Source organism: Corvus kubaryi, unplaced genomic scaffold, assembly GCF_017639235.1.
Source record: "Corvus kubaryi isolate FWS band 111438036 unplaced genomic scaffold, C.kubaryi_AGA036_p1.0 133, whole genome shotgun sequence".
Lineage (NCBI taxonomy): Eukaryota > Metazoa > Chordata > Aves > Passeriformes > Corvidae > Corvus > Corvus kubaryi.
In genome coordinates this window covers 35,077,157-35,205,271 of record NW_024580667.1, presented here as the reverse complement: position 1 = coordinate 35,205,271, position 128,115 = coordinate 35,077,157, and the positions used below count along the sequence as shown (strand labels likewise).

General features: G+C 36.9%; 1 protein-coding gene across 22 annotated transcripts; it reads right to left on the bottom strand.

The window, feature by feature from the left end:
• Window positions 1–8,568: 8,568 nt before the first annotated feature.
• On the bottom strand, window positions 8,569–125,450 carry DOCK9 (dedicator of cytokinesis 9). 22 transcript variants are annotated; one of them, XM_042043243.1, is made up of 58 exons: window positions 105,668–106,277; window positions 85,695–85,811; window positions 78,105–78,194; window positions 76,330–76,412; window positions 75,183–75,252; window positions 71,099–71,194; window positions 70,342–70,476; window positions 66,657–66,831; window positions 65,299–65,366; window positions 61,325–61,399; window positions 61,092–61,232; window positions 60,515–60,715; window positions 60,262–60,384; window positions 57,820–57,902; window positions 57,254–57,376; window positions 55,447–55,526; window positions 55,175–55,362; window positions 54,987–55,052; window positions 54,359–54,451; window positions 53,974–54,097; window positions 53,463–53,584; window positions 52,017–52,103; window positions 51,324–51,413; window positions 49,931–50,046; window positions 49,728–49,797; window positions 49,463–49,588; window positions 49,262–49,333; window positions 46,798–46,944; window positions 46,016–46,099; window positions 45,298–45,409; window positions 42,292–42,470; window positions 41,420–41,536; window positions 40,618–40,738; window positions 39,877–40,010; window positions 39,361–39,399; window positions 39,060–39,233; window positions 36,674–36,788; window positions 35,011–35,077; window positions 33,217–33,264; window positions 31,335–31,471; window positions 28,418–28,533; window positions 26,590–26,727; window positions 26,095–26,277; window positions 25,341–25,454; window positions 24,985–25,200; window positions 23,233–23,290; window positions 21,336–21,442; window positions 17,857–17,979; window positions 17,395–17,508; window positions 17,134–17,139; window positions 16,701–16,736; window positions 15,789–15,935; window positions 14,753–14,963; window positions 13,852–14,042; window positions 12,548–12,648; window positions 12,205–12,343; window positions 10,304–10,311; window positions 8,569–9,802 (listed from the first exon to the last, which is right to left on the bottom strand). In XM_042043243.1, coding segments are annotated over exons 1-58 (6,459 nt in total). In that variant the 5' UTR covers window positions 105,830–106,277; the 3' UTR covers window positions 8,569–9,801. The 22 variants fall into 22 exon arrangements, with proteins under 22 accessions (XP_041899177.1, XP_041899139.1, XP_041899102.1 ...); XM_042043205.1 differs by lacking the exons at window positions 10,304–10,311; window positions 105,668–106,277 and adding an exon at window positions 125,145–125,450; XM_042043168.1 differs by lacking the exon at window positions 10,304–10,311 and having other exon boundaries at window positions 105,668–106,276.
• Window positions 125,451–128,115: the final 2,665 nt, after the last annotated feature.

Here is a 128,115-nt window from a genome sequence, read left to right as displayed (position 1 = left end):
TTAGTCGTAACTGAAAGGAATAAAAATTAATTAAAATATACAAGATAAATGGATTAAGCAAATGGTGTTGAAACAGGCTGAATTGAAATGCTTCCTATCAAATATTTAGCTGTTTGACAAATAACTCCAATGTAATATCATGCGTATGTGACTTGCAATTTGGTAGAAGGGGGGGAAAAAAGCCAAAATGAAAGACTTGCAAGCTGCAGGAGGACCACACCTCAATAAACAGCTTTTACAAATAAAGAAGACATCAAAGTATACTGCAAATTTTGTCACATGCTTATTAATTTAAATGAGCTCAGTTTGCAGCACAGCCCCAGTCAGATATCTGGAAGTTGAGCCAGAAGAAGAACAGCTACAAGAACTTGCAGCCATTCCCAGGACACCATTAAATGGCTATATGAAGTTTGAACAGTTTCAAAATGACAAATCAGGACACAAGACACATCATGGGTGAAATTCAGTTGAGGAATTCCAGCTTCTAAGAACTTCAACCCAGGACTTTGTTGCTTTTGACAGGATCAAACAAAATCCAACTTTCATGCTTCATGGACCAAATGACATACCTGTCTTGTAGAGGCTGATAAATACCACCCAAAACTGAGATAAAGTTTCTCATTGCTACCTGAAAGGTGGAGGCAGAGAAAAGGAGCAAGACTGAAGTTGTAGATCATTCTGTTCTCTCAAAGAAGCATCCCAGGAATTTTTTCGTTTATAAATTTCAAATCACTTCAAACACTAGAAATATTAGGATGTAGTTGCCTGGAAACTGCTTCATGAGTGCTTGTGGTATGAATTTCTGCTGTGATTGATGCCTGGCTGAAACCTGGCTGCTGAACACAACTCTTGTGATCAGTACTAATGTGCTGTCCTGAGTTAAAACCCAGTCAACAAGAAGATCACATTCTAAAATCATCATGTTACAGACTGCATTCCTCTGCTTTTCCAGAACACTGCTATAAAAAAGCCATGAAACAGAACAGGTTAACAGTAACTAACATTAGCTCATAACAGCTAATGATACCAGGATTTCAAGTTTTGGTTTTAGCATTTAGACCTAAGAGAGACCATTAGCTCTGAACCACAGGTTAACTATGTCAGAAATAAAATTGTAATTAAGCAACACTGCACCAAGACCTTTGGAATTCAGCACCATTGATAGTGCTTAATGGAGTTGTTGATAGGGATTAAGAATCTGATTCGAACTTCTAATCTGATTTTGCCTTGCTGCAGTATCCCATCTCGGTTATGGCTTCCTTAACCAAACTAAAAAAGCCTTGCAGCACTCTCTAGTCACTTAGAAAAATCTGGTTTTGTGTTGTAAACTCCTCAAGTTTCAACTTGGTAAATTGAAACGCTGTCCGCCAGATCTCCTACCATACATTCCTTGAATTAGGATTTTTGTGGCTTTTATATAAATTCTTCAGTACAACATTTTAAAACCTCAGCCCCAGTGTCCACCCAGTACCAGAGTCATTTAACTATTTTCACAGGTTCTGTAGGACGAGATAAAACCACTACAACACATTCTGTTTAGATCCACTTGCTGCAGTAATTCTCTTTGCCACAGAATTACATTAGGAGTTTGTTTACGGGAAGCTCCATGTTCAGAAGATTCCTTAAAACCATTTCACTGGTGCCGTTTTCCAAGACATAACGTGTGTATTTAATTTCTTTTCCTGCTCCTAGAAGCATGACTTTGTAGGTGATAACACTAGCCATAGACACTAGCATACTCTTGTTTAAAGGTATGGTGCAATTAAAACAGGAGAGACTGACCTTTGTTTTCATGCAATTTAAATAGGCAGGGTTTTTCCACATTTGTTTCTGGAATACCAGTGAAAATGTTGAATAGTACCACTGTGACACCAATGTGTTTGGAAGTCTCGTAGAAAGAGTCCATCAATGGTCTCTAAAAGCATTTGCCAGGCTGCACTTCAACATTTGGACACAGTTCTGTTATAAAGGCCCTCCCAGGTCACACTGCTCCAGGGAGCTGAAACAGAGACATTAAGAATGGTTTGAATGAAATCGGAGTGAGAATTATTTATGTGAAAGCATGAGCAGCAGCACAGTTGGAAGGAACAGCAGGAATTGATAACTGAGGACATGACTAACAGCAATTAAACCAGTAAATGCTGAGGAATGTGCTGTTTACATCAAGACCAGGAGGTCTGAGCTCTGATAAGGCCATGGCAGGATGACTTGTCAGCAGAAGACCTGAGGTCTGATAGCAGGAGGATGGCAGCAGGGCTCCAGCACAGTGTGTGCCCGCTGCTTGCCATGCCAGCACAGAAAAAGGCCATAAAGTTACAGAAATGAGGAAACACACACAGGTAGCAACCCTCCCTACAACTTATGGGTGATGAGGCAAGCAAGGTTATGATGGAGCATCGTACTGTACTAGCTGAAGGATACAAATACCTGCGTGGCTCTGGTATTTGTATCAGGTATTGAACCCTGGCAGGCAGCTCAGCCCCACACAGGCACGTGTTCATCTCCCTCCCCATGGAGTAGGGGAGAGAACTAAAAGGGTAAAAGTGCAATAACTTGTGGGGTTGAGATAAACATAATTCAGCAAATAAAACAAAAACCCAAATCACCACCATGCCCCCTTCAAACAAGCAAGCAAAAAAACAAAAAGAAAAAAAAAAGCTAAAAGAAGTCAAGCAAAGATAAAAAACATCAACTCAAGAAAAGTGTTGCCAACAGCCTAATTGCTCATCAGTGACAGATGCCCAGCCAGTCCCCAAGCAACTGCTGCTCTGGCCAACCTCCCTCCCCTCCAGGTTAATTCCTGAGCTCAATGCCATATGATGTGGGATGTCCCTATGGTCAATTGGGATCAGCTGTCCTGGCTGTATCCCCTCCCCCCAACTCCTTGTGCACCCCCAGCCTGCTCCCTGGTGGAGCGAGAGGCAGAAAAGGCCTCGACTCTGTGCAAGCACTGCTCAGCAACAGCTAAAACACCCCTGAGTTATCAACACTGTGTCCGGCACAAACCAAAACCAGCCCCATACCAGCTACAGCTAAGAAAATTATCTCCATGCCAGCCCAAACCAGCACAATGAACAAGTTTTCCACTGCCAAGGAAGAACCCCAAAGACATGGCACTTACTCAAGGGTCACCACTCCTTTTCTCCCATGGGGACCTCCAGCCTGCCTGGAGTGGCTGCTTTGACATTGGCTTCTTGGTGCTTGTGAGCACGGGGGTGCGAAAATACAGCTGGCTGAAATCTATGAGATTTGACATGAGTGACTAAAATTGGTTGTGCTTAATATAAATACCAACTTCCCTTTCCTTCTCGCCTTGAGTTGAATTTTGTCACAATAATTTCATCCTGCATCTTTTTCTGTAAGCATATTTTACTATTGGCTGAGTCACTTTCAAACCCTGCAGGTGTGCAAGGCAAGTCAATCCTCCAGTTCTGAGCACACATTTTAACTACACAGCTCTTCACCAACACATTGCTGCCTTGTGCTTTACCAGCTGGTGCATTCCTTCATTTCTGTTTCAGTTCCTACATTCTGAAATTATCAGTATCTCCAAAACAGATAACAAACCATTTTAGCATAGGGTATCACCGCCCCTATTCTATCTTTCTCAAGTAAATAAGTAAAAAAAAAAAAAAAATCACAGTCATAAAATTTGTCTAGGCACATTCAAATCTTTTTTTCCAAGGCTTTATTGTGTATTTTTATAGTCTCCTAGCACACTGTGATGAGCAAATATTCAGCTGTTTCAAATTATGGATGCAGAATAAGGATCCAACACTGCTGACAATGAGAGAAAAAAGCTTAAAGCAATCTGAAAAAAACCCTTCAACAGGATGTTGTTGATGAAGAGAGATCTTCTTTTCTGTCACAGGCCTTTAAAAAGTCTAAATAGTTTCTAAATTCTTCCATCTCATTACACCAATTATAAAAGGCATTGGTCCCCTTAGTGCCTTGTTATTGATTACTGTGGGTAACGTGGCTACTAAAGCTTCACTAAATGAAACACAGCTGCGGGCTTGTCCCTGCTCAAGCAACGTTCACAGAGTTCTGAGAGTTATGGAATGACCAATGAATTGAACAGTTTTGCTGAACTAAGGTCCTTTTCTTACAGTCACCTGTATGTCCTCGGGAACTCCTTATCTCTCCTTTTTACAGTCCATGCCACTGAAAAAACCCAGATAACCTACCAGCTCTATCAGAAGTTTCACTTCTATCTTGGTGCTAATAATGTTGACTGGAGCAAAATAATGCAGTCACTTTTTTTTCAGATTGCTTCCAGGCTTCAGAATTCTTTCTTTTTTCCCCCAAACATTAAACGCTAACTCAAGTTTACTTATTCAGTGGCTACCAGCATTTTCTTGTATTTTGTCTGGTAACTGCTCTAGACCCGTACAAATCTGCTTTTCCTCATACACTTGGAAAAAATCTGACGTGTTACTTCAATTAATTTGAAAATTACATTTCTGTAAAGCTGCTTAAACCTTATACCAATTCTTGAAATATTAAATTGAAACAAAACTAATTTAAAAGAATATTTATCTTGGGAGATGAGCGTGTTCTGAAGACCTCAGCTGTAGTTCTGCCATATATGTTCACAATTTTCATGTTCCCCATCTTAATTTGTCACATCAAACTTCCACATTTTTGGGAGTCAGATATCACAGTGACAAACATAAACAGATTATACACCACTAGCTACAAAAACCACTATCCCAAAAAGCTACACTTGGTGTTCAGGTATCTGGTGTCAATGAATTTTACAGGGCAGAGAGAGACATAAAAAAAAAAGACATGTTCTAAGGATTCACAGTGAAAGATTATTTACCTAAATCCCTTCAGCCTCCTCTTTTTGCCTTTCCAGGTAATCTTTAATAGCACAATCCAAACCACAAAACAGAACCATGCAGCTAGAAAAACTCTCAGTGCTTTTTTCATCATTTATAACATGTAGCAGTTAAACAAGGTGTAGCATTCCCAAGGCATTTTACTAATATCAATCACACCCTGTTTTTGCAGAAAAAAAATAAGTTGCAAGTTTTGCATAGAGAGAAGAAATGATAAAATTCCTCCTTAAGCAGAAAATGCCAGAAACACCCCCCCTAATATCTACTACAGTTAACATGAAAGGGATATACTGCCTAGCCTCTAGATATAATTTAAATTAATTTTTTGTGTCTAGACCAAAAGATACTTAGAGTATAAATGGCTTTTAAATAACTTATTATATATTCACTAAAACACTTAAGAAAGGAAAAAACCACCATCAAAATATTTTAAAGATGTTAAAATGGTCACTTCCACAAATATCATAAAAACAATTGAAGTTTGTCATTATCTGCCAAAGCTTTCAGTTTTTTCTTCCCCCAAGAAACCCCAGGACTTCTAGTCTGAGCACAATTAACTACATAATTTTTCAGTCCATGAAAAACCACTGAACAGCAGTCTTCACAAACTTTAACAGCTAACTTTCATGACAGACAGCGACTCAGATGTCTCCTTCGTACTGAAGTCTTCTCATAAGGAAATCAAAGATAAAAGAAACTGGGTATAAGAAAAAACCTTGCCTGACTTACTAGACCAGATGTTTTCATTAAGATCCAGGTCTGTCTAAACACACTGCTTTATTTGAGATGATTCCATTTACTTAAATACTATTTAGAAAATATTTGTAACATTTTCATTAGGTGTAATTTACTGCTTACCATGTCCATCCTCAGACTCAACTGCAAAGACCCCCCATGACCTATTACAAGTCGCTGTTGTGTATGTAACTGTGGCAACAGTGAAACAGAGCACGCTCAGCACCTTGAAAAAAGATTTTTGAAGCGTATTGAATCGGAGAGGTCGAGTTTCACTCGTCCCTACACCTCCTCATCTTTACTGTCCTTAAGCCCAACGTGCCCCCTCATTCCTGTGGCTTGGCTTCCTGTTCCCTGCAGTGCATGACAGGCTGTGTCAGCACAGACTAATGCAGCCGAGTGGAGGGGTCTCTGCTTTAGCCAGTGTCTGTTTATATGTCCTCAGATCCACAGAGCCTCTCTTCCCTTCGAGGTTCCCAAACAGTGCTTGGTAGCCAAATGTCAGCCCTGGCAGAGTGCTAAGTTATGTTTCTGCCATAGCCAGGGGATCCTTTTTTTTCAAATGTTTGATCACTTCAAGATCCTGCACTTGTTCAGTGGTGAAGTCCTGGACTGTCAGAGGTGACAATCCTTGTCACCTGCCCATATTCTCCCACTTGCTACCCATGACCATACTGCCTTGGGACATACCCCTACATAACATTCTTGAATTAACCTTAGAAAAAGCTGGAAAAATATACTTGAAACATGCCAGCAGGAATATTTTAGTTACCAGAGGGTATTCAAGATACTGAAGAGTTATTGTAAAAAGGGAGAAAACACCTACCCCACAGGAAAAGAAGAGGAAGGTGCCATTCTTTTTTCATCCACCAATTGGTTTTTGGAAGAGAAAAGGGAAAATGTGTAATTGCTCATTGTCTTCATGAGATGGTTCCCAAAGTGCAGGGAAGGCAACAGTGCAGGGCCCAAATACCAGATTAGGCTCAAGGCCAATGCTTTTGTCATAGTTCTCCCAGGCAAAACACAACCAAATGATACACTGCAAATTTGGCCTTTAACAAGCTCTCAAATTTGATGTACAGCAAAAAAAATAGGGAGCATGGCAGTGATTAGATAAACCAATGCTGTGAACAAGTAAATCAACACTATGACCAACAACTGTCAAACAGATAATAATTATCAGTTCCTTCTGCAACATGCTGTGGTCAAAGCTGTTATCTCAAACCCTTGAAGCCTGACACTGGGTGCCAAAACAGGACTGTTGTGATTTAACTTCACCCAGCTGCTCACTCACTCCTCTGCAGCAGGATAGGGGACAGAATCAGAAGGGTAAAAGTGAGAACATTTGTGGGTCCAGATACAGTTTAATATGTAAAAAAACAAACAAAAAAAAACAACCAAGAAAAATAAATTATGCAAAACACCCTCAATTGCTTGCCAGCAGCTGACCAGTGCCCAGCCAGTCCCTGAGCAAGTGCTGCTCAGGCAAACTTTCTCTGCAGTTTTTATTGCTGCGCATGACACCATATGATGCCGGACATCCCTGTGGTCAGTTGGGGTCAGCTGTCCTGGCAGTGTCTCCTCCCAGCTCCTTGTGCATCCCCATCCTGCTCCCTGGTTGGGTTAAGAGAGGTAGAAAAGGTCTGGACTCTGCAAGCTCAGCAACAGCTAAAACATCCCCAAGTTATCAACACCGTTTGCAGCACAAATCAAAAACACAGCCCCATACCAGCTACTGTGAAGAAAATAAACTCTAATCCAAAACCCGCAGAGATCCCAAGTCTTTATAAATAAATTAACCCATATTGGATACTTAATTTATGTGTTACAGAAGTAACAACAGAGAAGGGAAGCTGGGACAGAAGGAATTATTCAGGAGGGAAATGCCCACATTTACTATCTTAGCATATATAAAGCCAAAACAGCAGAGGGTGTGTTCCCTCATATAAATGTATCACATGAGATTACGCCTACAGACACTTTGTTTATAGAGTTGAATATGTGTTAATCATTAATGATTTAACCCTGTGTAAACCTAGAGCAATGTTTTGTCAACTACAGTTTGCTGTTTTTCATAGGCCAAGTTTCAGCAAAACAGTTACACATGTATTTGATGTGCCTGTATATACACACACAGAGACACAGATAAATATTCAATTCTGAATACATACTACATTTATAGGTCAGATACGCCTTCATCCAATTGAGGTCTCTGTGCCAAAGGGAAACTGTCAGTTCCGTTCCCAGAAAAAATGAGGCAACTGAAAGAAGCCATCGTTGATGTACACAATGTCTACTAATACATGGATACAGAAGTCTTCCCAAATGGCAAAACAGCTTTAGGATATATTCTCCCAGTAATGAAATACATTTTGAGGTAGGTGTTCCTACACCCATTTTCACAGATGAGCAAAAGTGTGAAGCATTTAGAGCCGAGGAGAAGAAAAGGGTCTGCCTCTTACAGCATTACCAGTTCACTGTCTCGAAGTGTATGATTTTTTTCCTCTTCAGGTAAAAGTATTTTAAACGACCAGAAATTTTGTTTCAGAAACATAATTAGAAAAAGCAGAGTATATCCAGCATTTCCCTGCCAGGATGAGCTGCTTTAGAAAAAGCCTTTGATGAGTAATGGCAACATATGTGTTTCATGCTATGCTACAGAAAATGACAGTAAACCGCATGTCACAAGGAAAAGATCATTTCTACTGCCATGTGATGAAAAGTTTTGAAGACCTCCTAATATTAACTGTTCTAGTGAATAACAACCTGTAGTTACAGTAACATGGTACTTGAGCCAAATGTGAGTGACTCGAAAGTGATGTCTTAACTAATGGTTTAATTCCCTTTATTGACAGGGAATATGAAATAAGCCCTACAAGTGTCTGCATCTCATCTCATATGCAGGACGCCAAAAGCCTTTTTTTATCAAGTTCTCATTTTTCCCAAATGTCAGGGATAAATCTAAACAAAAAAACGCAGCACACAGTGAGAAAAGTAACTACCTTTTTCCTTTTAATATAGATGTAGTACAGAATGTTTAATTACAGCAGGACAGTGCTTCCAGTTAAATAAAATTAAAAACCTTTATTTCCCCCAAATATAAAATTACTAAATTAATGTCTTAAAAGAATAAGAATATGGAAAAAGCTTTAAATTATACCACCATTTACCACAGTAACCATGATTACCAATTACATACTCCATTGCTTTGGCAAAAAAGGTTTTTCTTTTAATAACTGCATATAAACCTAACATAGCAAAGACTGTATACATCTTTATATTGCACTTACTTATATACAGGGATAAATGAACTGTAAAGTCTGCATATACTTGGAATGAGCAAATTTTCAAAATAAACTGAAAGCAGAATGATAAGAGCTGGTATGAATATTAAAAAAATGCTTAGAAATGTAATACATTTATGTACAGACTGTATGGACTGTATTAACAAACAATATGTACATAACAATTTACTACTACTGATATTTTAGTGTAACTCAGTGTTCATTAATACAGACCTTTGGTTGTATTTAGTTGTTTAGTAAGATCTAAGCTCGCATACCTCCAAAATGCAACAAGGTATAAAATAAAGCACAACAATTTGCCAAATGGTACAAAAACTACTATTGTCAGTTCCATTAAACCCCAAAAACTAGTGTCTCTGTCTAGCCCCAAAATAGTTCTTGTACTTGGAATCTCTATGTGCCATACACAAAAAGAACACCTGAATGTTACATATCTGCAAAATTACATCCCACGACACTTTTTTTGTAATGTGCAATTCATTTTAATAATACTTTCTAATGAAAAACAGAAGCTAACTTCAACTTTATAATTTTCCAACACGCACTTCTGCAATGACATTGTGAACACCTTTAAATTTTACCAGCAAGGTTAAAAAATATATATGTGTGCCTCCCTTACTCTAAAAGACTATTATTACCAGTAACTGCTACTTGCTAAGTGTGCTCAGACATTCGCGTGAACTACGCAGTTTGCACGTGCCCAACATTTAGCTTCAAGGTCATCCTGAGTTTTCACACAATGAAGCAAATCCACAAACTTTAAAAGAAACAAACATACTTCCCTTTACAAAACAATCATGCAACTGAAGAAGAACTGGGCATCCCATGAACTGTTGTGCTTGTCGGCGTTCCACTTATGGCGTTGAAAATGTGTAGCGAGTTGGGCATGACACTGGCCTTTTCTTCCACAGGAGTAATCTTAAAGGGAAAGACATGTATTTACCAAAATGTTACAAAATGACACAGGCACGTCTAAAACAAATAACCAATTTCATGGTGTGTTGCTTGTCAACTCAACCTCCCAGTACTTTTTCAACTGCACAAAACTTTTGATGACAGTTACTCTTTTCAGCCACCATCTCCTAGATTTAGAAGTTACTTCCCCAATATCAGTCTCCTAACTTAGATATTACACTGTCCTCTGTAGAGGACAGCTGGACAGTTTCTCTCATTCCTCCTGTTAACTTTCAAAAGGAGTTTCATAGTGACAACAAGCTCACTTTTTGCCTTTTTTGGTTTTCCTTGTTTGACTTTGACGTATGATTTGAGCATTTCTTACAAAAAGCTATCGAAGCACCAAAAAGACTTTGTTCTTACCAGCTATAAGCAAATATATGCTAAAATTAAAAATACCACAAAAAAAGGAATTATATAAAGATAAGACAAACTAAGAGAACCGAAGTAGAGAAAACTAATTACCATCCCATCTGATCATATTGGCAAGCAGCAGAGGAGAAAAAAAGAAAAATCTGTTAAGGTTCTTTTATGCATTTTTAAAACTACAAATTTTTTGCAGTTGTTAAGACTTTGCAGTGTTACATTACAGCTAATAGTTTATTCAGTGATGCAAAGCTCTTTTTTCCCAAAACAGCAATAGGCAGACACATAAAGGTGTGAAGACCTTCATGTTTCTAAGCCTTTAGGGAAGTTATCAGTCTAATTGAAAAAAAAAACCCCAAAGCAAAAAAAAGCAATACCACCACCAACATTGCATGTTTTAATTATGTACAACTAATTACATTTCTATAAAAAGAACACAGTGGTAGGCTAATAGTACATATTACTGCAGTCAGTGCTGTACTTTCATATTCCGTTCACAGTATCTTATGGATATCATTTTTTTGTCTAAATGTAAACCAAGAGAAGAAGGTGCAATGTAATTTACTCCTGATGTTGCAGGACATGCTTTTTCTTATCACCAATCTTTGGAAACTCACATACTTCAGCATTTTTTAAACATCTAAATCTTGCACTAAGCTCAAAGTATTTTTTCTTGTGCACAAATTTTCATTATATTCCTTTACTTTTTCCTGTGCCAGGGGAATGCTAATCTTGCATATATCATTAAATTCTTTGACCCAAACACTTGCCTTTCCTTTCTAAAGGGGTATTCTCTATAGCTGTCTAATTCTCTCATGTACCTTGTTCATCTCAATCAGCTTTCCAGTCAGTTATCCTCCATTCTAAACCCTCCTCTGTTTATCAATAAATCACATTGAAATATAATCAAACTGTCCCACTTTTGTTAGCTAAGCAAACTCTTTTTCTGTTCCACAAATCTTTCAAAACTGTTTTCTTCTACTACTGTTTTTTATTAAAATACCACATCCAACCACATAATTCTGGAAAAATTGTATCACTTCCTGTAAACTTTGGTTCACAACGTTCTCTATTGATGGTGCTAAAAGAGAGTTAGTTTTGTCATAAGCTCCTCTCTGTGACAGGATATCAAAATAGAAGAAGGAAAATAAAGCCAATGTGCTTCATCATAGTTATATCATATCACAGAGCTACTCAGAACACAGTACCTGAAAAACCACATCAGGAAATAACGGAAAGCAACAAAGCGTGTGAAGTGAACTTTCAACAAGTGGCATTTTTGAATAGAAAAAAGTTGCCATAAAAGTTTTGGATACCATCCAAGCAAGGGTAGAATAAAGGCAAATCTCTCTTAAGAATTATGAGCCATTCTCTGGTTCTGGAAAAAAGTTATACAAGTAACAGTGGATGAAAGGAGCCTGAAGTGATGAATACAATGAATAAAAATGTCAAGAAGGCAGGGATCGAGCACCAAACTTCAGCTCTTCCTGTCCTCCTGGAAATAATATCTTTGCCTTTGAAGTCAGAAGACAATTCTACTACGGAACCCAGATGCAAGGGTTCAGTGGTACCCCTCACTCCACAAAAATTCTGGTTTTCCTTCCCCCATATTTCTACCTCGTCAGTATTGGACTTCCCTCAAGAAAATAGACTGGAATACCTCTTGAAAGATGCTTAATTCTTTGTTGCAAAAGCAATTATTTATACCTCCAAAATCAAACAAGAAAGGGCTAAGCTTGCAGATCATATTTATTTATTTCATTACATTTGTTTTGTCTTTATTGTTGTCTTCCTTGCCTAAGAAAAACCAGGCTGGTGCCATGAAAATACACAAACAAAAAAAATTGAAGGACCACAGTTTCGTGACAGACTTATAATCTGATAGAAAGAAAAAAAAGAAACAATCCTTTGTGTAAAGCATTACATACATTTTCCCTATTGTTTTCACATTACAGTTACATTCTGAATGATGGTATGTATAACTTAATTTCAGCACATACTTGTTCATGCATTATTTCAGAAAGCTCTTTTGCCATTTCTCTGTAGTTGGCCTTCATTTCTTCTTGATATTCCAACTGATCTTCCTTTATCAGTCGTTCATTTATACCCAGGGCATGCCCACAGGCTTCAACAAATTGCCTGATTTAGAGAAAATAAGGAAGTTCTCAAACAGAAACCCAAAAGATTGATTTAAAATGTTAGCTTAAAGTATGTTTTTAATGAATCAGAACACTTTAAATGTTATAACTTTCAAAAATAATTTTTATGAGTCTTGGAAAAAAGGTCCATTTTTATCTTCCCTCTCCCCCATCCCCAAGAAATCCCAAACCCTCCACACCATACCTAAAAACCTCCTTTAGTAGCTTTACTTTATTGTCTGGATATCTTTTGGTGTTAGTGTCATCTAAGAAAGCTCTTGCATATGCTAATGGACCAGCATTAACCTAAAAAGAATAAGATAAAAAAACCAGTCAGATATCTGACATAATATCTTAGCAATAACAGGTGCTACAGGTGTCTATTGGATTTGATTTTTTTAATAAGAATACATTGATTTAAAAAAAGCTGGACTTACAAAACAAGAAAACTGCTAGAGTTGGAACATAAGAGCAGGAGTTATGAGTTATGAGCAGGAGTTCCAGTGCTATGAACCCGTCCTGGCACAAAGAAACCACTTCGGTGACGTTGCAAGGTAACTGCAGATACTTCCAATCTGTCATCTTGGTTTATTAAATTAGGGTGGCAAAATGAGCTAAACCTACTACTGTTTGGTCTGCTTATTTATTGAAAACAGTTTTCCAAGCTGAGAATTCTGCAACAATCTGCAGAAGTTTAATTGTGCTCTTATGGCAGCTACAGGAGAAGTGAATTCAGTGACTTCTGACTCATCCTTACTCTTCCTCCATATTATCAATATGAGCCTCTCCCTTCTCACCCCAAATACTAGCTTGACAACTTGCTGATTCTGGAACCTTGGTTTGGTTTTCTTCCCTTTTCTGCTGAATGTGACAACTAGTCATTTCAGATGACTGTGTTAACAGCTCTTTTGTTTCGAATTAGTTTAAAATAATAGAGCAGCACTTTTGTCACTGCATTTTGAAGATCCTTACCACATTGACTTGTACTTGCTACACCTGCTTCAGGTACCCTGTTTTGGTGAATCTGATGGCTTCTCTATACATTCCAGTTCTTGACTGCCTTAGGCAAAAAGACATGTTGGACACAGGGATTTTCTACTATCACCTTCCTCCTGTGTATTATCAGTCACTCTTTGTCTCCATAGGGTTCTTACAAAAATGTGCTGGACCTACTGTGGGCAGACCCACAGCTAAGCAAAATATGCTACTTTACCCTCATGTTCATTCATTATCTTATAGCAGTTTCAGCTTTACACCAAAATCTGGTGGGGCTCAGAACACAACAGATTCCAGAGATTAATCTTAATTCTTTCATGTAACTGTCTCTGATCAGTTGTTTATATGAAATACTTTTATTGCTTTTCCTATTCAGGAAGTAACTGCACAGTGAGTATATTTCTAACTTAGGACACTCTTGAACATACAGAATAGAAGCTAATTATAAAATGCTACTTATATAATTTTTCAAAGACGGAAGCAAATTAAACAACTGTATGGCAAAGGTCTTACCTGAACACTGACACTTCCCTGTAGCTTTAGCTGCAATTTGATCATATCTACTTCAGCTGAAGAGCAAAGCTGCCTAAGCTCTGCAACTTTTTTACTCATTTCATCAATGGCTACTTCAATTGGGTTTAAATCAGTGTGGTGCTGGTACATCACTGGAATGCGCTTTTTCACATATGGGAAACAATGTATAGCTGTGGAAAGAAACAAGTTTAATATAGTTAGGAAAAGATTTTCTAATAAGCTGTGCTTTGAGAGAATCTTATGCTAAAATCTCATTTTGATGTAATTAATTGCCCAATTTAATAACTTACATAATTAGAAATACTGCCAAATAGACAGGGAAACAGAACACTGAAATGTAAATATGCACAGCTTTACATGCATTACAGCAAAGAAAGATTGTTGTAATTACTACTACTAATACCCATCAGGAAATAAACCACTGGAACTTAATTCATTTGAGAACTGTAAAAAGAATTGCTTTTCATTCACACATCCCAAGGAAGAGAAGAATCAAAAAGAGCAAAGCTGCATTTTCTATTTCCTCACAAGTACCGGCTATGGACAACTAAAATTATAAACTCACTTATTTGTTTTTACAACGATATTAATACAGAAACTCACATTTAACAGAGAAAAACCACAAAAGTCCTTTTCTAAGAAAAAGGAAAGCCAGACTCCAGATTCAGAATTCTGGAAGCTTAAGGAAAAAGATAATAATTTTGAGGATTCCCCACAGAAGAAACAAATCTGAAAAACCTAGTTATGGCCAAAAATACGAAAAGGATTTTAGCTGATAGCTATGAAGGACTTAATTAGGTGAAATAGAAAAACCCATACAGACCATAATTAGACCACTTGAACTAATGCTTGCAGTCAAAGCATTCCATTCCATCAGTACCTGTCAAAATAGTCCGTCGCTTACACTGTTCTTCTACTCCTCCTTGTCTCTTACCACCTTGAGTGAAAGGCATCTCAAACATAAAGCGACGAATGTTATGAGTCCTTTCAAAATCTGTTTTTCTCTCCTGCAATTCTTTTTCTTCAAAGTATGGAATTACATGTGTAACTTGAATATATGCATATTTTGAATCTAAATCCTTAGGATTTACCTTAAAAACAGGACAAAAAAAAATAAATCAAATAGCTACATTGTGAATAAAGTGGATCTAACAGTAGTCACACAACTTCCAGAAATTAAATTTGGTCTCTTAACCTCCGAATTATTGAAAACATGGGAAATGTTCATGCTTTCACAGGGGTTACCTGTATTCAGTTTTTAGCAATTAGGAAGAAAGACAACTAGATGCATTACAGCATGTTGTGGATTTTTTTTGTTAGTCTTGGTTTGTTTGGGTTTTGGCGTTTTTTTTAAACTGCCTGTGATGACGAAACCCAACCCTTGCATCAAGTTCTCCTCTCCGTTTAAAGTTCCAATATTGAAATGCCCACCATTGCTGCACTTTAAGGCCAAAAAGCACAGAAATTTTTGAATCAAGGATTCAAAAGGATCCTTATCAAGGAACAAAAAGAGCCATGAAATTATACTAAGAGGAAATCACCATAATGTCTAAGGGTGAAGAAAAAATTACCATAAAGTCTAAGGCTGACATGTGGAAAAGGGAAGAACTTCCAAAGAATGACAGTGCATGAATAGCAGGAAATACAGCTAAAGTTAACACGGAGTATGATCATAATCCAAATTTGTTCTAAGATACAATCATTGTTTTGAGAGGTAACACTATAGAAATTAAGCATTTTGGCTGTTCTAAAAGGCATATTTAGTAGGAGATAATATTCCTCTCATGCCTTTCAAACAGTAGAGTTTTTAGACACAGATGCTTGTGTGCCAAATGAGTAACAGACAGTGATTCCATGGTCAAGTGAACTAGGCAGAGCAATATATTAGAATTTTTTAGAGAAAATAAAGATCATACTTTGCCAGAATCCTGAATCATTTTGACATTTTCAGCTCCAAATTTGTCAGAGTAGAGTTTTTGGAGTCTTTGGGAAATTTCTGAAAGAGGTGTGAGTTTAGGCTCTTTGTAGATGTATTCTTTTCCATCTTCATCCTCAAAGAAACCCTGTAAAAAATTGGAGAACAAACGATACTAAGATGGACATAATGTGTGTGGTTCAAAGGAAATATAAACATTTAACATTAGTATTCAAGCAAACATAAATAGACAGAAATTAAAATCTAAGTAAAAAGGTTTCCTAAGAGAATAAAAAACAACAGAAAAATGTAATTCTCTACTACAACGTGAATGAAAGATAATGGAAACATAGAGTTTAAATTTTAAAAGTTTGTAGCAATTCTATGGTGTGCCAAGCCTTTGAGATAAATTTCCTTCACTTTTATTTAAAAGTGAACTTGCAGCACTGTTTCACTTGCCAAAACTGATGGTCTTGCCCAACAGAACTACCCGATTCACAAGTGACTATTTTGGCAAAAGTTTACATAAAACTAATCTGAAAATTTTCCTTAGGTAGTAATAAAAAATTCATTCCGTAAAACAAAATTTTATTATGCAAAGATCTTAATTTTATGATGCACTTTTGGTATGTACTTCTTTATTTTATTACACATAGCATTTTAAAACCACAACTAAATGCTCAATACATGGAAAGTGAAACAGTTCTTTGGTTTAAAACAACAAGCCATGTTGAGTTCATGTTTGAAACCAGAAAATAAATATTTTTGTCATAAACGAAACAGACAAAATAGAAAAGCACAACATATCATGTATAAACACAGGCTAGATTGACAAAAATTCCCACACCAAACTAAGGTGAAATGCAGCAGTTTGTACTGCATTGCTTGCTTTGTAAGCGGTTACTGTAATTACCTCAACATCTGTTTCACTGTCTGTAAACTGGTATTGCTATAAAGTCATAAAAGACAACAGAATACATGTAAAGTTATACTGCTCAGAGTATTTTACAATTCTCCATGCTCAGCTGAACAATTAAGCAACTGGGCTATGCATGTAGAGAGTGTATTACTTGATACTGCGTGATACCATAGGGATACAGAGGCATTCTAGACATGTACCAGAGGATGTGAAGCTGCCAATACACAGCCAGAACTTTGGTCTGAAGCATGCAATACTGATGCATAGAAAAGAGTGATCCGTTCTCTAAATGGAGCTTGATGTTACTTTTTGACTTGCAATGGCTATTAATGCATACCCATCTAAGAAGCAGCCTTGCAAACCACACTGTAGCACTACAGACATTAAGTCAATACATTGCTAAGAACTGACATTACAGAAAACTTACCGCTGCCTTAAGGTAGTAAACAAAAAAAAGAAAAAGGGAAAAAGGCAAAAAATTTACTGAGGAAAATAATACAAATTTTACTGGAATTGATAAATGTTTTAAAATAAATTACTGGTGGTGTTTCTTTATTTCATACAGAACACATTCCTTGTGCTTTTTATGTCACGGTATCAATACAGATGATGAAAGAGTAAACCTTGTAAAATAAACTCAGGTTTTTCTTACTGCATAAAGCAGAGAGTGAAAGAAAGTAACACTCACTTGTCCAAAGAATGCTACCCTGAAATAAGTTCCCAGCAGCCTCTTGCCTGTATGCATAACTTCTGTAACTTTACTGTATGCTCGATGAAGGGTGTCATACAAGTGAGCAAGCCTCTAAAAGTAAAAGAAAACAATAATGAGGGAGAAGAGCAAAGCAGAACTTTCCTATCTAAAAATAACAAATAATGCTCTTGTAGCCAGTAACAACTGAAAACATTCTTTTATTGAATGGTAGTATTAGGTTTAGCACTTGTATCAGGATGACAATATGTAAGACTAATTTCTAATAATTTATATTTAAAGAAAAAAATGTATTTAAAATTAAAACAAAAATTTCAACACATCCAAATTTGAGTTACTATTTTAATACTCTTATTATGTGATGTCCTATGTGTCATGCAGTTAGACTTGAAAATTCAGGATATTTTTCTTGCTCAAATCTACTTTTGATGAATTAAGTACCTCAAAGTCCCTCCGTTTTTCATAAATGGGAATTATAAGTTTATATATGTCAGCAATGAGTTCATAGCGTTCTGCCTTCCAGAGTCCATCAGCACACTGCTCCAGCAATTCCATCAGCACATCCTAGATTTGGATACACATTTGAAAATGTAGAAAAATTAGTACCCATAAAAAGCACAGCAAATAATTCTACCACAGTTCTTACCAGTGAAAAGGGAAATCTTGCCTCAAAACAGAATTATCTACATGTAGTAATTTAAGTTATTGCGGCAAAAATTGCTAAAAGGAAGTAAAATAACACAGAATGGTCTGAGTGCTCACACATACCCTTTGTATTTACCACAAACAGCACGTTTCTTTTAGATATTCTTGGGAGTTCCTGAGACCTGCTTCTACCATTCTTGCATTGCAGTAGTGAAGGCAGAAGCTGGAAAAAACTCCCTTCATGCTTCGAAGCTACTCTATTCCACCTCCTTCTTCCCTCTAGTAGCAGACTAAGTCAGCATAAAGACATCACTAAGAAAATCAACTTTTAACACTGAGAGCAAAGAGACTAAAAAATGATACCCTTATCCATGTGCTCCAACAGACCTTAAAACATTTTCTCCTTTCCCCCGGTCATTATGGGGCTGTACAGACTCCCCAGTATCTCCATCCTCAGCAGCCAAGTGCTGACAACTGACAGAGCAGTGTCACTGCTGGACCACAAGGGCTGTCCACAAACACTTTTATGACACAAGTCTCAATTCAGACACCAGAGGGCATCCAGATGTAGCAAAGAAGTAAAATTTTGTTTACAAAAGGAAAAGAACATAAAGAGCAGAAGCTTCAAGTAGGAGAGCTATGGAGCAAAAGAGCACAACATTTCTGAGCCCCCTGTCTCAATGCTTATCCATTCTCATGGGAGAAGTTCTTCTCTCTATGTGCAGTGAGTTTCCCTTGACACCTGTGAGAATGGCCTCTTGCTCTTTAATGGTGTTCTTCTTGGAAAAGTCTGATTCTTCTACTAACCAGTTTAGGAGCTGGACTTTTTCCAGTTTGCTGATACCTGTCTTGAATTTTGGGGGTCAGTACTGGACACAAGGTTAGAGATGGGGCTCCACAAACAAATGAGAAGTTAGAAGGGGAAAACCCCACTTCCCTCTGCTTCTTGATTCAATCCTCTCTCTAACACAATGCAGCCTGCACTGGCCTTTATTTCCACAAAGCCACACTGATGATTCCCAATCAAGTTCTTGTCCACTAAAACTTCTAGGTCTTTCTATAGAGCTGCTGCTCAGCCTGTACTGAGATTTTTTTTTCCTCTTTTTTCCTTTTTTTGCAGGTGCAGGCTTTGCACTTTCTTTGCACAGCCTTGAGAGGACACTGTGCTCCTGTGAGGCTCTGTCATTTACCCATCTGCAAATTAGGATAATGCCTTTCACAGAATGTCACAGGCAAGCAACTGTTTTGATGAAATGCACACAGTAGCCTTCTTAAAAATGAAAATCCCAAACTAAATTTTGTTTTTTCATCTGGCTAACTTAGGTATCCCTGACCTCAGAGAGAATTCTTTTAAAATGAGACCTAAATTGAGAATTCCCAAATTTCAATTTTTTAAAAATGAGAAACTGTATAAAATCTTAAGAAAAATTTCACTTAATTCAGAACAATTTTTATAAACTGGAGAATATGAAAGATGTTGCATCCCTTTTAGAAACATGAAGGGATTGTCTCTGATCCTCCAATACTTGTAAATGCTCCTTTGGAGATTTAACTCTAAAAACAACGAGCAAACAGGGAAATCTCAAGTTTTAAGGGAAGAAATTCCACATGGCTTGTTACCATGTACAGGAAGAACTCCCATCAGAGCATCATTTTGCTAAGCAGTAGTAAAATACAGCTTGAAAGATGTTTCTTCTTCTTGATTTCTGTACCCAATTGATCTGTCATATCATTTTTTTCTTAGACAATACAGTTCTGCTTACATATGAACATACTGAGGAAACACTCCCTATATAAATAGGTTCCTATTCCTTAAGGAACTACGTGGTTTGAAGTACTTCTATGAAATAGTAATAATCATAAAATTATGATGGGTAAATACCCATGATGTTTAGTCTGCTAAAGCCAAACAGGTCTTCCCTCTTGTTACTCTTGTTGTTATTACAATGATTATTTCTCCCCATTATTACTTTTCCTGTGTTTCAGACAACTTTGAGAAGTTATCTGAAAAATAGTAACTTCTTTCAGTATTTCATCAGTTAGAGTACTACATGGTTAAGTTTAGAAAGGGTTGCAAGCAGGGAAAAAATGAAATTTGGCTTGGTTTGATCCTTCTGCAAGCTGTACAGGCTTACAATCTCACTCTTGGCTTACTTCCGTTCCACGGAAATACTGAGAGATGGAAATAAATTTGTGTAGGGTTCAATGACCCAGAAAAAGCAGTATATTCTTTTTGCAGGGAGTGCAATGAGAAAAAGAATAAAGACATTCCATTTTTTAAAAAATGCGTAATAATTTAACTCTGACAAATGGTCTGGCAGGAAAACAGCGACAGAAATTTCCAACAAAACTTTCCATCAGCAGTAGTCGCTAGAATTCCTGATCTTCAACAGCTTAGAGCAGCTTGCATTTTGCTTTGACTAACATGCTAAATTTCATGCTGGATCAGAAGAATCAATGATTTTAAAAAGACAGCAAAAAAATTGAAAAAAAAAAAAAACCACTAAACAATTTGCACAGTCAAATAATATTGTCACACAGCTTCACCATACACTACTTAAAACACAAAAGAAAAATACTTTTGTTGTACAGTTATGCTTACAAACGAGGGGGTTTTCCAACCTGACTGCTGCCAGTAGTGGTCTGTCCCTCTCTTCCACAACTAGACCAGCAAATACATATTGTAGACATAGCTTTTCATAAGCAAGATTATTCATAATATTTTCATACAGGCTGGTTACTAGTAAAATTTACTGCAGAGTTAGCACAGATGGATCAGCAAAGACACAAGGAATGAAACTTAAGCCAGAAAAAACACATGGACATGAGTCTGGTGCCAGTTTCATTGTTATGGCATATTTGCTTAGGAAAACTGTAAACAGCAAAAACCAGTGAACACATTTTCATGATTTCTGGTGGAGTAATACTCTAAATCCAACTCAGTTTGGCAAAACAACAGATTTTGCTAGCTCTAATAAATAACCCACATTAGTGTTCATCCTGTCAACTAGAGTAAAACCCCGTTTTGCTTTTATTCCAAAAGTGGTGTTGTGTTGATGTGCTAGCACTATATTTAATATATATGTATATAGTAAATTCTCTAAATCTGGGACACCTCAGAGAAATTTTTTATTTCAGCTTTAGGGTAAGAATGGCAGATCAAAACCAACTATTATATCCCTCATATCAGTAATTCTCCAGATTGAAACACAAAAATTGCAAAAAACCTGAGCCTTTCCATGTATGTAAATTCTAGTATTTTTATGTTTACTTACTTCATTGAAGTGAACATCTTGCATTCCAACATCCTCCATCATTGAAGCCTCTTCATCTATATTTGGTGTGATTACTCTGAAAGCAGTACAACCTTGCCTAAACATCCCTGTCATTGAAAAAGAAATATAGACAAATTTAATTTGTTCCAGCAAGATAACACTGGGCCATTTTGTGATTCTGCATAAAGCAGAAGCCGTGCTTAAATAGACCTACCACCAACTAAATAAAGAAATAGATCAGCCTCCCACTGCATGATTAAAATACAAGACTTTACATTACTGTGAATGTACAAATGGGTTTTCAAAAAACCCCAAAAACGTTAATATCTGGACCCTTACCTCCCAAACGCAGTAGTGTCTGAATCTTCCTACATTATCTTAAAAATTTGTGTCTAATCTACTCCACCCTAAGTCTAAGATACTCAAGGTAACTTTTACAGTATTTAATTAAACTGCCATGAAGTCATGCTGGAACTGTGTACAGGGGCAGGACCTGGCATGTCATTTTTTCCAGTTTGAACAATATGAATGACATTAACCACAAAAAATGATCAAGGGAAGGCAAACCAGATTATTCAAGCACAGAAAAACAGGAAAAAACCTAACAAAATAGCAATCTAACTTTACTGAAAAAGAAAATAGTTAGCAAAAATGGAGTACAGAATGTCCTAACAAGAAACCCATCTCTTCTATGCATGCTGTATAGCTCTTTTTTGATTACCTCAGATTGCTGAATTAAGGAAACAGGATTTTCTGTATCAATTAAAGCCTCAAGGGCAATCAGTAAATATTATTGATTCGCACATACTTATTTCACAACTCATTCCTACATAGATTCTTTCTGCTCAGGTACGAGTTCTGATCACCAGAGGTTTTATTGAATGATTGCCTCAAATGCAAGGGACTCTTCTGTAGTACCACAGGTAGAAGTCTACATTTTATATGAGAATATACAAAATAGCAGATCACCCAAAAGACTCACAAATTAACAAAGACTATCACTAGTTCTCATCAGGTATCAGCAGTCTTCCAACTGGACACAGTAATTTGTCCTAGCAGCATATGTCAGATGTGGTCTCAGAGAAGGTTCTGAAATCACTGGGGCAAAGAAAATAGCCTATACACTACACAAACATTTGGCAAGAAGCACAACAAGAACAGAGAGAAATCATCTTTTAGACTCATGATTTTGCTTCATTTTGAACTGTCATGCAAAGGCAAAGCTAAAAACCTGCGAACATTAATTTGCCTACAAATCCAAAACACTATCTCAACATCATAATTGGTCTTAACAGATCCCTGAAATTTTCTTCTAGAGATCTAGAGATCTCTTTTTCTTAATGAAATCCACATAATCTTTTATTTTCTCAAATCCCTGATTGAGAACTCTTCTGATCCTAAAGATAGTTTTCTACCCTATCTCAAGGGTCATCAGAACTCACTTTTACAGACAGCTGCTGGTACAGAATACCACAACAGGGTGAAACATCCTGAGCACTATTATCACTGACTGAACATCTGAAAATTTGTACAAATTTATTTTGACTCCTCTGGCAATGCCAGGTTTCCCCAGAGGCACTGAGGGGATTCCTTGTTGAACAAGAATATTCACTGATAACTTTCCTTTAGAAAGGGTCTGATTTGAGCTATTAGCAGCTCCAGCGTAAAACTAAAATTTTTACTTTCCTAAAAATTTACTTTGCCTTTTTCTGAAATGCTGCCTCTTAGATATGCAAGTATACTCCTAAATATGTGAGTATGCTACCTGGTTAGGTCAGAATTTTTTCTCTGGTGAACACTGAAATACCTACAACTTCGTCAAGGAAACTATTGATTTTCCCAAACCATAATGAAAAAATATATTTGAATACATTAAAATAAGGTTTTGAAATCATACCTTTTCGTGTGAGATATTCTGCAACCAGTGCTGCAACATGGACATAGCACATTGCTGCCTAAAACAGAAAGAGTAACAATCTTTTAAAATACAATTAACATGGGACTATTAAAAGCAAAGTATATAAGGAGAGCCCCAGCATGAGACAATTTCCTCAGTTTTCCTTTTTGCTGCTTTGCAGGAGATATATATGACTACTGTAAGAATTCTCCACCTCATTTATGTAAAACAGTAACTGTGCAAGTGCACTCACTCCTTCTTAACCAGAGCACTGAGTGGCATGGACAGCAGTGCATTATCTAAGAGTGACCATGGATCACATGCTGTAATAAAAACAGGTGAATCTCTTTTTTGGGGAGAGATATTTTAAGTGTTAAACTATTAAAGATTCTACTCAGCATTTGGTAGCCCTTCTGCCCTTTGTCTGCTTTTTGGCTCCATACAAAGAGAAATGCAGAAGAAACTGGTGACAGACCATTTGAAAGCAGCAAGAGAGACGTGACCTATGAATAGAATTTGAAGGAATTTGGTTGGTGCAGTTTGGAAAACAGAAAAAAAAAATAAGGGACAAAATAATTTTCAGATATCTGAGATTTTTTATGAATTTGACACTGACCACTTTTCTCCACAGAAAGGACCTTAAAAAAACCAACTTGAGATTCTTGTTTTACTAAAAAGGCTTTCAGCAAAGTGTTTCTCTAACTGTAATTATCAGTTGAACAGCTTCTATATGGAGGCTGCACAACCTCAGACAATGGAGGTGAAGGAAAAAGGTAAGAATCTGCCAGCAATTCTAACTCATACTTTGTACAGAGTTGAACTTGGTGATTGACAGACATCCTCATCTAGTTGCATAGTCAAAGATTCCAAAATTTTAATTAAAAAAAAATAAAACCAGAACTGAAATGGACTAAAACACCTTGTCTTCTCAGATAGCTGAAGTTGTTCACTTCAAAAGACAAGCTAATAACAGACTAATGTGCATGCCTTCTGTTTTGCTACCATGTAGAAGAAGAGAATTCTAGTACTAAGAATTAAGTTAGGAAGACTGCAGCTTCTATTTCCTGGAGGTATTTACTTGCTCATATGATGCTCATTTTAACAGATGTTTATGAAATTCAATGATTTCATACAAAGCAATTTACTTTCAGATGGAAAAAACTTCCAGAAAGAGACAAAATTAATCTGTATCTGGATAAAATATTTACATTAAGACATATCATAATCTCCACTTCCAATTCTCCTTTTTGCTAGAACTGAATGTTTTAAGAGCACAGTAAAATCAGAAAGCTTTTCTTTTATTCAAACAACACAAGAAATTATTTGTCAGTTTTAAGAACATTAGCAGTTTTTTTAGTAAGCAATTTGGAATAAAATCAAGCTAATTCTGTAAAGGCAACTGGAGGAGAGTTCAAGGAGTGGCTTTAAGTGCTTTAACAAGTAATAACAAAGATCTTTTTAAGCAAAAGGCTTGTCTTTCATGGCTTGCATTGAGCATTCCATTCTTAGTAGTGTGTCAGCTATAGCAGTTAAACATGTTCCTTACATTAATAACCAGAAATTACTTACAGATGTACTTGGGTAGGACAAAAACTTATCAGCTATTGAAAATAATTTACTAACAATTCAAAGTTTATTAAAAATATTTATTATGTTACACACTAACAACTACATATAGCCCATTCTCGTTCTATAAAGATAAGCTTAAGCTTATTACAAAGCTAAAACTAGTTTGATTTTTTTTTCTCTTACCTCTGAAAGATCTCCATTTTTAACATGGATCCTTGCCATGCTGTCTAACCATGTCTTCCTCAGTTCAGGTGTACTCGCATAAGACTTTGCCAAACTGTACTGGAGGTCTACAAGCATTTCTGGATCATTCTCATGCTCCTTCATCTGAGCTGTAGCCATCAGTACTGTGCGAATCCGTTTGGTTAAATCCTTAACATCAGAAGGAAATGTAGTGTGCTAAAACATGGAAAAGTCAGGTTAACTACTATCTTTTCCTAATCTTTGCACAACAAAATGATAAAACATAATTGGAAAAGATACTATGAAAGAGTCTTCAAGCATCCTTCTACAGTATGGAAATAAGAATTAAAACAGACCTTTATAATTCTGTCGTTATTGGCACAATTATTGATGATGGAAAGAGACTGCTGAAATCTGGTTCCTCCAATTCCAACCACATCAGCAATTAACTGGCTGACTGAAATAATAACCTTGACAGAAACAAATATCTTGTTAGTGCATATTTCATTAAATACCCTTGAGATGTACCTATGAGGCAATTACAATGGAAGTTTTGTTCTTTTTAATTGAAAAACTTTTCTCCTAAAGAAAATAATGTTTGGGATTTTTTTACCAATTACTTGTACAAAAACATAGGCAAGAAAAAACAGGCTTGTGTAAATTCAAAACACATGACTGACTGCTAGGTGAACTAGCTAGAGGTCATTAAACTGGCAAACTACTGTTCCCAGCTTTGTCAGGACACACAATTTTCTAATTATTTGTTTTATTTTAGACTTTTACGTGCTTGTTGCTGCATTCTTTTCCTTCTTCAGATGCAACAGGGTACACCATTTAACAAACAAAATAACATCTACAAAACAGAACGTTTCTACTGACAAATAAATTTATTTCCTACAAAACACAGGGTCATCCAACTGTTTCTAAATATTTCCTTGTACTGAATACATTTTTATTGCCATCTTCTTACTCTTAGTACCAGCCTTGCTTGAACTCCAAAGAATTTATTTTAAGTATGTATCTGACAGGGCTTTGCACACTGGTATGCAACTGTGTATCTAGAATATTAAAAAAAAAACCCAAACCCAAAAATAAAGATGATATACTAACTTGCAGATGTGTTCGGACAAAAGACTTCTTCCCTGTGTAGTCAAAATTATTTCTCATTAAAAAGTACAGTAACTGTGAAGCTTCATTACGAATTGAACTCAGTTTGGAATTACAGTACTTCAGAATTTCATAGCACAGTGCAGAACACATATCAGCTCTACCTTCATAAAATGTAGAAGGAAACTGAGGAAAAAGAAAAAAACAAAGAATTTATTCATTAAAACTAGTGTCAGATCTTGATAAAATAAGCATGTCAAGAAAAACACAAATATATTCATATCCTCAAACTGTGGAAAAAACAAGAGTTATAGTAGTTCATGACACAAAACAATCTTTACAGCAAATCCAAGGACGAGCATTCCACACTGTTGAGATCAGATCAGTCCTTATTCACCAATTTTATTTTGGGATGTTAGTTCTAAAATTCTTACATAGTATATTGTTAACTAAAGAACTGGACAAGTACTTGAACATGAATTTTTTTAAACTTCTTACCTTGTAAATAAGTGCCCTTAAAGCACTGAATACATTTTTCAGTGCTGTTTCAGACTGATTCTTTTGCAGGAAGCAGAGGTATACATCAAATACTTTCTTCATCAGTGGATTATGTCCGTGATCAGTCAGTAGCTGATTCTTTAAAATGATAGTGAGAATTTAGGAGTTTTGTACAGCAATACATTTATACTGCTCTAAGAATATATACAGATCATCAAAAAGCAAGACATTTAAAAAATATAATCTCTATAGCATTACCAAAATGTTTAGTAACACACATCCCTCTGAATTCTAATTAGGTATTGCTAACACTTCATTAATTTTGCTTATAAAGGAATTGTTACCTTCCGAATAGACTTACAGAACACAGTTGTTTTTATCATTTGTCAATTAAATCCATTACTATTAATAGTTTTTTGAGAGGCACACTCAAAGTATTAACAGACTTTGCTTACACTGGCTTTAGCAGCTCAGACAGTGGAATTTTCTCATAGCAGTATCTTCTACTACAACATGATTCTACAAGGTCTTGCACCTTCTGCAACTCCCCTCAGTGCACTCCCCTCTTCCTTGTCATTACTATATACTCCAAAGGAGTGGAAGAGGGTAGATTCAGACTGGACATAAGCAGGACTTTTTTTACAGTGAGGGTGCTGAGGCAATGGAACAGGCTGCCCTGGGAAGTAGAGGACGCCCACTTCATTGGAAGGTTTTCCAAGGCCAGGCTGGATGGGGCTTTGAGCAACTTGGCCTAGTGGAAGTTGTCTCTGCCCATGCAGAAGGGCTGAACTACATGACCTCTGAAAGTCCCTTACTACCCAAAACATCACATGGCTCTGAATTTATGTATTTTAGTGCAGTTTATTGTATAGAAGCTCTTGATTCTCCTACCTGTTTTGTTTGGATCTTTGAGACTATTCTGGCATACTCTTGCCTACTTTCTCAATATACAACACACAGATAACCTTGAAGGATTGTCATTCCAAGCATGATGGGTTGATAATGAAAAGATTAGTGTTCATTCCTCTTTAAATCTTTATAGCTAGGTATCTTCATTTTCAATTCTGTCATGAGGTCTGTGGACAGAACTGGCTCTAAACTCTATTAATTAAATTACCAGAAAAAGGAATCTCATTGTAAATAAGGTTATGTTTTCATAACTAGATTAAAGATCAGACATTAAATTTGAATCTTCAAGCAAGAATCTGGATACACTGCCCCAATTAGAGGAGAAACAAGTTAGAGTTATCATCTCTCCTTTTTATGGCTTCGATTTTTATGTCTGGAAAATCTCAGAAAAACAGACAAGAGGGTTAAGTAAGTGGGCATGCTATACAGAGATTCCACAGGAGAGCTACAGCAACTGATAAAGCTAAAAGAAGCCTTATTAGTGGAAAAATTGAAAGAGGAACACACAAATCACTATTAAGGAGTGCATTACCATAATAAGCAGCCAAGTTCAATATGAACATCTGAGAGTGTCCAATTATGGTTTTGCCATAGATCTTTCACCTCACATGGCCTTTAAAAGACACTTTTACCACTAATATTAGGTAGACACTACAGCTTCTAGAACAATTTTTAAGAAGTTAGGCTGAGGAAGAAGCTTTTCCCACAGATAACTGCTGACGTATGATGTGTGACTGAAGACAAAGAATTTTGCTGTAAGATATCAATTTTACATGACAGTAATAAAATACAATGCTAGAAAAACAAAAAATACAATGCTAAATTAATCGACTACAAAATATAATTTATAAAATAGTTTTAAAAATATTTCTTCTCAAAGATATTTATGAGAGAAGTTAACACCAAGTCATGAACAAACCTTAAAAGCCATTGTGAATAATGATAGAGTGTCCAGAATTGTAATGCAAACTTCGGTGGCAGTATTTGCTTCAAGTAAAGACTGGTGAAGGACATCTGCATCTGAATGGCCATAGCCTACAGAAATTCCAAATGAAGCGTAAGTGCTGGATACACTCATTTAAATGTTTCTTATTTCCAAAACACTTGCTGAACTAGGAAAAGATTAACAGGTAAAAAGCCTGACAGAAGTTAGTATTCAATACAGAAAAACAATTTGTATGCATTTAAATAGTTTCAAATATGATCATACAATTATTCTAACATAATTTGCACAGGATCAAAAAATATATTAAGTAAGAATTTTAACAATAGAAGCATTAAATAGCAGTTAAAAACTATGTGCTAGTTCATATATATGTGCATGTATACACACGTATATATATATATATAAAGGTACACAGTTATATATATACACACATATATATTGATAAGTACTGCAGTAGGATGAAGTTACAGCTGAAAAGATGTAATTTTGGTAATTTAGTGATGTTACAATGGTCTCAAAGTTAATTGCAAGTCAACCATGATAAAAATACAAAATAGTAAGAGTTGAAGGAATACAATCCCATACTTATATGCAGTTTAACACCCAAGTGATGAATTCTGCTCTTGTAGCAGTATCATGCAATAGCTCCATATTTATTAAAACATTTTTCCACTTCTAGCTCCATAGTGTATTTTAATAAATTTAAAAACATATCCTTCTTCAGCATTGATAATAATGTGTCACTTCTGTTCACTATCGCTGGTCTTTATACCAGATTGACAAATGTGCCTGGGTTGCGTTATAAAAATTTGGTCTGGATCATGTTTGTATGTTAGATTTACAGTCAACTTAGCATCACTAAATCAATGAGAAGGATGACAAACTTGTTGAGATCAAGTAAAGAGCAGAAGAAATGCCATACTCTTTTATAATGACACCTGGCCACTTCTTTCTGCATCTTCTCGCTTCCCTGTCTGAAGTATGCATGTATACCCACAACCACCAGTTTCTTTAGATTCATACATTCTTTCTTTAAGCACAGAACTATACTGAGATTTCTCAGAGATGAGATATATCACTTACACCATTATTTCAGTTCTATTTCTTGCTTAGGTGGTTAGAAAGGGAGAAAATAGTTTATAATTTACACTAATAGACAACTACCTTGCCAAAGGATCTTGATTTTAGAAACAAGTAAAGCAACTATTTCCAGCAGACACTTCCTTCCTTTATGTATACCACACAGAAAACCTACAAGATTATTCAAGCTCTGAATGCTACTTTGGATACATCATAGAGGCAGACTGACAACTAAACAAGTCTGGAAGTTAACAGCAACAAGAGCAAAGATATAAAAATCAATCTCACACTCAACGTGGTTTTTACAGCAATATATTTTCAATTTGTAAAACCTTTGGTCAACAGAAGGTGTAATATCCTGATATTTATTAAATGTCCATTAAAAAAACCCCACCTATTATCAGTTTAAACAAAGTTATCTGAATGAGAGACCTTCCTTCATAATTTCCTTTAGATGGAAGAGAACAGAAAGTTTCTTTTACATAAGCATGCATTTTTAAAAATCTTTCAGCTCACTGTTTCCTAAAAAATCAGTAAACATTGCCAAGTTCTGAAAGTATGAAATCCCTTTGCATAGGGACATGCTATTTCTCAGAGGCCTTTTTTTTTAAAAAAAATCAGTCTTTATCTACAAAGAATTATACTGTATTGAATGTGTAGCCACATAGTGTAAAGGCTTTCTTTTGTGTATCAGCAACCATGTAGAAATTATGATGATACAGCAGTAGCAGACTGATGGTAAGAAAAAAAGAGTAATTTTTATAGATATACTTGTCTGACATTTTAAAAGCAAGCAATTTCATTTCTTACATTTAAACAGATGTGATAATGCATTTATGAATACAGGCTTTGTGGTAATTTTTTTTTTGCACTTCTACACAAGACAATGTGATAAGTCTTGTGCAATTAGGCTATTTTGCTATATATAACAGAAAAAGAGCTAAAAGATTTTAAGGGACAGTTAGATATGCTTTGGGAAATCAAAGAATGAACACAGTGAACATACAGTTAACTCAAATAATTGTTTTTCTGCACACAGCTCTTTTCAGTACCAGTGTTGTATTTTACTGGATTAGTCAACCAGTTTCATTGTTTTCTGAAGCTGAAAATTGAAAAATGGTGCTTTAGAATACTTTACATACAGTATATTGCAATTTAGAAGCAGAATGTTTAAAAAGACAGGCCACAAGCAGATTTAGTTTTCGATACAGCAGTCTATACAAGCTGACTTCAACCTGATTAAATCTTACCATTGTCTACAGAAATTCCAAGAATACTTGATATCTTTCTCACACTGAAAACAGAAAAATCACTTCATTATTGGACGCTTTTTCACTTCCAGACAAACTAAATCATGGGCTCATAATCCTCGTAGAAATTCTAAGAAACTTATTTCTCCTTAGGGGATGTCAAAACATGGAGATATGGTCAGAGTGCATATATTTACTTTTAGACTAGTAATTTATAAGAGTGAGTAGGAGAAAAAAACGGAAGCCTAATAAAGCAAATAGGAACAAAAAAAGGTAAATTTCGTAACTTTGTGCAGCACAAGTTTGAGGTGCATATAACTAAAAACAAACTAAAATACAGTTTTAAGATACACTGTAGTTAACCATGCTCCATGTAATGGCATCAGCCAGCATTGATTGTTCTATTACAAAGCAGAGAACAGACCATTGACTGCTTCCAGCTATTCGTTTGACCTAGAACAGTAAAAGTCATTGGGATGCACTGGTGCGGCTCTGGGACCTGTCTCTGGTGTTGTGGTACTGGTTGAGGATGACAGATGTTATCATGTCATGAGACTTACTGTGGTTAAAAGTGAGAGAGTTATCCAGGCTGCTCAGCTGCTGCAATCTGGCATGCATCATTCCTGTTCTGTTACGGGAAACAGGCAATGTCTGAGATTTTCGATCATGAACTATGGATCCTAACCCCTCCTGGTTCCTGCAAGATGGGTGAAATGGGATAGAAGCAAAAGTTAGACATGTCAAACTGCAGCAAGACAGGAAGTGCTGTTAGTTAAGCACAAGAAGTTTTATAGAAAGAATTATAATGCAACCTATTCACTGTTTTCTTTATAAAACAAAAATAGGTAGCTTAAAAAAAAGCATCACAGCAAACTCTTTCTTAAAACCTCAAAGCATGAAAGCAAAAGCACACGAGCAGCCACTCTTGAAGTGCTAAATTCACTTCAGAGCTTTTGAAAAAATAAATATTTGAGAACATAAATATTCTGAAAACATTCAGAACCCAAAACGGAATCCTCTATTTTGATTGCAAAAATTTTAGCAAAAAAGTTAGGACACACAGCGGTAAAATTAGAAAGCAGACATGCAACAGGAGAGCAGGAATTAACTGATAGTATCATATACTTCTTACCCAAGCAGGAAGGGAGAAGAGCCATAGACTTTGTTAAATTTGCAGCAATCAAATGAAGAAAACAGAAAAGTGATCTGTGTTAGCAATCAGTACCAGCTAACTTCCTATTGTGTACCACCACCAGAGCTGATGGAAAATGAAAACCAGTGCTTGAGTTACAGAATTCCCTGTTCCCTTTCATTCTCTGTCACTTGTGTATTTTGAGAGTACGTGCATTGACTGTGATATACTTCAGTGTAGTGACAATGTGAAAGACATGAAAGCTACATTTACGGGGAAAATCCACAACACCAGATGATTTCAATAGCTCAACATTTTCAACATTAACATGCAGCACACAGACCAGGTGATCAGTAAACAAAAAGGAAGAGTGGTAGTGCCCTCCACAAACTAGCCAAACAAAGTAGTTGGAAGAATTTTTACAAAAAGCCTGAGAATTATAGACTCCTGTAAATCCAGAGTTTGACGTACATTTGAACACAAAGATTACAATCAAAACCTTAAGAAAGCCAGATTTATTTTTGAGTTTTTTTAGGTTATATGAACTTTTTTTTCCCAGAAAAATCTCCAACTAGATAGTCAAGTTTGTAGAAAAAGATTCACATTATCTAAATTAAAACCAAAAAAGCCAACATTATAGTTAGAATGTATAACCATCCAAAGTCAGCAACAACTTTCTCACTGAGTTCAAGAGGGCCAGTATTTTAACCACACCAGTTTAATTATAACTGTATTACCAAATTAACCACTGCGTAAGGCCTAAAGAAGTTGCTATCTTTTACTCCATTAAAAACTACTTTGTATTAAAAAAAAATAATGTAAAGATACTAAAACAATTTGATAAAAGTTTCTGACTCCCACAGATTTTCTTCGGACTTCAAATTTAAAAACAGCAGCGTTGGAATGTTCACTACTCACCTTCAAGTAAAAACACTATATATACAAAATTTCTAAAACATTTCAATTCACATGGTTTTATGGCCAACTGAATAAACAAAACAAATAATAAAATTTCTTTCCCAAAGACATTATTTCAAGGAAAAAATGCTGTAAAAGATAGCATTTAAGGGGTGGATTTTAAAGTCATTATTAACAAAACAGCTCACAGATCATTCTAAAACAATACCAGACTTCCAGACAGGATTCAGATTTGTTAATATAGCAACCAGTTACTTACTTCAAAATCTTATGCATCATTTCACAGTAACTCTTCTACTCGTGCAATTTATTTGTTACAGAGGTTCAAGGCATATTGTACACACTGTCATTATTAGCAAACAAGACAGTGAAATTTAAATTCCACACAGTACCTGGCTATGTATCGTTTTCCCATGTACTGGAACTGATGTAAGCACACCCTGCAGAGAACACAAGTCAGAGAAGCCACACTTAAAACAATCTTTTCTAGATTTATGTACATTGGAATTATTCAACTATTATTGTTAACTTTAAACTCTTACATCATAAAACTACTTTATTTCTCCCATGCTTAAAATTCCCTTCCAGACCCCAAGCCACCCCATGCCAAGAAAAGGTAAACGTGGCTCTTCTAAAACCAGTCACAGATGGTTGGTGTTTCTTGGCAAATTGGGAATGACAGCAAAAGGCCCCTAAGGTGCCTCCAGAGCACACCTATCCCAAAGCTCTGAATCCAAACAGCCACTGTGAGTCCAACAGTGACAAGGCAGATGGACTAAATGGTGAAAAAACAAAACACCTTAGAAAACTGTAAACATCAGCTTCAAGTGCTCCATCTTGTACACATTTTAAATACTTAGAGAAGAAGTGTTTAGCCTCAACTCTCACAGGTGAGATTTCATGATGTGACGTGAGGCTCACAGTCACAGTTATCTACAAATGGACAACAAGCCAGGGCAAGTAACACGAAGGAGGGACGCAAAGAGATAACCAGACATTGCCTATTTACACAAATTCTGTAAATTGTGTGTAAGTGCTCAAAATAAGAGCAAAACATTTCGCTTCCCCCCCACCCTGGCCTAAACCCACTCGGTTACAGATTGGCTGTTTTTTGTTTTGTTGGGTTTTATTTAAGGTCTCCAGCTTCCAGGATAACAACACAGTTTCTGAAAGAACTATCTTCAAAAGGGAATATGCTTTTATAACAAGATGATGACGAAGACAAATTAACAACGAACATTTTTCATTAAAAGTAATCTATACTACTGGTAAGTGCACAACACTAATGACTAATTAACTAGAAGTCATATTTTCAAATCAAGAGAAGTGGTGTGAGTGGAGGCTGTAATACGGATTTTATTTTACTCTTTTCATACTGTAAGTATTTACTCCAGTAATACAAAACACAATGCAACATCCCTTGCTCCTCCAGTAAGATGTTAAAAGTTCTTCTTTAAAGTGTAAAGCCAAAATGAAAGCCAGTTTTCAGGCTCTCTCTTCCCCATGCCAGTTGAGAATGAGGGGAAAGACTGCCTTTCTGTCTCTTCAACTCAGCTCCATTTTTTACTGAGACCTCAAGCAACTTAGCTATCTCCAAACTGCAAAGTCAGAATGGTGTTTGTCTTCCCCATACCTGTCATTCTGAGCACAGAATAACCTCAATTCCCCTTTCTGGTATCTTCTTGTCTTTTAGCTTTTAAGTTTTTCAGATGCAGTATAAGCTGATGATAACAAATGGTGGACCCATCCTGTATCTCTTCCCTTAGAGAACAGCAGATGACACATGAGGAATGCTAGGAGCATGGTTCTGAAGTTATGCAATTCTATCAATTTTGCTATGCAACCATATATTTGCTATTTAACAGCTGATGTTGCAAGATGGAATTTAATGCAGAAAGGTAGCAAGACAATTGGTTCCTCTTTCATGAGCACTGCAATACTCTGAGCACTACTTGTTCAAGAACTTCCTGAGATCCTTTCTGTATAGCCTAATTCCAGAGACTATCATTGAATTGGACAGACATGCAATTGTGGACATCGAATTCAGGACTTCTGAACAGACCAGGACAGTATTATTAAAAAAAAAAAACCAAAACAAAACCATTTACACATGCTTATATCCACACTCATGTTGTTAACAGAACAGCAAAACATACAGTTGCATGACAAGCACAACAAAAACTTACTCTGTAATAGTGAAAAAGTCCATGAGTTCAGATTTTGTAGCCTTGTTCCAATATGTAAACAACGCATCTAGGAAAATGAAAAATATTAAAACACAGATTAAAGGCAGCAAACACACAAAAATATTAAATAGAAGAGTTAACATCAGTTCTTAGTTTTCAGATAATGACGATTCAGAAAATCTAGAAATGGCTTATGGGGTACAGATAACAATTACTATTTGAAGCTTTCCTTAAAGCTGATTATACAAATGCACATATCAATTCTCCAGATGAGTTTCTGCAATATGATGTTAATTAATTAATCCTTAATATTCCCATCCAATTTCATAGTTTAGATAGTAATAGTTGTGTAGTCTGTAGTGCCTATAGCCCTATAACAATTTAAGACTTTACAGTATTTCAGACTGTTAGTCCTATATCCTGCTTCTTTACAGATTGGTCCCAACATTTTTTTTTAAATTAAATTATTATTTTCTTCTTTTTCTAAATTACAGTATTTTACTACAGATAGTAGTAAACACGTTCCACTTTTTCTTTATGTGCACAGTTTTCTAGCATGGCTATGTATGTTCTACAAAGCTTGTAGTTAAGTAGCCAAGACCTGGTTTCTGTCCCCTGGTCTCTAGGTAAAAATGTTCAAAATTAGGTAATGAAGTCAAAGTTATTACAAAGATGTATGAAAAAGTTTATTTGACACTTGTGTTCCAGAATTGAGACCAAAAAAATACCCACTGTGGTTATGTAAACTTAAACTTGAATATCCATGAAATTATGATGACTTTTTACATATTTCAAAGTGTAAAATAGTGAAAAAGCTGTTTTTGGGTTTTATTATTGCTTGTAATACAAACATATACAATAAAATCAATGCAATTACATAAAAATGTAATGGAGTGATTGGATATTGAATACTTACTAACCTTCCAATACTCATTGTTGATTACGTGGTGTAACAAATTAGACTTCATGTACTATATAAACTTGAATTTTAAAAATTAACAACTAAGTAGGCACAGAGAATAAATTAACTATTTTTGACACCGCAAACTGAGGAAGTCAATGTCTTTACCGAAAGGGACTTGGACTTTTTAAAAAATATTAATCACAGAGAGGGATGATTCCAAGATGTTATGATCCCAATAAACAAGTAAGATGTGCCGTTCATGCAGTATTTCTATACCTCTGTAACCTTCTGCAGGAGAATATGACTCTCAAAAACTCAATGGATCATCTCACCAACATCCCAAGAGAAAGAAGAAGCACTAATATCCCCATATTCCATAAATGGAAATATATACAGAAATCAAATAATTTAGTTCCTTGTCACACAGCAAGTTCTGCAGAATGGAGGAATGAACTAGCCCAAGACACTTCTACAGAACAACGAATTATTCTTCACCTGTTTTCCAAACCAAACTGTACAATCGTGCACAAATACTCACTTTCTTAAAATGTCCTTTAGTTGGCCTCACACTTTGACTAAATAATGCTTACAAGGTTTCAGTCAGATTATTTATTTGAGCCATCACACATATTTGTAAAATGCAGCACAGCATGGTACCTACACTTCAAATATTCTGCTGATTTCAAAAAGTTAATGATATAACAGGAATAAATCCAGCACATTACTTTGAATTTATAAAAAGCAGGAGGAATTACCTACCATCTGACATGCTTCTTAAAATATGAAGGAAACACATGAGCAGACTTTTGATCTCCGCTTGGTCAAGTTTGTCATATCGAACAACAGAACTTCCTAAAGTGCTGCTCTGTTGGTTCTGAAAAGCAAACAGATACATTGTGGCTAAAGAGTTCTTAAACTGATAATAAACTAAATTGTTTTCAATTGCTTTAATAATTCCTGCAACAGAAGAAAGATCTCAGAATGGAGACAAAAATGTTTCATGTAGAGACAGGTCACTAAAACACACATTACACACATGAAGTATACCAAATTAACCCTCTTTGCCTTTGTTTGGTTTTAATTCCTTCTAGGTATAATTTTTTTCCCCCCAGAAGGAGAAGCAGGAGGAAAAGTCACCTAAGAGTGATTATTAATCAAGGTAATTTTACCTAGATGCCCACATTGTAGAAATCAAGCCTGTCCCTTCTACTTAGATTGAATACTTGAACCTCAAGAAAAACATACATGAAGGGCAATAGCATGCACTCTGGAAGATTAACTACCACTAAGTAACTTGCTCTTGTCCTCCCCTCCTCCCCCAACATACAAACAAACAAACCCAAACAAAAGCCAAACCCTCTCCCTCTTTCATTTTTTAATGTAATTCCTACACTTCTGGGAAGTTTATCAGCAATCTACAATACTATCATCTGTCCAAAAAGAAAAAAACTGCAATTGGTCTTTCAAAATGTGTCCAACAAACAAAATGGAAAAATGAAAACTGTAAAAATATATAAACTGAACTTTGGGCAAAGACTTACTTGTAAAAAAGTAATTTTCACACAGTCTAATGTTACAAAATCCTCAGTCTGAAGCTTTTATAGATATACTATATAAACATTTGTTTAAAGTATAAATTATGCCCTTTATAGTGCCTAATTCTCACATCCAATATGCCACTTATGCAAATAGAAAATAAACCAGGCATTTAATAACTTTTCTGTAAAGTCAACAGTCTGGTATAATTGATCTGTACAACTCTCACTATAAAAAAATTTCACAAATACAAAGGTAGACTCAAGGGAGAAAAGCACTTGGTTTCACAAACGAAGCAAAAAGTGACAGTACCTCAAGGGTAGAACAACCCTTCCTAGAATACTCCTAACTGAAAGCAGGAGACATACTAATCATGAAGGAACATTTCACAGCAATCACAACCATTGACTGCTGAGCCCTTCAATGCATTATGTTGCATTAAAGAATTGCTGTCCTAAAACAATCTGTGCAAATTTGATACTAGTAAATGTGTAACTCACATACTAGGCATTGAATGGACACACAGTGAAACTGAATGTGAAACTATGATGAATACCAGCCAGAAGTTACTGTAATTTAGGAGGACGTGGACACCTCTATGAGCCTGATTACTGCAGATTCTAAAGACCTCAAAAACTGTTTATCTTTGAAATATCTCTGGTGAACAAGGAGGTGCTACTCTACAGCTTTTTGGATACTATAACAGCTCAGGCAATTAATGGGTGACAGAGCAGAAACAGAATTTGAGTTTCCTAGACTTTCAGAAACTGCTGAGAGCACTAGATAATATTCCCACTAAGACTGTTGAACATCTACATGGATAAAACTTGGACTATAGCTACTCAGAAGCTTAGTTTAAAATGTCAATGTTAAACAATGCTAAATTTTTAAAATGTTAAAAATGTCAATAACCTATAAAGCATGCACATATTGAAATGGAAACTGATATACTTCCAGTCTATTCTGATTCCACAAGCATAATGCTACAGATTACTCTGAAAGAAAATTAGAACAAAAACATGGCTCCCCACTAATGATATCAAGCAATAAGCAAAAACTTGGAGATAACATGCACTGAACAACTGATCTACTAGAAAGAAAGTTCAGAAAGCAACAAATAAGAAGCCAGGACTAAGTATTTGGGGAAAATATTAACAGCATGCAAAACATACATCCTGTGTTACCTAAATTGGCAGACCAGAGCAGAATTTTCAAAGGATGTTGACTCCTTTGAAAACCCTTTTACTCGGTGAAATCACTACACATTAGTAATTAACAACATGACAACTAAGTAATAGATGAGAGCATTGCCATTTAGCAACAGTGTATACCAAGATATTTCTTTATTACCTTGGTCAATAACAAAGATGATCTTTTAGTTCTATTAAAGACCCCAAGACTCAAATTCTGCAGATATTTAAACTGATTGGATTTTTTATACTTAAACTAGATCATGTGCATGTGCTCCAGGTTTGACATTTAAACATATTTTACATGGTTAAATTGCATATATTGTGTTTGAGATTCAACTGTTGCAAAGAAGCGGCAAAACTACTGACCACACACTTCACTCAGAAGCTTAACTATACCAAGCACAAAAACCAGATACTTCTTGTAACTGAAGAGAGAAAGTAGTATGCAAAATTTTCTCTGGCAAAGCTGGGATTGTCAGAAGTGAAAAATCCATAGTAACACGGTTTTTCTTTGGAGGGTGAGAATTTTCTTCTTCTTCTCCATTTGGGCGCAAAGCATGAGCAGAGTGCCTTCTGAGAAGCTTCTCTCTCTGCCACACGAAGGCATGTCAGAGTCAAGGGGAAAAAGTTAACATGCTGTGACTTGCACAACAAGAGCTAAGAAAATGAAACGTTGATCAGTATCGACACAAACTCTAGAAAGACAGGACTGAATACCTCATAGCTACTGCAGGCAGAGCTCCCAATTTGTAACAGCTTTAAAGTGAAATGATTTAGAAAAAGTCAAACTAACATAAAAGAAATCACCCAGAGAAAGCACAACAACTATTGTTTCAACATTTTAAAAATGCTAAGTATATTGTGCATAGAAAGTGATGGAGTGATGCTCTCCACAGAATCTAACAAGCTGCTCTAACTAGAATTCAGTCCTCTCAAACAAAATTTGATACACTTCATCTAGTGCCTTTCTGTAGCAAAGGAAAAAACAACTGCTTGCTTATGTCTCTAAACTGAAAATCTGTTTGCATTTTCAGTGAAACAGCTCAATAAATGCAATGCAAAAGGAGTTCACAGGATAACTATATTGCAAAAGAAAGACTTATATAAAATACTGCTTTAAAGTTATTCTAGAAAGCCCATTCACAGAGATCAGACAAGTTAACTCCTATGAGACTTAGGATGAAATTTTAGGAATACACTTTTGGGGTTTATTTGGTTTGTTTTTCTTTTTACCTTGTCAAGGGAATTGCTCTTGTCACTGTGTCTTTCTGGGAGACTGTTTCCTGAGTCTGTACTTATAAGAGAGCCTCTTGAGTCAGCACTCCTCACACTGTTAATATTTGGAGTTGATGTGGTGTATGGAGAAGCTAAAAAAAAAACAAACCACAAACCCAAACAATATAAAAATCTCAAACAATACATAAAAGTCATGCCACAGTTTAATCAGACCTTTAAAACCCCCATATATTTTTTAAGAAGGCAAATAATTCCATTTAGTTACTTTTAATGAAGACAAACTTACTCTAGAATTTCAGCAAAGTATATATGTAAGTACATACACACAGACCTATGTACAACTATGTAGATACACGCATAAAAAACATATGTAGCAATACATACACACTTTCATGAAGAAGCATGTCTATTTAAATAAAATCCTTTCCCATTTTTTGTCTCTTTACTATCACCTTTGACAGGGAAAAAAGCAGCCCTTCTCCAGAAAATAGCTTTATTTTCATATAGAAGAGCAAACCCCAAAAGATCCCAAAAGACAGATTGCATGCACAGACTGAAATCTGACCCATGCTCAGCACTTGACTCCATTAGGTTCTGTTGATGAAAGAAGCAGTAACATTCCACTGTACATGCAGAAAGCAACCAAAGTTGGACACACTGCATTTATTTCTGGCAACTAATGAAAAATTAAACCAGCTGCTCTTTAATTATTTTATTTTACTTTTTTGATGTGCTTACCAATGCCAGAGATAACACCAAATAGATCTTTAGGAAGATTGTTATCCAGTGTATTTCCTGATTTTTGTGGTGTTACTAACTGACTTGCAGTTGGCAAAATCTGTGCATCATCCTTTGTACTCTGTTTGGAAAAGAGAGGAAAATGTGATTATTTTCCTGCATTATGGACTTAGTGAATATGGCACATCTTCTAGAGAAATATTTGTTATGTACTTCTTCCTTAAATTTTAATTTCTATTAAATATGCTCAAAAGAATGGAATGAGATGTTCACATATTTGCACAGGCTTGGGATACCCTAAAACTTAAGACACCTCAGGAAACATTGAAGAAATGAGTATTCAACTGAATTTCAAACACTATAAAACAGATATTTCAAGAAGACTTTTATTTCAAACACCCAAATATTTCTCTTGTTGGAAGCGTTTTGGAGAATTTTTTTCTTAATATCACACGGAACACAACAAGATACAGACAAAAGTAAAATTCATGAATAATTAAATCTTAGATTCAATAATTGTGTGCAACCATATCAATATATAACCTTCACCAATCACATATTAATTAATTCTCCTGCACTACAGCTCTTTCAAAATCACTCTCCTTTAGGGTTAAATTCTTCTCTAATTTCTAGAAATTAACAATCTTTTTGTGGTCCATTTGTTTCAATATTGGACTGACTTGAAGAATTCTGAACCTTATAAAGCTCCTTCTTTGACAGGAGTATGCAGTGTTTCATATATATGTTACCAATAAATTATTATAAAAACAATTCAGAATACCAAACAGAAATTGTCACTCACATTGCTGGAAGGGTTAACAGGAAATGGAGACACATCTTTCACATTGATCCGCTGAACATTTTCTATGAGCAGACCAAAGAGTGGCAAATACATAGTGGCTATTCTTGCTTGATGGCCCTAAATAGAGTTTAACAGTTCATTTAAAAATTACAGTTTTAATTTTTAATCACCAATTAGTTTTAACCTATTCACTCCTAAATTACAAAAAAAAAAGCACTTAATAAATATTTTCCAAGCCAGAGCCCACAATTCACAACTTCATAAATGGCAAAGGCAGTGATCACTGTATTTAATTCCAATTTATAGAAACTTGGTAAATTTTATTTACTGTCTCAATTGATGTGATTTCAGCTAAGACTAAACAAGTAAATTAATATTATGTTAGCTTGATAAATTAATGATACCTTCCATTACAATTTTTTTTGCTTCTCCACAGCACCACCAATGTTAAAAAAAGCCAGAAAATTAAAAATCACTCAAAATTTACCACCATGAATTGTAGTTTTCTTATACTCATTTCACAAATAATAGATGATGGGAGGACATCTGCCAAATATTAAGAGCTACTATTTAATGAAATGAAGAGCTTAAAACACACTTGTAAAAATCTAATTACTTTAAGCACAGCAGTTAGATTACACTATGCTGAAACGCCAACCCACATATGAATATATTAAAAGGTGCTTTGTCATTTCATTCAGTAAGAAGACGGAATTTGAAGATTGATTTTGATACAATTTTCACCACAGTCTGAGCAGAAATAGTTTTGCTGCAAATTAACAAGGGTTTGGTCTGTGAAAGAAAAAAACTTTCTGCATGTGTGCACACCTAATCTCCATTATTTTGTACTACTAGCATAGCAATACACTTACCCTGGTAGCGTATCTATCATCAAAAGAATGCTTTATCATCAAATTCTTGAGCACACTAATGGCAATCTGCCGCACATCTCTGAACTCTTGTAAGGCATTGCCCACCTCCCTTAGAAGCAGTCCAACCAAGAAGTGATTTTTACAGAATTCATCAGTTAATGAATAGTCCAGGTGAAGGTCTGGAAGTAAAATACAAGTTCCACATAAGGAATGGTTTTATTTAATCAATTTATCAATCAACTTAGGGCTGAAGTAAAACACAGCACACCAGACACAGCAAAGTCAATCTGGTCCCTCTTCAAAGTACTTTTTGTGTAATAAAAGAATCCAGTTCATTTATGTATTGGATTTATGACATCTTAAGAGAAACTTCAGCTTGAAGGGCTCATTATTAGAATGTCTATATATTTACAGTGTCAGCTGAGGAGGTATACAAGAGTTTCTCATGTTCACTGTCATTGCTCAATACAGTAATCAAAAACCAGATACTAATCTCAAAGCAGTTTCATTTTCCAAAGAACTCTCAGTAAGGGAATCCCTTAAGTCAGAAAGAAGCATATCTGAGGCAGCACAGACATTATACAGACATTCTACAGGCTTTCTTGTAACTCACTTAAGAGCCAACCACATCACCTGAGATATCTTTTGCTCAACACAGCAAAACAGAGCCAGAAACACTTCTGATAAAGGTCTTCTTTCCTGGCTGAACTCCTAGTTCCCAGGGAGCAGCATTTTACACTGTTCTTTATTGTGCAATCACAAACACTGTCTTCTCCGGTTTTGCTGCTTTTTTAGGTTCCCTAAGCCAACAGCTCATAGTCTCTTTTCTATGAAAATATTTATGCAGTATTATTATCCAAGACACTCCCAAAGGCTGAAAAGCCAAAGACAGAAAGAAGTTCTAAGCAGCTGTTTAGCTTGTGGTCTCAAATCTTGCTATATCTTGTTCAACCATGATGAAAGTGTTAATTAGTTATACTCAACTTTACTAACATGGCAGAGTCTGCTGAATAAGTATTTCAGAAAAAAATTAACCTATTCTACAAAAATATGTTAGGCAGGTTTACTTGTTACTTGTGAAAGCACCCGCCTTGCCTCTGTTTAGTGATTTCTGCTGTAGTTCAGTGCCTGGAAGAAATTAATGTGTCTTCACAGCCACAAATGCAATAGTTAACATATTACTTGTTTTGGCACAAGGCTGGATGTACCAGGAACCCAACTGGGCTACACAGGACTTTCATGACTGAGCCCCTACACACACACACAAAAAAAGACTCACAAAGTGGAAGCCAGAACAAGCTACAAAAGAGGAATATAGAAGCATTGATCAAGTATTCAGGGAGAGTGCCAGGAAAGCCAAAGCTCAGCTGCAGCTGAAACTGGTAATGGATATCAAGAGCAACAAGATGTTTTACCACGGCATTAGCATTAAACCACCAAATAAGGAAAACACGGGGTATTTGCTAAATGGGAGCTGTGATTTAGAGACAGTGGGCTTGGGTAAGGCTGAAGTACTCCGTAACTTTGTTACTTTATCCTTCGCTGCCATGATTCCCAGGCCTTAACAGTCCAGACACTATCTTCAAGAAAGAGAATTATCACCAGTGCATAAGGATCAGGTCAGGGATCTCCTGAGAGACCTCCAGTCATGCAAATCCACACCACCAGATGAGATGCTGAGAGAGTTAACTGATACCATTGGAAGATCACTCACTATCACCTTTGTTAAGCCATGGTGAAGCCATTTTTCAGCAAGTGAAGAAGAGTGTGACTGGGAATGGGCAAAATTTACCCAGGGCAAATCATGTTTTAAGACTGGTAAATCTGTTTGTTTTAAGGGGAGAATAGCCAATGTCAACATGGTCATTGTATCCAAACTGGGACGTTTCAGTCTAGGTGAAGAGACACCCAAAAGTGAAAAATAGCTACCAGGATCACTGGGCTCAAAGGCTGGAGGTTAACGGTTTGTACCCTACTTGGAGACAGCTGCAAGAGGATTTTCCCAAGGACTATCCTACCTAATACTACTTCATCAATGACCTGAACAAGGAGACGGAGTATACCCTCATGAAGCTTGTGGATGGGCACAATCCATATGCTCAAAGGGCAGAGCTGCATTTCAGAATAATCTAGATTCTACAGAAATGGCAATTAAATTCCACTAGGAAAAATGCAAAACTCTGCACCTGGGATGGACAAACTTCCTGCAATGGCACCAGCTGTGGAAGGACTAGCTTGGGATTAGCTCTGATGAAAAACACCTAGTGGTCAAGATGGACTGTAGCTTCAACAGGAGTTATCAAGGCACCCTGGCAGCAGTGAAGGCTATCAGCATACTGGGCTCTATCAGCAAGGTCATAGCCAGGATATCCAGGCAAGTGTTTATTCCCCTTTACTTGGCATTGCTTAGACATATCTGTAATACTGTGTGTGGTGTTTGGGCCTCCTAGTACATGACAATTCTGGAGTGAGTTCAGTGAAGAACCACTAAGGTACTTAAAAGGCTGGAGCACATGTCCCGTCAGAAGAAACGGGGGGAACTGAGCTTGTTTCATCTAGAAAAAGGAAGGCCTGGCATGATCAAAGCAGGAAACTGGGCTACAGACCTAATCAAGTCCCTTTAAATCTGAATGGATATATGAAAAGAAGTAAAAAGCACCCCAAGTCTCACCCCGCACACCTTCCTACAGGAGTGTTGCAGGCTTCCACAGCTAGTGAATTAAAAGCTAACTCATGGAAGAAAAAAAAAGCAAACTTAGTATAACATAGCAGGAAAGGGAGGCAGAGTAAAGGATGTAATTTACCATGTCTTTCTTTGGAAAGACTACTCTGCTGACTAAACACTTCCTTTAACTTTCAATGAAAGGATTAAAACTTTAGACGTCTATTTAACAATTTCAAGCTTTCCATCATCTCACAGACCTGATGAGTTACACAACGTACACATCTAATAATAAAAAGCTGACATATAAGAAATATGCCATACACTACTTTGGAAGAATTTACCTTGGTATCTCTGAACTCTGCCTTTTCCAAACGGCATTGGTAGATTCAAAGGTATGTAGTGCTCATGATTGCAGACTACACGAAGAAATTCAAATTTGAATTCAAAAAGAGTCTGCAAAAATAAAGTATAAATTAAACAACCGTGCAGTGATTTGAATAATATATTAAAAACAACTTTCTAACACAAGAGCATCTGATTCATGTCAGTCTTGCACTATGATGGATATAGACCTGTCAAAGTTCCACATGTCAGCACAAAATAAATCCAGAATAACTCGTACTTAACAACTGGTTCTATTGCCTGTTCCCATTGTCCAAAGTTTACTACCCTATTATGTATTGATGTAAGAAAAGTTTGGACACACAGCAGAAATTCTTTGCCATCTGATACCTGCTATCATCACTCCAGTAAGTGTAGCTTAATTCAATATCAAGTCTTCTAACTTGAGACTTCACGCACTCATGCATAAAATTTCTGCTTAGTGCTGCACCCCCCAACCCACCACTGTTGTGATTCACATGCTCTAGGGTGGTATTGCACCAGAAGATGGGAATCAAAATATGAAAAAGTGGATTGATGGAAAAAAAATGCTCTAGGCACAGAGCAGAGACATCTAACGTAACCGGGGAAATGTCTGAAGACTTAATGCAGGACTCTATCCTCGTGTATCAAGAAGAGACAACACTTAAAAATAGCTTGTTTAAAAACACTGAGTACCTTTGGATCTCCTGGGGCAAAGCAGCTGATGTAGTTATTGATTTGCTTGAAAACAAAGCCTCTATCCATAAAAGTGAAGCACCTCTGGGGAGAACAAATAAAACCAAGATAGAATTGATTTACTACTGTGTCCACATTCAGTAACTATATTTCTGTATTTAATAAGTTTATTTTCCAAACACATTATTGACATTTCAGTTTGAATATAAAAATCAATAAAACAAGCAAACTAAATATATGTGTACATAAATGAATACCAAATTTTCCCTTAAGAGTGCTGAACTTAAACAAATCACAAATAAAAAGCAGTTTGAAAAGAACCCTATCTTGACAGAAATTAAAATGTCATGCCACTAGAAGTTTTATCTACCATTTTATTTCCCATCCTTTTTTCTCCCTTGGAGATATTATTGGCTGAAAAATGAAAGACACTGAAAGTCTGTCTACATAAAATGCATGCAAATGAAGCACTACTGAAAACTTTTCCAGGATTTGCAGGCAACCCAGATGATACTCTTAAAGGAAAAAAAAAAATTCAAAATACATTTTGACTAAAATATAAATTAATTTCTTAAAATACCAAATTTCTGAATGGATGTCATCTTGATTACAGAAGATGCAAATTATACTTCAATGCATTTTAATGTGGACATAAAATCATATTTAAAAGGCATTATGCATATTCAGCTTTATATGAGTTGGCTTTAAGATTCTCTAAAATCCACGCAGAAGCAATATTATTGAAAGAATAACCAGAGAGTCCAAATCTCTTGTGTACCTACTTTTATAAAGGCAGCAAGGCTATGGTTTGCATTTTTTGAAGCCTCTGGATTGTCTCTGTACTTCTGAGTGATGTGTGGCATTAGCATATTAACAACCGTTTCCACTGCATGATGAAAGGAGGCAGAGAATCTCTGGTTTCTTAACAGCTAGAAATGAATTCAGATGCAATATTTAATATAGTTTATAACACTAGAATATATCAGAAAAATTACTTTAGATAACATATAGATAATCTGGCAGGGAGAGAGGAAACAGTTTTCAAACCTTCTCATTTTCTAGGGGGAAAAGGAGCATTTGTTTAAAAGAAAATATTATAACATCCACTAGCATCTATTACTGAAATTCAAGCAAGGCAGTCTTTGATGACCAAACCACATGTATAAAAGCTTCTAAGTATAATGCATTGATATTGTTCTATACTGCAATAAACAACACAAGTTTAAGAATAAGAGGGAATCTCTTAATTTTACCCATCTTCCTTTCCAAAGCAGACACCAGCTGATTCACATATAATAACTGCATTATCAGACAGTCTTTTCTGTCTTGAAAAAAAACCCAGTTTTTGCTGTTCTTCAACTATCTTGGTAATAACTCCTTTGCCTTTCACCATTGAAGAAATTGTCATCCATGCTTCTTTCTTTCTCTTAATCCTCAGGAACTTCAAAATCCCAGTTCTTCAGGCTTCAGAATCTTACTCTCTGTGTTTTTAAGTTTCCGCAATCAGAACTCTTTTCTCTTACTTTTTGGTAGTTTGCCAATTGGCTTAAAAGATTTCCTCTTCTTTCATAATTTCCTTCTTTCCACTCACCACCTGTATTACCTTCATCAATGAATCTCCACAGTCTGACCAATATTGGTCAGTAAGTGCTCTTCAGCATTTTGGCACTGCAGAGTCTCTTTTATTTCTCTGCCTCTTACAACCTTTACCAAAGGTTCTGCCTCTTGTCTGAAGGGACTTAATGACATATGGTGTGAGACTGACAACATTGACAAAAATTGTTTCAATTGTATGGTCATTCTGTCTTTTCTCTTTGAAAACTGAAATCAAAACATCCATGTGGTCTAAGTACTTTTATTTAAATAGTTCTCTGAATGACATTAAATGCAACACTCCTAGACAGAACAAGTCACTATCGAGGCCCTGCATAAATCAATGATTACATAATTTGCTCCCTTTGTGTTTGAATTTTGCTCCAAAACCTCCAGCTCTAGTTTTAAAAAAATGAAAAAATAGACAGTAAGGCTGAAAAGGATCCTTTTATAAATATAAACACTACTCATCCATGAAATAACAAATAAGAACTAAAGATTGTGTTTGTGGGTGTACCCGTGTCCTACAATGCCCTCGTAGCTCAGTCTTTGTTGAACAGTAATTAAACATAATTCTTGCTATAGAAATAATTTTGCTGCATAGAGAAATGCATCTTTTTATCAGATCTCATAAGCAGGAAATATCTGAGTGCATGTTGCATTTATTACATTATCTAGTAAGACAGAAAAAAATCTAGCTAAATAATTTATTTTATATTTAAGGGGCTTGTAAATCAAGACACAGCGTTCAGGGTGGGAATATTTGCAAACTAGAGTAAGTTCTGTCTGCTCCCCTCTCTTTCACATTACAGAGAAGGTGACAATGAGGTTAGCTGAACTGGGATTCAAACTCTACTGATCACAGAATACTAAGTGCAGTACTACAAAGCTTTTTTCCTGATCATTGTACAACTGTTTTTTTTCTCCTGTACTTCAGACTTCCAGATATATTCTAAATACACAGTGAAAATAGTGATAACACTATCACAACAACCTGATATGTTACTCAGCTGAGACTAAGTTGTATACTTGAAACTTTCAGGACTTGTTTCAATCCAAAAGTAAACAAACTAAGAAGTTGTCACCAGTGCAAAAACCACTGCTTACAGGCTAAGCTTGTAGAAAAATGCATTTCTAAAATTTTAGCATTCTCCTTCCAGCATAGGAAATAACACAAAATTAAATATTGATACTTCTTACTACATACAGAAAACTGTAAATTTCATGACTCACTGTTCTCAGGATCATTTTTTATCACAGTTACTGTACTACTCAGGAAAAAGCCCACATGTTTTCAGATAGTGCTTACATCCAAGTCCACTGTTATCTACTGCTCCCAACTTCTTTGTACCACAAGAATTACAACTTCCTATTAGAGAGTCTGATGATTTACACAGACTGCTCTACTATATGGATTTTAAGGCATTTCTGTTCTTTTATATTAATGTTCAATCTAGCCCTGTAGTTTTTTCTAATATTTCAGCTGATTTCTCCTGCTGCTTTCCTTCTCTCTTTTTCTTACAAAAAGGTTACTATTTACATATCAAAACCACATATATATATTTTTTAACATGCAATAAAAATAAATTATTGGAGAAAGAAGAGACAATATAAATCTTCCTTTGAATATATTTTTTGCCAGAGTTGACATACCTTCACTTTAGAGTTTTCTATCAAATGTTGAGCCATTGATTTTATCAGAACTTCAAAGAAAAACCATGAATACTGTAGAGAAAAGAAAACATTCAGTAAGATTGCCACATGCCTTCAACAACTATTTCAATACACTTAGTTCCTGTTCTTCAGTTATGACTAGATATGAACACGCAGTAAAAAGTACAGTTCAACACATACCTTAAGCAGCTTGTTACTTGTAAGGAAGTCAGCAGATGGCTTTAAAATTGTTGTCATTGATTTTGTCAACTCTTCATGTACTGTCTTATATTCAGAAGCAACATAGGGTTCTGCTTTATATGCATACTTGGGGAGGAAAACCAGAATTTAATATGAAACTATGGCATAATACGAAATAATTGAAATTAAATAGATGCAACTGAATTTAAATACACTCTTTCTTAGGGAAATAAAAGAAGGGAACATTCAATTTACTTTAACCTACCTTGACATAGGATCTCAGGTAGCTATCCAAGCCTTCTTCATGACACTGAGCAACAATATGGATAATAACCCTAAACAGAAATCAGAAAACAAGTAAACCAAAAAGAAAGCTGTGATTGCAACAGCAAAAACACTACTCAGTTACAGATTTATGTGATAGCCCAGACATCATATAGGCTCTATGAACCACTTAAAATTCCTTACCTTGTCACGTTGACTGCAACTTCCTCTTGAGTTGCTCTAGTGAGAACTCTGAACAACTGGTTTAGAACAGTTGGCAGGAAAGCTATCATCACATGGCCTTCCATAGCATGAAGGCTCTAAAAGAAAGCAGTAATACTGTCACTCCTGTGAATCGACTGCATTTAAACCATGAATTCTGAAACAATAACATTTATTGCAAGTCTTTTTCCAAAAATACATGCTGCTTGCACAATTTGGTGTTTCTTACCAAAAATCCAGTATAGAAAGCGACTGAGGATATTTCCCAATATAAATATTTAGTAAATGTTTTCTACATTAAAGTAAATAGGGATACAAATCAGGTGTTATTAACAGCATTTTAGAAGCACTTTTTTGTACTTTTTTGTTGAAATGCACTCTAGGTAATGATTCAGTGAAAAGTCTGCCCCTGTGCCCAACAGCACGCTGACACTGACATTGGTATATTTTGCTGTTTCAGCCACCAATGCAGACATTTAGCAAACGCAAAAACATGCAGATTTCTTACCTGTGATTAAGTGCAATACTAATTATACTAGTTAGCTGCTAAACAATAAACTAGCAACTATGTTAAAACCCAGGATGAAATAAAATCCCTAACCACTTAATGCTGGAAATTGGAGAGTGAACTATTAACAACAACTTCTTCCTGATATGCCTTTGCATTCCATCACGTGCAAAAGATATTACAGACATAACCACCCTAACAGAAAAGGCAGTGTACAAAATTCATCCTACAAAGTTTTATGCCACAAAATTCCCTGGAATCAAAGGGAATTTGACAAAAGGGAGTGTATTTGCTTAACGTGCATGCAGATAACACATGTCAAACATTTCTATTTAGTGTTAAGTGTTAAGCAGCTGTCTTGTCTTTGACTGTTTGCCTGCACATCCACACTATTCAGGAGACAAAATGATCTTTCTTCCTATGTGATCTGTGTCAGAAAAAATTGAAGTGGAAACCGAGCACTCTATTGAGCTAATCCTCAAAGAGAACTGAAGACATGACAATGATGACCTTCTAAGCAAAATTTTAGAAAAATTAAGAGTCATGATTCCTTACACTCTCCATACACAGTTCAATTTGATTACTTTGACAAACTAAGCCATTAGTGTTTTGAAATTACCACTCATAAGGCTGACCAATACTGTCTCATTATTTCTTTGTAGTTTCCCCTTACATTGCAATTGAAAATTTATTTAAGGCAGAAAGTATCTTTGTGGGTTTTTTCCACAGCATATTCCATTAATACGAGTCATAGTCACAGTACCAATTCTCACACTGAAAAATGAGACCTATAAAATGTCTGAAGCTCCTAGGTTTTGGAAAAGCATAAATAAATTATATAATCTGTTATTCACTGCCATTTTATACCTTAAGATATTTTACAAGATCAGTTCCCAGTGCACGAGCTCCGGACTCTGTTTTCTGACAGTACTGAAAAAAATTATGCAAGTGCTGGTCCTGTCAAAGACAAAAAGAATAAATTAAACAATATCTAACTTTACTCTCTATAATCCATTTAAAATATTTATATGTATAAATACATATGTTTGTCCACAGATTCAATTCTCAAAAATAAGAGTTGAAGTGCACTGTTCTGAAGACTTATTTAGTCTTATTTTTTTAAATGAAATTTCCAGTGTATTTTGAATACCTGTTATACAAAATGCCACCTATATTTGCATCCAACTGACATGCAGAAAACAGCATACTTAATTATCCCAACCAATCATAATGTTTTTTATGAACAGGTCTAGCAGGACTCATTGCTTTGCAGACACGCCAGTAAACAGCTTTTAGACAACTATGACCTCTCAACTAACTGGAAAATTCAGACTGGAATGGATGACAGGAGACAAAAGGCTCATATTTTGAATAGCTTCCACTTAAGATCTTCTGTTTTTCACATCTGATGTAAAAGAAAGAGACCATGAGAAAAGCCCAAGAGACAAAAAAAGAGATGAACACACTGAGTTTAAGAATCTTCCCATATATTGTATATACATATTATAAACATACATTTTTCCTAAAACGTTCTCTAATTTAATTGGTTTTGTAACTCACCTGTGTATACACAGTTGACACCAGATGAGTGGATATTTTTAACAGTTGTTTGCCTCCATCTACCCATTTAATTTCAGGACCGGAATGCTGCACACACACATGAGGGGGAAAAGTAAACTAATGTAAGCAGTATATTAAAGCAAAACAATTAGTTTACAGTACCATTAACAACACTTCTTTCAAAAAGAAAAAAACAGGTTGAAGAAATGTGTGCAATGAATAAAGTCATAAAAAAGGAAAATTATGCAGGCAATATTACCAAAAGCATTTATGAAGCTTAAAATGTTTTTTAAAAGTCCCACAGTATTTTCCTTGATGGCTAACAAAATTGATTCTCTGTGCATCACAGATTCTGTGTTTCCCCTAAAACTCTGCAAAGAAACTTCTGACTAGAGAGAAATGTTTACTATTTTCTCAGAAAAATAACACAAGAATTTCCACAGATACTCATAAGGTTTAAAACTTGTCACTGACAGGTAGCACCCAGTCCTTCCTTCTCGTCCCATTTCCACAGAACTGAGAATGAGAATGCTGACCCTGACAGACAGTTAGGGAGATTTTATTGCTAAATCTACAACTAGTCATATTGGTCCTAACCTTCTGTGCATGGGCATGAGCAGAGACGAACAGCAGAGGCATAAAGAATACACCTACAACGTGAGAAGATGAAAGATGTGAAGGAGACGATGGTTGGAAAGCTTACAGCAGAGTTTAAAAAAGAACAGGTGGTAGAACAGGAGGAGAGCAGCACATCTTGCTGTTAATTTTAGGTCTCTTCCTCCAAAAGTAGTCAATTTTGTCTCTGCATTTCAATCTCTTTGTCAAATTCCCTATCACATTTTCATTTTGTATCCTCCTTGGTATGATTTTTATTACTACAATTATGCAAGCTTTCTGCTTTGAAAAATACAACCATAAATTTAACTTGTGAAGTATAGAGATCACAAAAATCAAGATGTGAGAATAAGACTTGTTCAGGAATAAAAGACTTACTGAAAGGAGACAGCATGAAATGCTAAAAAAAATTTAGTAAAGGACTTCAGATTATTTGCATACCTTCATAAAATCCAAATAATTTTAAATGTTTAAAAATTACTGTTAACTTCTAGTTAACTATTACTATAGAGAATGAAACCTAAACATTTCTTAAGTATATCAGCTAAATAACAACAGAAGTATGTAACAATGTAACTTTCTGACTTTTACAAGAATTTGAATCAACCTGCCCTAATACATTTTTTTTTGTCTCCCATTTCTCTTTGAGTTTGTTTGTTTCCTCTAAGTCAGACATCTAACTTTTGCTAAGCACTCCATTTCAACCAGAAAAGAAAATAAATTCTACTAGAAAATTACTTAAATCTTATCAGCAGGCTGGGGAATCACAACCAAACCTTCTCTCTACACTGGTTTTTTTTTTTAAGATTAGAGCCATTTTCAGCAACATACCTTTCCAACACCCACTTCTTGATAACTAAGATAGCCTGATGGAAGATTTGCTGACACTGGGATTTGTTGCTCATTGGTGACCACTCTTCCATCTTTTATCAGAGGAAGCCAAGAATACCCAACTATAGAATATGAAAGGCAGGTAATTTTAAGTATTATGAAACTTATCATAAACCCTTACAACAAAAGTCTTACCAAATAATTCTGACATGTAATTCATGAAACAAAAAATATTACTGTAAAGGCCAAATAATTTGAACTGAAATAACTACAAAACATTGAAAATGCAAAGTAATTGTCACTGATTTTGAGAAACACCATACATTTGATGGACGTTCTAAACCATGATTTGAAACATTTAAATTAGAAGAAATATTTTATTAAATCTTTCAGTCAGCACTATGTAATTAGAAAGCATTATATGGATCACAAAAATCATGGGTTTCCAGTTTAAGCATACTTCAAAAAATTTCCCTAGCGATTACTGAAAGTAAAGCATTAGTGTGCAAACCTTGAGTTTCAACAACATCTTTCTTCTTTGTACTCCCTTTGCTTGAATTATCACAGCTGACATGGTAGAAGGTGAACAACAAATGGTGCTTTTCATGTAACTGAGTGGGCAATTCTATTTTAATCTGAAAGGCAAAGAAATCTCTGTAGAAGTTTTCAGCTAGAGCACTGACATGTTTTACTAGTTCTACATTTGAAAAGCTTTTCTAGGTTGCATGTTATTTGAAGTAAGGCCACAAAACAAACACACAAAACTTACTTTTAAAACGTCCTTAGAAAGGTGACCTGATTTAACTGAGAATTTTGCCATCCTCTAATATTTTCTTGTATTTTGAAACTCACATAGTACCTGATCTGGTAGAAGTTACCTCAGAAAGGCAGCTTACCTCATCATAAAACTCTGGGTTTTGATGGTGATGCAGAACAGCAGCAAATGCACTTCTAGTAAATACTGGTCCACCAGGCCTACCATAGATACACTATGAATAGAGACAAGGAAAAAAGAACAAAAAGACTCTGTGACCCTTTTTTACTCTCAGCTTTGGACGTTTCAGAATTTGAAATATTTTAACTTGTCTTTAACTTGGTTTCTTTACATGATGTGTAGTCTTGCCTGCTGTGCAGTAGAGCTGACACTGTGATTTCACTTTGGATGTCTCTACATTTCTCTACTTCTGTTCTTCCAGGCAACTTTTATACACTGTGATAGCTCATAAAAATGGAGGTTGGCTCTGAAATTGATCTAAAGCTTTAATGTTTTAACTTACTGGGGAGCAGGCATAAGCTACCCTCGTTTGCAACAAGTTTATTCTTGGAATTTTAGTAAAGAAATATTAAAGACACTAAATGCTCTGAGGACTCTTTAGAAATACCTTAAATCAGAAACAAGCAAGCCATCCAGAAGTCACTCTCAAGCCACCATCCCAAACTAGATTAGTTAATCCAGTACTACTGTGTTACTTAGCTAACTGCTCACTATTTACTTCTATCAGCCACAAAAATGAAAAGACTGACCTTCAAAGGCAAAGAATCCTCCTCATCAGAATCCTTGAACTCAATGCACACTGCAATATTTCTGGCCTAAAGCAGTTGTTAAAAACATAAACCCAAGCAATTAATCATAAGGATCATCACAGATATAAATACATAAACAATCTTAACCAACCCCAAGAAAGAAGAAGGTACAGTTTTCCTATACTCACCTTTGCAAAAGTCTTTTGACTGTCATATTTTAAGTGCTTTGGATAAACATAAAGATGATTGTTGTAGATGGTAAAAGGCTGAGTGCATTTTGGTATACAGGGAACAAACTCCTCTATTTCAAATGCTGTTAGTGTCTTGATACTGTTTTCAAACTGTTTCATGGGAATGTATGATGAGTTAACATAATCTGAAAATACATTGAAAAAAACAAATAAAGCACTGAAGAGGAAAAAGCCTGAATGTCCATTTAACAGTGTTTGTTAACACTTACTTGGAAAATCTGGTGACACATTGTCAATTGTAACATCCAGATTTCCTAAAATAACAGGAAGTTTGGCCATCTTTTCAGGTCTGTAGGAAGGAAAAAAAATAAAACAAAACCACCTCAGTCAGGCTACATGCAAATCAGATGCAAGCAAAACAGATAATAGGAAACAGAGGCAAAAGTAATATCCTGAAATAGGAGTATGAGAGGAAAGGTGGTTTGAGGGTGCATGACTGATCTGGTCTTGCTTTTTGCCTAGATACACAGTTTTCTCTTCCTTTAAATTCTTAGGGGAAAAAAAAAGACTCAATACACCAGTGTGTCAAAGATCATGGAAAAACACACGTTTTTTCTTCTTTAAATCAAAATGAAACACTTTGTCCAAGGCAAGTTTTGTCTGCCATGTAGTAAATCACTTTCATTTGCAGCAAAGAGGGAACTGTAAGTAAGTTTTCTAAATCTCAGTGGCCACTGATAAGCATTCATGGTGGTAGGATAAACCCGGGGGAAGAGAAATCAACAAGTTCCAACCTCCTCCTTTTTCTAGACTAACAATTCACCCTGCAAAACCCACCAACTATAGATGTTATCTTGTCGCTGCTATTTCAGAAACATGAAGTACAAGTATTTTCCATGGCCAAACCATGCAGAACCCTTTATTAGTAAAGATAGTCAGCAGCACGATTTTTTTAAATTATTGCACAGCAAGTGGATGCAAAGTTTTCCCAAAATACAATCCCATGCTATGAAACAAACTTATGGCTGGAGTCAGGCTTCTAATTCCAATAGATATGCCTTAGACATTAGAACCACTTTCTTACTGTAATTGCTGTGAAATACTGTACATGGTTCCACAAACAGGATGCTAAAATACCCAAAAGCACTTCCTTAACTCACAAAGTGGTGGGGCAGGACAATTTACTGTTCGTTTCAATTCCAGTAATAGCACTTAGGGCAAGGAGTATCAGTACGCAGAGCAATTTCACTGCTATGTAAAGTTCAGTGAAACCTTCAGCCACTTCCTAAAACTGAGCTAAAATATCTATTACAAACCTCATCCCCTTATCAGATTTGGTAAGCAAGAAAAAAGAAACTATAACCTGTGCCTTTGTGCTTAGTGACTGTTCAAGTTAGTACCACTCCTGCTAAGTGTACTGTAACAGAAGTGGAAACTTCTTTGCAAAGCAGCAGAGATAGCTCTATTATTTTACATCCTATTTAGTAAGGGGATTAATGATTTCATGAACATGGTCATCTATCAGTAATATACTCTTAAGCCTTGCACACAAACTGATGAAGTCTTTAAGAATACTTTGTTAAAAAAAAAACATAACCAAAGTTCTGTTATTTAGCCATGCTGGGACATGCGCATTTTCAAGGAAGGTGGACTGGAGACTTGCTTGAATCCCTTTCCCTGAGAGCCAGCATCCCCTGTCCAAGGTCAGGGAACAGATGATTTATGCTCATACTTGTTTTCCTTTGAGAAACAGAAGAGCGTATTGTGCAAACATAACTCCTAGCACAGAGATACTTCAGAATATGATGCTGATTGCATGTTACGTGTGGGATAATACTTCAGTTCTGCTTGTAGCCCCCAAACACTGTAAAAGAAAAATCTGTAGCTTGTTTGAAGGCCTTGATTATATTTATACAGATTCTCTATTTGATGTGAAAGACACATATATATATACATATATCAAAATATTAAATGTTCCAGTTCAAGACCATAAAAAATATGCTGTGGTTAGGGTTAGGAGTGAGGGGTTTCAGGTCGGTTTGTTTTTGTTTTTTCAAGTGGGGAAATCAGACTTACTTCCTGAAATCTGCTAACAATTTCAACATGTCTTCATTTGAGAGCTTATTACTGTCTTGTCTGAAGAGAGCAGAAAATCTTGCATTTTTGTCCAGGGTTCCTGAGGCATCTTTAAACAATGTCCTGAAAGTAAAAATCTTGCTTTCAGCTGAGTTTATGAAAGTGTTGAAATTCATTTCAGGAAATTTCTTTATTACAAATCAGAATATACTGCATCATCCTTCATATTAAGCACTAAATATTCTTGCCATTGTAGGTGAGTTTAGCATATAAATAGCTCAGTCTAACAAAAAAGTGTGAACCATGGCATTCTTAATAACATAAAAAATATTGGCAACAGAAAACAGCTGGCAATATTAATAGTTTGAATAATAATGTAATGGATCTTTATAACTTTTTTCCTACTACAGAGCTGAAGGGTAAGTTTGTTGCAAATCTTTGGTTAATTGAAAGCAAAACAAGAAATAATTTAAATAGCACATTAAGTTTTACAAGATGGGAGATGCAAAAAACCATGTTAGAGAAAAGTTAGGAAAAAAATACAGATTGACGAGATTTGTCCTCACCGAGCTGCCCAGGCAAAAGGCATTCTATATTGACCTAATCTCTGGCATGCCTGCTTAGCATTCTTCAAAACTTTCTGTGCAACCTGCAAGGGACATAAGATTTGAAAAGCTACGTTTTTCTGAACCATTAGTACACAAGAAAAAACCCCACATATTGACACTGATATCAATTAGAAAATCTTCTTTAGAAGATTAAAGATTGATCCTAAGTATGTGAGGGGAAAGACAACTGATAATGCCTCTTAATGATTCATTTCAGGTTAAGCACAGCCTGCTGATTTCACAGTATTTCGTGGGTGAAAACAGACCCTCCTACACTTCTGATACAAAATACTTAATTAAGCAAGAGAAATATTATTATATACAGAATATAGATGGAAAGTTAGAGCAAAATTCAACTGTTTTTTAAAACAAAACTCCAACTACAAAAAAGAAACCCCAACAATTCCTCTCTCACTTGCTCCCCTGCCAATATCCACCTCTCACCCTGTGTACCAAAACACATTCCTGCACAATAAGTAGTACCATACCCTGCAATATTTGTATTACAAATACACACAAACTGTGGGGAAGAGTTGTATGAAGATCACATGGACAACCCTATGTAAGGGCATTGCAACATTGTTTACATTAAAAGTTTAAATTCTTGATTTTGTTAACTTTTAAATGAACAAAAAACTCCATTATATAGAACAAACACAGACAACAATCAGAGCTAGAAAAGCACTGGTTTGAGATGTTCAACACTAAGCTGAACCACTTGGGCTTCTCTTTTCCAGAAATCAGCTTTTCCTGTGTGTCCACACAGGGCAAAACTATTTGCCAGAGGCAAAGCCACCTACAGAGTAAAACTCCCTGAGTATTAACCCTGATCTGTGCTGTAGATATTATAAAGAGCTGATTCTGCTCATGTGTTTGAGTGGACTCCCCATTACCCTTTCCTGTAATAAGGGGGAAATAGCACTCGGAAACATAAAACCTTGGTAAGTATTCCAACATTTAAGGGGAGAAAAAGTGATTTTTTGGCTATAGAATTTGCTGCTTCCATTTTCCTTTTTTCTCGTCCAGAGTAGTAATTTTGCAGGGAACTGGAACTCACTCCCTACACTGACCCACATGGAGGCCTATACAGCTGGTACTGTTCTATTTTGTTTCAGATTAATACAGTGCAGTCCCTGAGAACCAGAACAGAAGAAAAATTCAAACTAAGCATTCATTTGTCTAAAACCATAAGCAATTGAACACCAGAAAGCATAAGTTAATGTAACCATGAGCATTCCTATTGTCTACTCCCATCGTACAAGGCAACTACAAGTCTAGAACTTGGCATCAAATATGGGAACACTTGGGCTTACTTAACTTTCCCCCATGGCTCAGGCCCAAGCACACCAAAATCACCCACTCAGTTCAGGTTTATTTTAACTCAGTAACCGTCAACATCAAAACCGGACTCCTAAAATACAAAGCTGCTGTTTTCCAACAATAGCTGGGGGAGAAAAAAAACCAACTCAAGCATTCCTGGAAAAACAAATCAGTAGGCTGATCTATATTAAGACCAAGTGAAAAATACATGGTTTTTCACATGTAGCTTTGCCAGAATCAAATTTGTAAGAAAGAACACTGTTGCTCTGCAAAGACTGAAAGTTAACTGTTTCTTCTTAGCTGGAAACAGGCAGAACGTCAACAGTAGCTGGCTGACACTGCTTACAAAAACACTTTTCTCCTGTATGCTGGTCCAGCTACTTAAGCATAACTGTAAATCAACAAAATTAAGCCTCTACTTCTTCACTGGCAAACGAGAAGAAGCAAGTAACAAAACTTCTGTAGATGTGTTTCAGAGAACATCAAAATGTTACGTCATCCTAGATTCCTGGAAACTTAAGATGTTCCAGTGGATTATTTCCAGAAGTGATTTCGGGTTCTATCAAATCTGCAAAGCATTTTATAGATAAAACCAGAAGCTTAATCATCTCAGTGGTTCTGGAGGAAAAAGCCAGCAAGTGTGCAGATAAGGTTACAGTAAACTATTGTCACCAAAAAGTGAGAAAAAAAAAAATGTCAACAATGTTACACTAAGATGCATTAACTAAGAGAGACATACGGTTAATTTATGATCTATATTTAATATTTCACTGTTTCACCATTTTCAACTCAACTTTTACACTGAAGTCCAGTATTCTTTTGTCAAAACAGTTTACTTAAAGACATTATAAAAATTACATTGTCACAATTATAAAAAGTGAAATAAATGTTTCCAATGAAACGTTCTTTTATCGATAATGTAATAATAGTTACTGAAAATAATTATAACATACTACATCAAATCACCCAGTTATATGAATTTACTATAAAACAACTAAGATTTTGATTTATATTGATTAATTTGAAATCAATCTGGTTTGCCTCAGCATTTTTTTCATACCACAGAAGAAAATAACATACCTTTGATGAATCTGAACTTTTCATATATGGTTCAGCACAATGTGTAATACTTCCCTGTAATACCTTTTCTATTCTAGCCACAAGGAAAATGTCAGTATGAGGACATGTGACTGAGAATATTCCCTAGAAATAAAATGAGAGATAAATATAGAAGGAAAATGCACATATTACATCACATAAAAGAAAGCCAATGAAATAACGTAGGAAACTTGTATCCAAAATCCTACTAGTTCTTCAGGTTACTAGTTCTTACCTGCTTTGGATATTGCAACACAGTTTCATGAATGTCCTGAATTCTGTGTAAACTATCACCACTGCCATTCATCATTTGTTGAGATGCACTGGACAGCATGTGCCTTACTGAGGCGTGGTTCAAATCAACATGGAAATCTGCTGAAATCTTCCTGTTGTTTTTAATATCAAATAGTGACAATGTGACAAAGAAAGGTTCTACCTAGACATTTAAAAAAAAAAAAAAAGAAAAGAAAAGGAATCAATTATCAGTGCTGGCACCTAGATCACTGCAAAAATGTGTATAAAAAGATAAGTCACATTTTCATAAACACATATGGCCATCACCCTAGGTATTACGGACAAGATGTAAAAGACAGTTAAAGAAAAACTTCTCTCTCCACCATCCAACAAAAATATTAGCAGCAAAGTTACTTTTTGTAGGATTTAGGCTTTCATTTTGATTTAAAAGAGTAAAAACCCCCATAATATAAATTTCTCAATCACAGCAAGGAATCCCTGCCATTAAGGATAGTGCCAATCAAATATTAAGACATTCATTTCTGAATTAACAGAAAGTAATTAGATTCGTTATTTACATTTGTTGTTGGTCCTTCTTCATTTTCTGCGATGCAGCTTTGCAAATTAAAAGATAAATCATTACACCTTACAAGAATTTTTTTTCCAAATTTCTCTTCAAATGGCTTCACTTCTGGTTCAATACTAGAAAAGTCAAGTTTCTTTAAAAAGACAAAAGAAAAATTAAGGTAAGTTGGTTTTCATCTCAAAAGGATCAACATAAAAAAACCTGCTTCCTTGTAAGAAGTCTAACCTGTGCATCTGGATCCAAGGCAAAAAGTTTAACTCTGCTTTCAGTTTTCAGCTTGATTTCTGCTTCTCTGGTACTCTGTTCAAAATAAGAAGAAAAGTTTTGGTATCACACTATTAAAATGGGCTTTAATTTCATGCCTTTTTCTGTGATGTTCAAAGCTTCACACATTTTTGATTCATGCATTCATTTCTCCCTTACTGAGCTTTGTACCTCCTTAGTTTACATTGATCCAACAAGACCAAGCAAAAGTGAGAGTCTCTTCTCTAAACGCTTTTTTCCAGTCCTAGAGATATAAAAACTTCCATCAGCAACATGCAACCTTCCAAGCTCATGGGAAGTACACTTCAGTGTAACTTCAATATCTGCCTCCTTAAACAATAACTTTCATAACCCTATTTCATTTAAATAAAAACACGTAGTATGACTGTAGGTTAAAGCTCAGAGCTATCCTGAGACCGTAAGACTGCTCAGAAAACAACAGATCACCTAAATTAAGAAACACTATCATAGCTCTCTTTCTTTTTTCTTTCTCTTGGTTGCTTTTTTTTTTTAACTTTTCTTGAGCTCTACTGCCAAAGAAGTGGTTTTCCTGTGGGTAACTGGAGAAAACCCAAAAACTTCCAAAAGATAAACCCCTCACATTTAAAAGTAACTTTGCAGAGTTCACTGTACACTGCCTGGGATTTGTGGATACCTATCTATTAACAGTAAAACAAAAGTGAAGTGGACCAAAATAGAATGTGAAAACTGATGGCATATGTAGGTTACCTTTTTTGAAAGAGGTATTATTTAAAGAGTATTCTATGATTTTTAAAGTCACAGAATATGACAAATGCACATATGCATGTGCCAAAATTACCCATGCAGGAGAAATGCCATTCTTAAAGTAGCAGCTGGCTAAACAAGGATACAAAAATATTACATTACAGGCAGGTGTTTCTTTTTGGATCAGCCTGTATGGGTTAAAAGAAGTTACAAACCCAAAATGTTCATCACTGACCATCAGAAGGAAGTGATCTACTGTCTACATCTGCTTTGCTGGAGACTGAAGCAACTTCTACTGTGTCTCAAGAGAAAGAAAAAACAAAACAAAAGAACATAATCTCTAAGAGCTCATAACCCTATTTTTAGGTTGATAACAGGAACTTAAAAAAGAATTTGACTTAAAGGATGTATTACAGAAGAAAAACTTCTGAGGTGCTACTTTGAATATAAGTGCTCCAATAGTTTTTATTTACTTTACTTTGTTAACTTTAACACAAAAAGAAGAGAAGAGGAGAGTTGCTGTGAAAGAGACGACCCAGATACTCAATACCAGCAGAGTACTGGCAGAATTAGCTTGTTGAACAACTGATATAATTGAGAAATACAGGAAATGTGAAAAAGTTTAAGGATGGCAAGAAAGTTGTGTGCGTGTTTTGCAAAGGTAATATTTAGTGGCAAGAACTGAGGAAGAAGATTACCTAGCCATAGGAGCTAGACAGAAACTGTTTCAGCTAAAGCATCTTGAATAGTTTTTAGATTCTTCAGTGTTTTGTGCACTAAGACCAGATGAAAACATGCATTTTTGACTGACAGATATGGGGCAGTTGTCAGAACTCAAGAACTGAAAATGCATGTAACCATCAACCCTGTAGCACAGCAGCGGCTCTTTAATTTTATTTCCTCATCTGTAAAACTGAGACAGTATTTTCCCACCTCAAGGTATTCTGGGACCCATAATGGTTAAGGAGGTGCTTGGGCACACTGATCATGACAGTCACAGTTATTTCAGAGGTCTAATTTGGTTTAAAATTAATAAACACAACAAAAACAAACAACCCCAAAAAACCCCAACCAACCACAAAAAAAAAAATCCACTACAAAACCCCTATATTCACTCCTGGTACTTAAATTACAGGTAAATGGAACATGAAATAGGTACAAAAGACACAGATTAAGACAGATGTGTGCACATGTATGTACTGAAGTGCAAAATACCACTTATTTAGTTTACGTTATAAACTAACAGCTATTGATAGAAGAATGAAGGCTTGGAGATGTATGTACTCACAAGGGTTAAAACCCTTCCTAGGAAGTCTGTTTTTTCCCCTACTGTCAGGTGCTCTACAATCACCCCTGAAGGAATTTCTCTCTCCTCATAAGGATATGAGGTCAGCTATTGTGAAATTCTCCTCCTAGAACCAACAAAAATAATAGAGCAGCTATAAACTCTTCTAAAAGGCCCAATGCCTTGCAAGGCTTCCACTGGGGAAAAAAGAACCAAATCCAAACAACAGCTGAAAAGACAAGGCAAGAAAGAATAAAGGACAAAATAACCCTCCAAACAAATACCATTTATATAAAGCAATCAAGTTACAAGACAAAGAGTAATGCAAATGGGCAGAGTTTTCCCTGTACTTTTCCTCAGGAAAAAAAAGGCTAGGAAAATACATTAGAGCAAATTATTTTGAAAGGCAGTGTTTAGTAAAGGTGAATTAGAAGGGGAAATAAAAAAAAATTATGTTGAAGGAAACAGAAATGTAAATGGCTTATAACCATGGAATAAATAATAATAATGACATGCCAGTGCTTAAAGAGCTAAGCAAAAATAATATTCTAAAAAAAAAAAGAGCTTTAAGAGCTGCATGCCTCTGATCCAAAAGTTATGAAAACAGGAAGTAGCTACTGTAGTACTAGAACTACATGCAGGTGCTGCAGCCCTGAAGTAAAGTCCCCTCTGGAAGGAATATGGACCATAAGCACTATAATAACTGACTATAAAGAAAGAAAAATCTTCCATATAATAAGAGCATCCAATTCCATACTTATTTATGAAATAAATTTTCATAGCCTCATGCAAATATGCTGTTTGATGCTTACAGCCCTTTCAAGGAAGCCTTGATTATATGCACCACAATCCCAATTAATTTCCAAGTACAGCCATAGCTGGTGCTAGATTATCACATAATAGCTTTTTGTGTACATGTGCTAAATTGATTACAAAGCAATAACAGAAAGAATTAAGTCAGCAAACCAATTTGGGTGCTAAAAGCTTGTTAATGTCTTCTGAATGGATCCTTTGATATGTTAGCTACTGTAATAGATAGAATTTGGTTTGCTTGTTCTCAGTTCATAAGCTGCACTACTTTCAGGAGTAGTTACTAGGTCAGCCAGATCCTCAGAAAAGAAAGGGAGAGCATTCCAGAGAATGGTCAAGCAGAAAAAATTCAATACTCCAGGCTGTACCACACAGAAGAATGTAAGGAAGTCACAGAAAGGAGTTTGGATTCTGCAGCTTCAATAAAAAAGGTCACCAGTTCCACTTCTTGGGTGATTTAACAAAAATTTCTCCCTTACAAAACTGATTGCAACACACAACTCACTGATTTAACTGAAATAAAGTTTTTCAAATGGGCTGAGGAAGAGTTACTGTTATTTTCTATTTGTTTCCATTTTATTTCATTCTTGTTTCCACCACACTTCTCTAAGAACAAAATTGAAAAGCAAGAACCATGGCAACACAGGAAGCATCCATGGACCTACCAGCTCATTATAAACAAACATCTTAAAATACATTCACTTCATCACTGCTATTAAACTGCTCTGGATTTCTAAGTATAAAAATAAAACTTGACTTCAGTATAACTAGATTTCTATAGAAATACTTTAGCACTTACCTGAATGCAACAAACTGATACAAACTGATAAAATATAATGAATTAATAAATTAATAAAATAATAAGACATGCTGCATTTAAACAGCATATCAAGATTTATATAGGAAACTTCAAGACAGTATCTAATTTCCTTCCAAAAGCAGAAAATAAAGAAGCTCAATAACCACATCTATTCACAAAAGAGCTTCTAAGCTTTCCAAGTACCACAAACTGACTGGAAGCTACAAGCCAATGCCTTACCTTTACTGAAAGTTTGTGTGGCTAACTTACGTTTACTATTTTATATCCCAAGTTGACATTTACAATATATATTACCTTGGCAATTTCAGGATAGTAGTTATCAAAACTACTTGATGAGCTTTCCAGTTTGCTTTGTTCATCATCTGAAATTATAAAACCTCATTTTAAAATGAATATAAAAATTCCGAAATGCTCACAAAACTCCATAGCAAAAGAATTTCATTTTTTTTAATCTCCTACCCACTCAAAAATGACAATTGTTAACGTAAATAGGTTGTGGACAACTGCATCATTTTCATGCAGTGATATGGGATACACATCATAAAGACACCCCAAGATATTTATTGAAAGATGTAACTATTTACAAAAATCGCTAACGTAGCAGTTATTTCTAGTCTTACCAGAACACATCTTTAATTTTAATATCTGCATGGGGCAAGGAGCTACTCAATGCACAAACTTACATTACTCTTTCCACTCTGCATTGTAACTTGACTTCAAAACCAGTTCCCTCTGTTCATTAGGTTCCCAGCTCTACTCACCAACAGTTACTGGATTTACAAAGCAGCCATTCATTTTAGCTATAAACATCTTGCAGTTCTAAGGTCAACTAAGGACCACAGACCAAAATGTCTTTCCCAGAGCTAGAATCTTCTCCTTTTCAGATTTGCTTTTGTTGCAAACATCACACTATATTCTGACAATCTCTGAAGACTGTGATATCTCATTTTAAACTCTAATGATCCCTTTTTGGTACTTTGTATAAAAAAACAACCTTCTGTAATATCCTCCAGGTTCTTCTGGATATGCATACAGTTGGTTTCACACCAGCTTCCCTCCCCATCCACTCTCAGGAGGAAAAGTGAATGAGAGGACATCTAGACTATCCTTTTGTCACCGAAATACTGGTGACATACATCACATTCCTTATAGATTCTTAAAGGGCTCCAACAGAAAGCAATCTATTTCAATACTTGCAGGAAACATTTGCGGACAAGGGAGTTATATTTAAATTTAAGCCCCACACTGTAACCACAATTTCTACCTACAGTGACCACAGAACAGATTATTTCATTTTCAGCAGCATTTTACACATTTCAAAAGAAGTCCATCCTAAGTTTCTTTTTTTCCTTAAACTGCCTCAGTCCTGATTTGACACTGTGAGTTCTACTTTTCTAGACTTGATCAGTCTCCTAAATATCTTCTGGACTTGAATCAACTGGAATCAATACAGAACAGTACTATTTTAATGCCCAAAAGGTCAAAATGCTCATCAGTTGAAAGTAAAAACAGTAAAAAGGCCTGTAATTTTTACGATCAAAGAAAACAAAAAAAATTGAGCCACAAAAAAAAAATAAAGCCTTTCTTTCCAAAATGCATGTAAGACAATGTGGTCACATAACTGCATTAGCCTTGCTAGGAACCCTGCTTACCTTCGTGGGACTCGCCATTTCTTTTTTCTTGCATTGCAGCCTCAAAGTTAAGCTGAAGGATTTTGTTCAGAGTGTTTATCCACTCTTCCATTTCAAGTTCACTGTCTGCAGCTAAAAGGTAACTACTCTTGTCTTGCATCTTGAGCTCAAATGCGAAACGTCTGACTTTATTGTTCTACAAGAAAATAAAAGACCTGTGCAGCACTTCACATACTGTCTAACCACAACCAAAGGAAGTTATACACATTTCAGATATTCTATACAAAAATACAGTTTGATATTTTGAACAAATGTATCATAATTACACTTTTTGGTCTCTGACATTTGACCTTTTGAAGTTATTTGTAGCACTGCAACAAGTGAAAGTAGGAAGGAGAACGGCCTGTTTCCCAGTTTTCAGTCATCATTCTGCTTGCAATCATTTTATAAAAACCCAAAAAATCAAATTTCCAAGCATGAATTCTTTATGTACTCAGATCACCTAGAAATGAAAATAGCTAATGTCTACTGAAAAAAAAAGAAAATAAAAAGCAAGAAACTCTATTATATTTGAGTGACAACTGTTTGCACACTGCGATTTTACACTGGAGGTAAAACTATAATCAACATCAACCCTGAATGCCCTGATATTGTTAGTCATATAGATATACATAAAGTTGGGAAGTTCCTCCTTTTTTCCTCAACCATTTCTGTCATCCTTCTCTGCACAATTTAAATCAGGGTTTCAAATGCTACTTAGCCTGACTCATGCTTCTGGGAATGAATTCAGAAGTCTTATATGAAAATTCTACATTATCATCAATTTAGTTTTAAAAATCAGTAATTCATTAGATAAACATTAAAATAAACAGTAAGACAGACTTAATGGTTGGGGAATTTTTTGTTTAAGTTAAATGCCAAATTACATATTCGTTTCACTACATCTCAGATTCTTCAATTAATAGACTAACTACTTGTTGACAAAACAGTCAGCTTTCTACCAAATATGAGCTTCTGTTAAGGATACAAACAGAAGTGTGGACATTAGACCTAAGGCAATCTTACCAGCTGAAATCAGTGCTGAAATAAATGAAAAATCCTAAGAACAATAACCTCTAAGTTTCACAGTATAAAACTTGGACACAGGCAGTAGATATCACACATCTCAGTTTTCACAAAACACTGAATTAGAGTGACTATACCTATACATATGGCCGGATGTGTGAATAGATACACTGCATATATTATGTGCTCCACATCTCTGATCAGAAAAGTCTCTATATAATTTAGTATTAAAACAAAAACCCCAACAAAACAAAACCAAATCCAAAAACACCAAACAGAATTCTGGGAATTCCAGTCTCTTTATTTAAGTTTGGGAAAAAAAAGAAATCCACCCAAACCAAAAACCCCAATCAAACAAAACCCCCCTACTGCACAAATTCAGCATTCCTCATGATACAAGTTCTGATGAGGAAGCATATTCTGTTCTAACTTCATGTCTGTTAGTAAAGTCAGTATTTTTCTCTCGGGCATCCAGTGTCTTTGAAATACTAATGCAATAGGAAGTAATCTCCCCTCACTAAAAAGACCGCCTCTGAAACAAGTAGTTTCATTCTGAGAGCAAAATGCCTACTCAAGAACAACCATTTCTATGAATTCCATGTCAGACTACTTCAAAGTACCATGGCTGGGGTCCTTACAAATCTTCTCCTGTATTTTCCTCTGCTGTTAAATAGAAGTGCAATTTCTACCGTGTAGATACCACTTTTTGCCCATAAGAGTTTTTAAATGGTAATTCAACACCAATAATAAGTAACAGTAAAACAATAAGATCAGCCAGAGAGGCCACAGGACATAACACAAGATAATAAAACTACACATCTGGAGTAGGGATGTTGTAATATTTGATAGTTCAAATAAGCATTTACTTGCCCCTCACCAACAATTCAAGCGAAGAAAAAAGCTATTTCCAAATGTCTTTATTCTAGCCACTGAATGACTAGTTGGCTTCTTGGAATTGAGGATTAACTGGTTTCGATTTTGTACCTGATGCTAATTCACAATTAGTCTCAAATTTTTACATGCAGTTTTGAAGACCAGGTGCCAAGATCAACACTGAGGGTACTGTACAATACAGTACAGCGTTAGAGACACAGCCAACTATAACTTTTAAAGCATCCAAAGGACAGTTTTACTTAAAGATTACAGTATCAGCCCTACTTGCAGAAGAACAAAGGAACAGTAGTACTTTTTTTTTTTTTTTTTTTTAAAAAGCAAGCTCCTGGCAGAGTCTGAGGAAACTTGAGGTTAATTGGATTGAACTGACGGAACAGAAAGTATGGAACAGTATGAAAGTATGTATGAGAAAAAGAGATTTTCAGGTTTTAAATCCCAAAACGATAGAATGGTTAGAGGTTAGAAGGGGCCTCTGGTCGTCATTTCATCCAACACTCCCTCCTCCAGCAGAGCCAATTAGAGCCATTTAGCACAGGATCGTGGCCAGGAAGCTTTTGAGTATCTCCAAGGATGGAGACTCCACAACCTCTGGGCAGCCTGTGCCAGTGCTCGGTCACCCTCACAGGGGCAAACAGTTCCCTGATGTTCAGAGGTAACTCCTGTGTTTCAGGTTGTGCCCATTGCCTCCAGCCCTGCCACTGGGCAGCCCCGAGCAGAGCCTGGCTCTGCCCTCTTGGCACCCTCCGTCAGTACTTGCACATATTGATGAGACTACGGCCCTGTTTAGGAACCACTTTTACGTGTGTTGGCTTGTTTTAAAAACACAGATCAAACTCATTTCAGTAAAGTTGCCCAGAATAGTATCTCTATTAGTAGGCAAAATAATTATATCTAGAACTTGCAGCAAAATAAAATTTATTACAGTTATAAGATTTTCATACTAGTTACCTTCAAATGTGTATCCAAAAACAATACTACAATATTTGGGGAAAAAAAATCCTCTGTAAAGCTTTTTTATCTCTTAGCGTAATCTCCAAACAACTTTAAACTAAAAAAATATTATTTAAGAATACATTTTTATTAAACTCTGCCTATTTCTGTACAAGTTTAAAAAAAACCCCAAGACTCATGGGGTTTTTCCAGGTATGCTGTGCCTAACAGAGCAGTTACATGCTGTACTATAAATACATAGCAGAATCACAAAAAAAAAAAAAAAGAAAAATAATCTTTTCTTTGGCACTTGCTACTGACAAACATTTTACCAAAGCCTGTAACTTTTCAAAATAAAGAAAAGCACAGAAAAGTAACATTATAAAGGTCAAATGAAAGCATCTGGAAGGGTGTTTGAATTCAATACAACTCCCGCAACAAAAATCCCACACAAGAAGCTATGCAAAACATTTTACAGCTCATGCAAGCACAAAATCTAACTGAAATAAACTTCAATTTTATGCTGTCATGACTTTGCCAAGTTTGGGGTTCTTTGTGCATTTGCCTTAAAATTTGGTTTGCTAAATACTTTACATCAACTAGCAATTTATGTTCTTTTCAAAAAGATTTCAAAAATTCAGTCTCCTGCCCTTTGAAATCTTGTTCACTGCTTTGGCAAGATGCAGCATGTCTATTTGTTCCTCTTCATAACAGGCACTTATCTACATTCAACAACACTTATCTATATTTTAAATACAATTTCATTTGCTAATAAATACAGAATTAAATGGCAAACAGGCAGAATAATTATAATTACCTGAACCACTCCCATGCATGAATCTAGAAATATTGATCCTTTAGGTTCTTTCGATATTTTTTCATCTTTGTAGAAATTTAGATTATAGGATCCATCACCAAGCTGGCTTAAGTGGAAAAATCTTCTTTTAAATGACTAGTGAAAAGAAAGGAGGAAAGAAGGACAGTGACAACACTAGTACTAATCAGCTTCCTATTACAATACTCATAAGTGCTATTTACATAGTAGTTAATAGAAAAAAAGCTTTTATTTACAGATAACCTAATCAGTATCCACAGAAAATAAAACAGAAACCATTAATTTAAAAAAAATTAACTTAGGATATCTGCAGCAGGATTGTACTACATAATTTGACAGTATTTTTGACTTATTGAAAGGCATTTAAAACTGACTCTATAATATACATAAGAGGCAAATTAAAAAATTATAGTTTTATATAAAATATAGCAATACAAACAAACAACAACACTCCCCCCCCAGTATGACACGGTCCCTTTTCTACTAAAATGACACCAGGGTACAGCTAGGAAAATTTAACTCCTCCCACATACTAGCTTTTTCATTTTTTTTTTCTGATTTACATATAATAAAATAAAAGCAAGATTTCAGATATATAAAGTACATACAAGCTTCCCTCTTTCTTTCCATACAATTGTTTTTAGAATCAAACCACATATGAATTGACGTCTCCAAGACACAGGGAAATTTAATATCAGTGTTCAGTTTTTTACCATATCTAAGATATTCCTAAACTTACTCTCATTGTCACACTGATTGCACTATTCATGTTGCCTTTGTACAGCCATCCTTGTTTTGTTATTCCACCCTTCTGAGACCCAAGAGATGCTGCATCCTGGAGATGAAGAAAGGAATATGGGGAAAGGAAGCAAAAAAAGAAGAAGGGAAAAAAAAAAGGTAAACTTATGCATCACATTCCATGTAGTATTTATCAGTAATTTCAGAAGTCATTTTAGAAGTTGGAATAACTATGTTCATAACATAATAATAATGTACCATGAGTCCCTGTTGAAATTCTATAGCTTTTTCATTATTTTATTTAAAGACCTGGGATGAGATTGACCTCATCTAACTTTTAATATGTAATCTGGCCACTTCTACAGGCTTTACCTACAGCCAACAGGATGACCCAGCTTATAGATAGCTAAATGTTAGTCAAGACAAATCCCAGTGAAACAGGGGAATGAGGAAACAGTCAAAACTTAAAACATTTACTTACATTTACTTTGTAACCTTTTCCACAGAATGTAAGGAATTTTTACCAATTTCTATTGCCAAAAAGAACAATGTAAACATTGCATTGCTTATCCAAAACTTCAATCGAGAATTCTCAAACCATTTTGCTTTACATGCAGTACTTCAAAGACATTACCTTCTTAAGAATTTACAGAGAATTAGTTCTTGAATTGGATCTGCCCTTTTACAGATCATAATCAAAGCTTTGCAAAGAGAACAAGACCAAACTTGGCAGCAATGGCAAGCTCCAAACGGCAGATCCAATGCGTGCATCACACATCACACCCACTGCCTGTACACCCCATCCATCTGCCAGTGGAGGGAACTGAATGACTGTATCAAAAACCTCAGCATGTTAACAACTACCAAGAAGCAGCACTCAGCTATCAAATCAGATCAAAAAGACAGATTATAATTGCCACAGAATAAATATTAAATCACCAGTTCCAAGTAATCTTTTAGAGTACTACCAAGCTGACTTTACCATGGTTTCCAGTTGATGAATCCCATTTTGAAATAAAACTATTAATGAATTAGACATGCAGGAAGATTTTCAATCATCTAGAGGAGAAATACTCCTGGTAATTTTTTATTGAAACATTCAGAATGGATGTTTCAGCATCCAGCTGAAAACAAAATCACAAAACATCCTCAAGTACCTAAAGCACTTTTTCTAATGCCCTCTCTCAGCTATTAAGAAAACATGCAACAAAAGTGATTACATAAGGGGGAGAGTGTCACTAGTTCAACAACTGAACATTAAACCATATCTTGGAATAATATGAACTAGTTGCTGGAACTAAATCACGGAACATTCTGTAAGAAGTTACTAGGTAATTTATTTACAGCTTAGTCTGTCCAGCTTGCATATTCATAAGCATATGCACATATGAACCTCAAAAAACTGTGAACAGAAGGCAAAAGATGCATCAATCTGACCTTTAAAAATTTAGACAGCTTGGTACTACTGAAGTTAGGCCCAGTAAGGATGACATGGTCATCAACTATCAGAGCATCAGATATAAAGACCCAAAGGCATAGACCAGAAATACTTGGTAAATTTTCATGTGTCCCAGAGAGCCTCACTGTCCAAGCAACAGAGTCATCTTTTTTTGTATTTTCAAGTCACTAGCCCCCACCTTTGTTCTATTACCCAGATAATTATTTTTCTTGTACAAGAATAAAGACGCAGAGACAAATTAAAACACCGGGTTTCCAAATACTACTCTATATGACTCTTCACCTCCCCTGGTGTGAGTTATCCCCAAGGAAAGGGTGGGTTTAAACCACCTTTAAAACTGCAAGGCGATGAGTAGATGATGAGTTACTGCCAAAACCTGGCACAAAACAACCAATGCTTTTCTGTAACTGTACAAACCATACACAGGATCACCTCACATGACAAAAATTCCTTCATTACCTGTGACAACAAAAATTAGGATTTAGCTCTTTTAAGACTCCACTTCCCAGTCTCTGAGGTGCACAATTTCCCAACTCTGTTGAGCTGCATGCTGTTTTCTAGCAATAAAACTGAGCATCATTTGGGCCTCTCTAGTTACACCATTTCTTTCTGTCAGGCAGAATTCCTGCCAACAGAGCCAAAAAGCTACTGAATCTTTCCAGCTGACCATCTGTCAATACAAAGGAACCCAGGATCCAGTTGTTAACACACGACTCCACACTGAAAACATACTTCCTGTTTCCAACTGGTAAGGTAATTTCCTCACTTTTATCATTACTGCTGCACACTGTGCCTCATTTTTTTAAATGATCTTTCCCACAAACTTGGCTCCAAAGTTTACTTCAACAGCAACTGTTTCAACAAAAACAATCCCGTATCTTGATCCCACACTGGACTGAAAAATTCCATTTGCAAACATCAACCTGATGGCCTGATAGCCCGAATTAGTTTTGGATAGGTAATTTTCTCCTTTTTAATGATGCACGATTAAACTAATCTTTATCTGATTTTCCTCCAATTTTTAATCACCTGAAGCTTTTTGCTTTCTATCATTCTCTTAATAAGTCAGCTTTCTTCAAACACAAACAAAAGTGAAACAAAAAGACCAAATAACTTTCAATCTAAGGTTTGCATCTGTGCTTTTTGGCATAGAAAGATATTAATGTTTGAAAGAAACACCTCTTGCATTAAGTCTTCCCTTGGTGAAAGAATTTATGGTCCTCCCCACCCTATTGTCCCACTAACTTCCTCCTACCATGTCTTTTTCTTGTGTTTATTTTCCAAGTTCCTCAAAGAGCAGCAGAAAAGAGATACCCTATTCCTGCCTGTTCTTCCAGGACACTGGGCAGAAGGAGACAGGCAGTCTTCTCCACTTACACTTCCTAGTAAAATGCATACCACCTGCTAATAGCCAAATTATAGGTTTTCAGTGTTTAACTAACTCTAGCCATAATATATTTCCTGGTAAGAATTATAGTGACTTATATATCCATTTAATTTTTTAGTGTTTAACTCTCTGTTTTTTAAAACCCTTCAGTTGTCAGAAATACTATCACAGTAAATAATGCCAAGTCTTCTAAATGTCAGTGTAATAGTAATCATAATTATTCACATCCTACAAATAGGAAGTTTTGGATATGGATGCATAAAGTTATTTGTCCAAGTATCACAGTGCAGATTAATAGCAGCGCTGGATAAACGGCATCCTGGGATCTCTGACTGGGAATCTATCTACTTCGATGAATTCCCCAAACTACCTCCTCACATTTAATCCTTTCATTTCATATGCAGCAGTTCTGAATACCAGGAATTTAGAAGCAAAGTAGTTGTCAAGAGGCAACAACTATAAAAAAGAAAAATTACTTTATTTTAATTCTTGTTTGAGATGTAAGATTTCAAGTACTCATAAGAAAAGAAAACAGTGGCATTTAAAATGTGTTTTGAAACAGGGTGTGGTAAAAAAATAAATAAATCACAAAAATAACAGAGGCAGTTGCTGAAAAAAGGTATTTGGCATTTGAAATACACTTGAAAATTCCTTGAGGCTGTACATCTCTCCTTTCCCTAAGTCAATGGCACAAGAGAAAATACCTTGGAGTTTTAGTCAATTTTTTAAGCTTTGGTTTCCATGATAGCTCTTCAAGTCTGATCCTATACTCAAATTTGTGATGAACTAATTTTAGCTCACACTGCATGCTACACTGTCATGCATGCTGAAGTCTGTGTGCTGTCATGTTGGAACAGATTCACCTATGATTTTACTCAGTTCCATGATTAAACTGCATGAAACATTTCTCTCTGGAAACCTGTCTACATAGACACAGTATAAAACAGATTTTATGACAGCTGAAGGATTATATGTCACCAAGTATTAAAACTTCGATTTTATTATCTGTCAAAACTTTTTCTAACTCACATGACAGATCTCCAGAGAACAAGGTTATTTGAAAGGAGATGGGTAAAATAACTAATTTGTTTCCCCATCAGGTGGTTCAAGCTAATCTCTGTTCTCATGTACTGACATCAACACTTAACCAAACTCACAACCAACAAAACTCACAACCTCTTACACACCCAACATTCTTTAATGAAGATAAAAGAAAGTAAGGAATTACTATTATCTCACCTCATCTTTGTCTGCTTCTTCATCCACTTCATATAAATGAACGGGAAGCTTGTCTGGCTTTGTCCCCTTACTACAAAAGAAAAAGCTTCTGAAGTACTAGGAATTTTGTGATTAGTTACCTATTTTATTGATGCAAAAATTAAGATGTTCTTTTCCTACTGAAGAGGAAAAAACATAAGAATAACTAAGTAAAAGCATGTATTTTTCATTAACTCTATTCCTTAGAATGCAATTTTCCTCATTTGTACATCTGCCCACTGTGTTCCTTTTGTTCTGCTTGTCACTATCCTAGTGTGTAACTGAAGAGAACAAATGCCTTCTCATTCACTGCACTCTGAGTATCTAATGAGTAAGAATTCATACCTGCAACCACTGGCTCCTTGCAGGACAATGCATTTATTTAAATTCCTATTGTGATTTCTGCTCAGGGCAAGTAAAAAACCAGGTACTGACTCATACAAAACCTGTGAGTAGATCAGAACTTTTCACAGGGAAAGGTAACTATTTCTTAACTGATAGATGCAGGAGAGCAGTTAGGGAAGACACAGATCTTCCAGTTGGGGTATTCAGAGTATTTAGCTACTCTCAGACATTCTAAGTTAAGGTTTTAATCTCTATACTCTTCCTAGAAAATTTTGAAAAAGTTGGAAAACATTTCTCTAGCAGATGGTTTAGAAAGTTTGCAACAGATGTAGACTAAGCTTTTACTTTGAATCATCCTGTGAAAACCTGCTCTAACCATCTCAGTTAGGTTCTGTTCCCCAAGCTCCCAAAGCAAGTTCCAAAAGCTGCCTTTGAAGCTACGAAAACAGGATAGTATCATTTTAGGTTCATCTAAACACTAGCTTGTTTTAGTTAACATTCTTAAGTTCACGTTGTCAATGATACAATGTCTTGTTTTGACTTGCCTGATAAGAAGGCAATGTTATTACAGTACCTTTCCAGAAAATGGTTTAACATGATTTTATACATTCATCAACTCCATCCAACAAATCTTTATCATCTCTACTGACCATTAAACATTGATAAGGCATATTTCAGTTTACATATTACTTGTAATAATATACTTCTGTAATAAGTAAGTCTGTATTAAATGCAAAGTTCCTTCACAATTTCAATTTACCATACCACTAAATAACATACTTACTTCGGAAGCTGCCGAAACTCTCCTGAGTAATCTTCATATCTGTAGTTAACAATATGCCAGTCTGAATTGTAGGTTTTGATGCACTGTTGTAATGAAAACCAAGTATCAATATTTACTGGAAGAGGATTAAAGGCATTCATTGGACCCAGCACAAGAAAACCTCTTAAGATATGTCTGTTTATGAACTACTATGGTTACATGTCAATCTCTGAAAATTCTGTACACTTCCTTTCTTTTGCAATGATCTAATGCAATATAGCTTTTTGGAACAAGTTATACGTTTTAGTGGAATGCTATCATCTGCTAGACATGTATTTAATAAAACCAGAAAATGGTGAATGCACTCAGCATTTTCAGTCATCCAAAATGTTAGAGCAGTATTTTGCCGTAGCTGAAAACATGGCCAAGCCTTTAGAAAACTCAGCTGAAGCTGAAAACATGACTGAGCCCTTAGACAACTCAGCACAAAAATAGACACCTTATTAAAATAGAATATTCAATTTTGCACATACTGATACAGAAAACAAAAAACATCTCTTCCTTGAATGTATACTTCCAGTGCAATTAAATTAATACTTAAATTTAAACTACATGCTTGCAGAGGTTGAAAAGCAATTATGTCATTAGGTTCTGATCTAGATCACAGGAAATACCATTTTACTCCACCCATATTGTTACAACATAAAAGTACTGATTTATCTTGGCTTTGAACAAAGTAACATAAAACTGACAAAATCTGTTGACGGAAACCATTCCATGCAAAATTTTATGTTACACAATAAACCTACACATACGCAAACACAGCATCCAATAAATCGCAAATATTTTCTTCATACTTCAAAACACGAGTTTAATACTTGCCAAGCAATTGTTTCTGCAGAAACTCATTAAACTTCATGAATTACCTCTAACACTCCTCCCTCCTCTAGTCTATTCTCTTCAAATTTATCTCAGAAATGTTGAGGTTAGGTATTAAGGGTATGTATCAGTGTGAATAAATCACTTTGATGTAGATTTAGCTATCTGGAACTCCTTCAGTTTTATTGGCGTTACAACAGACATTTACTTGCTTCAGATGTTAAAATATCAGCTTAAAGCAGATCAGTAGAAAACCAGGAGATAATACAAAAAAAAAAAAAAAAGGAAAAACAATTAAACCTTTAATTCCTTAAAAGCTTCAACAAGACAATAAATGAAGAGCGACCTCACAAAACCAAAAGAATGCCAAAATAAGCAAACAGTTCTGAGAAACTTCAGGGTTGAGGATGCTTCTTCTACATATAACATACAAGTTGAACAGTCATAATGAATTTTGGCCTCCACCAGCGTTACAGTTCTGTTCCAGCAATCTGTACAAGATTATTATGAACAAAGTAAGAATGGCTGGTGTGAGACACTTTATCAGAAAAAAACAAGTCACAATGATTAATTCCAGATTTACCAGTGGATCCAATATTGTATTGAAATCACCCACGTTCATCTGGAAAAGCCAAAAGCATAATGAAGGTGGGGGAGAACCATCTGCAAAAGCCAACCATGCAAACAAAATAATTAAAAGCTATCCTGTTACACTTCTTTTACAGCCACGAATGGAAAAAATACTAGGTTTTCCTGGAAATATTGCCTTGAAATAATTGACAAGTAAATGGCAATAAATATTTAATTCTTTTTCCAGGGCCTATTTTTCTGTTTGTTTTAAATGGTAAATGAAGGAGAAGAAAAACAAGTCAGGTATAATACTGTTATTACACAGTCACACGCAATTTCAGTATTACCTCAGTTACAAACAGGCTCTGAGCTTCCTTCTCTGCATTTTCAGGAACTGTTGAACGAATGTATCGACTCTGCCGCTGCAATAATGCTGTCTGATAAACAACAAAAGCAATTAATTAAACTTGCAATTAAAGGGAAGATGACACATTATGGTCACACTCAGTTATACCACTATAATGAAGAAAAGCTCAGCAGAAAACATCCTATGAGCATGCTGTTTCAGAATAGCCAGTTAGGGAGAATTTCCTTTCATTCAAGCAAATGTGTTCCTTCTTTCACAATAAGGGCAAGACTGGAACCAGTGAGAAATAGATGCCATAGGACAGTTTATTCCACTATATTGTCAACATGGGGAAGAAAATACTAGTAAAAAAAAATTCCACGATGACAACATAACTCCAACATTTTGAAGATAGACATTAAGGTAGTTATTACTACACATAAAAACTATTATTCAAGGAAGGTAATAAAACCACACCAAAATAAAAGAGTAGTTCAACTGCAGATCTCAAGTGACAAAAAATGAGACTAGCACTGTTTAACTTCAGGTTTAGAGAGAAGGTGTGGATCTCTGAAGTATACATACACTTCAACCTACTAAGTCAGAACCTATTCCTATCCTATGCCAGAATTCAGGGAGGCATAAAAAGGCTGCCAGAGAGCAGGAAATCTCTCTGTGACCATGAAATTCTGCTTCTCGGACCTGTGCTGAAGTAAGCCTTAGCATAGTTTACATTTGTAAATGAAAAAAAATGAAAACTTATCAAAATCTTCTGGACCACAAATGAAAATAACCACACAGCAATAGAACTTGTTTTGCACTATGTGGAAAGGAATCTCATAGCTTAAGCCATCAAAGGTGAACAAGAGGGTTTACACAGCCAGGGCCTGGAAGGGGGTTGTGGTCCCTCACCTGTTAGCTATACTCCACACATCCAGGAAGGATCAGATAAAAATGTGACAAGAAAAAGCTCCACATGTTATGTTGAAAAAGAAAGATAAGTACATTATCTTATCTCTGCTGAGAGTCTGATCCACAAGGTGATTATCTTGGTCATTACCAAAGCCTCACTCCATTAACTGGGGAGGGTATTTGAAGTACAAATATTCAACTACAGTGAATATTGTAAGGGGAAAAAAACCATCCCGTAGTCATGGTCAAGTCATTCATCTAGATCAGAGCACTAAAAAGCGACAATGCCAACTGCTTGGGTAGGAGAGGTAAGGAGGTACTAAAAGCAAATACCACAAACCCCAAAATATTTCATGGGACCAATAAATCTTGCAGACTACAGTTAAAAACCAAAAAAACAAAACTGCAAGAAGATATACATGTATATGCTAATTGCTTTTAAAAATGAAGTTATCTTAATTCTAGAAATAGCTTCAAACCATATTAAGTATTTGTTTTCACAAGCTATGGAAATAAAAACTTCTATTAAGAGTATTAAACTACCTTAAGAGCTAAAGGCCAGAATGTCTAGATACTCTTCCAATGCATTAGTCCGATATTTGATGAGAAATTATTTATATTTTATATAATATATAAATATTTATACTTTATAAAATACATAAATACATGCAGTATTTATCTATTTTCTACAAGCATACAGTTATACTGTACTTTCCTAAAAAAACATTATTTTAAGAAAAACCAGAGGCTAAGGTGGCATCTTACCAGGCACTTTTCATGGGAAATTCATGACCTCATCAATCAAATTTTAACACTGTAGCATAATTTGGTGAAATTGAATTAGGTAAACATACTTTTAAAACGTCTGCTGCTGTTATCCTGCTACACAACTATCAATACAACAGTAAGGGCTTTTTTCTAGTTGTTCACACATAAAAAGATTTTTATCTTAGTACTGTATCAATATCAGTGACAAAACAGAAGAATCTGACTTGTCAATTTTGCTCATATTCCTAATTGTCTTAATGCACCTACATCCTTCTCAGCTCATCCATCAGCTGCAGTAGTGCATCAAAGAGCCAGGAAATGCAATGAGTGAGGTATTGTGACTTAGAGAAAATTCCTAAAAATAATTACTTAAGCAACACCACAACATTTTAAAAGCAAGCATGCACATAAATAGAAATTATATTCCAAAAGAAAATTTAGGAAGGAAGGATTGTCTTCTCGACAAACTTCATTCACAACTACATTGGCTGAACTAGTCCATGGAAGTGAACTTTTCATCCCTCTGGGTTTGAGTGATCATTTGATTTATGGCAGCATCAGGAATTACAAAGCATTTGTCTCATGTTCTCAAAGAAAATTTAAAAACCCTCTCAATGACTCTGCTGTCAAAACTAAGGAAGGCCACTTTTAACACGAGCCAGGATTCACACACACTTACTGAGGCACGCACTTAACAGGCTCTTTTACTGACACAACTTTCTGATTGAGTCCCAGGGATTTAGGACGTGTTGAGGTTTCAGAACAGACCACAGCAGCAAGAACATTTCACCATGTCAACCAAGGAGTACTTGCTACTCAACACCTGATGGAATATGGATCGTGAACAAGGAGTGCAGACTGCAGTGGATATTCATTCTTTCTGTCCCAAAGTTGCATTTGCCAGTGAGGCTGTTACCACAGAGGCTCATGCTCAAGATGCAGAGACAGAAATTGTCCTAAAAGATTCAGTGGAAAAGATGGCAAGCTGTATGTGAGATCCTGACCTTAAAACAACCATGTGTCAGAGGTGACAACCTTTGTATGGGAAGTGTCAGATCCTTTGTATGGGAAGTGTCAGAACCTGTATTATAAAGTAATTTCCAATATAAATTGATTTAGAACAGTTGGCTAAATTTTGTGCTTCCTAAAATGAGGACACTACTTGGATATTTTTTTGCTTTTCCTCTATTGAAGATGTGCCTTCTCATAGAATGACCTGGATTTAGTTTTACTTCTGCAAAGTTGGCATAACATCTATTTTCAGAAGTACTTAACTCGCATTAAATAAAAGCTAAGAGCTTTAAGTGAAAGTATGTTAAATCCATATGGCTCAAACCCAAAAATAACAAAGGTGAAACAACGTCTAAGCCAAGCACCAAAATGCCTTCAAAATAACACTGCAATAACTTTGCAAAGACAAATTTAATATGGGTAGAAATGCACCAACATTTTATTTGCTACAAGCAAATTTAGCCTGTATTTGGATTATTTGACAGGCAAGGGGGAATGGATTCAAACTGAAAGAAGGCAGGTTTAAATTTAACAAGCTGTGGATGCTCCTTCCCTGGAGATGTTCAAGACCAGGCTGAATGGGGCTCTGAGCAACCTGGTCTAGTGAAAGGTGTTCCTGCCCGTGGCAGGGGGTTGGAACAAGATCTTTAAGGTCGCTTCCAACCAAAACACTTCTATGGTTCTATGATTTCCTTTAAAAATTGAGGTAGCACTCAAAAGTTAGGTATTTTAAAAGAAAATAAAAGGTATTTAGATAAAGGGTGACTTACTGCCAAGTACACACTTAGTACTGCTTTGGGTTAAGGTTTCTTTAAATAATTTACCCACTGTGCAGTTAACATAAACATCACCAATTTTGCAGTCACTGAGCATATGACTTTAATGTGACCACCACCACCATGAAGGTGGTCTGTTTTAAACTAATACTATTTAGTTACTAAGCCATTTAATTATTGAAAAAATTACTGAAATTTGGGTGAGAAATTTACAACAAGCCATGAAGAGGCACAAACTTGGATACAAGAGTATCCAATGGATATGGTCATTCAGTGTTACGAAGCAGATTTGTCACCCCAAGACAAGATTACTCTTCCCACTAAGAAGCTAGAAGAGGTATAGCCTCGAAGAACTAGCAGCATTGTGACTGTGAGTAGCAAGAACATTAATAGAGATGTTCCAATGGGCAGCAGAAAAGTGGTTGTTCTATCACCATAATTAACAAACACATTATATAGGCACCATAATGAAAACGAGGACAAAAGTGCAGCTAGAAATGAACAGGCTACAAAGCTTGAAGGTACTGCAAGTTTAGATACCCCACTTACTCAGAAATTCAGTGATGCCAACAGCAAAACAATGTCTCCAAACACAACATGACTGCCCCTACAAATTTGTTGAGAACAAAGTAGGGAGTAACCTGATAACTGAATTCAGTGTGGAAAACTCAGAGCTTGAGCTTGTGAAAAGCAGCTGAAAAATCTTCAAATGGTAAATTGAAAAAGACCCAATATATGGAGATGAAATTGCTGATTAAGAGCTCTTCTGGTAATTACAGAAAAGCAAATCTTGCTATTATTTAGATGTAATATCATGAAGAAAAAAAAAACTTGAAAGAAAAAATTACAAATCTATTCTTTTTTTATTTGAAGCTCTGCACAAAGCAGAACAGAAATCATGTTCTTCTGAAAAGTAAATTAACTGCTCCCAAACATATATAAAAAGAGAGAAACCATGTTTCATAACCTCAGCTAACCACAATTGGGACAATGGCAAATGCAGTTAAGTGGAAATCTGGAAAGGTTCCTGTAAGCAGATAGCTGGCTGAAGAACAATCCTTCAAACTTCAAAGTTTTCCAAGACTGGAGCATTTTCTGCTCCATCCTTGCTCAAATGTTTCTTTGGTAGTTGTTTGAGCTTAGAGCTACTTCTGACAGCATGCTTAGAGAACAGTCATTTCTGAACAGAAAAAGGTGAATTACTGTTGTTTTTTGTCCCCTTTCCCTCACTAGACAAATAATTTTCATCAGGAGGAAGAGGAGAAGAAAGCTATATGCCATCCAAAAATGCCAGTTGCTGTGCAAGTTTTAATTTCTGATAGGGACTAAAAATTCATATCAGTTCTCCTTTAACATCTAGCTTCTCACATCTATTAAATTAAATTTCAGTTATCTAACTGCACTACCTGAAAAAAAAAATCCAAATCAAGCACAAATATTTCTTTCCAATTTCTCTCTAAATAATTTAAACCTTAACAGAAATTCAAAGGTGGTATCATTAGTGGTGCTTCTTTGAAAATATGCTGCTTCTGTAATTTTCCAAGAATTATAGAAGTGATATCTAGTACTGAAAGCTAAGTATTTTGTGTGCCATTTTAAGTGTTAGTTCTAGGGCCATGCTGAACAAAATAGCCTTACTCTTAATGTCATTATAAATTAACACTGCTGGGCTTCCTTTCCAGGCAAGGCCTTTCTAGATTGTAATCAATTTAACTTAAGTGTGAGGAAGAACTTTGAAAGATAAAAACTGAATGCTCTAAAAGGAAATAGCTTGAACAGGTTTCTAGACAATGGTAGGCGCTTCCACCTATAAACAGTTCTAAGTACATTTACAGGTAGTTCTAAATGCTCTAGCTCACTATTTTAAATTCATCTTGAGGGAGATGAGGCCAGCATCAAACACTTGAGCCACAGCTTACCCAAGAGCTGCCCACACACTGAGTGACAGCCGCAAGTTAAGAAAGAAGAATTAAAAAAATATATCCGAAGCTGAATGACAAACATAGAAAATATGCCATGATTCAAATGATACTGGCAACTATATAATGACTCATGATTTCAAACCTGTAAATATGGCTATGGAAAACTGAACAGGGTTAAAAGGTTTAACTTAAAAATAAAAATAATAAGGGTTTTCTGTTCTCTGACTTGGGAATATTTTCTTAATACATTGAATGACACATTTAAATGCTTTGTGTTGTTGAAAACAAGCTAGATAGATCAAAGTAGGACTGAAGAGTCATGTGTACAGTAAAAATATTTGGATTAAGTTTGTGCCAGCAAGTCTTCCAAGAAAATAAAAGTTTGATAATGCAGTTTGATAGTACAAACTAGTCTTCATCTAAATCACGTATAAAATGAGACTCTTACCAAAAACTCTATAGAGGAAACCCAGAAAAGTTGTTCAGATATTATATTGATGAGGGATAAAGAAACAGAAAAACTGATTATGTTCCAAAATTGTGACTACTTGAAGGAAATCTTCTGATGTAACACACACTTTAATGACTGCCTTGATGAAAATCTGATCACAGAATCCAAACAAAGGATGACAAAAGACATTACAATTTATGACAAAATTCAGTCACTCCTTTTGAAGGATGAGACTGAGAACTACGGACTAGCTTCATTCATACAGGCCTGAGGATAAGAATTGCAGAAGGTCACTAGAAATAGCAGTTAAACACTTCAGACATACCCCAGACTGCTCAGACAAAATGCCTGAGGATACTCTTAATAGGTTTGTTTCTTCTCCATTGATAATTCAGAGCTGTTCACCGGAATGACCCTGATAAGTGAACTAGTCAATCAGGTAAGAGCACACTTAGCAGAAGTAACATGGATTCCTCTTGACCAGTGATACTGAAGAGACACACTACAGAAGGGGATTTTGGTGGCGTAGCCTATTCGTGCTTTTCAGTCCCAAAGCCAACACCTGGTGTAGGGTATCATCCTGAGTGATTCAGTATTTGAAAACTTGTATCAGTACAACTTCCTTTTCAAGAAGTCTTACTTCCATCCTATAAACTTTCACATGTGGCTGAGAACACATGAAGCCCAAATTACTCTCTAAATAACTGTACCTTCCCAAAACCCTAATTTTTTAGCTCAGAGTGGGAAGACTACAAGTAGAGTTATTCATCTAAGAATCAGTGAAAAAGAAGCCTTCAGACTGTACTTAAAAACAGAGTCCAGCTGCATTCAGGTAAATGCTTTAATAGGCTAGAGAGAATTCATTAAAAATTCAATGAGTAATTTATAGGACTTTAGATATCCTTCTGTAGAAATACACCAACTCATCATCAACTTTCTCCATGGTAAACAAACTCAGCTTCAGCTAGTTGGCTGACTAAAATTAATTTACAGACTGTTCAGATGTCTACACACTTTTCAAATACAGACATTTTGATTGCAGGTACAGGCATGTGGACAAGAGACCATCCTCACTATTTACTCCAACTCCAGTCTCTAAGATACTTGGTAGTTTTCCTAACTAGATATACAAGAAAAATATTTTTTTTAAGTGTACTTAAGTAAACTACTTATTTAGACAAACATGGGCATTTTTAAAAGTATAACAATATTATCACGAAGTTTGGTTAAGTTTGGCTTAATGGAGTCAAAACTGTTATGTAACGGGTATTTTGCCAGAACACAGTTTTGGCTGGGACCATGCAGCTAAGAGTAGCAGACCGCATTTGAACATGTTCATGTCCTTCACTACTAAGAATGGGGGGAAAAAAAAATCAGTTTAAGAATTAAGAAAACAGATGCTTTTTTTAAACCAACATCACATAATTTCCCACATCGGAAAGGGAGGGGAATATCTACAAGTGACTGATCATCTACTTCAAAAAGCAGTAAAACTGCTGACTTGCAGATATTACAATCTGGACAGATGAGGAAATTGTGCTATTTCTTCTGTACCTAAAAGAATAAATCGAGCAGGGTAATGGGACTCCTGGCAAAGACTCCGTGGGGATTTTTGAAGCTAAAGAGAGTTAAGAAACAAAGAAATAGGAAGTTATCACCTCACGACTAATACTGCTAAAAATCTGCAGCAAAAAAAACCCCAAAAAAACCGAAAAAACCCCACAACAAAAAACCAGGGTGGAATAAATTACCTGAAAGTCATCATAAGGGAACAGTAGCATCTCACGTAGAGGATCATTCAAAATCTGTGTTTTCCTCTGAACTATGACATTTTCATAGTCTATTGGTTCTATGAGCTTCGGTTTTGCCTAGGGGAAAAAAGAAAAAATGAAAATAAATGCAGGTATACTGAGGAACAATTACAGTTGTTGACTTATTTTAGAAGTTACTCTTTAAAAAAGACCGGAGGAATGATATTGCATCTACATCGAAAACATACAGTATTCAAAATGCAGACTTTGACATATTGTACCATATGGGGAAGTGCAAGTGACAATTAGAGAGACAAGCATGCTGATTGCCTCAGAACTATTGCACAAAACACAGTAACTCAGAGCTTATTAGCTTACTCACATATGTGTTCTCACTGCAAAAAAATTACAAAGAAATTACTAGTCTCTTATGTTGATGGTTGCCTTTGCTTGATACAGCCTAGAAAGCTCTGATCTGGGTTTAACAGGAATGAACCTTAGCTCAAATATAGAGCTTTGTTTTAATTCAGCAGTAACCAGCAGCAGGGGCAGGCTAATTGACATTCCTCCTTCTTTATATTTTTTTCAAAATTCCCATAGGCCATCTACTTCCCTCTTAATTGCACAAGTAGCTTTCCTCAGTAACTGTGCATTGATTCCACATTAAAACCCCTTTCCGCAGATGAGGCATTACAGCTGCCTGTGCACAATCAGACAGAGAAAAGCCTTCACCCTGCCAGGCACTCTGTTAAGTGGTCAGATGGCAAAGCAGGTTTAGACAGAGCTCTGAATGAGGCAGCTCTGCCATGGAGTGTGCAAATTAATGCAATGATGGGGTTACAATCCAGCTTGAACTTTCTGCAACTAAAATTGAGCATCACAGTACCAGACATAAAATTATAATTTTTTACAAGAGACTTTACAAATTACACTTTCTCAAGATCAGTGGTACTAATTTACAAGTATGATATATTAAAGATGTATTAAAAATAATTGTAGCAGAAGACAGCTTCTGTCATCATTATAGGTAAACTGACAAGACAAGCTTTATATATTGTTTTGCGTAACTCATGACAATAATCTTCCAAATTCTAGTTGTACTATACAGAACAAATATCTCTATCAATTACTGATATCAATCACTAGTATATTAACAATATTCCTGAGAAACTCTACAGGTGTTTTCTTCATCCAAAAGTGAATCAAATAATTTTTTTTTCAAGGAATTAGGAAAGCTTTGGTCAGAGAAAGTTTTCAGACTTAGTTCACAGGCTACTCAAAAGTTATTTGAGATTCCCTAACATGTACCACACAGTAGTTTTACTGGTAAGAAGAATGTGACAACATAACAAAGCATAACAGCTGCAGAGGCAAAAAAAGCAAAGTCTGGAAAATAAATCTACCAAAAATGATTAACAAAATGTAGCTTTGTCAAGAAAAATAGCCACCATTTACAATCACATGGGAAAGATTTACTAAAAGTTCATCAGCTATGTAACAACATACTCAGCACAGACCAGTACTTCTAGGAGTCATGATGGAAAATTATTATGTTGTGTTTGACATCTTTCTCCTCAGACAAGACAGAGAAGGGCTGTTCAGTTCACTCCATATTGTACTCTGACACATTTTGAGAGCTAATCACCTGAACCCCAGCCCCTGCGTCATCTTCTCCTGTCATTCATGAACAGGAGTTAGCACAAAGCCAAGAACTAACATCAGTGTCCGTCAGAAAAGGCTTAGGTTTATGCTCATGCACCCATCTGTAGCTGAAATGGTTGGGCAATTTAGCTCAGAAAAGCACAAGAGAAGCAGGCAAACACAACCTAAGAAAAGATTACATTTTCTCTAATGTACTAATTATACAAAATATTGTGGTTGCAAGTTTGCATTTGAGTGTTCAGACTGCTGCAGTGAATCCCAACCTAATGAAATGGTGTGCTCCAACCAAGCACCTACTTCACCCAAGTATTTGAAACATTTCCTACATATTGACACTACAAAATTACCCCTTCACAAAATTTCAGGTTGAGCAGCCCCCCTCTAACAGATTGTCATAACCAGTTCTGATTCCAAACAAATTACAGTAACTTCACCTACCCTCTCCAACTCTTCACTAAGGCAATAATGGTCCATTACAAATTTTCTTCCTTAAGCACAGAGATAACAGAATACAAAGAACACTTCAAACTCTGGTCTATAAATGAAGTACAAGGTAACACATCAGTCAGAAAACAAAATACTCTTTGCTCACCTTTCTCTCATTTTCACTGTAACAGGTCTCTCTCTACTTATCCAGGCAAGCAAGATGCCCACCTGCCAACTACTGAGTTTGAGCTCTTATGCAATATACTCTTCCTTAAGTTAAACCAAGGTCTGGAGACTACTAGAGTAATATGGCCCAGTCACTTCTTTTGGTCAAGTTTGCCTTTCCCATTCCTTCTCAAGAAGGAATTATACACAACATGCTACGGTGACAGGTTGGTTTGAGAGTAGTGCAGGATGACTGACCTCTAGGAGAAACAAAAATAAATACTGCAAATTAAACTGTGCCTAAAAAATGACCAGCAGAGAAGGACCATTTGATTTGTGTATACAATCAGTCTCTTCAGTTAGCTTAAAAGATTTGGCTTCACAATTGGCTTAAACTAATTAAAAGCAGGGCTGACACTAGAAGGACCCGTCCCCTCTCTCATGGCACGTTTCTGAGCCTTCTCACACTAAGACCAGCAACAGAGCCAGAGCTGTTGTGACAGATTAGGAGGTGACCTGGCTTGAGAGAGTTCCTTCCAACCAAGGACCTTCCAGTCAGATTGTGTCTGAAATACTGATCAGATGGCAGTGTGACCACTTGTGGCAATCTGGGGAGCTTTTTGAAGGAAAGAATAAACATACGCATGATCAATACTATCAAAAAGCGCACATACCAGGACATCTACTATCTGAACTATCAAGTGGATAGACACACAGCCCCAATTCCACAGCCTGATAGCAAGGGAAAGCTGTCATCACAAATGGGTAATGGATTTTTACACAGTGCTGCACATGATCAGCATTCTCATCCACTTCTCCCTGGTGCTGAAGAGCTACATCTATCCTCCTGTTAATTCTCTTGGGAAGGTGATAGGTAAAGACTGGAAGAAAGCTAGTTCTGGCTTCTCTCATTTTACAAGCAAAATCAGAGGAAAAGGATTACTTTTAGAGTATAAATGTAACTAAAGTTATTTCATGGGCATGCAAACACACACACACACACACACACACACACACACACACACTTGTCTAGCACAGCTAACTCAAAACCTAAAGATGCAGCTTTAAAAAACATCCAATTAATTGCAAATGCCTCTCTCTCCTTGCAGTCACAAAAATGGTTCACCACAACTATAAAATTTGTGAAAAGGAATCTCAGAAGAATATGAGCTTTGCTTAGATTTTGTTTGCTTGCTGTAAACACAAGGTCGAAAAAAAAAATCCTTCCTCAAGAAAAGCTTTTAAAGAATCTAAAGCTCACTGTAGCTGAGGTCTTGAATACAGACCTCTCCTATTTAATCAGTGAGGTACTTGATTTGCAGAAATATCATTTATGTAAAAATTAATGAAGAATGTGCTCCCTCAGGTTCCTCCTAAATGTTACTCATTTCTTTCTTAGTCATTTGTCAGATTCAAAAGGAAGAGGATGTTTTATCAGTTTGGACCAGATATGAAAAAAGAAAACAATAAACAACACACTGATACTGGCATTTAGCCAGACATAAAACAGTGCAAGGAAGCAGATTCTCTCTCAGGCTCTTCTACATTAAAAAAAAAAATCTGGTCTAGTATTTCATGTAATATAAAAGAAAATATGTTGGGTAGTTACAGGATTGTTAAATAGGATTTATGAACCAGCTGACACAGATAAAACTCAGCCCAGTTAAAACTGCAACATCAAGTTTATAGGCACTAAAACTCAGCCTTTCCAATAAGGCTTAATTTTTCCTATTAATTTGCAGCCAACAACATTTTTATTTCTGTAATCTAGGAAAATGCTAAGAGCATAGGGTTTCATGGGCTCCTGGTCTCGAGCCAACCAATGCTATATTTGTTGAAAGATAAAAGAGCAAATTATCTGCCATACCACTTTGGGTTTTGCCTGAGTATGGAAAGCATGGAAACTTATCAGAAATAAGAAGTATTTCAAAACAGCAGTCATGACACCCACACGGTAAGCATTTTAATCTGTCAGAATACAGTTTATATATTAGGACAAGCAGCATCAAAATTCATCAGATAAAATAAATTTTAAGCTAAGAGTTCAGTGATTGCCTACATTACATACTACAGAAAAAAACCCACAGTACATGTTTCTCTTGCATGCTTAAATTGAGATAACTGTTATTGTCCAATTCTCTTCTCAGAAAACAAAAGATGGTAAGGCTAAGCGCACTGAATGTTGTTAGCCTCCTGCTACAAAACATTATTTACCTTATAAAAACATGTTTGGCATATACACCTGCAAATTAACAAGTTCCCATAAGGAGTAAAATGGAGCTACAGGCACTAGCAGGAAGCAGGATACAAACAGATGAATAGGTGTTATGTATTTCTTAATAGTGGCCTGAGGCAAGCCACTGTGGACATACAAAAAGATTATTTAATACTAAACATGGGTAACAGCTCCCTGTATCTTACTGTCCCACAATAAACATAAAATAAATTGCCCAGGTCGAGGTTTTAAAAATTAATTCAAGAAATTATATGTATCCTAGAGCTCACTTTTAACTATTGCATTTTATACTGACAGCAAGTTTCCAAGCAGAAAGATGAACTCCAAATGATCCAACTTCCCAGAAACATCATCTATTTTGATACGCAGTTACTACCTCTGACTATCAAAATGCAGCTGGACAGCAGGCATACTCATCCAGTAACTTCTACAACAGCTAGCACAACAGCACTTCATCCCAAGCAGGGTTTCAAGGCACCACCTGGAAAATCTAAATGCTTTTTCCATGGGCTCTTCTTGCTTTTAACCTCAAGAGCAAAGTTACGACACAATCTAATTCAAATCACAGGGACACAAGACAGCACACATATTGACATACTGGCACTGAAAGCAGCAGATAACTCTTTCTGTAAACTTACCCACCTAACCAGGAAAAGTTAATTCAGGCACAGCATTCAACCAAATAACATTGTTTCAATAACACATGGGATGCTTCCAGTTATAAATACCTAGTCCCCTCAATACTCCGAAAGACTCTCAGTGAACTACATTTAAAATAATTAAATGAATACGACATAAATGAATATGACAAAAAACCTGTTGCTTCCTGACAGCTGATTCGATCTGATCTTTATAAAGAATACTTATTGAGTGCTAGGCAAATCACATCCTAATTGCACAAAAGGAATACATCCACACCTGAAAGAATGTTTTAGACAACAGTCGATAAGAGGTATTACTAGAGTAAACCAGAAGCCTACTGTTTCACATGCTTTTGAGGATTGCTATCTAATGCAATTCCCAGGTTTTTAACCCAAGAAACAAGAAATTCTGCTGTTTAGAATTCATTACAGCAACTAGCAACTTTGTCAGTCTTAGTTATTACCATACTGTACTCTTCACCAATGACAGGATACCTACCTTCACTGCGCCAGTAAAAATGTAGTGCAACATCACAGCCCAGTGAAATAAAAATGGACCCAAATGTCAATGTGAAATGAAACATAATGCCTTACTTTTTGCTTTCTGCTTGGCAGCATACTTGCTGCAGGTTACTTGCACCACTTCATCTAGCTTTCCTCAATAACTAGACAAAAGGGATCTATAATTATGCTATATATACACTTTTGTGTGTATATACATATATATAAACAGATTAATACCAAAATAGCAACTGAAATGACACTGAAGACATTTTTATGTGACCTTTGTAAAACCTAAATGTTCTTCCCTTTAAATATTGACCTTTGTGTTGAATGCATGCACTTCATCTAAAAATGAAAAAAGGAGAGCAAACACTGGAGGTATATTATTTCACAAACATTAAATTAAATAGTATTTGAAAAATTACAAGGAGGTACTTCATAAATGGTGATAAGTAAACACAGTATTGTTTTATACTTTTTTTCTTCTTAAGTAAGTACATGTGCCTTGCTGATTAGCCGCAGTACCCTAAGTATCTGCAGAAATACTAATATCCTCTCTGAGCATTCATGGGGGAATAAAAACAATTCTAAATAAAGTTAAACAGTCCAAAGGCAGGAAAGCACACACAAGATTAGCTCATATTGTACTGATGAAAATCTGGACCAGAAATCAGAACACACCCATCCAAAAAAACCCCATGTTTTACTAACAACTCTCTGAATAGAAAAAAACTAAAAAAAAGTTTGTCTTACTAGCACACGTGTAAGCTTTCAGTTATATACAGTAACAATTCCCAAAAAGTTACAGATGAGTATTACTAAACACAGATGGCCAGCATGTTTTAGTTCAATTCTTAAATGCACAGTGTGAAGCTCAAGTAAGAGGGAGAGGGGACACTATAATTTGAGGATTGCCCCACTAACTTCAACTACAGCCACACAAATAAAGAGGACCAACAGCAGCAGCAATTAAGCATGAAATAATACTAAATAGAGTTGAAATTTTAGTAAGAACTATCAAAGTACTTCTTTCTACTGCTATATAAGTACTAGTTTAACAATCCTCCTCTGAAGAGAGTTGGTGGATTCATTACAGCTCACTATGTTTTCTTGCTGTACTACTAAAGTTCCAACAGAACTAAATGTCTAGCAGTGTTTCAGACAAAATAGTTCTTATTTGATTATTTCCCCCACATACAGAAAATTCCCTTTTCCTTCACTGGAAGCTATTTTAAAACTTTAAATTCCTAAATAATGTGCACTGAAAGAATTGAAAAAATAGGTCCTTTAACAGATACATAGATACTTTAACAGAAGTACTCATTAATTATTTAGATAGTTCTTTGATCATTTAAGTAAAATTTAACTGTCACACACACACTTTAGGGAGTTCAAATATATATTAATTGGAAGATATGCTGGGCAATTAAAAACTAGAGGTGCTAGAAAGTATTTTGAAGCATATGTAGTTTTCATGCTAGGTTCAAAGAGCTGTACAACTATGCTACACAGAAGAGACTGAAAAGCAGCTAGTCTGAAAGCCAAATTCCAAAGTCATACTCAAAGAGAACCAAAGATCTGGTAAACCAGAACAACAAAAATCAATTAAAAAGGCAGACAACACACAAAGAACCAAACCTAAATCCTAAATGCAAATTATTCACAAGTAAGAATGCTGGAACTTTTCATCAGCATCAGATTAAGCAGTTTTTCATTGACAGAGAGAACTGGAATTATTAAAGGGAAGAGACAGCTTGTTTAAAGAACTCTTACCAGCACAACCACAGGACTCTCTGCTTCCACTTCACAAGGACCTGCATCCTTGCCCTTCTGCGGAGATTCTACAGTAAGCTCTTTCTTAGGATTTCTGTTTGTTCTTGCCTGCATTCTTTCATTGAAAATACAGACAGCAGCAAAACTGTATGCTTTTTGGCATCAAAGTAATCGACATGCCAGTGATCCAGTGAAAACAAAAGCTTTTTCCCTGGCACAAGCAGCACAAAGTACAAACTAGTCTAACTTCTCAGCTGCAGTTTGCTAAATCTGTTATGGTGGGAATGCATGACAGACAAAGGCCAGCCCCTAAGCATGCTGTATTCCTCTGGGGAGGGAAAAGGGAAAAAAAAAGGTGGATCCATTCTAATGCCTTAAGGTTGTGAGTCAAACACAAAAGAGAATGTACATATCTAAAATTACCATGTAAAACAGGCTGAGCCTTTTACAGCATGTAGAAAATCAAGGCTTGAATAATTTAAAAATATTTTTAATGTAAGAATTAGTCACTTATTGACAACTGTGTCTCTTTAGAAGTATAAAACCCTAAGTATTGTGGTTCTTAAATATTTTTGCATTAATGTCACTTACTCGGGTGCTATTAACAACCAGCCAATAACCAAGGACATTCTCCATGATCAATGCCCTGAACTGATACATTGCTCCTTTTTGGGTGTAGGGTGGGCATGACCTTTTTATCTTAGTGCTAAATCCATATTAAAAGTTTCACTTAACACCAAATTGCCTTCACAGTAAAAATCTTACATAGTCTACAAAGATGCTAACTTGAAATAAAATTCAAAAACCACCTTAATACCTTTAACCCTTTGGCACTTAACTCTTCAACTACCAGTACTCCTCTGCCTCTTCGCCCTCTTCAGCCAGTTAGCTCACTGCTGTATTGCACATTATTTGTGCTCACTACTCACTCCTCACAACCCTTCAACACTGTAGGCATCCATCACTGATCAGCATCCAAAATCACAGAGAAGACAATGCAACAAAATCTTCACACATTTTAAGAGAAGACACTTGAGGGAACCTCGGTCCTGCAGCCACGAAGACCATCCAGCCATCACTCACTGCCTTTGGCTAGTACAGAACCCTGCAGGATGTCTCCCTTGTCTTATGAACGCTTTGCACAAGTGTCTCTTGGCCTCCAGATATCTAGGCTATAACAGTGCTCAGCAGTTGCTATCTTCATTCCTGTCCTTAATTACAACACAAACTCAAGTCATGCTTCAACTTTGCTTTTTTGACCCAACTACTCTCTTACTATACCCCTGCTTACAGACACTGTTCAGCACACACATACAGTGGTAAAATAAGAAGCAGCAATTTTTTTGGAATCATTTCTGTGCAATTGCAAAGCAATTTTGTATGCATCCTACCTGACATTTTTGGAATTTTTAAGGTTTGACTACTCCAACTTCCCCACCCAGTAGTTTTAGCATATGCTAGATTCCCCATGAAAAAAAAAGTGAACTGTGATGAGCAGTTTTTTCCAGGTTTTGAGAGGAATATTTTGGCTTTCCCTTTGTTTCTTTTTAACACTAATGAGTTGCAACCTCAGTAGCTGTACTTACCAACCAAAAATACATCTGAGAGAAAATTCAACTCCCCAGAGAAGCACATCCCTATTTTAAACACTCTGTCCAGTAAGGAACCAGACAGCTGTGGAAAGTAAGCCACCACCTTCATTCAACTCTCAATTCTCTCAGGACAGTTAGTTATCTCACTTCAATATAACTCACATCCTAAATTTAACTTGGCATGAACTTTTATCTGTTCTCTAATAGAAGAGAAAGTCACCTTAAACTGCAGAAAGCAGATGAAGTTGTGGAGAAGCACAAATATCCTCCTCTATTGCCAGTATTTTTAAGAAGGCACAACTTCAGGCAAGGTTTCTTATTCTTCAAACCTAACGTAAGATGTTGATATCCCCTTCTCTCCACTCTCACACTTGCACAACATGCTATTTCAGCCTGCACTCCTGAAATTGAGCCTGAGTTTGCCCATCCCATCCACAATGCAAGTACATTTCTAAAGAGTGGACAGAAAGAAATAATAACATTTTAGTTCAGACAATAATGATTTATTATATTTCTGTCTTTTTCTCCAGGAAATACAAGTTCAATCTATGTACTTTTTAAGCTGCCTCTCTCATACTGAGACACCGAACTCCAGAGAACAGTACTTTATGAAGCTTCATTAAGAGTTAAGAAGGAAACCAGCAGTTTAGTCAAATTTACAAAACAGATCTTCCTGTGTAAAGCAAGGTAGACAATAGTTCAAGAACATTTAGTTACACTTTTTATTTTGCACCAGCCCCTTTTGTTTTCAGAGAACGGAAGCACAGAACAGCTTAGACTAAATTACACCATTACTTGAGGATGCAGCTGCCAAACAGGAATTTGTTTCATTGAGATGGTCTGCAATTATACTTAACTGCAACCAGAAATGCACAACCTTATTATGCAAAAGGCATTTGTGAACACACTAATAAAGACTTAGAAATTATATATGTTTTAAATAGTATTTCTTCTCCTTAATTTAACAAAGGATTCTTCTTCTAAATGACAACATTATTTTATCCTGGTCAGGTACTTCTCTTGAATGCATCTGGACTACTTTAATTCATATTCATATTTAATTCATAGTATAAATGTGATTTTCTTTCCTTGCCATTCTTCCTATTCTTCTCTAAACATGATGAGGAACAAAAGAAAGCCAACAGGCTAACATTTTTATAACATCAGTTTAAAGATATAGCTATTTTTCCTTACTGAATAACAAATGTAATTTCTAGCTTGCATTTCATTAACATGGCTAGACCATTAGAAGAGGTTCTTTTATTTAACAAAAACAGAAGAGTAAGGCAGTATCTCTGGAACTGGATCCTGCATGAAATAGACCTTAACTGCCAAATTGATGCGTACTTCCAACATTTATTTTCTGCTGAGGACTTAAGTGATTACCTCAAGAATTTAATTAATTTAAAAATACTTAGGGGGAAAAACAAACAAACAAAAAACCACGGCAAAAATATCAAAGCAAACCAAACAAACAAAATCCCAAGAGATACTGCTTATCCAGGCATCACACAGCCAAAAGACTTAAGCTACTTTAATAGTGTATTGAAACAATTTACCAATAACACATTAAGATTCAGAAAGTGAAAGATGAACACCAGAACTTTAAGACATGATGAAAATTATCTTGTTACATGACCTGTAGTTTTAACCTCCTTAACTGCAATTAAAAAAAAAAAAAAAAAGACTAACAAAAAAGTACTCAATTTGTTGCATCAATCAGTTACCTCAATAAAGATCAACAGAAAATCCAGGAAAACACACAAAAAATGTCTCTGTACAAAAGTTGACTGTATTTCCAACACGATTCCCAAAACGGTGGCAAATCACTAGCTAGAGACCTATCTGCAAAATAATTCACATTATTATGGAAACAATGCAATTCATCTTTTTACAAACATGGTGGCTTGAAGGACTTCACATGGTACTTTTAAAAACAGTAGTTTTCACACCACTTCCAACAGCCAAATATTTGGCTCCCTTCTTGCATCATATACTCCTAAGGAACAGCCTAAGTAATTACAAAATTACCTAGGTTCTCAGGATTACAAAGTTCTCAGTATTTCTGGCATACCCCAGTGATTCATCCAGCCAATTTGCTGCCCAAAGGACAAGTTCCTCACATGGACTCTTATTCTTTCAAATCACTTTTTCCTTTAAGAACTTACTTAGCTAATGCACAATATCACATAATAAGAAGTGAATGATGGTAAGGGAACAGGCAGCATATGAGAATGGAAGATAAGATGACTACCCAGCCTCCCTGTAGGAACAACCTAAAATCTGAGTAGTTGGGTTTAATGGCCCTTCTTTTGCTTCAAGTCCTACTTAAAGTCTGCATCAAGATCACTAAACCTACTACCTGTAATTACAGCCATCAAACTTGCCTCTGTAACCTTTTCTAGGGAAAGAACTGTCCTTAACCTGGAGCAGCTGGTGGGGGGGGAGCAAGAGCAGAGGAATAATATTACTGTAGGTATGCATGTCCTGTATATTGGAAAACAGAAGGATTTGATATTATTTACTAAAACCCTACACCTGTTCTCTACTCCTTTGTGGCTTTAAATTTCCTGGCAACTCATAGAATCTCTCAAAAAGTAATTAAAAAATGAGAAGGATTGATAACTGGAGGGGGTTGATGTTTTGTTTTGTTAGAGCTTTGGGCGTTGGGATTTTTGGTTGGTTGGTTTTTGGTTCGGGCTGGATTTTTAAGGCAGTAGCTCATCTGAAAATACAGACCCACCTTAGCGGAATGACAAGGACATTAAAAGCCAGTACTTCTTGCTCTCATCTGTATTAGTACAAGATATTCCAGCACTGCCCTCCCACACTCGGCAGCCTGCCTTGCAGCTGTATTCAAGGTTAACATTTCACAAGTCAGTGGAAGATTCAGTGTTGCAGCTATACGTATCTTAATGCTGCCAAGTTTCATAAGTGACCAACAGATACGTGCTTCCCTGGAAGAACATATTCACAAGTTCAAGTGAAAGCCTGATAGCAGATGGAATGCAGCATGCAAGTCACCTGGCAATTCCCTGCCATCCACTCTACACTCCGATGAAACAAAAAGTCATACAAAACTCAGTTAGGAAGACTCCTTCTATGGCAAACACTGCAAATGTGTAATTTGCAGTCCCACCAATAAGGAGAACATTCTTGGTTGGAAACAGAGATGAAAAAAGAAAATGCATAAGACACAGATATGAGTGTGCTACATATTATGCAACTTTTCATGTTCACTTTCTTTGGTAAAGCAAGAAAGAAGCCTATTTTGTAACAGGGAGAACAACAACCCCTCTTTGCAGAGGTATCTGTAAATCAGTATAAATGATACATTCTTAAATTTTGCATTGCAGGTAAAATTACTCTCTAAACATTATTTCTAAGGAGAGAGTTAAGTAGCCTGGATAGGACAGAGATGCTGAAATACTGCACAGAAGAGATCTCGATCATGAGTAGGTTGCATTGATGAGAAAAGGTAACACCAATGTACAGGTCTTGTAGTACCACTCAAGAAGCTGGAATAAAAAACCTTTCTTTTAGTAGCAGTATAAAGTTAAAGGATTCTCCCAGTGAGCGTCTCTATTGGATCCATAGTGATTCTGCACACTGCATTTTTAAAAGCTTTATTTCACAGAATAAAAATTTGGCTAAAGTTGTTAACACAAACATGGCATATCTCATTATTTCTCAAGTACACAGATTATCTGACACACAAGATACAGTACCTTAGTTTGGACACTCTTACATTGTGACAAATAAAAACCAAAACAAGTGTAAAATCACAGCAGAGCTAAACAAAATACAGATTAAATTTTGTCCATGTCACATATTTGCATAGTACTATATATGAGGTATCAACTTGTGATGCAATAAATTTCATACTATTGATGCCCTAGGTTTTAACTTTCATATTTTTCAAATCCTGTACTGCCTAGTGTGTAACTCTGAAGTTTCTTGTAGCTTGTTCACTTCTGCTCTCTCGTGCTAGGTAGACAAAACAAAGCCTCTCCTGGCCTGCTCTCCAAGGACACCCAGACCATCCTATGCCCAAAAAGTATAAGCCAAAAGCTTCTGAAAGGGGGGCAAAAGCTTGGGGAAATTACATCATTAACTGAAGCTTTAATTGGAGAATTTGTGCTGATATGCAAATGAACCAAACCTATAAAAGTATGAAGAACTCATGACCTGTCATCCATCTTGGGGTCCATCTTGGCAGTAGCCTCTGGCTCCCCAGGGTGTACCTTTGAAGGCCTTTCAAATAAATACCTACCTTTATTCCCTTACTCCTGTCTAGTCTCTGTTTTTAGGTTGCCTCTCAAGGCATCACCATCTTAGTAGGCATGTATCTGTTTTCAGGGAAAACCTGACTTCCTTAAGGTCACAGGGGAAAAAAAAAAAAGAAAACAAATTGGTAGAATTTAGTATAGGAGACTTCAAGATTAAAACTGCACTTCCAAATTAGCTATGGTTCTGACATATCTCCTTATAGACAGGACAGACACAAGCAGACTGACTGTGAGAACAGTATTGGACCAAAGATGGCTTTTTTCTTAACTGGACAGGACCTTATGACTATTAGAAACTAAGAGGATAGAACAGACACACAAAAAGTGAATCAAACCCCCAAGTCTGAAGATCTCTCAAATGGAAGTGGTTCTGTGCCAACCAAGCCTGAGGGGGAACTCTTCCCACTGTGTAGCACCAATCTTACATGACTTTTTCCAGGAACAATTTGCTCCTAGAGGAGAATGTTAATTCACCTCTCTCATTGGACTGAAGTAAGAGTACACTTTTGTTTGCCCTCAACTGAAATACAAAAGTGTCTTGGACTTCACACTGGAGAGTTTTAAGAAACAAGAACACTGCAAGAGTTAGCAGGTGGCTCCCAGCTTTGGGTCTTCAGCACAAGACCCACCTGTTGAGTGGGTCCAGAGTAGGGTCACAGTGCTGAACCACCTCTCCTCTGACAGGCTTGGAGAATTGGGATTGCTCAGCCTGGAGAAAAGAAGGCCCCGGGGAGACCTTAGAGCAGCTTTCCAGTACCTATAAGTGGCCGATGATAGAGCTGGAGAGGGACTTTTTACAAGAGCCTGTAGTGATAGGACAAAGGAGAATGTGCTTTATATTGAAGGAGGGTTGGTTTAGATGAGATATTAGGAAGAAATTCACTAATGTGAGGGTGGTGGTGAGGCACTGGCACAGGTTGCCCAGACAAGTTGTGGATGCTCCACTCCTGGAGGTGTTCAAGGCCGGGTTGGATGGGCCTCTGAATAACCTGGCCTAGTGGAAGGTGTCCCTGCCCAGGGCAGGGGGGTTGGAACTAGATGATCTTTAAGGCCCCTTCCAACCCAAACAATTCCGTAAGTCTATGATTTACTTTAATTGCATTTAATTTCATGAAGAATAGGGTACCTGCATCTGTAGATGACTCAAATGAGCACTTCAGGCTATTTCTAAAGGAAGTGGATAAAAGTACTGAGAAAGAGGAGCAGAGAAGTCAACTCCTTTGCATGTGCTCATTAAGTCTAGACTCCAGTCTTAAAAGCCCTACCCATGCAGCTTCTCCACCACAGAAGTCTTCTCACTCCTTAAGACCATATAAAATTTTATGGAGGGGAGGGTTCAGGAGTTTTTTTAATGGCATTTAAGTTTTTTGGGTGGTTTGGGGTTTTTTTGTTTGGTTTTTTTTGTTTGGGTCTGTAGGTTTTTTTGCTGTTTGATAGGGTTGTGTTGTTCTTTGGGGTTTTTTTAGCTCCAGACATTTTGATTTCTTTCAGCACAAGATATCCTGCTCCCCCAAGATTCCCTGCTGCTACATTCGAAGGGAACATGTTTCCCACCTGGCTGTAAACTGGTTCCATACTTTTGGGTTGGATATCTTTCTGTGCCAGTCCAACCTATACTGTCATAGATGAACAATGGTTTATGCATGTAGACTTGAGCAACTATCCTGATTTTATCCCCAGGCCTAAAGACATTTTTCCTGAAGATAAAATGCTTAATCTTATCTTCTGCATGCCAGTGCACTCAATGCCTGCCAGCCTGGTTCTCATAGTCCTCTCATGCATCTTTCAAAGACGTGTACTTGATGTAGGTACTACGCACTTAGTGAATATGTGCTGCAATTTCCCCTGCTGAGAGGGCAGAGGGATATAAGGAGATGGACATTCGAGTATTGTTCCCATAGGAACCTAATCAAAACAAAAGAAGTCTACAGAAACCGTTGGGAGATTCAGCCAAAACTACAAGTCAGCACATCAGACGCCAGGTTTTTATTCAGCCAGAGCAGTAAGATGAAAGGAGTTAAAAGAAGTGCTCTAATTCAAGTGACCCATGAAAAAAACCCCATGCAACAGTTAGATGCTGTACTTATACGTATCTGTTTTTTCCTTATTAAGAGGCCTAATGAAGCCTAATGCTCCCGTTGCTGATGAATAAAAGCCACTCATAATACAGTTACAAGTTGAAGCAAGTTATGAGAGTGTAACAACAGACTAACCCATACAAATTGTCAGCACACCATTACAGAATTGCTGCATAAGCTGTCTAAGCATATTAAAATAAAACAACTTCCACTTACTCAGCACAATTTCTTCCTTAGAACTCTCTCCTTTATATATTTCTACTAGACTTTCTACCTCATACAAACAAGTTGATATTAATTTGCAAATTCAGACAGCAAGAACACATCTAAGCTATTTAAGGCTTTAAGGTTTATTTAAAACACAACACATGTTAAATTAAGGAGACTCCTTCAAAAAAAAATTATACATATGTAGTTTACTTTGAAATCAAAATATCTGCAACTTGAATGTCTTCTATGGAGTTATTTCCAGAATGATGTAGCTCACTGCTGTCATTAGTCAATCTTCCCACATGCCCAGACTTTGGTATATCTTAAAGATGTCACAGTTTATTAATAAACCAAATGACTCATGAGCAGCACAGGAAAAGCAGTCACCAAAAAAACTCAGGAACACCTGGTGATGACACTGCTATCAAGTCAACTGGTGACACAGACTAAGAAACTACAGCTACTAAAATGTAGCAGGCTCTGTTTCCAGCCAATACCTAAATCTACCCTATTAAAAGCTGTACATGTACTATTTCAAAATGCCCCGCATTCCTCCTCTGAAATTGTGTAAGCACAGTTTAAGTATCAGATATTTTCCATATCAGACACAATAAATGTAAAGACTACTTAAAATTATTAGGCCCCATCTTGCACAAGCTACAGCTATCATACTACCTTAGGTAGGTTTACCAAACTACAAGGTTTCTAAAGCTTAACGAGAGAAACGGCAGCGCCGAATAGGCCATTAGAAGCAAACTGAGCAGAAAGCATTTCAAGCATGGAAAAAAAAGGAGTTGTTTTCTGCAATTTTCAGACAAATATATAATAAAAAAGTTAATGTCCTTCAGCCCAGTCTGTCTCCCTTCAGAATTTTCTAATTCTTCCATAGGTGCTGGTGGCACACACAGCCCAGCTTCCTTCATCACTGAATACTTCAAGTGGCTTGTTAGCAAACCTCAAACTTTTTAAATGTTGCTAGTTCTATTATCACCACATCATTCGCCCTTGCTCATTTTCCACCTTTGTCAACCACCCAAAACAGTTGTTTAGGATCTAACTTGTACATTAACATTTGACTCTGAGATAATGATTGCTTATACAGTGACAACAACAACAACAAAAAAAAAAAAAAAAAAAAAAAAAAAAAAAAAAAAGGAATTTGAATAGAAAAAGAAATAACATGTAATATCATTCTGAAAATAAATCTTTAAAAAACCACAGGAAAATTAAGACAAACTAAGTAAAGTAGATAAGCATACAAGCTAGTATTCTGAAACTACATCCTTCAACTTACTACAAAATTAAGCACATTAAAATGTTTTCTCAACATTTGCCAGAAATAAATATGCCCAAGATGGGCATTTGGGGGAAATATAATTTCATTATTTTTGATGCAACTTTTAACAGCATCTCAAACTAAATTTATAATCTTTTATTAAAATGAAGATGCTTATCCATGTGGACCTAAGACCCTACGAGATCCTGTGTTCTAGCAATACAAAGTTATAGGTTAGAAATGTTCCTGAAGCTAAGATACAGCATTTTCATTGCAAGTTTGAATGACATGAAATGGACAAAAATAAACTGTACTCCTGAGAAGACATTCTCATAGGGGCTTTATCTTTCCTTTAAGCAATCAGAAGAGCAGGCCCTCTTAAGATAAAACTGTAATTAGATTTAACTAGACTTTAGATTTAACCTCCTGACATCTGGGTTAAAGGGTAAATAAGAAAAACATGCTAAATCAACTGCCTCTGCCTCCTTACTTTCTTCTCAGAAGAGGTGATTTTTCCTTAAAGGGAGCTACTTCCTGAGAGTTTCCTATTCACGGGTTTTCAACACTGATTTTACAAGAGGATCAATGTACTGGTAAATTAAAGAACTCCCTGAAATTCACCAATGTTTTGACAATAGCTCTGCATCAGGAGATATTTGATCCAAAGTGGCTAAATAGACCTGATAGCAGGTGCAGACAAATAGGCTAAGCCAAGACATTGCAGCTCAGATGCATGTTACAACACAGACAAAGAGGTGAAACCACACACCCACTTGCATCTGTTGCAACAGTCACCAAAATAAAAAACAACACAAGCAAGTGATACCGCTTTTAGTGTCACTCTTTCGGTCTTGGCCATGCAGGTTCTCTTCAGAGATGAGATACCTGGAGCCTTCACCTCAGTGTACAGCTTCTCTAGTGAGGAGCGACATAATTTCGCCCCCTGAAAGCCACCACTTTGGAAGGGAAAGAGCTAGATAAGCTAGCTTTAATAGCAAAGAGTACAGACATTATATAATTTAAGAGATATAAGTTTTATATACTTCTACGAGTTCCATAAAATCACTCATCACTGTTGCCAGGATTGCAGTATCTTTCCCCTTCTTCCCATCCTTCAGAGAACCCCATTTTCCACTCTTCAGGGGTGTCGGTAGCAACTGCTCCCCAGCCTCAGACAACACCTAAGAAAGCAATAGCCAGTGCCAGCTCTGATTATCAAGAGCATGACCTTTAAACAAAGCCTGTTTTTTTCTTGTAAAACTCTGACTTTTATTCTTAAGGATTTCACTGGTCCAGTACAATGAACAGGAAGTCATGCTGACCCCTTGATTCCACATATTCCTCCATACTAACCTTCAGGTATTTTTCCCAGGAAAATATCTTATCTTGATCCACTACTTCCAGTTAAACCAAGTTAACAAAGCCATACAGACAAATTTTAAAAAATAGTATCATTACTTAAAAGCATCTAGACATCTTGGAGTTGAAAAAGATCCAACCCCCTAAGAGACAGATGTGGAACTTCAGTTGCAAATGGCAAGTGAAGCATATTTTGAGCTTAATCTTGCCGGTTTGTACCAATTCTGTAGGACTAAATTAAAGAAAAATTATTACTGGAACAGTACCATGTGAAACAAAGTAGAAAAATATACAAAAAATGTCACTGTGTTCTCCAAGTTACATTAATTCATATTACATTAAAAAAAAAAGGAAGTATTTCTTCATTCACTCGCCTAACTATACGTAGAAGTCCAGGCCAGTAAGGGTGTTAGGTCTTAAATTCAATGGGTTACAAAAGTTACTTAAAGTGTTCATTACACAGAATTTAACAAATTTCTAGCAATCTTCTGTATGAGGCTAACTTAAAAATTGCTAACAGTGTACAAAGTCCCCTAATACCCAGAGGAAGCCATTTTATTTTTAATATCAAACCATATTAAGCAAATGCAATACTATCATGAAGGGTAATATACATACTACAAGTTATTTTAAGCATGAAGACAGCTCAGATTATTCTGTGTTCTTTCCGAGAAGCTTGTGTGTGTATCCATGTATAGAAATACACATATATCCGTGCACACATATACACGTGTATATACATAGATACACACATATGTGCAACCACACACCTTTTTTCCCCCTTATATTTCAGTTCAGCAAAAAAGGGGCCTGAGCAGCACAAAGGCAACAAAGCTTTGTGAAATTTCTAGAGAGTTTCCATAGCTGCAATTGCACAGCATGGGTAGCCAGCAAGATACAAGCTTGTCAAAATCTGTCCAGCTATTTCAGTGTACCACGCCCCTCTTATCCCAACTACCACGCCAGTGACAAAGCAATTAGCAAGTAAACTCAAATTGTTTTAAATTAATATGTAAATCCTTAGCTAGTCCAATTGTGAAGCAAGCTGTGCACATTAGTTAGCTCCTCCAATTCCACCCCCTCAAGCCTAAATGTAATACACCTGACGCACAAACACGTCATTAACCTGGGGGGTACAAAGACCACAGTCTCACTTTAAAGCCTGGCTTCTTTACATCAGGAAACACCTAAAAAGCCTTTGAGAGCAAAGCAGGTTCAGGGAACAGTTATTGCTCCCCTGAACCATTTTTTTTTTCTTCTAGAATGCTCCTGTATCCCTTTCAGTAAGTTAAACAGAAATAGAACAGTTAAACAGTTTCAGAGGAAAAAAACCACACTCAAATCCACAAGAAAAAAAAAACCTTAAATGCTGGGTTACTGTTTCCTCAACAATGCCTTCCTTAGTTTTTTCAAATAACATAATCATCAGTTGCTCCTCAGCCAAAGTGCCAAATACATTCCAAGAGTATGTTTAGAAAGATCTAACAGCAGACAATCTTCTAAAACAATTACAGAGTGGAAACTCTTCAGAGCTATCAATACAAATCTAAATGATAAAAGGAATATGAATCTTAAGCTTTAACACTACAGCTGCATGCACACATACATAACATGCCACATACATGCACTAACATCCTACAATATCAGGACAAGATATATATCCATGCCTGTACATAGCAGATGTTAAATAAACATGCTATTCTGTTTTTAGTTTAGCTTTCAATTAGCAGATAAAATTATTAATGAAACAAGTTTTATTTACCAGGAATGAATGAATCAATATTTCTGAATCTTCATCTGGCAAGCTGAATGCTGTGTATTCAAGGGCATTGTTTTCCCCTTGCTGTTTGCATATATAACCACAGTTTCTCTCAAAAACTGTACGAATGCCTTTAAACAAAATCACACTTGTCGTGCAACCCATTCCCAATCTGTTGAATTTTGCATTTCTAGCAGCCCTGATCGCATTTGCAGAATGTCTTCTTCCGTTGCTCGACTCGAGTAATTTTCCTGTGCTTTGCAGAAATATTTCTTTGTACAATCCTCATTATGTCCCACATTTAGTATGTTCCTTGACTAGAAACCATCAGCTACTGAAATGTAATCCTATTTGCTTAAGCCAAACACTGCCAAAAATCCAGCCGCTGAAGACAAAAAATCAGAGGGCGATGAAAAGCAAAGGATACCTCAGCTGTAGAAGATAGGAGGCTTTCAGCATGTGCTGTACTCCACCACAGAGATGAAAAGATATTCCAAGGGGTTATGGAAAGAGCTCCTATATTCAGAGATCCTTAGAACATAATCAAAGATGAAAGGAAACTGCAAAGATACTGCTGCAGTTTCTGCTGCCAGCCACAAAGAATCCTCTGCTGCTGCAAGAAAGCAGTCTCCCAGAATGCTTAGCACAGAGTTCGTACTGGCAAACACTTCTTTACTTGACCTATATGTGCTTTTTAATGTCTGAAACAAAAAGCTTCAATATAAAAACCTGAAAATATGAGGGGGAAGTTCTTAAATCACTGCTGCTATGGAAAGAAAACAGCATGCTACATACACTTTCTTCAATCAAATCTGTATGTCAGAGCATGCTATTATCAGTTCAAGCAAACCACAAGGGAGCTGAAGACTGTCTTCACTTTTCCCTTTCTTTCTTGCATACAAAGTGATCCATCGATTCCCACCAAAACTGAATTTATTAGTCCTTGATTGCAAATAGTCAATAGCCATAAAGGAAAAGGAAAAAAAAAAAAAGGAAAAAAAAAGAAAAAAAAAATACTATCTAGTTCAGACCAACATCCACCTCTACACCAAAAATATAGAATGAAATTTAAAATACATGCATTTCTCAGTTTTATGGTGACTCACACCTGTACTGACTGAATTTATTGCTACAGGACTCTACTTCACATACTGCACTGGTATCTGTCGTACAAGTACATAAATATCTTTAACAGACACTGAGAAGATATGTTAAATTTTTAGCACTACTCTTAAAGGCAAGCAATTTGCAAGAAATTACTGTCCCAATCCACACCACAAGAGTACCATACCACCCCGTCAGAGATTGCTGGTAACTCTTATATTCCTGCTAAACTGAAAGTATTGAGATGTATTTACTTATTTACTTACAAAATTGTAGAACTGGATGAAAAAGTAATCTTACAAAATCAAAACTGTTGCAGTGGAGTTAAAACAAGCTAAATTAAAAGCATGGAAGGGAGGGAATAAACAGATTCAAGATGTCAGCTACAGATTTGCCCCCATGCAAATTTTCTTCTCAAGGAAATATTTGCAAGCTATAATGATACATTTACAAGAAATATTTCAGACTTATTAGCATTTTTCCCTAACATCTGCCTAGTTAATATATGTCAATATGCTTCTCATTACATTTCTAACCTAAATACAACATAACAACATGCAGACACATCAATAAAAAAACCCAAAAACCCAGCAATATTTGACAGTGATCCAAGTAGTTCCTGTCAGTCCCATATTCACAAAAGCAGAAGTTAGACCATTTCTTGTATTGTAAGAAATACCAATTGTTTTAAGGCAGTTCTGCTAATAATGAACAGCTTTTTGATGAGGGAGAACAAAGAAGGTCATGGTGAAGAATTTGGCATAAATTCTACTATGAAGGACAGAGATACTTCGTACATAACCATGAACCTTGCAGAGCAACGTCTCCCTACCTATCCTACCCTCTTTGAAAAGAAGAAGTAGGTCAATGAGGGAAATGCAGTGCTCCATTCACTAAGGCTGGATAAAGACATCCTTGCAAACATGCAAGGGAAAACAGTCCTGGGAATTGCCACAGAAGGCACTCCCCAAAACTACATTCAAGTTAACTGTTTCTAGTGCAGAAGCCCCCTTCACTCCCATCTGAAATGTAGGATTACAGAGACCTGACAAAGTTCAGGTGACAAACACAATATCAAAAGTTAAGAGATCATGAAAAGGAAGCACTGTTTAGAGGGGTTTCCATGCAATTTCAAAGATTTCATAATAGCAAATGCCTCTAGCAGAAAAAAGAAAAAGTAGCTTATGCCTTAAGAGAGTATGAGAAAAACACGTCAGTTAACAAGAAGTTATCATGTACTAGACAGTTCTTCCAAATGTCTAGAAAATTACCTTACTTGTAAAATACTAGGTAGCTTGCCGAGAAACAGGAAGACAAAAAAATTTAATTTGGAAAGACAAACGTGACAGAACTATATTCTAAGTCAAGTTGGAAACAACCCTGGGAGGTGTTCTAATTCAAAACCAATTAAGAGAAAATTTAATTCCAACTATATCTTGAATAAATTTAGCATCATGTTTCTACAGTATTTTAGAAACAGCAACTGAAACTGACATGGAGCAACACAATGGTAACACAAATGACATGAAAAGCATCCTCATTACAGTCTACGATTTCCTCATGAGGGGAAGAGGAGAGGCAGACACTGATCTCTTCTCTGTGGTGCCCAGTAACAGGACTCGAGGGAATGGCCTGAAGTTGTGTCAGTGGAGGTTTGGGTTGGATATTGGAAAAAGGTTTTTCACCCCAGAGGGTGCTTGGGCACTGGAACAGGCTCCCCAGGGAAGTGGTCGCAGCACCAGGCCTGAGAGAGCTCAAGAAGCATTTGGGGAATACTCTCAGGCACAGGGTGTGATTTTTGGGAATGGTCCTGTGCAGGGCTGGGAGTCAGACTTGATGATCCTTACAGGCCCTGTCCAACTCAGCTTATTCTGTGATTCTGTAGTTCCAAATAGAGCTTGAAAGGGAAATAATTATGGGGACATCAGGGGTGGGAAGAAGCCACAGGGAGGAGGAGAAATCTGAATAGTATACAATGCAGTCTGCCAACAAACAGAAGTTTTATTAATTTTGTGCGAAGTGGAAGTTTCCAGCTTCATTAAGGAGATTCCTCGAATTGCCATGAGCAACCACAGAAGCAGTGACCATCCAGGCAGCAGTGTGACACAATGTGATATTATTCACTTCAGTATCACATCTCAAAGTGAAATGGTGTTGTGATTTAGTAATGGTATTCCCCAATTCCATGTTCCCACTGAAACACTCCAAACCATGCGCTGCTCATTCACTGCACCCTTCCCTTCTGCTAAGTGGGTGGCTGGAGAAGAGAACTGGAGGCATAAAGGTAAAGATCACAGGCTGAGATAAGAACAATTTACTGGAAATCACAGCAATTAAATAAGAAAACAGTAACAGCCACGATACTAATAAATAAAAGTGTACAAGAATCACACGATTGCTCAGCACATGCACCCAGTAATACCTGAACCACTGCCACACTACCCCCACTGCAAGAGACCCCTTCCCCTGACCCTGAAAAATGATGTAAGGTGGTATAGAATAACCTCTGGGAACCAGCCACGCCCCCTCCTGGTTAATGCAAATATTAACCCTATCCTGGCCAGAACCAGGACAAACAGGAGGCGGGAAAAATTCTTAAAAAGTCTTAATCCAATGGTAAAAAAACCAAAGCAGAACAAATCAATATATGAACAAACCCACACTGTATATATGAGCAGCAAGCTGTGAATGGCAAACTGCTTTTAGCTGAGCCTGGGTTATGGAAAGGTCTTTTTCCATAAGGCAGAGAGTGAAGAGGAGGGACATAAGGCTATAAGGAGGAGACAACACTAATGCCTGTCTTTTTTATGAAAAAGGGCCTGCACCAGAAAGTATGCAGACTTACAAGCTATTTGCATCAGCCAAACCACCCATTTATATGGGGAGCAACAAGCTCCTCCCTGCTATATACTATATTCAATCTGTACTGACTGCACCATTAGGACAAAAAAATTAATTAGCTGTGTTAGCTCCAGATTGTTCAGAATCATGTATTTTTGAGACATGGCCTTTTGGAAAAGTAATAAAGAAGCTCTAGTTTCCTTCCAAAAACCAAAATTGCTTTAAGGGTCTAACCACTCCTCTGATTACAGTAAATTACTAATAACCACTTCGCACTTGGGAACCGGAGGATTTCAAATCAACATGTTAAGCAACCCTTTGACAACCAAATGAGTTCCAAGAAGCATAATGACCAGGTACAAATTAAATGTGTGTTAGCAATCAGACAGTTCTAAACAATGTTTACAAGTTTCCATTTGAAAATGTTTAATATATATGAAGGTTAGGGAATCAACCTGGGTTGATATAAAATCTTCAGCTCATCCTGTAAAATTCTCACTGTCAAAATGAGACCTTAGAGGCTCTTAGACAGAAAATGAACAGTTAAGATGATAGAGATCAAACTAGGGAGACCTTCCAGTTGAACGTGTTATTACAAAACACACTTCTGTCTTCAGAACAGCCACTGCTAAAGAAAACACTTCATAGAGATACAGGCCCATATCTGCAAGAGAACATACTTTAGGCAGAATTCAAGCACCCAAGTCCACATAAAATATCCTTAAGAGCCACAAAAAATATCCTTAATCTCTTGAGATATTAGAAGTAGGTACTCACATTTTTACCTACGAAGTTGTCCATGACATTTAAAATGCCCAAACTGATGCCATCTTGACACGACTGAACATCTGGCTCCTTAGAGATCTTACCCCATCCTGACTGAATTCCGCTTTCCACAAAACATGACAGTGTTTGTAGGTGGAGTACTACCTCTCATCTGGCAGTTGCCTGTATATTGGCTCAGAACACTAGAGATGGGTCCCTAAAGCCCCCTCAGTCCAGAGATTAACATCACTTGGTATTCTTTGTAGTGCCTTAACAATCCAGTGACAGTATTTCAAAGGCAACATACTTGCTTTTGCCTGAAAAAGCTGTGCTGCAGGAAGGAACTGAAGATCCAATAGCCCTGCAAGAGTAAAAAGAAGTGTATGTAAAAGAGTTCATACTTAATAGGAGTGTTCATAGAGGACCAGAAAGTTCAGGTTCTGGTTCCTGTTGCAAAAACTGTTTCTGCAATGATTGCGCACGCAGATTTCATAGAAGAGTTCTACCAGGTAATTCTCTTCAAGAACTAATGTTTCTTCAGAAAGAAGAAACTATGCTGAAAGTTTCTTTGTGGCCACAACAGTGAGTTTTATTTTGTCTTAAAATTCTTAAGCACTTGACTTGTCAAAACTAGTGCAGAGCATGTGTTTGAATATGGATTCTTGTTAGGAACCCTCATGTTTGCTCTCCAAAATGGTAAGGAGGATATGGAAAACTACAAGCTGGTCAGATTCACTCCAATCTCCAGGAAAATTATGATGCAAACTCTCCTGGAAGCAATTTCCTGACATACAAAGAACGAGAGATATATATCAGTTCCAAGCAGATCATATGGATTCACCAGGGAAGAATTATGCCTGACCAGCCTGTTTGTCTTCTGTGATGGGATGGTTGGTTCTGTGGACTAGCAGATAGCAATGGACACTGGATACTGTTGGTAAAAGAATGCTTCTGACACAGTCTCCCACAGCATCCTTGTACCCCAATTAGCTAGATGTGGTCTGCATGAGTGGATAAGGATGACATCCTGTTGAACAGCGAGTTGAACATGCTGAGCAGGCTTCTCAGTGCAAGAAAGATAGTGACATATTGGACTGAGTCTAATGGAGGGCCATCATGGTGTTTCATGTTGAGAAAAATGTAAGAGATCTTGCATAGTTCAGCCCTAAGTGAAGGCTAAAAGGAAATCTTATTGCTGTTGCAATACCTAATGGGAAGCTAGAGAGAAGAGTCAGACTGTTCTTGAAGTACAGTCATAGAACAGGAGGAAGTGGACACAGAATACTCCATTTGCGTAACAGGTTTATTTACCTTTTTTTTAACCATGAAGGTTGACAGCTGCTGGGGTTAAAGTATCTCCATCCTTGTGGATATTAAAACCAGATTGTCACAGTCTCTGAGAACCTGCTCTAACCAGATCTGTTTTGAGAACCTCGATTGCACTAGGTGACTTCCAGAGATTTGCATTTCAGCCAGTGTATTTCCATGATTCTGTGGTGGTACGGTGGATAGCCAGTGAAACAGCGAAAGATAAAAGCTCCAAGAGAATTCCATCCTTCAGAAGAAAGCCAGTATAGTACCCCAGGAGGTAGTCTTGAGAACAACATGGTTAAATTCCCATGTAATTTTGACTGAGCATCTGGACACTCAACTAGACCCTAGGAAGAGATTTGCATCCAACAGAAACAAAAAACTACCATTAAATTAGAAATAATGAGTATAGCACCAGTCTGAAGACCAGAGACAGTTTATCATTCATACAAGATGCCACTAATGTCAAAGACCACATCAAAAGTTAAAGGTAATGCTTATGAAAACTGGAGCAAGATTTAGTCTGTCCTACCTAGACAAGGTATTTTTTGTGTCTATTATGCCTTTTATATATTTAGAGAAGTGAGGAGGCATAAATGAAGCAACCTAAGAAACGCTATTTCAAACCTGACATGGACGTATGTACACATGTGACGTGTTATGTACGCGCTGATGGAGAGGCGCACACAGATTTAAAGCCCTTCTACTTGCAAAATGCTAAATATCTTAGCTAATAGTTTTAGGTTTCATATTTGAGAGCTGCAGAAAGCTCAGTCTTCTCACAGATCCATTCTTACATGAGTAACAATACACTTTGATCCACAGATGAGCACAGATAGATCTGTCAGTTCTGTGCCTTAAGTTCAAACTTAAATATACCTTGAGGGTAGACATACCAAGAACAGCCCAAAGAACTTTGGGAAGTTGTCCAAGCCACTCTAAACTGAATAAATGAGCATTTATTGCTAAGCATGAGACACAGAACACCTACCCCTCTTAACACTGCATGCCATAACATAGGATTTCTGATATTGAAATATGCTCACTGGACTCCATCTAGTGGTCACGTAACCTTCAGCTTTCTGAAGTTGAAGTGATTATCCTGCGTCTTAAGTAACTGATATGATAACCATAACAGAAAATTATTATTACCATTAGAGAGCTACAAACCAAGATGGTAATTATAGGATATTATTTCAGAAACACTGATGAAACCATGCTGGAATAAATAATGGTCAACAATACAAGAGACTAGGAAAAAAAATTAAAATCCAGTATTTTAGCAAGCTTACTGTATTCAGGTAAGAGCAGCAGAAACTTCAGGCTCAGACATCCTTTTTTTACTTTTAATTCATCTAAGAAGGTCATTCAGGTTCAGGTCTATCTCCTTTCTTTTGTTCCGAGCTCTGCCAGGAACAAGTTCCAACTTCCCCTGCAGGAGATGATTTGCTGCCAAAATATTATGCTGGATCTATTGTCCCTTGAACTTTATCAGCAAGACTGTATACAGCAGAATTATTTGATTTTTCTTTCCTATTAGGAACTTCATATTTAATGTGAGGAAAAACAGGATCATGTTGTATGCTCTGGCTGGGAAGAAATTAATGTAACGACCGTATTAAGCCATATAAAATACCAGGCAAATAACTCCAAAGTGATAACAAGCCTGGCAAGCAAGAATCCCAGGACAATTTCTGAAGGAAACTAGAATAGCATCGTTCAAATAATTATGATGTGTGCCATCTATTCATTAACCTGAATGCTCTTTTTAAACTCACTGACGTTTGAGGACCAACACAGATTTAAAATCCCTTTTGGACTAGCAAACAGTGAGAGTGTGGCCTCCTTGAACGTCCCTTAAAGACAAACATACTATTACAATTTTCATGTAAACCACCTACCGAATCAGACAACATGACATTGCACGTATTAGTGCCAGTGCAAGTGGGTGCAAATATGCCTGGCAGAAAGACGTCCAAAATACTTGACAACATCACTGTACTGGGAAAAATGAGACGTGGGCTAGATGAGATCGCTTGCAATCTTGTTTTCACAGAGCTTCAGTTCTGTATCATTCTACTGCCTGGCCATAGTCTCTTACCAACATGGCTACAAACAAGCCTGGAAAGGCATCAAGTGAAGGGCAAGCAGATTCTCTGTCAGAATCAGCACCCTGGTGAAGAACAGTCCTTCTTCTGAAACCAAGGGATATAAAAACCATTATGAAACATTAAAGAACAAAATTGGACAATGGATGGCAACCCTTCCATCACCTTAAAACTCAAGCCTCTTTTCTGAATATTGATACCTACAGTGCTAGCTAGCATTTTCATTTGACTTTTGATTTCTTGACAAACCTGTTAAAATGAGAACAAGAACTATCTTACTGACATTTACCTCTCCGTGGAAAACACCCAGCTCTTTCTGTGGAGCATCTACTTTCTCATTCAGGTATGTTTCAGCACTCCTTTCACCCTATGAAGGGCAGCCGTGCTTTGGGTAACCAGTAAGGCAGCAAGATCATCTATCTCCATGTCGAACACAAGCATCCAAAGGCAGTGAAGGCTCTGGATTTGCAAGCTGAAACCAAATTTTATGTCTATAAACTCAGCCACATTGAATTCCAGGCTCCTGAAATTAACTACAATTTGGGTGTTATAACAAGTGAAATTTATTACATCCTGCACTGATGTAACCAGATCTTTAAATGCTTTCTCTACTTCAATTATGCAAGCATTATCTATGCTGATTTAAATTCTCCCACTCTTTGTTGGGAGAATAATTTTATAGTAGTCAAAATATAAGCTCCTGTCTTATCTCTGAACTCAACAAGTAACTCCTCCCCACCCACAGAGTACCTGGAAGTACTAAAAACAGTTCAGTCTATGCCTCAAATTTCCAAACCTAGATCAGTATCTGTCAACATGCCATTTCTTTTTAAGTCAATAGCTACACCTGAGTATCAAAAAGCACCCAGAAGTAGACAGAGCAGCAGCTAAGGATTATTTATTTACACTGATGGATCTATATTACAGGCTTCTCTGAACTCTAGAAGCTATGGATCAGCATTACTCCTTCTCAGGTTTGTTGGGACTACATTTATGTGTTCACCTTTCTTGGTTTTTTTTTCATTTTGGGTGGTTTGGCATTGTTTCTCTTGTTTTCTTTGGGTCTGGGGAAAAGTTGTGTTTTAAAGCATATTTAGGTAGCTTAGCTAATTTTATGTGAGGTCACTTGATATTTCCACTGCATGAACAAATGTTTCTTAGCAGAAGAAACTTCAGATGGGACTATTTGATTTTGACTTGTAAGGACTGTAACACTATTCATTCTTCCCTGAAAATTTCAAACAAGTTTAGAAGAGTGAGAAAATTAGTCTCATTTTGAAAATTAGTTTCATTCTGAAAAGTGACTAATTTTGTAGGTTTGGTGTCCCACATTTTTTATTTTCCAGTATTCTTTCCAAGAATTGTTAGTAGAAGAAACTTTTCATGAGCACTATAAATAGTTAAGAGAAAAAATGCCAGTCTAAACCACGTTTCCTTGATTTGCTAAGAATTATAAGGCTGACACTTTCTTACAGAACTGTCGTTACTAAGAACATTGTACACAAGGTCTGCTTTGCATTTAACCTTTCCACAGAAATACTGCGAATCTGATTTTTCAGGCAATGTGCAGTCTCAGCTGACATATTTCTTCCTCCTCCCAGTCTCCAGATTGAAAAATGATCCAGAACTTTCATGGGGCTTTTTCTGGGTATTTATTTTTGTTGTTTTTGGGGGTTTTTGACACAATTGCAGGGGTTTAATTACAAATTTTGTTCTAAAGCTACCTTAGATCTTTTTCATCAGCTACTGAGCTGAAAAAAAATCTAGCTGGTTCTCTAGTGGAATGGGCCTTTCTATTCAGAGAGGGCTCCAATCCAAAACTTGGCCTGGACCCAGAGGTTTAAAACTAGAATTCCAGAAAAAGCCTCCATTAGCATTGACACCAATTAGTACTCCAGTCTGAATCAGCCTACAATCTGCTTGAGGGATGGATGATGTGCTGGAGGGAGCACAGCAATGGGCCATAAAGATGATTAAGGAATTGGAGCACCCCTCCCATGAGGAAAGTCTCAGAGAGCGGGGACTGTTCAGCCTGGAGAAGGCTCAGGGGAATCCTGTCAATGCATATAAATACCTGCAGGGGAGTGCAGAGAGGGCAGAGCCAGGCTCTGCTCGGGGCTGCCCAGTGGCAGGGCTGGAGGCAATGGGCACAACCTGAAACACAGGAGGATCCCTCTGAACATCAGGGAACTGTTTGCCCCTGTGAGGGTGACCAAGCACCGGCACAGGCTGCCCAGAGGTTGTGGAGTCTCCATCCTTGGAGATACTCAAAAGCTTCCTGGCCATAGCCTTGGCAACTGGCTCTAGGTGACCGTGCTTGAGGCAGAGGGTTGGACCAAATGACCTCCAAAGGTCCCTTCCAGGCTCAAGCAGCCTGGGACTGTGTGACAGAACCATGGCATTCCTTTGCATCCCATCCCTTGGAGAGATCTGTCCTGCTGCCTTTTCTTTTTTTTTTTTTGTTCTGGATATTCACCACTAGGCCCAAGGTAACACTGCCTTACACGGAGCCCTAGTCACAGAATGGAATGGTTAGTTTCACCAGCCTGAGGTGCCAGATCCAGACTTTTTAACAATGACTTTTGGTTTCTTTTTCCTCATTTTTCCCCTCACTTGGACTGCCAGGAATCTCTGGACATAGCAGGAGAATGCAGAAGACAGTGCCTGGATTCCCCATTCCTTCTCTCATATCTGATCCATTGAGCACAGAGGAGATGACAAACTGTTCTAACAGATGCAGCAATCCATCCTTACGCTAACAAAGAATCCCATCCCTCACTCTTTGCAGTCAGATTAAGACTTTTTATTTTCTTAATGTATCTGCAGCAAAGCTGCTATTTCTCCCAACTGGTCGCAATGGGAGTGTACGTAGAAGACAACCCCCAGCAACAGATGTTGGATTTCTCTGACCAAACCTTTGTGGTCCACAAGAGTTTTCTTCATAAAACCCCATTCAGAGCTTCTGATAAACTTTCTGAAGACCTTTAGACTACCTAGTATACTTTTTTCAAAGCAGAGTCCATTCTACCAATGAAATTCTAGCCCTTGCTTAATACAAGAAATCTAGTCCATTATGTTAAAAGGGTTAGATTTTAATGCCTAATTTATTTCATTTTTAGTGCTAGAAGAAATCTCTATTTGAGATAATACATGCTCACTTTCATTCTCACAGGAAGACCTTTACTTACAGTAAAATAAAATTTAAAAACCAAAATCCCATAGCTTTCTCAAGATGCAATACCTACCACTACCTCATAGATTATTAAATTTAAGAGAGCAAAGAAATCAGTGCTTCTAGAACAAGACAGAATGTAAGCCTCCTTTCACAAACCTATCTATTTTCTAAATTAATGTCTTGAATAAGCTATGTGACCAGAATTATTGGAGTATCTTCTCGTCTTTAGATGTAAGTTATTTCAAAAATATTTGAATGAGAAAAGCATTACATAATTCATGGACTACTTGTGCAACTTTACACCTTTTCTGCCTTGCATAATTAATGCTTTTCATGGACACAGACAATCTAAGGAGGGGCAAGGGAAAATGGATTTGTCTTTACTCTTGTAAAAATAATGGAGTACCCAAGTAAAATGAAGTACTTGAGACTGTTCAATTTCAAAATCAAAAATAAACACTAGCTAAGGAATGAAGTTTTACATACATATTGTTTTAATACATATTATTTTTTAAAGTCATTGCATTAGTAAATTCTTCAGACACCATTAGAAATTTCAGGTCTAAATAAGAGCTTCCTGGACACCAGCAAGGAAGATGTTATTACACCTCTTGTCTCCATAAAGAACCAGTGGCATCAAAACACCTCTAACAATTACAAAAATTCTTAATAAAAGCAATATAGGCAATACATTTCTCAGGAGACCACAATCAAGCTTCTTGCTGTCTTGAAAACTGAACTCCCCTTACTTGCTTCAACAACTTACGAATAACCTCTCATTATTTTTAGAGCAAACCCACACAAATTTGGCAGAATCTCAAAGTTACCTCAAATATACAAATATCTGGTTAAATTGACAAATTCACAAATTGTTGATCTTGCATACACATTCCTATCTCTGATGGTCATCTACTCTCAGGCACACACTACTCACAAGTGACCACTCAGCCCAATGACCACATATGCTTAAAAGTTACTTGAACATTTACACCTATGCAACAGAAAAAACTGTTTACACTAAAGGTCTGGTTTTCAAGATGAGTAGTTACAGACCTTTTTGAAGCATTTGCATTGAAGCACAATGCAGCATAACCAGTGACTTTTAAGTGAGGTATATGGGTGTCATGGTTTGAAGCTGGCTAAGTGCCAGGCCCCCACGAAAAAACCATCTACTTATTTTCCTCTGCTATAGTTGAGCAGAGGAGGGGGAATTGAAAACTTCATTTTCATGAGTTAAGAATTATTGAAAAAAAAAAAAAAAACCATTTTAAGGCAAAACAGGTTCAAAACTTAAACAGTATAAAGATTTATTATTAACAGAATTAAAAGTAAAAAGGGTAATGAGAACCAAAGCAAACTTTCAGAACACCTTTCTTTCCCAGTCCCTCCCTCTTTCCACCAACCATGCAAGGAAACAAAACATGGGGTTTTGGTCAGTATTTCACTTTTTAAAAATCTTTCTTCAGTATGCTTAAGGAAAAGACTTTCTTCTGCTGTGTCATGGGGTCCTTCCCATGGGAGATAGTTCTCTGTGAACTTTTCTAGTGTGGTTTTAACTTCCACAAGCAACAGTCCCACCCCAACCTGCTGCAACGTGAGTCCCTCCCACAGGCCAAGCAGTCTTTCCACAACTGCCCAGCATGGGTCACTTTAGTTTGTGGGGTTTAGTCTTTTAAGGGTGAGCTGTTCTAGTTTGGAAAGGCTCTCTTCCTCTATCTCTAAAAGCAAGGGTCATCCCTCTCTCTGAGTTCCTCACCATATTACAGCTTTTTCAGTATCCACACGCTCCAGCGTGAGTACTCTTCTTCATGGGCTGTGCATGGGTCTCTGCACCCTCCCATACACGAATACATGAATTATAGGGGAACAGTTTGTTGTATTATAGTCCTCACGATGGCTTGGAGGAGAATCTCAGCTCTGCTGCTTGGAGCACCTCCTGCTTCTCCCTTTTTTTTTTACCAACCTCAGTGCCACCATGTTGGTTTTCCTCACACGTCCTCACTTTTCTTTTTTCTCTGACTTGCAAGAAGTTGCAGTTGAGAGGTTGATCTCGTCCGGGCTCCGCACCGGGGAATTGCTCACCACATCTCTCGCTGCTGGCCATGTGGTGCTTGGCCAGCTGGCACCGCACAGCCGGCCCCGGCCATGTGGTCCTTGCCAGCACCACATGGGCACCTCTGGCCTCAGGAGAGCTCCGGTCGTGCGGTCCCGGCCTTGGGAGGGCTCCTGCCGCATGGTCCCAGGCAGCCCCCACCAGGATGGGCCCCGGCAGCCGCATCACCACCCCTTGGGAGAAGAAAGAGAGCTTCCCACAATTTTTCCTTTCTTAAATATGTCATCACAGAGGCATTACCAAGTTGTCTAATCGGGCGGGTAATCTCCCCATCATCAGAGCCTTCAGCAATTGGCTCTGTGCCAGACATAGAAATTTCGAGCAGCTTTTCTCCCGCCCCCACCAAAAACCAGGCTATGTTAAACCAACACAATGGGTTTAAGTTTGTTGCACAAGATGTTTAAAAGTAATAATCACAGAGTTGTGAAATTCCCAAGTTTAAATGTAGATGTATGAGTTCTACTTCCATTGAGATAGAAACGTCCTGATTGAGGACTAAAGGAAATGAGTAGGAGGAAGAGAGGAAGGATAAGGCACGCTGTGATAGCCCATCTTGCTTAAGGTGGAAAACCCAAACCAGCATCATGTACATCTGACATTTGCTGTATTAGAAACAACTACTTATAAAGCACTTGTTCTTCTATCTTAAACATAATTATCCTAATCTAGCAGGAAAGAAAAAATTCTGGAAAATAACAAAGAAATAAATTGCAGCTTACAAGAATGATCTAATGCTGTTGAAAGTTTAAACGTCTACCTGTTCACACAGAAACTCAGCTGTCCTGTACTTTGTCTCTCAAATTGCCTTCCTGAGCAAGAATTTTAAAATTCAAACAAGTTTAATGGTATTTCTTAATAGAAAGTTTAGTACTGTAGTCCAGTCTCTGAATCTTTACAACCACAGAAATGTCTATCATACCAATAAGTCTTCTTTGCAGTATCAGACTTTCCAGAAATAAGTTTTCTAAGTGCTATCTTGTATCCAATCAAAAAGGTTTATATATACACTCTCCAAAAATAAAATTAGCACCTTTATTAAAAAGATCTTATTCTCTGTGAATTTTTATTTCCTTTACAAAAGGTAAGCAAACTGAAATAACTTCTTAGGGTTGAGTACCAGGCTTTTTCTCCCAAGTAAAGAAAGTTCAACAGTTCAGAGAGACTGAATTAGCATTACCGTTTTTAGTGTGTTCCTACAAGATGAAATATGTCATGGCAATGTTCATTGCCAGCAACAATTTTTCCTTTAAAATCTTGAGTATCAGTTCTCATCTCCCTGTCTTCACTCATCCCTTCATAACAATTTGCTTCTTCCAAATTCCTTATGTATACAATTTCACATTCCATTTACAGAAAGCTCAAGTTTTACCCATGTTTCCAGCTTTTCTGTACCCATCAGCTCTATAAGACTCCAGTCCTCCCTCATCTCTTTAGCATTACATACCACTTTCGAAATCCTACTTTCCTAAAGGAAGCCATCAACTCTCTCTTTTCAAGACACACAATACAACTGAAGTCTGGCAGTTAATGAGGATCCAAATACTCAGTTCATCATATACTGAGAAGCTGCTTTGGAGAGAAGCACACAAGCCCTCTTGATAAAATGATAAAGGAATCAGAAAGGAAAATGCCAACCCAAAATAAGTACTACCTAATCCTCCCACAATTTCTGGAGAAACACATGGCAGTAATACAGCATAGAATGCACCTCTCCATCTTTTCTTACAAAGTTGAGAGGTCAGGATTGGAAAGACAGAGTTGACGTAAGTTTTCTTGTAAAGAAAACAAAGAGCACCAGTGAATTTGAGATCAAAGAGGAGTAGGAGATCCAGGCATGGCCTTTTTGATATACTGATTTTCTTCCATGTCTGAAAAGCTGAATTTCTGGAAGAGTTTTAGAACTCAAGAGCTCCACCAGGTATCTGAACTTAATGGATAAAGCCCAAGACTGTCTTAAGATACAGTTCTAGACTTCAAATAATCAAAATCTATTTTACATATCCGTATCAAAAAGAAGAACTGTATAGAGCAATTTGGGAATCACTCAGATTTCATCCTATTTTCCCATATCACAAGTTTCTTCTGTACAATATTAATTTCGACATGAGAGAAACAACTTTTGCTGAATTATTTGGCATATTTAAACATTTTCATTATCTGAGTATTTGATAAAGGCATTTTATTGACAGCCAGGCAAAAGCAGATCAAATTTCATATGCCAAACATTATCTTAATTGCTTATTATCCTTAAATGTCAGCTCTAATATAGGTATATTATTACTATAAATAACCCTAATATAGAGTAATTTTGTCACTGAGATAAGTTATCATTAACATACCATTGAACAAAACACTGATCTGTATGCAACGTGCTTTGAGTAACTCATCATCATCATTTAAAGACATCACTTCCAATTATGCATAATACTAAAACTGCATTGAAAACTGCTCTTGGCAAGATTGCTGGTTTAAGAGACACACTTGTCATCCCCATAATCTTCCCTCTCAGACATAAATGTATTTGGGTGGCCAGAGGCATCAAATTAAGTCACATGACAAGTCTGAAGTCAAAACAACATCAACAATGCACAAGAGGATATTCAGCAAGGATGCTACTGTCAAGCAGAAAATAGTAAAAACTGAATCCAAATAATCAAGAAATACATTACGTGCCTTACAACAGAGTGAAAAGCTGATTGCCAAATAACAAGATTTCATTTCAGCAAACCAAATTGTACTTGTTGGTTCAGCAAACTACATCTAACAGAGAGAATGTATGAGATGTCAAATGCTGACGAGAGAGCTTGCTTCATTCTGTGATGAAAACTAGCTTGGCAAACCACATCTGCTTCATGTTTTTTTACTACACAGTCAAGTTATTTATTCTGTCAGCTGGCTGAAAGTCTCTGACTTTTAGATCCAGTGAAGAGCAAACTGAAAGTTTAAGATATACCACACTATCCTACTGCCATGCTGTTTTCAGTTCTCTTTCATCAATATAATCTCAAGGACATTAATAAAATGGAAAAAAAAAAGGCATATTTTAGTAATGTGATCTAATAAACCTCATTTAAAGATGGGCAAAGCTTTTTTTTCCCTTTTTAACCTAGCCATACATTGTTGATTGTAAAAATGGATGGAACTGTTAAACAGTAGCCACAACAGCAACTTATAGAATCTACTCAAACTCAGAGATATTCGTAGTTCACATTTATCTGCTACTGCAAATAATGACTGGATGATCTGCATCACTGCACAGTACATTCTGCTGCAGAGATGTAGAGACCAAAGCAATAGCTGCTTGTAAAGATCTGGACAGACCACCCACCATGAACTACTAATTTGAATTTATTCTTTCCTACCTCTAGATTCCACACAGCAAGACTAGTCAATGGCAAACACCTTCAGTAGTTTTTCAGTACTGGAAGATCTCAGCACTTGCTCATGAGCAAGTGATGACCGTAAGATCCCTTTAGTTACCAATGCTGAACTATGTTTTAAGCAAGACATTTTGTTGACAACCCAGTTGAAAAAATCCTGGGAAAGTGCTATATCAGAGAGCTTTGAGAGGCAGCTTTGGAAGGAAAGTGGGTCTCCTTTACTTTAAAGACCCAGATTTGAACAGAGTATCCCACAACTACTGTAATACTGGTAAGACTCCTGTTTTCACCAGGTCAGCCTAAGAGATTTTTCACATAACAAAGCCCAGAAACTCCAACAGCTAAGAAACAGGTCAACCTGTCAAACTTACAGATGCAAATATTTTTTAAAAGTCTTTTATAGCAAAGAACAATACTATCTCATCTAAATTCCTCCTTTTAAAAAGTACTGTTTCATTCCAAACATCAATGTTCAACAAAAAGAGTTACAGTATATTAACAGGAGAAAGAAAATGTAAATGGAAACCTGCAATTACTAGCCTTTTATTTAAACAGTGTGTGCACAGGAACACTGGAGTTCAGTGATAAAATGAACAGCATTCATGATAGTCAGCAAAACATAGCAGAAGGAGCAAAATATGGCTGAAATAGGAAAGTGAACTTCAGGACAAGACTGTATGTGAGAGATGGGGACTCAGCTTCATGCATCAAGCTAACATAAAAGGATCAAAAACCTGACATGAATGTTAAGTCACTATGAATGGTAAGTCACTACGTTTGCTTTCTAAAATACTGATGAAGACCTTAGCCAGATCAAGACAGTACACCATTTTGCACCATCACTTCTTTAATCTCCATAAAATTCTGCAGAACATGCTGTTGTGACAGCATAAAAACAGCTGGGATATTAGGGCCTATCACCCTATTATATGTTTGGTCAACCTGAATTAATTAAAGATGCATATAAATATTTTCCAAGTCATTGACACTAGTCATAAGTGAACTAAGGAAAAACCTTCCAAAGGCAGAGGAAGGAATGACAGGGTTGCAGACTACTGCAAAAGAAACATTTATGTCATGAAAATACCTAAATTTCTTTTGTGCTCCCCCAAAACGAAAAATATTTTAAAATACATATACTCTTCTTCCACAGTTCCCAATAAGCACTTGATCCCTGGAGAAGTGATAACACATTTTGGATATTCACTCCATGTATACATGCTAACACCTTGTGGAAAGCTGCCAGTATCCAGGCAAACTCTGAACTATGCATATTAGGTCTTTTACAAATTCTGTGACCCATAAATAAGTAAAGAGCAATTTAATTTTAGAGTGAGTTTTTTAAAAGAAAGGTATTTGTCTTTCAGTCACAGCTACAGCATTTGTTACTCTCCCAACACACGGCTATGACAAGACAGCGTCCCAACAGGAGGTTTAAAAAAGTTAGACAAGATTATACTTAGTATTAGCAAGAGCAAAGAACAAAGGACAGATCAGCTTCCAGTATCAGGAATCTCAGCACCAAAACTTCACTTACACAGAGATAAATGCTTACTGAAACACTTCCCTTGGAGATAACAAAACCACAAGGAAAACAAATGCATACCATGAATAAAAGTCCCAGGAGAGAAGCCCTGAAAAGTCTTACTGAGGCTGTTTAAGATGTCATCACCCGCTGCCTCCATACAGCATCTAACAGAATCACAGAATTGTTAGGGTTGGAAAGGACTTCTGGAGATCATCTAGTCCAAACGCCCTGCCGAGACAGGGTCACCTGGAGCAGGTGACACAGGAACACATCCAGGTGGGTTTCGAATGTCTCTAGAGAAGGAAACTCCATGACCTCCCTGGGAAGTCTGTTCCAGTGGTCTGCCACCCTCAATGGAAAGAAGTTCTTCCTCATCTGGAGGTGGAAATTCTTGTGTTTATGGCCACTGCTCCTTGTCCTTTTGCTGAGAACTACTGAAAAGTTTGGCACCATTCTCTTGACACCTGCCTTTGAGATATTTACATGGACTGATGAGATCCCCCCTCAGCCTTCTCTAGACTAAAACACCTAGTTAGTTTAGACACCTGTTTACACAAATTTACTTTCAGCAGTTTAAATTAAATGAATGCGCCCAATTGTGCACTGGAGAGAGCAGCAACCACGTGCTAGCACGGTACAGGACAGCCGGGATAAACAACACACTAAAACATTCCTGCTACGCTTGCCAGCGCTCATCTTCCATTCTGCACAACATAACAAAAAACTGCATCTTAGTTGTAAAGAGAGTAAAGCAGTAGCAAGATGAAAAATCACTTTTGCACCGCTATTTCGACACACGCGAAAGCGATTCGGTCCCGTCAGGCCGGGCGCCAGCTGCTCGCTCCACAAGTGAAGAGTTTGCAGGGGGCGGGCGGGAGCGCCCAGCCGTGCCCGCCGGGCGCCGCATCCCACGGCGGGCGCGCTCCCCCCGCGGCCGGGAGCGTGCCCGCCCCGCCTGCGGCGGCACCGCACCTCGCCCCGCCGCAGCAGCCGCCGGGGCAGCCGAGGAGCCGCAAGCCCGCGAGGGATCAAAGCCCGCGCCGCCGCTGTGACAGCCCGGCAGGGATCAAAGGGCCCGTCTCCTCCTCCGGGGCCACCGCCGCAGCCCCGCGAGGCCCCGGGCCGGAGCCTCGCCCGGGCCGCCGCCGCACTCACCAGGAGGACGGAGCCGCGCACCACCTCGGAGACGCTCTGCCGCAGCTCGGCCGCCGTGCCGGGCTTGCTCAGCGCCCGCGTGAACTTCCGAGTCTCCGGAGCCACGAGTGCCATGGCTGCTGCCTCCGCGCTCCCTCCCTCGGCGCGGGGCCGCCGCTGCCCTCCCGGCGCGGCCGCCGGGCGGACGGACGGACGGACAGCCGGGGGTGACCGTCGGGGGGCGGGCAGGGAGCGCAGCCCCGCCGCCGCCGGGTGCCGCGGGCAGCCCCTCCCTCCCTGCTTCCCTCCCTCCTTCTCTGCTTCCCTCCCTGCCCCGATTGGCGCGGCCGCCAGCGGGGCGGGGGGCGGGGCCTGGCCGTGCCCACCTGTTCCCGCAGCGCCGCTCTGATTGGGCGTCGGGTTACCTGCCCGGCTGCGGCTCCGCGCCCTCATTGGCCCGGCGCGGGCCCGGGGCCGCGGCGGGGCGGGGCCGGCCGGAGCCGGAAGTTCCCGCCTGGCGAGCGGGCCCGCCCCGGGCGGGAGTGGCGGCGGCGGCGGCGGCTCCGTCGCGGTAGCAGGGGCGGGCTGTGCCTGCCCGCGCTGTGCCTCGGCGGCTGCTGCTCCAGCTTGTACTTGCATAGGGAAGGGCGTGATCCTGCCCCTCTACTCAGCCCTGGAGTGCTATGTCCAGTACAGTACAAGAGAGTCCTGGAGTGGGTCCAGCGGCGGGGAACAAAGACGATGAGGGACTGGAGCATCTCTCTTATGAGAAAAGGCTGAGGGAGCTGGGCCTGTTCAGCCTTGAGAAGACTGAGACAGGACCTCATCAATGTCTATAAGTATTGAAGGGTGGGTGCCAAGAGGATGGAGCCAGGCGCTGCTCGGTGGTGCTGAGCAACAGGACAAGAAGCAAAGGGCAGAAACTGATGCACAGGAAGTTTCACTTGAATATAAGGAAGAACTTCTTTACTGTATGGGTGACCGAGCACTAGAAAAGGTTGCCCAGAGAGATTGAGGCTTCTCCCTCGCTGGAGATATTCAAGAACCACCTGGACACAATCCTGTGTCATGTACTCTGGGATGAACCTGCCTGAACAGGGAGGTTGGACCAGATGTCCCACTCTGGTCACTTTCAGCCTTGTCCATTATAGGATTCTATACCTGTAGACACACATACACATACACATACATGTGTATAAGTAAAAGAGTCCAAAACCTTGGGAAATGGGTGCTGGAGCTGCAGCACCCACAATGTGGAATGAGTGTGTGCACTGCTTGTGCATCCAACTTTTTCTCTGAGGTTTTCCGTTTTACTTTTTTATCCTCACAAATAGTATCTGTTTGTAGGTAAAGTTGCACATGTCCTTATGTGAGTAAGGTCCACAAAGGTCATGAGGGGTCTCAAGCATTTCTTAGGAGGAGAGAATGAGGGAACTTGGCCTGTTTAGTCTAAAGAAGGGAAGACTGCAAGGGAATCTCATCAATGCATATTAATATCTCAAAGGCAGGTGTCAAGAGGTTACTGCCAGACTCTTCAGTGCTGCTCAGCAGCAGGATGAGAAGCAGTGGCCATAAACACAAGAACTTCCACCTCCAGATGAGGAAGAACTTCTTTCCATTGAGGGTGGCAGACCACTGAAACAGGCTGCCGAGGGAGGGTCACCTGCTGCAGGTGACCCTGCCTTGGCAGGGGGGGCTGGATTAGATGATCTTCAGAGATCCTTTCCAACCCTAAGAATTTGATTCTGTGATTCTGTAAAAGTGTAGATGTCTCTAGCATGCTTAATTACCATGAATTCCTGCTGAGAGCTTGGCTAGCAGCACTGCTGGAAGGCATGCAGGCATTAGACACGTTTAAATGCCTGGAGCATTTGAGAGCATTAGAGCTTGTGCACCTTTATCTTCTTAAGCACCTTTTTATATAAACTAACAATACTTCTCTACACTGAATATACAGCTTACCACTGAGGGAGGGAGGGACTGAGTGCTGTGGACAAGGGGTAAGGGGACTTTCAGGTGGAAAAAAAATAGCACAAAGTGTTTGTGTCTGAGCATACGTACTCAAGAAAAACCTGCTGGATAAAGGGCCTCTTTTTTTGGATGATTCACAGATACATCTGTAACTAGTAAGATTCCAAGTAATTGAGGTAATTCCTTCAGAAAGACAGAGGATAAAAAATGTTCAAATGCACAAATTTGTATCTTACCCAGAGTTTTTGTCCTTGAAGCATCTTTCCTACAGATACTCTGCAGACCTGCATCAAAGGCTCATTTATTCAAATGCACAAGCTGGGATTTTTTAGTAGGATATCTGTCACAATTTGAGTGTTCAAATTAGTTTATACCTTAAGAAAGACGTAATGTGCAGAGGGTGACTTGTCAGGCCCAGTAAAGATCACTAGAGTTTCTGTTCTCACAAATCCAAGACCTGGTGTGTCTATGAGTCAATGTTTAGGCTGATAAATCAGAAAATTGCATACTGATGAGACAGATTACCTGAATACAGAACTGGATGAGCACCTATGTAAACATTTAGCTAGAATGAGCTATCTTATGATTGTCTTTTTAACTTTTATATCTCAGTCTGTAGGATATGTCTAGATCTCAAACCACCACAAGTAAACATGCCCTAGATTTTATATAAATAATAGATTATTATTTTAGAAAATTAAATATTTTTTTATTTTCAGAGCTCTCAGGTGCTTTAAATTCTGACAATTCTGACCAAAACAAAAATAGTCTAATCTAGAGATTTTAATGGTTGCTTGAATGTAAAATGGCATAATTTAACTATGTTTGCATAATTTAACCATGTTTGTTATCTATAAATATTTCCCATGTATATTATGCATTTTGCTGGAACAGTGTTCCAGGTCTGAAAAAACTCTGAATGATACCTGTATAGATAGAGATATCTAGAAAAAATAGGTAAATGATAGCTTACTTCAGAAAACCACAAAGGATACCCAAAAAACTGAGGTTATGACAATCA

What these genes read in the sequence shown, in the direction of transcription:
- DOCK9 (XM_042043168.1), bottom strand. Translation starts at nt 105,829, where the DNA reads ATGGGTTGCACGACAAGTGTGATTTTGTTTAAAGGCATTCGTACAGTT. An exon ending in ACCTGAGATCCTATGTCAAG is followed by an intron (nt 49,589 to 49,727) that starts GTAGGTTAAAGT and finishes TTCCTCCCCAAG; the next exon opens with TATGCATATAAAGCAGAACC. An exon ending in GCCTTGCTGCCTTTATAAAA is followed by an intron (nt 46,100 to 46,797) that starts GTAGGTACACAA and finishes TGTTCTCCCCAG; the next exon opens with AGGTGCTTCACTTTTATGGA.